The sequence below is a fragment of the Chenopodium album genome, chromosome 25 (assembly GCF_948465745.1).
Source record: "Chenopodium album chromosome 25, dcCheAlbu1.1, whole genome shotgun sequence".
In the NCBI taxonomy this organism is placed as follows: domain Eukaryota; kingdom Viridiplantae; phylum Streptophyta; class Magnoliopsida; order Caryophyllales; family Amaranthaceae; genus Chenopodium; species Chenopodium album.
In genome coordinates, this window is record NC_137858.1 from 28,397,472 (window position 1) to 28,541,650 (window position 144,179).

At 35.8% G+C, this 144,179-nt stretch overlaps 6 protein-coding genes, 2 long non-coding RNA genes and 1 other non-coding gene across 13 annotated transcripts; 4 read left to right on the forward strand and 5 right to left on the reverse strand.

The window, feature by feature from the left end:
• Positions 1-17,738: 17,738 nt before the first annotated feature.
• Positions 17,739-18,164, reverse strand: LOC145613925 (basic leucine zipper 4-like). Its single transcript, XM_081668958.1, has one exon. It carries the CDS (start codon positions 18,162-18,164, stop codon positions 17,739-17,741), a length of 426 nt encoding a protein of 141 aa, XP_081525084.1.
• An 18,672-nt stretch (positions 18,165-36,836) lies between these two features.
• LOC145614294 (uncharacterized) lies at positions 36,837-54,912 on the reverse strand. 2 transcript variants are annotated; one of them, XM_081669322.1, is made up of 12 exons: positions 54,738-54,912; positions 52,504-52,693; positions 52,318-52,392; positions 51,902-52,008; positions 47,983-48,043; positions 47,772-47,831; positions 47,602-47,676; positions 47,298-47,438; positions 41,597-41,651; positions 39,270-39,389; positions 37,480-37,703; positions 36,837-37,316 (listed from the first exon to the last, which is right to left on the reverse strand). In XM_081669322.1, exons 1-12 carry the CDS (start codon positions 54,767-54,769, stop codon positions 37,293-37,295), a joined length of 1,164 nt encoding a protein of 387 aa, XP_081525448.1. In that variant the 5' UTR covers positions 54,770-54,912; the 3' UTR covers positions 36,837-37,292. The 2 variants fall into 2 exon arrangements, with proteins under 2 accessions (XP_081525448.1, XP_081525447.1); XM_081669321.1 differs by having other exon boundaries at positions 39,270-39,392.
• An 8,873-nt stretch (positions 54,913-63,785) lies between these two features.
• LOC145613926 (uncharacterized) lies at positions 63,786-66,942 on the forward strand. The gene is made up of 4 exons (XM_081668959.1): positions 63,786-64,475; positions 64,569-65,666; positions 65,765-66,323; positions 66,449-66,942. The coding sequence occupies exons 1-4, from the start codon at positions 63,786-63,788 to the stop codon at positions 66,940-66,942; spliced, it is 2,841 nt and encodes a 946-aa protein (XP_081525085.1).
• An 80-nt stretch (positions 66,943-67,022) lies between these two features.
• On the forward strand, positions 67,023-71,055 carry LOC145613927 (uncharacterized). The gene is made up of 5 exons (XM_081668960.1): positions 67,023-67,369; positions 67,451-67,517; positions 68,534-69,824; positions 70,128-70,261; positions 70,447-71,055. Exons 1-5 carry the CDS (start codon positions 67,023-67,025, stop codon positions 71,053-71,055), a joined length of 2,448 nt encoding a protein of 815 aa, XP_081525086.1.
• Positions 71,056-80,728: 9,673 nt separating this feature from the next.
• LOC145615814 (small nucleolar RNA R71) lies at positions 80,729-80,834 on the reverse strand. The gene has a single exon (XR_014107402.1). It is a non-coding gene; the product is annotated as a small nucleolar RNA R71 (small nucleolar RNA).
• A 16,247-nt stretch (positions 80,835-97,081) lies between these two features.
• On the reverse strand, positions 97,082-102,249 carry LOC145615004 (uncharacterized). Its single transcript, XR_014107198.1, has 3 exons — positions 101,427-102,249; positions 100,059-100,142; positions 97,082-97,503 (listed from the first exon to the last, which is right to left on the reverse strand). It is a non-coding gene; the product is annotated as an uncharacterized LOC145615004 (long non-coding RNA).
• On the forward strand, positions 97,381-103,680 carry LOC145615003 (uncharacterized). Its single transcript, XR_014107197.1, has 3 exons — positions 97,381-97,530; positions 97,647-97,847; positions 103,541-103,680. It is a non-coding gene; the product is annotated as an uncharacterized LOC145615003 (long non-coding RNA).
• A 3,190-nt stretch (positions 103,681-106,870) lies between these two features.
• Positions 106,871-113,836, reverse strand: LOC145615514 (uncharacterized). 4 transcript variants are annotated; one of them, XM_081670589.1, is made up of 3 exons: positions 113,591-113,836; positions 110,863-113,052; positions 106,871-107,848 (listed from the first exon to the last, which is right to left on the reverse strand). In XM_081670589.1, exon 2 carries the CDS (start codon positions 112,766-112,768, stop codon positions 110,864-110,866), a length of 1,905 nt encoding a protein of 634 aa, XP_081526715.1. In that variant the 5' UTR covers positions 112,769-113,052; positions 113,591-113,836; the 3' UTR covers positions 106,871-107,848; position 110,863. The 4 variants fall into 4 exon arrangements, with proteins under 4 accessions (XP_081526715.1, XP_081526716.1, XP_081526714.1 ...); XM_081670590.1 differs by lacking the exon at positions 106,871-107,848 and adding an exon at positions 109,529-109,910; XM_081670588.1 differs by lacking the exon at positions 106,871-107,848 and having other exon boundaries at positions 110,663-113,052.
• Positions 113,837-136,265: 22,429 nt separating this feature from the next.
• On the forward strand, positions 136,266-139,830 carry LOC145613928 (uncharacterized). The gene is made up of 2 exons (XM_081668962.1): positions 136,266-137,416; positions 139,101-139,830. Exons 1-2 carry the CDS (start codon positions 136,266-136,268, stop codon positions 139,828-139,830), a joined length of 1,881 nt encoding a protein of 626 aa, XP_081525088.1.
• The last annotated feature ends 4,349 nt before the right edge of the window (positions 139,831-144,179 follow it).

Below are 144,179 nucleotides of genomic sequence, written 5' to 3' on the forward strand. Positions count from 1 at the left end.
CTGAGTTACATTTATATATTTGTGATTTTTAATCATACAAAGCATATCGTGCTTAGCTCCTTGACTTAAGCAACGTTCATTATGCAATAATCACTTCGTCTATATACGTGCTTAGCTTCTAGACCTAAGTGACGTTCAAGATCGTTTCTTACACCATATATGATGCTTAGCTCCATAACCTAAGTTCATTCATCTATCGTGTTACATGATGTAATTTTCCTCAGCCTCCTGGCCAAAGAGCATGCATCATGCATAACTGTTTTCAAGACAAGCAATTCAATTCATACGATTCATTTCGTCTTGCTTAAGGAGGAAGTTCAAAACTTCTTCCCCTTTTTCATTATTTTCTTTTGGGGAAGTTCAAAATATTTTCCAAAATTTTCTCATCGAGGGAAGTTCGAAAATAAAATCTTTTTCATGTCTTTCTTTTTCGGGAGAAAGTCGGTACCCTCCACTCATGACAAAAATGACGGAAAATTTTTGCTTTTGCATCTTCGTTTGCTTGTGTCTACACACACACTCAAATCATACATATACACACACACACACAATCACAAGTCATACACATGTCATGTCAAGTCGTGTCAAGTCAAACTTGGTCAAGTCAGTTGGTCGAGTCAATCATGGTCTATACGAGTCCCTTGGCAAATTTTATTTTGCAGGTCTCAACTACAGCCCACATCCAGGGGCAAGCGGACCATTTACAGCCCACGTCCGGGGACAAGCGGACCATCTACAGCCCACGTCCGGGGACAAGCGGACCATTTACAGTCCGTGTCCGGGGACAAGCGGACCATCTACAACCCACGTCCGGGGCCAAGCGGACCATTTACAGCCCACGTCCGGGGACAAGCGGACCATCTACAGCCCACGTCCGGGGACTAGCGGACCATTTACAGCCCACGTCCGGGGACAAGCGGACCAACTACAGCCCACGTCCGGGGACAAGCGGACCATTTACAGCCCACGTCCGGGGACAAGCGGACCATCTACAGCCCGTGTTCGGGGACAAGCGGACCATCTACAGCCCACGTCCGAGGCCAAGCGGACCATTTACAGCACACGTCCGGGGACAAGCGGACCATCTACAGCCCACGTCCGGGGACAAGCGGACCATTTACAGCCCACGTCCGGGGACAAGCGGACCAACAACAACCCACGTCCGGGGACAAGCGGACCAACTACAGCCCACGTCCGGGGACATGCGGACCAACTACAGCCCACGTCCGGGGACAAGCGGACCAACTACAGCCCACGTCCGGGGACAAGTGGATCATCTACAGCCCACGTTTGGGGACAAGCGAACCTTCTACAGCCCCGTTCGGGGACAAGCGAACCAACTACAACCCACGTTCGAGGACAATCGAACCACCATCATTTCATGGCGCAAGGTTCTCGATACACAGAGACTTGCAATTTCATCATCAGATAAGTTTTTCCTCAAGCATAGAAAATTGTCATCTATCGACTTTCCTCAAGCATGGAAAGTATCTAAACCGGTGGGTTTCTTCAAGCATAGAAAACTGTCAACATCATCTGTCGACTTTCCTCAAACATGGAAAGTATAATCCGGTGGATTCCTTCCAGCATAGGGCTACCAAACTCATTTGTCACCGATACACTGGTGTCAGATAAGCATTCTATCCCTTTACTCTTTTATATGAGGAACTAACATCCTTCTGCAGGTATCGGCGTATAAGAGTGATTTAGGATCGCAGAATGTCTTAAACCATTCTCCGTCCCAATCGACTACTTTGACTATCGTTTTCGAAACTGATGTTTCTACAAACTCAGTCAAAGTGGGGGCTTCTGTAGACACCTAAAAATGTCTCCCCAAAACCAAACCCGATGATGAACACCTTCACCGCCGTTATTGGTCGGGTTGAGTATTTAATATTTGGAGTGATTAAATCCATGTTTCTACCCAATACATTTCATAAACCAATCCATTTCCTAGCTCATTTCCCTAAACCATAACTTACTTTCCACTTTCCATATCCACATTCAAAAACCGACCTGAACTGATTTCATTTCTATAAAATTTTGATCCAATTATTATTTTGTTGTATAGGCCTTTCAATAAGCTTTCCAACCATATATTATAAGCCCAATTCCGAGCTATAACGAAAACGATATGAGCAAAACACTAAACTCGGCCCAAAACCGACACCCTTCTGCTAAAACGATCATATCTTAAAATCTACAAATTATTTTTACCTGATTTTAATTGGGTTAGAAAGTAGACTTGATATTATTTCCAATGATATATTATATGCCTTATTCCGAGTTACAGATCAAAAGTTATGATGATTTTAAAAACGCGTAAAAAAACTGGAATTACCGCGCAGCAGCTAAAATGCCGCGACGCGGCAAGATCTGACGTGGCACGGGAGAAATTCCCGTGTCACGGTAATTTGGAGGGGATTTTCATGTTTTTTAGTGCCCCATGACTTGGAATAAGTACCGTGACACGGCGCCATATGCCGTGACACGGTGCACTTTTCCGCGTAATCCCTTCACGCGTTTTTACTCCCGTAGGTCAAATATTTCCCGCGTCACTCTATTTTTCCCCGCGTCACGCTAATTTCCCCCGTGACACGGTAGAATCTGCAGTGTTGCGGTAGAATCTACCGTGTCGCGGTAGCCTTTTTTAGGGTTTTTATCTTTTTAGGGTTCCGTGTGTTCCCTCTGCTCATTTTCCCTATAAATAGAACCCCCCTTTCTGCAGTTCGGGGCATCAAATCCTTCTCTCTTCCTCTCTTTTCCACCAAATATCATTCTCTCTCACCTTACACCTAAAATCATTCTCTTCTCCCTCTCTAACCTAATTTCTAGCTTTCTTATTCTTCCATAATAATTCCCCTAAGCACTCCACAAGGAGTTCATATAATACCCGAAGTTCTATACTGAAACCAAGGCGTGAAAGGTATAATTAACTGAGGGTTTGGACCAAATCAACTCTACTTTTATTTAATTTAATTATTTCAATTTGATTTATTTTTATTGAAGTTACTAACAATTTATTCATGATGTAGCAATTTTAAGGAACGCGCGAAATGTGAGTAATTAATTAATTAATTTAATTAATTATTATTATTATTGATTTGACTAACGCTATTATTGTTGAATTGCTTCCAATATTAATGTTTATTATATTATTATTTATTGATCACCATATTGCATGTTAAAGGGAATATGTAATTGAAAATCACGCCTAATAAGATAATTTGGACAACAGGTTTAGGTTCCTTTTTAATCTTGTTATTTAATCAAGTGATCACTAATATTCTAGAATTATATATTGCATTAATATTCAACCAATTTAGCTTAATAATAGTTTGGAGCAAATTGAATATTTGTTTGTATGCCTTTGAGATCACAGGAATGCTTTTCATTATAAGAATCGAGTAGAGGCCAATACGGGCGAATGTGACTCCATGACTCACTTTGTACCATCATCCCCGATCCTCCTTTCGTGGTTCCGAACCATATGGAGTTAGTAATCTTATGGATTATGAATGGGGTGTAACCTTCACGGGTCAATCGTTGTTGCCTATCGTTGTCCCTTTTCGTGGTTGCCTTTTATGATCCGTGAACGGTTTACAAGTTACTTAAAAACATGTTGGCGGCTCCCTACTTTCCTTGTCCCTAATCGTATATGTCAATTCCCACTTCCTATGATTGCCAAGCATATTCACAACATGCTTTTACGTAGGCGCACTTCGAGCGACGCCTACACTTTGCGAACGCTTTTTAACTCAAAAACGGTCGTGAATCTGCGATTGCTTTCAAAATGATCGCAAAAATAATATTTTGCAACCGTTTTCATGACGGTCGTAGAAAAATGGTCGCAAAATGGCCGAATTTTTGTAGTGCCCTCGAGTAACCCTTGACTGAGTGATCCCTCAAGTAACCCCTAACTCCTTAAGTAACCCCTGACCTAATTACTTGAGCAACACCTGATCAAACTCCTTATATAACCCCTGACCGAGTAACATGAGTAACCCCTGAACGAGTAACTCATGATCGAGTAACCCCTAACCGAGTAACTCGAGTAACCCTTGACCGAGTAACTCAAGTAACCCCTGACCAAGTAAGTAACTCTAGACCGAGTGAACCCCTTAAGTAGCCCCTAACCGAGTAATTCGAGTAACCCCTGCCTAAATAACTGACCGAGTAATTCGAGTAACCCCTGCTTAAATAACTTGGGTTACCTCTAACAAACTAACTCGAATAACCCTAGACACACAATGTGGCCCACTGTACCAAAAAGTTGCAGTATTTTTATTATGCTTGTAAATATTACTTCCCAAATTTTCCTTTCACTCGTGGAGGATAAAAAATATGAAAATATTTTCTCATCAGATCACCTACTAAATTTTATCACATGATGAATCAACATCATCACTACACACATATTGCATCTTCCAAATTCAAAAATTTAGACGTCTAAAAATCTGAAAAGCCAATGCTTAGTATAATTTTTTTTTCAATGCAAAAATTGTAACCTTTATCTATAGATAACCTATAGAATGCTAAGGCTTGCCCTTAATTGTTTGATAAATTGTTTCTTTATTATTATTATTATTATTATTATTATTATTATTATTATTATTATTATTATTATTATTATTATTATTATTATTATTATTATTTATTTATTTATTATTAATTATTATTATTATATCTCAAAAACAGACATTGTCATATAGCCTACAAAAAATTAGCGGGAAGCCGAGAAAAATATATTATTATTATTATTATTATTATTATTATTATTATTATTATTATTATTATTATATGCAATCATTTGATATTTTTATTGCACATACAAGTATATAATAGTTAAAAAAAATGCATATTACCTTTACATATCACCCGTGACGACATATGCAAAATATACAACGCGTTTTCAATGCGACTGGCACACCGTGTGGCCACTTGTAAAAAGACATAGTAACACTTATGACACCGACAAGTTAACCCCTATTTTACTAACAGATTAGAGTAGCCCCTTATTTTATACTTATTGACGCGTAACTCTTAAATAGTTAACAAATAAAGTAACCCCTATAACACTCACAGAGTAGCCATTATAACACTTACTAATAAGTAAGCCATCTATTTTGCTCAAAAAAAAAAAAAAAAAAAAAAAAAGAAGAAAAAAAAAGTAAGCCTTATATCACTAATTTAGTGACCCCCACATTGATGAATAACTAACATAATCGAACTTACAGCTGCATACATGTCGTTGATAAAATAGTTTGACCTAGTTTTTATGTAATTAAATATCAAAAAAAATTATAATCTTTTTAACCGTAAAACCTTAAATCAATATCTATTTAACAACTGATTTCATGATAAAATATGAATTTTTTAAATTTATAAAAATTAATAAATACATGATATATGAAAGTATATGATATATGCCACATAATGAATCAAAAATTATATAAACTTATAAAAATCATAATATTTTTGAAAACTGGCAACAAAAAAGTGGAAACACCTTTTTCTTGTTTCCTGTTTTTGGGTTTTAGTTTTGAAAAAAACAGAAAACTGAAAACCAAAATTGATGCCAAACAAGCCTAATCAAAGTTAATATTGTGGACAGTGGAAAAAAAAGTCTAATGTGTCAGTTATAAGATGACGAATGGAGTAAAAATTAGTATCGAACTCTGTATTTAAAAATGAGAATTATAGTTTATAGAGAATTATATCAATCAACTTTTTTACAATTTGTAGGTGTTATGCTTGAGTGTGTTGTGACTTTAGTTGTTGTATAAATAGTTTATAGGTTTAGAAAAAGTTTAAAAACTTGTTATAATAATTCAATGGTAGTATTATTGACAGCCAAGTACAAATTTTTTATTCTATTTCAAAAAAAAAACCAAATTTTATATAAATAATAATACAGTATTACGTTATTCATTTTTAAAGAATTAGGCAATTAGCAATGTTATTCATGTACTGTATTTGCTACAGTATAATTTATTTATTTTCACTTTTACCTGACTTAAGGAGTAATAGAATTATGAACTAATATTATATAATGGTTTTCATTTTATTTTTTAATATGGAATAATATTCTATAGTTACTTTAAAAAATAAGGTTAACTATTATATATTGCTATTACTGTCTACTATGGTTTAAGTTCAATAATTAAACTTAAATTCGAACCACCAAAAGAAAATTGTCAAAATCCGCCATTGCTAATAAGGAAAGCTAAAATTTAATAGAATGTACTCTCCTTGAATTAAGCAATCTAAAGTCAAATGATATAGACTAAATATATGCTGAAAATCCATGAATAACATAGATTGAGAAACAATATTAAGCAACTCAAGATATTATCTTGGAGTATCTTTAATAATAGGATCTTTAACAATCATACATATTATCAAAAAAAAAAAAAAAAAAAAAAAAACCTAAAACAAGGATACGTGGCAGCCATGGAGCTAGTGTACCCTGTTTTAGTATAGTATATAGATAGATTATTAATTTCTGATTGATGACAAGTAGTTAAGGATAGTACATAGAAGTAATCCCTCCATTTATAAACTCGATTGGATCTAAAGTATATAGCACATTTACCTCCTTTTCTTATAGTAATAAACTAATACCCTAGCTGCCGCCTACCTCTTTACATGTTTTACTCCCTAAGTTTTTGCTAAGTTTTACACTTATCAGATGTGGTCGTTTTTTTAGGTTGGTTTTTTTTTTTTTTTTTTTTGACAGCGGGGAAAAAGGAGACTAGCTCCCAATAGACTCGGGACTACCAAAAGCGTACAAATAAGGACTAGGAGAGAGTTTAACTCTCTTATCAGAATTAATACAAGGATATAAACGAGGGATGGGGGGACAATTATCGAAACATGATAGACAATGCAAATGTGAGGGTTCCCAAGCTTCATCACAAATCATAGTCTTCGGATGCCCAAGGTTTGCTCCTTTGCACTTCTTAGACCTGTCATGCCAGAACCTGAAAAGAGATTTACCTTTCCTATTCTTCATGTTTGACTTATGAGGCCTTCCATACTTCCTTTTTGTGGCGGAGAACTCGAAACTAGTGTGTGTGAGTGTAGGGATAACTTGTACTACATCGGATTCAAGAGCCATGGGGTCATCTTCATTTGAGCCTACGGATTCCACTTCCACAAGGTTAGTGGGGGTTAAATCTTCCGCTGGCACGTCACTCCCATCCTCAGGGCTCAAGTCCGTGTCCCTGTTAGGCCTGGTATTTCCGAGCCTAATATCATGGTTAACCACTCTTAAGTCAGGGGGAGGCATGACCTTTTCCTTATGCTGTTTTTTGTCGTTGCTCCTCTCACCCAGACGCACCGAACTAGATGGCATCCACAAAGCATAATGACCTTGTAAGTCAGTAGGCTTGTGATTTCCAAGATGCCTTTCTCGAGTAGTCTTGTCCTTCATTTGTACAGTCATCCATGAGTCAAAAGATTTATTCAAGAAATTAAGAGTCTACCCTTGTATGAGTTTTGAGTAAGACAAGGTGGATAGCTTAAGGGAATGGTTTCTTTTCCTTCTATTGGAGAAGTAGTGGAAGTTCTCACGATCTTTTCCATTTGAGTGTCTAGCTTCTTGATTCATTGTAGGGTGAGGAAAGGTTTCCTCCTGTAGGGAATATTGTATTTGAAAGGTTGGTTTAGAAATAGGGAGAGAAAGAATAAGCTATATTGCTTAGAGAGAGAATAGAGAGAATTGATGATGAGAGTTGATGATTGAAAAAGGGGAGATATGACCTCTATTTATAAGAAAAAAGAGAAGGTCGAAGAATAAGAAAAGAAATCCAAATTCGAATCGAAATAAAACTCGTAGACAGCAGTTTTTACGAAATTTGTTTTTATCATATCTTTTGATCCAGAAATCCAAATAAGTCATATAATATGTCGTTGGAAAGCTATTGAAGTTTACTTTCCAATGCAATTAGAATCAGATTAAAATATTTTTTAAATAAAAATATATGGCCGAAAAAGTGAAAGGGTGTCAGTTTTGGATAGAGTTTCGTATATCTTTAATATCTTTTTCGTTATAGCTCAGAACTAATATTATAATATATCATTGGAAAGATAATTTCAAGATATATCCAACCATATAAAATTTGGATAAAAAATATAAGGCACGAAAATATTATCTGACTATCTTTGAACATGTTTAAATTTGAATATAATTAGGAAAGTTTTAAAAAAGGAAAGTTTTATTTAAATCAAATTCCATGATCTTATCTTTTCAAAAAAGGATAATTAAGATATTTTAGAAACTTATAAAAGATTCTAATCAATCCTAATTAGTTTAGGAATAGGATTAAACCTTTGGACCCTCCTCATGATCATTGGGTCGTAGGTAAAATCCGGTTTGGGCCCAGTTTAGTATTTTGGCCATAACTTCCTCATTATTCATCGGAATTGGGCTTATAATATATCGTTGGAAAGTTCTTTTCAAGCCCCATCCAAATACACCATTATTGGACCCTTATCATGGACCAAACTAAACTGGATTGGACGTTTTCATAAAATAGAGTGGGTTTTCGAAAACAGAAAGAAGAATTTTAATAAAAACTAACCGCAACACTTGACTTTTTACACTTTCACCTCATTCGATTATGGTTCGACGCAAAAGGTATTCATCACTGGGTTTGGTTTTGGGGAGACAACTCTCCACATCCTAGGGAATGCTGTCTATCATTGCAGCTACATCTCGAGCTTTTCCTTGAATCATGGTGACAATTTTCACAATCTTAGCGAATGTTGTCGAAGACCGCCCATCTCGTGCTATCTTCTCAAATCTTGATGACAACTTCCACAATCTTAGCGAAGGTCGTCGAAGACCGCCTCATCACGAACCGCTCTTCTAAAATATAAGTGACAATTTCCACAATCTTAGCGGACATTGTCGAAGATCGCCCATCTCGTGCTATCTTCTCAAATCTTGGTGACAACTTCCACAATCTTAGCGGGCGTTGTCGAAGATTGCTCATCTCGTGCTATCTTCTCAAATCAAGTGATAAACTTCACAATCTTAGCGAAAGCTATCAAAGACCGCTTCATCTTGAATCGTTCTTCTCAAATAATAACCTCCCCAATCATAGTGAAAGCTATTGAAGGTCGCTTCATCTCAAACCGCCCTTCTCAAATCCAAGCAATAGACTCTTTTTAATCTTAAAGCTCCCTGTTGAAGGCTTCGTCTTCTTGAATCTTCAAATCTTCTAACATCCTAGGAAATCGTTGTGAACAGTTATTTCGGTGCTTGCGATGAGCCAATACTTAGGCGCTTTAAGCTACGTGAGACGATCTTTTGTCAGGTCGATCACTTATTGTTGTTGTAATCGAGCCGACTACTAAATCATGTCAAATTGCTTATAGGGGCTAACTGGCGTACCAAGGAACCCAAAATTGCTGAGCCAGGTCTATATGACCACATCATGAAGCCACGTGACCTGTCGCCGCACCAGCGCAAGCCAAAACCTTCTGTCGCCGCGATATCGCTCCGAACTTTCAATTTGGTCGTTTCCTTACAACCAAATCTGCTCAAATCTTTTGCAAATTAAGGCTCTTCATCTCCATATAATTTTGCTCAAACTTCTCTCATCTTGGAAAAGTTTCATACATCTATATTCGCGGTTTTTCGAAAAAATCCGGGAATATTCTTGCTCGCTGGAATGTACCTGCATCTATATTTCAGACTGTAAGACTTTGCTCATCTTTTATTATCTTAGGGTTGACCTAAGGCTTAGTGTTGCTTGACTCATTGATTTGACATGACTTAACTCAAATCGTTTGACACATGTGTTAGACTCAACTCGATGTGAACTTTGACTTAATGATGACTCACTATGTGTGACTCGTGTGTGCACTGGACTTGATGTGTACATGACTCAAAAATTTTCCGTCATTTTTGTGGAGGGTACCGACCTTCTCCCAAAAAAGAAAGACGCAAAAAAGAATCAAAGTGTTTGATGGTGCATGTTGAATGAGCTTAATCAAGTATATGTGTTCAATGTTGTCCCTCAAGTTGCAAGGATTAATTCCTCCTAAACTATCTTAGTTGACTCGATTATGAAAGTATTTAGGTAACTTAGGCACGGAGGCTAAGTACTTCATACTTTGATACAATAATGGTTATAAGTGATGAGTGATGAGTGATATGACAAAGCATGCTTCAACATTATGTTAAGATTTCATGACAAAAGGTTCCTAATTGGAAGTCTATTTGGTCATGTATCCGTGATGTGTGTGAAACTGACACTAAGGTTAGGCTGCAAAGGCTAACGGTGTATGGAAAAGTATTATTTGATAAGAGTCAAATAATGATGACTCTTAGGCTAGGTAGGCTAATAATGTAAGGATCAAGCCCCCAAGTCTAGCTCTAAGTAAATAGGGAAGAGCATTGGAAATCCCTTGATATGATCATGGTGTAAGTGTGTGAATGTGAAAATGAATGCATTTTTATCATGGCCGCACCTCATTTTGAAGTTGCCTACGTATCCGTTAGGAATCAGGCCAAACGTAGCTCTAGCCGAACCTCGCACAAGTGTGTGTATACCTCAAAAAGGTCTTTTTTAAGGATTGTAACGTGGTTAGGCTAAAGGTTAGAGAAGAAGGGGATAAAGGCTCAAGACCCTAGATAAGCCCCCAAGGTGTGCAACCTTGCTTTTTGAATCTTTTTTTATTTTTATGCTTGAGGTTTTCTCACTTTTGAGCTCTCTTTCTTTTTTTTTATTTGCTCTTCTTTTTTTGCTTTTGCATTTTTCATATTCGCATTTTTTTTTATAAGTGTGGGCAATCCCGATCATGCGGTCTATCACTCACTTGGCATTCATGTTTCTCAGGCACGGTACCGAGCACTCGATAAGAGACGCAATCTGAGACATGTTCTTATCAAAGATATTTTTATATCCAAGACATTGGAACACTTGCCCTTTTGTACACTTTTATTTATTTATTTATTTATTATTTTATTCTTTTGAGATCACTCAAGCTTTTGTAAATTGGAACTTGCATAAGTTACACACCATCCCATCCCAAGGTTAAGTAGATGTAGGTTGAAAAAAGAAAGGTCTATCGTTAGACGAGGCTCAAAGTGTTTTATCAAGAAAAGGATTATATATTTAAAGGGTGAAAGATATGATATGGCTACAAAGGGTGCCTCAAATCATTGGTATACCTTGTGCTTAATTCGACCTTGATTTTTTTTTTTTGACAATGCAATGCAATGATCATATGTGAGGGAAGAAACGCTCATTTTATTAAAGAGGAACAAAATAAAAAAATAAAAAAACCTATGTAAAAAATCTAAGGTAGACAAAGGGTACCTATGCTAGACTTATTGGGGAAAGGTTTGAAAAAAGAAGAAGAAAGCATGAAATCTTTTGAGAAGCTTGCCTTGTCTTTTGTCTCATCATTACTCTTTTTTTTTTTTTATTATTGTCAATCACATGACTCAAACTCGATTCAACATGCATAGATGGGAAAAGATCATGAAAGAATGAAGGGAATGATATGTGTGGAGAAAGTATGTGGACAGTGGGAAGATGATGTCGATGAAGAAATATGGAAGAAAGTATGTGGAGAGTAGGAAGAAGATGTAGATGAAGAAATATGGAAGAATTAGGAATAGAATGGACCCTAACTCAAATGATGGAAAAATCGACTCATGCATGAACCTAAGACATGGTCATGATAACATGTACAAAGTGTGTGCTAAGACTAATGAGTGTGGGTGACATGTTAAGACTTGTGTCATGACCATGTGGCTAGACTATGTGACTAGACTTAAGTAAAGACTAAGTTAAGACTTCACGTATATGCATTAAACTGGACAGGCTGTAGTATTTTAGTCATAACTTTTAATCTGTGAGTCTGATTGGGACGAAACCAACGCCAAATTAAAGATAAAACCCAGGGCTACAGATCCATAGGTTGTACGACTTGTGTTTCTTCCTAGAATTCCGGCTATGACCAAAACAAGTTGACGCATGTGCAGTATACGGGAATAAAAATCCGGGTTGACTAAAAGGAACTATGACTCGACTTTAGGCTTATTCATTAGTTCAAATTAATTAATTATTTAATTAAACAAAGTCCTTTTAGTCATTAGTCAATTTATTTAGTCTTAATCACAAGTCAAACAAACGGTTAACACATATATAGTATGTACAAACAAGGATGCACAAGTAGTTCACATAGTCACAATATGATGCAATGAGTTTGCAACCTAACCATAGCTCTAGTTCTCTAAAGTTCAAGGATATGGGTTAAGTCAAAAAGGTCCATGGTTATGAATCCATATGCATTGCACACAAGCCTACCGTGAGGGTTGGAGCGAATGGACAGGATTCCGCGAGTTCGTGATGAAGTCGAACTCGACGTGGTTTGGTGGATTCACAAACTTTGCACGTACCCAAATTTGAACTTTGCACATGATAGTGGGATATTCCATTGGGCAGGTGAAGCAGGAACCCCCAGAAGGTTATATCCACATGTAGAACACATATGGGTTCAGAAAAGTGAGAAAAGGACTCAATCAATAAGTAAAATCAAGACAACAATGTTAGAAATGGTCAAAGCAAGAAGGCAGACCCCTGGCTCGGTATTGGAAGAACTTGGCGCCAGACTACAGGGATTGTTGCCGCAAAAAAGCCTCTGTCACCAAGCGACAGAACTGTCGCCAGGCGACAGAAACTTTTTACGGGCGACAAGCCCTGTTTTCTAGACGCTAGTTCCTACATGCCTTGGCAAGTTTCTGTGTTCTTAGAATTTTCCAGATTTCACATCATCTTTTCGATTCTAGTCATGAAAGATATTTCTCAAATTTCCTACGTGTAAAATTCCTAGGTATTGACTCATGGGGCTCTCCCATGAGAACCTTTTAATGCATATGACAATAATGTTAATCAAATCACGAACATGAAATACTTTGAATTTTTCGAGTCTCATCCGCTCATTCTAAATAATTGCCAAAATAAATTTCAGGAATATAAATAGAAATCCTCCCCAGTGGAGTCGCCAAAAACTGTAGGGAATATTGTATTTGACAGGTTGGTTTAGAAATAGGGAGAGAAAGAATAAGCTATATTGCTTAGAGAGAGAATAGAGAGAATTGATGATGAGAGTTGATGATTGAAAAAGGGGAGATATGACCTCTATTTATAAGAAAAAAGAGAAGGTCGAAGAATAAGAAAAGAAATCCAAATTCGAATCGAAATAAAACTCATAGATAGCAGTTTTTACGAAATTTGTTTTTATCATATCTTTTGATCCAAAAATCCAAATAAGTCATATAATATGTCGTTGGAAAGCTATTGAAGTCTACTTTCCAATTCAATTAGAATCAGATTAAAATATTTTGTAGATAAAACGATATGGCCGAAATAGTGAAAGGGTGTCAGTTTTGGATAGAGTTTCGTATATCTTTAATATCTTTTTCGTTATAGCTCGGAATTAATATTATAATATATCATTGGAAAGATAATTTCAAGATTTATCCAACCAAATAAAATTTGGATAAAAAATATAAGGCACGAAAATAATAACTGACTATCTTTGAACATGTTTAAATTTGAATATAATTAGGAAAGTTTTAAAAAAGGAAAGTTTTATTTAAATCAAATTCCATGATCTTATCTTTTGAAAAAAGGATAATTAAGATATTTTAGAAACTTATAGAAGATTCTAATCAATCCTAATTAGTTTAGGAATAGGATTAAACCTTTGGACCCTCCTCATGATCATTGGGTCGTAGGTAAAATCCGGTTTGGGCCCAGTTTAGTATTTTGGCCATAACTTCCTCATTATTCATCGGAATTGGGCTTATAATATATCGTTGGAAAGGTCTTTTCAAGCCCCATCCAACTACACCATTATTGGACCCTTATCATGGACCAAACTAAACTGGATTGGACGTTTTCATAAAATAGAGTGGGTTTTCGAAAACAGAAAGAAGGATTTTAACAAAAACTAACCGCAACACTTGACTTTTCACACTTTCACCTCATTCGATTATGGTTCGATGCAAAAGGTATTCATCACTGGGTTTGGTTTTGGGGAGACACAAATGGGTGTCTACACCTCCTTATCTTCCAAAGGGGCATAAGAGTTGTGGATTGGAATAGTGCTTTCTACTTCCATTTTACTAGCCTGATTTGCGGTGGGTAGGCAGCTAGTAACACCGCTTTGATCCTCACTATGAGATGACGGATTTGACACAAGGCTAAAATGCGGTTGAATGGCCTTTCCATTTTTTGTGTGAGTACAGTGAGTGAGGACAGAATTCTCGGCACCCCTCTTACCATTGAGTTTTCTAGCTTGACCACGTAGTACCGTCAACCTCTCCAACTCGCGGAGAATATCCTTATTAGATGGCTCTATCTTGGCGGCCTTGCCAAGATCTTCATACGCCTCCTCCAATTGGGAAAGTCTAATGTCTGCTAAGGCCCTTCTATAAAGAGTTTTAACATTGCTACCATCAAATTTTAAGACCAAGGAGCAATGCTCCTTAGTTTGATTACAGTCATGGACCTTAAGAGCACAAGCTGCAAGATTCAATTCCAAGACAATTGCTAGATTCCAGAGCATGACACTATCATCCACATTACTTGGTAACCCAAAGCAAAGAAGTTTTAGGCCTCTATCGTACTTTGGACCAGCACAAACAAACTCACCATTCTTAAAACATACATTACCCTCATCCTTTAACCCCCTAACTTGAATATAGATGTTACGGGGACAATTATTAAGAGCAAAATTAACAATAGTATCATCATAATCACCATTCAAATGCATGACCATGAGAGCATCGATTAAAGGCTTGCAATCCATAGTTAACTTACTGAAATAAAGAGCTAAGAAGAAAGCGATAAAAACAAGGAAATCATATAAAGTACCGGCGGAGAGCCTTGAAAGCCAGAACACGGGTGGCTACCTCAAAGGACTAGGCAACACTTAGTCACCGCTGGCAGTGATCCCAGAAGGCCGCAGCTGGAGTTCCACCCGACCCGAGAGTACGAGGATAGGCTAGGAGCGTTGGTTCAAATCACGGCCTCCGTGATGCGTTGTCAAGCTTGATCGAGGAGCAAGCCCCACCTCTCCAATCGCCGGCGATCGAGGAGCAAGCCCCACCTCTCCAATAGCCGGCGATCTGTCGGGAATGCTGAAAGAAAGCGGTTTTAAAAAAAAATAGGGGCTGGAGTTTGGTTGTTTTTTGGGGGGTTTCTGCTAGCGCGTGAGGCGCGTTTTTTTAGGTGTTACACTTCTATTTTTGACAAATTATTCCATTTAAATACTTCTCCCGTTTTTATATAATTGCATCTATCATTTTCCTATAATTGCATCATTTTTTTAAAATGGAAGTTTCAAGTTAGTTGCATCACTTTCTTTTTAGTTAATAAACTTTATGTATCTGATATGCTCTACTATTACATGAGATGGATCCATTTTTGAATTCTCTCTATCTCTCTCATCTATGAAAATCGCTTAGTAGTCTGCAATTTGTAAAGTGATGCAACTAAAAAAATGGAGGAAATATTCATATCTCCCCTTGCATGCATAGTCCTTACTCAAACTACTACTCTTTTTTTCAATAAAATATTAACCCTACTATATTTTCTTATTATTTTTTAATCCTCAATTACCCAGTAACATCTTTTTATATAGAAATCAATTCATTCACATATAGCTGTGTGACGGTTAAAGTGTAATATTTTACAAAAAGGATGCGTTGTTAAAATTCAATTATCTAGTTAAAATTTTGTCCCGATCAAAGTGTAATACATAAAAATTTAAAAGTATAAACCTAGAAGGAGTAGCATGTAGCTATATACTACACATAAATATTTTGATAATTTTAACAATATATTTCCTCTGTTAAATTTCGAGACAATATGAAATGGGCCTGGGCAACCCGAATAAGGAGGAGGAGAGGTAGACCCACAAACAAGGCTTTAGAGCTTCCATACTAAAACCAATTGGCAATAGTAGGAGGTGCTCCTCTACCTTATAAAGTGAAACCATCTCTCTTCTTTCTCCAATGTGGGACACTCACAAGTGACACACATTGGGTTCCAACACTCCCCCTCACTTGTAAGTGTCCTTAGAATTAGAGCACACCAGAAGGTACAATATAAATCCTCTTTGGGAATGAACATCCAATAGAGGCCCTTAACTAGTGGCTTGACAAATACCCAATTATAAACGGCCTAACAAACCTGGGCTCTGATACCATGTTAAATTTCGAGACAATATGAAATGGGCCTGGGCAACCCGGATAAGGAGGAGGAGAGGTAGACCCACAAACAAGGCTTTGGAGCTTCCATACTAAAACCAATTGGCAATAGTAGGAGGTACTCCTCTACCTTATAAAGTGAAACCATCTCTCCTCTTTCTCCAATGTGGGACACTCACAAGTGATACACATTGGGTTCCAGTATCCTCCTTTCATTCTCTTTTATTTATTTATTTATGTATTTATTTATTTTAACATGACATTAGTCAAAACGATTGTTGATGATTAGTAAGTTCAAACACTAATATTTCTAGTTACGAATAAGTTAGTTAATATGTATGCATTGAGACAAATATACTAATATCCGATTCCAAGAACATTATTCCTTTTTTTTTTAGGCCACGAACATTATTATTCCCTCCGATTTTAAATACTTGTTCCACTTCTCTTTTCCGGCCGTTTTTAAATACCCGTTCCATTTCCTTATTTGGAAAACTTTTACAATATTAAATTCATTTCTCTCACCTAGTTCACCCAGTAAATCATATTTTATTAATTTCATATTCTCTCTCCTCCAATTCACTCAACTATTTTTACTTTATACAATTTTTTTATTCTTCCACCCACCCCCCACTATTCTTCTCCAATTTCTCCTAAAATTCCGCTCATGGAGAAATTGAGTAAGTATTTTAAAAACGGAGAGAATACTTGTTATTTCCTTAATTACAAATCACTTAGTACAATCAATGTAAGGTACATTGTATACAAATAATATAAATGTACAGATAGTATAAATGTCAAATTGTTATGAGTATAAAACACGTACGAATAGTGTTATAAGACTAATGTAACGACACTCTATTACTACATAAATGTAATACTCGTAACATTTGGTGAGTGATATTGTTTAAATAGTGTATACTATATAGTCAAATTATTGTGATCATTATAAAAGACAGATAAAGTATCTAATATTAAGTGAATTAATTTGAACTGATTTGAATTTGATTTTTTTTTATACAAGTTAATACGCACGCTCAATATACATATAGGATTAAAAATGATGGGTTCAGAAGGTCAACAATACAAAAGAAAACAATGTATTAGACTGAATTCGAATTATAAATTGAATTGTTTATTAATCGTAGTTCCATTATAAAATAACTAATATCCAATTATCTAATGCACAGACCTCAATTATTTTATTTTATTTTATTTTATTTTTTTATTTTTTATTTTTTTTTTGACGGGACAGACCTCAATTATTTACAACACAAAACTCCTAAAATCGGAAGTATTGGTAAATCAATGTACAAAAGCTAGAGGTGAAAACTCCTAACTTTAAAATATAAAAAGTAACCTCAAAATCATACTACGTACTCCTTAGGAAAAGAATACTAAAAAGTTTTCCCCTCTTAAAAGAAAAAGTAAAAAAAAAAGTGCCAAAAGTTTGGACATTCTTTTTAGCGCTAAATTATATAATAATAATAATTTTGAATTATTGACGACCGTTATTAGTTGGCTGGATACCAAGCAAAGAGCGATAAAGATCATATAGTCTTTGCTTAAGCAAAACGTGCTCACAATAAAGCCGTTCATTTTCTCTCTTAACAATATGATGATGGTACGTGTACATGCCCAACCGATTTTTCAATTCCCGATTAAGAGATTTTAAACGGTTTGCTTCAATTGTCAAATTTTCCAAGTGTTTTTTCTTGCGCAATCTAGATCGCCTAGCTGATAGTCGATTTGACAGCATTCGCCTAATTTTACGATCATTATTTTCATCGTAATAGCAACGTGATACATCCTGATTCATATCATCTGAACCAGAAGGGGGATCATCTTGGAAAAATGAAAGAAATTCCTCGAGGTCATCAAAGGAAGCTGGTCGAAAACGAACCGGTTCTTCGGAAAACAACATATTTGAGAACCGGATTGGAGAAAAAATAGGTGGAAAATTTTTAAAATGTGGTGGGAAGAGAGATTAGGAAGGGAAAAGGGAAGAATTGTGTTGATGGAGGGGGTATTTAAAGAGTAAGATTAGGGTTAATGGGTCCACTAAACATGAACATGGGGCACATTTTCACCCTTTAAAAATAGTATTTTCTTTGCTAGCTTTTACTTTTCTTTTTCATTCCTTTTTGGATTTTATTTTTTTCAAAGTTAGGGGATAGTGTTTAATGGTGGGTGGGTCTATGTGGTGCCACATTGCCTAATCAAACATTAGCTTAACGACGAAGATTGATAATAAAAGAAGAAACTAGACACTTCAACCATACATTATAATACACGTCGGTAAAAAATTTACTCGTACGTAGATTTTGATCTTTTTACCGGACCTTTTTTTTTTATCTAAATTATATGCTAATTTCATTTTAAATTAACTAAGCAAGATTGGTATAGTAGACCATAGATCCTTTTATATCTCTACATTTAAATTTAACATTAAATAAAAATTATGATACGCGACACTGGTACACATTATTGTAAATGAATAATAAAATAATATAAAAAATATCATTATAATACATTAAGCTAACTTTGGTTCCATTCTGTGAGAATTAATATTTTAACAATAAAAAATTTGCAATTACACGGGCACTATATTAGTATCTTTCTATTTCTTTCACTCATCTATTTGTTATTCTGTAATATATATAGGGAGACTTTTAGATTTTTATAGTCTTCCTTTTTTCTTTTTAAACGTTGTAGTCTTCCCTGAGATACGGGAATTAGTACTCATGTACCTTTGCATTAAACATTGAGGGAATTGATGTCTGTTTAGACTTTTAGTTTTTAATCACTTACCGCGATGTTCACAAGTTATAATTAATCTACTTCCTCTTTTTTTGAAAGATGTTGCAATTGGTTATTTTAAACTATAAAATAGTGGAAAACAATAATTACATGTCATATACTTCCTCCGTTCATTTTTATTGCACCATAAGTGCTTTTACGCTTGTCAATGCATTACTTTATGGATGATTTTGTAGTAGTGTTCCTATCTCAAAGAGCCTATTGGGGAGCCGCTTTCTATGGATGATTTTCATATCCCTCATTCCATCATTGTTGAGGAAGAGAGGAATTATGCCAACCAAAAATTTAGTGAGGAGGATTTGCCTTTTCCTTTTCTTTCCTTTCTTATTTTCCGTCTTTTCCTTCTTCTTATTTTCTCGTTTTTCCTTTTGATCCCTCTTCTTCTTTCTTTTGGCATCTCCCTTCTCACTTGCATGCAACAGTCTTGTTGCACGTTCTTATCCCGTCATTTGCCTACCGATTATCTTATGAAATGATTAGTAGTGCATTTGACAAGCTCTTGCGTACGTTGATTTATTATTTTCTAGAGCGGTCAAGCTTGGACATTAAGCAAGCCTTTCTTGGGAAGTAACCCATGTTTTAGATTAGATTTTCTTTTGTTTTTAGGAATAGATTTTCTCTCATGGAAATGTTTGTGTGCCTTTTGCTAGGTATATGACTTGATATACTTTGGTGCTTCGATTTGGATCAAGAGTCAAGGAAGTATGACTCCTATTTTTGCTAGCACATGGAAAACAAGATTCAATTCTTGAGGAAATTAGCTTTGAAAGGTCTAATTAGGTCATTTGCGAGTATTTAATTACACCCACCTAATGGTAATATCCTTCCTTGCTCTCTCTTTAATGGTTGATGCCATGTTGGACATGTATTGGTTTGTTGGATTGATCTCCTTGTTTTCCCCTCCCATGGATTATTTGATTTATGTTTGAGTGTAATGTCTCATTCAAGATTGGGGGAGGGTATTCTATCATGTTTGGTGGGATAGATGTTGATTCATATTTGTCATGCACCTTTGTATATGCTTTTTCATGTTCTTTTATTTTGAAAAACTCTAAAAAGATTTTTGTTTTTATCAAGGCAAATTTGCAATGTGTTTTGTTTTGTTCTTGCTTTGGACATAATAACATTTGGACTTGTATAATTGAATGCTATTTTTCTTAAATGGTAACGGTGTGCAACGTTTGAGATTATCCTTGGTTGATTCTAGGATAAAGCAGGCTAATATAAGGTAGCGTGTTTAGAACTAGTGGGACCATGAAGCCCAAGTCTACTTGTTTGTGGCATGTTGGTAGTTGCTTCCTATAGTCTATTTGACACCAATAGTGAGTTTTTGCTACATCCATGTGAGGTTTAACTTTTTCAAGCCTTCAACATATACTTGAATAAGCGGCATGGATCCTTGACTATTGCGGACCTTATCTAGAATCTTGACTTATAGTTCCCAAGACTGAGACCGAACCATTTAGGGAGGACAAAGGCATCCTTTCGGGGTGGTAATTTTTCTTTTCTAGGATAATTTTCATTTTCTTTGGTTTTTGGGTTGACATTTGCCAACTTGCTAACCATTTGAGCCATATCCTTTCTATTCAAGCGACATCTTCAGATTTTGAGACATTTGTTTCATTTTTTTCCCATTTTTGGTTTTTGTGAAGCAATCGGTCATCATTGTTGGAGATTGTGGTGGAGGAGCTTGAAAATTGGTTCTATATGTAGGCAAGCTTGTGTTTTGTATATTGTGTGAATAATGGCAAGTGAATAAATTAAAAAGCCGTCCATAGTTAAAAAAGGAAAGGACAAAGCAGTTGCAAAGTTGAAAAAGCCGTCCATAATTAAAAGAGGCGAGGATAAGGTAGTAAAAAAGAAAAAAAAAAAGTGAAAAATAAAAAATGCAAAAATATTTTGATATAAGTTACCTCTCCCTATTTAGAGCATTGAGGACAATGCTCCATTAAGCTTGGGGGGGAAGAGTTCTTACGCTTTTTGTGTATATGTTTGTGATTTTTAGCTTTGAATAAGCTTGGGGGTGTTGGTGTTTTTGTTTGGTGATTACTTGGTTTTGGTGTTAAGATTTGGCCAACTTTGTTTCACAATTTAGGGAATGAAACCACCAAATTTTAAATTCACTATTTAAATTCGGCTAAATTGCGACCGTCTCTAACGGTCGTTAAAGTCGCTAAAAATAATTGCGACCGTCAACGGTCGTAACGTGGTAGTCGTTATTTACCTGGCCGCAAAAAGTCAAAATTGCGACTAATTTACGGTCGAAATTTATTTGCGACCGTTTCCGTTATTTTCAAAGACCGTTAAATTAACGGTCGTAATTTATAATAATTGCAACTGGTACAGTAGCTGTCGCAAAAATGTGTATTAGCGACGGCCCAAAGCGGTTGCTAAAATTCGAAAAAAAAATTAAAAATCGGAAACAAACGAAACCAAAAACAAATAAACCAAAATCCAGAAATCAAAGCAAACAAAAAATAAACATAAATCAAATTCAAGCGGAAACAAACCACAAAATCCAAATTACAAGCAGAAACCACAAAAATCAATTAATAAAATGAAACCCAGCATAAAATAAATCATAATTTAAAGCAAAAAAAGCGTAAATATCAATCAAAAAATTACCAAAAATCAAACACAAATTCAAAACAAATATCAAATCCAAAATCAACAAAAGTCAAACCGAAAAAAATGAAGAACTATTTGACAAAAAAAAATCAACATACCTTTAGCAAACATTAAACCGAAATCAACGAAAAAGCAACAAACCCGGAATGAAGAACAATTCGACCAAAAAAATAAATCAAACCGCAGTTAACGAAAATCACCAAACCCATAATGAAGAACAATTCGACCAAAAAAATCGACCTAAAATCAGACCCAAAAAATTCGACCAAGAAATCAAATAAAAAAAGAATTAAAACCCACATAAGTTGAAAATTAACAAAAACAAACAAAAAATCAAACCCAAATAGATAAAATCGTACAAATATTAAATCCACATATACAAATTCGAAAAAGTATCAAAACCACATAAATAAAATTGAATGAAATAAAACCCACATAAGTTAAATTGCTAAAATTAATTATATTCGCAGAAATTAAACCAAATTCGGCCAACAAATCGAACAAAAAACGAATTAAACCCACAAAAGTCGAAAATAAACAAAAACAAACAAAATTTCAAGGAAAAACATACCTTAGCTTGTACAATATATCTTCCTCTTTGGGTTTATATGGTTAAATTCGACCATGAAAACTCTAGATCTGAAATTTTTATGGTCAAATTTGACCATTAACACCATAATCCAAACAAGAACAAAGAAATATTAGGATGTGAAGGAGAACAGAAGGAGCTAGGAGGACAGGTGTGAAGTCGTGAAGATGGTGGTGGAAGAAACAAGAGAAATGAAAGTGAAAGATGGAGGAGGAGAAGACAAGAGAGAGAATAAAGAGAAGAAAGAAAAGAGAGGAATGGAGAGAGCAGCGTGAGGTTTGTTAGGGTTAGGATGAAGTGGGTTCCCTTTTATACCTGATCTTTTAATAAATGAAAAGCCTTTTGCGACCGCTGATAAGTCTATTTTATATATATATTTATACCCCGTCCCACGGTCATATTTGTGCTTATTTGAGCTCTACGGAGCTATTTTTATTACTAATATACGTTTTCTAGTATTTTTGTAGAGTTGGTATTATTTTGTAGGAATTTGCAGAATTATGACAATTCCGAGTTATTTAAACTACTACAAAGATATTGGAGTTTGATCGTATTACATGACCGTATATTTGAAGCCCAAAACCGAGCTAGATAAACCCACATTATTATCATGGATCAATTAAGTGCCGCGGGCCAAGTATGAAAGAAAGAAGAATTGGGCCTAAAGCAAAAGAAGGCATGACCCAGCTTGTAGCATTGCTGACCGGGCCCGATCGGGCAAGGCCTGGCCCGATCGTGCGGATGGATATTAGCGCCAATTTCAGCAATATGGGCTTTGTGGTTTTGGGCTTAAGTTTTACATCTGAATTCTTGGAGGATTGACGGTTTATGATGTGATTGGTTTCCTAGTTTTAGTGGAAGTTAGAAGTTGACTTTTCTACTCCTTATTTCTTTATTAAGGGAGGTAGTACGTAGGAACGAGGGGGGAGTTTTAGCTTTTTCATTATTTTTATTTTAGTTTTGTTTTAGTTTTAGTTTCAGTATTCTTCTCTCCCTCCCCTTAACTTTTACTCTCTTTCCCTATTCTCTTAAACTCTTAGTATGGTTTTCTCTCTCTACATCTCTTGTTCCTTTTAACTTTGGTAACTATTTCTTTTCCCTTAATCTCAGTTATTTATTTTACTTCTTTCACTCTGGCTTATTTTATTGCTTTGCTTATCTTAGATTTAATTATGTCTGAGTAGTTTAATTCTAGGGTTTTTGGGGATCCATAATTAATATGAAGGGGTAATTTGTTATTATCGATTATTGATATTGCATGATAATTTCTTATTGAATTATTTTAATTCTTTGCAATTAGATTATGAATCGAGCAGATGTAATTTGATTGTGACTGTTTAGCAATATTGAATTGATGAATCGAGCAGATGTTAATTTAATATTAAAGGCTATTTTCAATAGGAACTTAGATTTAGTAAATTGCGAGAGCCTGTTAGATCTATGTTGGTTAATAAATTGCGAGAGCCTGTTAATCATGTTATTTGTGCAATGTTAATTATTAATTGTTATGTTTTATCCTGGATTATTAATTATTGGTGAACCTATGACCCTAGGCCTTCTTATTATTGATTTTCTCCCTGAACTTAATCTCCGTAGTATAGTTTCATATTAAACACAACAATTTGGTTACTTTAATAATTTAGATTATATTAATTAATTAGGAATAGAAAGACCAGTTTCCCTGTGGATTCGACCCTACTTCCCTATCTACTTTAGTTAGAGGACTTAGGTATTACTTTTGATTAGGGGATACGACTTTACCCTGTCAACCGCCAAAAACGGTCGCAAATTACATAAATTACGATTGTTTCTGAAACGGTCTCAAAAGGGTATTTTTAATTTCGACTTATTTTAAAATCATTGAAATACCCTTGCGACGGTTTAAAAGGGCAAAATTGGTCGCAAATGTCATATTTTGCGACCGTTTAGATGACGGTCGTAGAAAAACGGTCACAATTTAGCCGAATTTTTGTAGTGATTTTAGCCTACCCTCACCCTTTTTGCCCTTACATTACAAATTACAACCTTAAAAAGTCCTTTTGACCTAGAGGTTGAGTCACATATTAGGGGAGGGAATTATGAGTCATAGCCTATAGAGAGGAAATGCATAGTCAATACATTGAGTAGCCTAAAATATCTTCTTTTCTGGTTCCTTCGAGGAACTATTGAGATGCTCATAGGGGAAGATTTGAGACTAGTAGGGAGAACGCGGTAAGATTGAATGGGATGAAGGTGGATTGCGTTTACTAGTTCTCTATGCTTAGCATATTTATGTTTCAATCAACCTCGGATATCTTGGAACATGCACTCCCTTACTCGTTTAGAAAGAATTGCATTCATTTGTGCTTGTTCATTTGGAAAATTCCTTTCATGAACATTTGTTTGCTTTTCTTTTCTTTTGATTTCTTTTTCATGCTTTGCCTTGTTCGTATTATTATAAGAGTTATGGGTTAATCTCTTAGAAAAGCATCACTCATCCTCTAGGGCGATCTAGGGGTTTAAATAGCTTGTCTTTAATTGCCAAAATTGACCGTGATTCCTACGAAAGTGAGTTAGTGTATATTTTTGTCTCTTCTCTTCTTTTTTTTTGTTTGAATAAGTTCATCATTTTTCCTTCCCTTAGTTTTGTTTTGCTCGAGGACGAGCAAAAGATAAGCTTGGGGGCATTTAATGGGTGTCATAAATGGCACCCATTTGATGAGTATTTAGGGTGTTTTCACCTCCTTTTCATGGCTTTCCTTCTTAATAAATGCTTAGTTTTATGCTTTTCCTCTATGTTTTACCTTTTATCTCTTATTTTGTATTTTTGTGCATTTTGATGGTTTTTCTAGTGTTTTCTACTTTACTTGCTCTCTTTTCGTGGTTGTAGGTATTGTACAAGGTTCAAGTCTCGATGTTGGTGGTTTACTAAGGTGGAAGATGCTTTTGGAGCAAGCTCGTGGCAATAGGATAGCTCAAGGTGCAAAAAAGTGGGATCTCCAAGTTGTAGCTCCTGCGCTCTCAAGTCGTGCTCTCATGAAGATGTGGTGTTGAACCCACCATCAAGCTCCTTTTGATCTGCCATCCTTGGTGTCCATCATCATCATTCGGTGCGCTCACTCGAAGGCCCTTAGTGAACGCATGAAGCATCGAGGAGAATCGAAGAAGCCCAGAGGAGCGCGGGCGCGCCTCCTCGGGTCCCTGTTATTGCTCGGTTTCGTTTTGCGCCTCCTATTTAAACCTTTGTAACCCGATTTTTGGGAGTAATTAGTTCAAGTTTTAGAATGAGATTTTGATCATAATTTTAGCTTAGTTCAGAGTTTCCCTCGCTAGTTTTAGGATTAGTTTATGAGTAGATTTTAGATAGAGAAAGTGTAGTGATTGAGAGATTGATGATTCAATGGTGACAATTGTGTTAAAGATCTTCTCTAATATCAATGAGCATTTCTAACTCTATCTCATTTTATTGCTTTGTTTAATATTCATGTTTGTTTGATTTGATTTTGATGTTTGATGCTTGATTAGAGTAGTTGTTCTTGATATTTTGTTGATTCTTGATTTCTATAGTTGTTTTTTTATTAGATGATGATGTTAGAGTAGTTGTTTGGCTAGGGATAGGGTAAAACTTGTATGATTGATTGATTATGCTTAACTTGGGGATTGTGTTGATTAATTGTTGATATTAAATTGATTAAAATAAGTTTGCATGTGTGTAATTCGATTAGGCCTTGAGAAATATGCTAGATTGCATTGTAGTTTCTAATGATACGGACCATTGATTTAGGAATTGCAATTGTCTATTGAGCTTGGTTAGTGACGTTCTTAGTTAGGGTCTCTTGTAGTTGGCGCTAGCTAGACCTCTAGGAGATAGCTTGTCGAGCTCTTTTGATTGCTCTTACCATTAGTTTTCGCAACCATTGATTTGCATGTTATTCCTAAGTTGCTACAATTGTCATGATTACTTGTTGATCCCCATTCCCTAGTGCTTTATTTGTTTGGTTCTTTGTTTAGTTAGTTGTTAGTGTAACCTTCTTTACCCTAGACTTCGACCTAGCTTAGGCACATAATTGAAAGCACTTTAACATAACAATTCCTAGTGGTTCGACCCTTGACTTACCTCTATACTTGTATTTAGCTTTGTTAAGTGATTATAAATTTGTGTTTGGCTTAGGGAGAATTAGTTCAACGACCTAGTTTTTCCCTCATCATGGGTCCTGTTTAATTCACCTTATTTTTGCTTATCTGAACTTATTTGATCTGGTCTGCTTTTATCTGATTTGGTCTGGTATGATCTTATTGTCCGATTTATCCAAACTTTGACAATTAGTGTACTATAATCTATAAGGAAAAAATATATCAGGTGGGATCTTTTAAATTTGTAATAATGTGTATTTTATTAATATATAATTTTCGTAAATTTTCTCATTACGAAATTAAACATATTAAGTGATAATTGCACATAAAACGATGATCTGATCTGATCTTATTTTTTGATCTGATCTGAACTTATCTTATCCGATCTCATTTGAACTTATTTTTTCTAAAATAAGTAAAAATAAGTTGAACTAAACAAGATCTTACAATACTAAAAAGACCATTTTTTTTAATAGCAAGGAGAATGCTGACAAGATTTAAACCATCATAATTTTTTTGGGTCCACTATTACAGGCTAGTCACTTGAAAGTAGAGGGAAAGAGGGTAAGTACACCCTCACTTAGGTCCTGTTCTTTTGAGCTTCTGGGCAGAGCAGAGTAGATTTCAGTAGAGCAGAGTAGAGTAGAGCGAAGTACAACATATTTCATTATTATTATTATTATTATTATTATTATTATTATTATTATTATTTTATTATTATTTTTATTATTATTATTTAAAATTAATAATTAGTATTATCTTTAAATATTAATTTTTATTATAAAAAATCAATTATTATTATTATAATTAATACTATTAATTATAAGTATTACTATTACTATTATTATCATTATTATTATCATTACTATTATTAATAATATTATAACAATAATAATTATTACTATTAAATATTAATTCTTATTATTAACATTATAATTATAAAATATTAATTATTATTATTATTATTTAATTATTATTTTTATTATTATTATTAAAAATCAATAACTAGTATTATCTTTAAATATTAATTTTTATTATAAAAATCAATTATTATTATAATTAATATTATTAAATATAAAAATTATTATTACTATTGTTATCTTTATTATTATTTTTACTATTATTAATACTATTATAATAATAATTATTATTATTAAAATTATAATTATAAAATATTAATTATTATTATTATTGTTAAATATTATTTATTTATTATTTTATTATTATTATTATTAAATATTAATTATTATTATTATTAAATATTAATTATTATTATTATTATAATAATAATAATAAATCAATATTAATTATTATTATTATTATTAAATATTAATTATTATTATTATTATTAAACATTAATTATTATTATAGTTATTCAATATTAAGTACTTCCTCCGTTTTTTTATTATTGCACCATAGGGGTTGTGTACAAATATTTTGGTAGTGGAAAAAAGTAAGAGAGAGAAAGGTAAAATTACAAAATTGCCCATGTGACATATTGATAAACTAAAAAGTAAGTGTGAAAAAGCAAGGGTATGTTGGGTATTTGTTGTGTGAACACAAATAATTTTTTTTCCTAAACAGGAAATGGTGCAATATTTGTGAAACTTCCTGAAAAGGCAAGTGGTGCAATAATAAAAGAACGAAGGAAGTATTATTGTTAAGCAGAGCAGGGCAGAGCAGAACAGATTTCAGCAGAGTAGAGCAACTCTAAAGAACAGGGCCTTAATAGGAGTTAGACCTCAATTCTTATTTACTACTCAAGATTTAAAGTAAGAAACTTATTGATGAGTCATAATTATATAGAGTTTATAGGCACGTTTATCCTAGTTTTATAGTTGATTTTTGAGTCTTTTGTTGCTTTTTAGGTCGCAATTACATAAGTTGTCCATTTTGTGCTCTATTACGCTTCGTTTGTGTTTTCTTAATGTTTCAGGTGATTTCATAATCATTTGAACGCTTTCGGAGTGATTTTGAAAGAACGGGACAATGAAAGGATGAAAAGTCGATGAATCAAGGTCGCTCAATGAAGGATATGTGTTTGTGGAAGCTTAGGTTGAGTTTTATATGAATGAGTAATGAATATAGCATCCACAAGGGTCGTTATGCACTTTACGGAAACGAATTTGAGTTAGTAACGAAGTTAAACGATGTTTTACAAAGTGGCAAAACTGACCTTTGTCCACTCTTTTGATCATAACTTGAGTTCTACAGATCAGATTAAAGAGATTCAAAGTGCATTGGAAACTAGACTGGAAGAGCTTTCCAACGATAGGTCGCACGCCCCTACACGCTTCCTAGATCTTGAGTTACAGCCTCTGCAAATCTTCCCTGAGAACCAGCGGACGACCAGCGCCCGAAGCTCGATACGCGCAGCCACGAGCGAGCTTCTGCCTGGCCCAATGGATACCCAGCGGGCGCTGGTTTGTGCGTGGCTGGCAGCTCGTGATGGCCCTCGTTTTCCGACCTTTGCAAGCTTCCTTGACTACGATTCTACTTGTCGCCTTAAGCGACCAATCATATGACAACTTTTATTATTTTTATTTTCTTATCATATTTTATTTATTTATCTTTAGATTAGTTTTAGGATAATTTAAATACTCAAGGGATATTATTTTTCCCTTATGCCTTTTTATGTTTTTTTTATCAATTTACGTTCTTTTTAGTTTTCTCTCTTGAACCCTAGTTTCTCATGGCATCTCCATGGATTCTTCCATGGATGATTCTTGGGTTTACTATTTTAATTCATTGAGGTATTTTATTTCTATTTTCTTGCTTTTAATTATGTTTTATTCCTTAGATCTAGTTTTATATATTTATTTCATGCTAGAGTAGTTCTATTTCTAGGGTTTGGGAATCCACGTTTATATTATGAATCTTGATTGATATTATTAATATTTTGATTATTGATTTCTCTAATTGATAGTGTTTTATTGTTAATCTTGCAACCTGATCAATTGTATGATTAATTCATGTTAATAAGAGTTTGAATCGAAAGATCTTACTTTTAGAGGCTTACCTACAATTAGCAATTCTGATTATGTTAGCGACCGAACTACATATGTTGAATTGAGAGCATTAAGACCCGACCGTAGGCTTAGCAATTGCTCTAGATAATTGATTTATTGAATTGTTATTGATTTTTGATAGATTTAGAACTATAAACATGGTGAACCATAACCCTAGGTCCTTTTATTAATTGTTTTATTTCTTTTTGTAAAATTTAGACTACTTCTCTTTCCCAATTTCGTGACATAGGTTAGTTTCTCCAATTTCTTAGAGGTTAGATTAATACCATCTCCCTGTGGATTCGACCCTACTTACCCTACTACATTGTTAGTTGGTTTTGTTAGGAATTTATTTTTGACAAGTGTACGACAACCTATCACTTATCAAGTATGTCATTACTTTATTGGTCCTAAAAAGACTATTTAATTATTGTATGTTTTTGTAATACTAGTCGTTGGTGCACGCGCTACGCGCATGCCCCCCGACGGCAAGATAAGTAATATTCGCGAATTTGTATGGTCCGTGTAGTATTTGTTATTATGTTCCGGCTTTGTAATACAAACAGTGAAAAATTGATATAGAGTATATTTTAAAATTTGTCTATTAGAAGTGTAATGATTGGAATGTGTGTAAAATATTAGTTCAAGTGCAATGTGTTTTATTTTTAAAAATGGCTTATTTTGTTGTAAAAATAGTGCGGTGTATACAACCCTACCTTATAAAAAGTAAAAAAGAACTCTTATGAATAGTGTGATGACTTTTTTACCCCTAAAAATGTTTATTTACCCATTTACCCATTTATGTCATATTAACTATTATGCTTTCCTTATTTATTTTTCTTAGCTTCTTTAGTCTTCCTTCCTTCCAACGCTTAAAGTTATTTTAACCTATTTAACCTGATAATAGTCCACTTCAAGGGGTGGGGGAATAGGTTGGATATAAACCACTTTGTTAATATTTTCATTAGAAAGAAATAAGAAAAAAAAAAAAAACACATACACACACACACACAAACCCACCAAATTTAATTACCTCACCTCCTAATTAGACATTTTTCTTTGAAACTTTCTCCGTTAGCTTTTAGTTGTAACATTTTAACTTTCACGCTTGTCAATACATAATTCCAATATTTTGTATCTCATATTATAGACAAGTAAAAAACTCTAAAGATTAAATATTTAAAACATATATAAAAATCGAGATGAATCTAATAAAATCCCACATGACTATTATGCCCAACAAAAAAGGTAAAAAAAATAAAGATCAATTATAAAAAAAAATATGAAAAATGTATATATATTTTCAAGCGTTGCAACTAAAAGTGACGAATGATGTATATAATAATTCACAACAAAAGCCATATTGCACCATAAAAAGCTTACAACTAAAAAGTGAATAGTGTATATATATTTCAATTCAAGTGTTACATTTCCGTACCGACGCAAGGATATAATTGTCAACAATTTATTTCTTAGTTTATGCATTCAAAAGCCTAGCCGACAAAATTTTTGGGTGTTATGATAAGTTATTAGTCTATTACAACTCGACCATAAACATCGAATATATTGCACGCAACGCGTCCGTAGGCTCCCCTAGTAATGTAAAGTAAGAAACATAGTGCGATCCATACGTGGTGTATTTTAAAAAAACTATTGGTATAAAAACAAACAATCTAGAAAAAAAATTAAATCGTAGTCAACACACGTGTTTCATAGATGTGATCGTGTTTCGTAGTTTGAGATTATGAATTTCCCAGCAACCTACACTACGCGCGTGCCCCCTTGACAGTAAGATATGTAAGATTCGTGGATGTGATCGTGTTTCGTAGTTTGAGGTGTTATTAACATGCTGATTAGGGGAGCATAATTTAATGAATTGTAAAAAGAGCTTGTTGAATCATTAATGTTATTATTGTGTGTGATTATCTTGAATATCCGATATCCAATTTTTTCGAATTAAATATCCAAATTTTTTGGATCGGATCCGGATTGGATCAACAAATATTCGAATTTTCAAATAGTTTTGCTTAGCCCTAATTTAAGGACTAATCGGTGCAATATATGTAATGTTAATTGTGTGTTTTTATCTCTAAGATTATATAAATGCACATAAGTTTGGTTTATACTAATTAGTTACATTTGAACGATTGTAGTGTTTTTAGCAATCGAGCATCTTATTCTATAAATAGGATGTTCTTGTGTTGTTTTAGGAAAGAGTGCTAAGGGCTTTAAACAATAGATAAGTTGAATTCTAATTTGGTTTGTTGATTAAATATGTATTTTTAAGAGTGCTATTGTGTTGGGTAAATATGGAACACATGATAAAGCGTTTTCTTTCTCATGATTTATATAACTACTTAATGGCTTTTAAGTGTACTAATTAATAATCTCTCTCTCTCTCTCTCTCTCTCTCTCTCTCTCTCTCTCTCTCTCTCTCTCTCTCTCTCTCTCTCTCCATTTATCTACTTTTACTTTATCTCCCCGTTCCTTTTTTCAATAGCTTTGAAATCATACGTTCACTTGCTCACATTTCACTCATCTTTCGTTTATTAGCTCAAACTATTTTTTATCTCTCTGTCTTTCTTCTGTCCTAAATCCTAATCATTCTTGTCCTTGTTCCACTCTTAAAAAAAAAGGCTTTTAAAACTATAGGTTGTATTTTCTTGCTCTCCTCCCCCCAACATCTATCTTTCTTTTGCTCTCCCTTGAGCCCTCTCTCTATCTCTCTCGCTCTCTTTCCCATCCCCCTATCTCTATTTAGCGCTCTAGCTTTATTCGATCTTTCGACCTCCTCTATCTCTCTTGGCCCTCGTTCTCTCTCTATCTCACTTTATTTTTCCCAGCCCCTCTTTCTTATTTTCTCTCTTCTCCCAGATCCTTTTTCCCGTCTCTTGGCCCCTCTCTCCCGGCCCTTCTTTATCTATCCCTCGGCATGCCCTTTACTCTTAGCTTATGGCCTGCCTTTTCTCTTTCTTTTTTGAAGTACCTTTTTCTCTATTTCATAGCACCTTTCTCTCTTACCCCCTCTTCTCTCGCGACCTTGCCTTCTTTCTCTTTCCTAGCACCTTCATCTCTTAACCGACCCTCTCGGTCCCCCCCTTTCTCTCTCTCTCTCGATCTCTTTCTCTCGGCATTGCCTTTTCTATTTATCTATATATATCTATCCATTCTTTCTCTTTCTCCTGGCCTTTTTTTCTCTCCCAACCCTTCTCTCTATCTTCTAGCCCTTTTCATTCTTGGCTCTCTTTGTCTTTTTCTCTTGACCCTTCTCTTTCTTTTCCATCCCCCCTCTTTTTTTTGTCTCCCTCTCTTCCTATTTCTTCCTCTCTATCTCTCTTTCTCTTCTTTCTCGAGTCTCTCCCACTGAATTTTGTAGTCATAAATTTGTGACTTTACTATGTAAAATTCTGTTGTAAAATCAATTATGGGTATTGTATATATCACATGTGCCTTGTAGGATTTGCTTGTAAAGGATATGGTTGTTGTATTTTGTGTATCTCAATCTTGTTCTCCTGTTTGAGTTTTCCTATATTCTGCTTTTCTTACTAACTTATACATACATGGTAATGAGTTTATTTTCATTGAATACAAAGTTTTCAATATGTTTGGTAGGAAAGTGGTGGTGTTTATTTTCTTATTTTATTTGATGATGCAGGTTGATAATCATATTAGTTGAGGATTTGAAGCCAGTGAAGGATACCGACCATGCGAATGTTGCTCGATTTTAGATGTGAAATCTAAACTAATTAATTAAGCAAGATGAATTGTGATGTGTAACAATGGATAGTGCTTTTTATAATTAATCAAAGGTATCTTTTATTTCCACAAAGAATATGTTGTACAAGATACAGCCTTCATCGATGATGTATATGATTTTTAAAGGGCGGGCAAATTATTTAGGCATGAGAGTAATTTTAAAAAGGTGAGGTAATATTATAAAATATTAATATACTTATAGGCAATAGTCACAATATGAATAATATTTCTATACTTAATTACAAAATGCTTAATTATTCTTACTGTTTTCACAAACATTAAATTATAATCTAATATATTAAATAAAGTAGACATTTTTGGAGAGCATTCGGCACGCCACATAAGCAAAGGTATATTTTTGACCAATTAAAAATTAGAATTCTATTTTATTTTAGAATTAAAAAATTCACTTGCCACCTAAATAAAAGCGACGAATGAGATTTAAGAAATTTGACACGTAGGTAAAAACAACGAATAATGATTTATGAGGATTTAATTTATTTAAAAAACTAAAATTTATCTTTTACAAAAATCATCTTTAGATATAGGATTTATATATCTAAGATAATCTTTATAGTGTTTATGATAAGAAATAAAAATTATTTTTAAATTGTAATTAAATTAAAATTTGTGATGCCTACCACTATAAATTGACGCATTCTACGACTCACATAAAATCTCATATCAATACAAAACCAAATCAAGCGAATTTTGTGTCCGTTTTAGGTCATCAATGGTTGCGTAATTCTTAGTTTAATTTTTAAATTTCATGTGTTAAATGTATATATTTGTGATTATTGCTTACATTGTGTTTATTTGGAAAACTTAATGATTATATGTTTATGTTTTGTTTATTGAATTTTGTTTTTACATGCAGATCTAATTAAATCAGATAATTAAATTCGATCAAAAATGATTGGAAAATCAAAGTACGAAGAGGTATTATATCTTTATAAATCGTTTACATTTTTTACATTTCTTATAAACCTTTTTAGTTTTTATTAATTAATGTTATGATTAAAACAATTTTTTTGTGATTTAGATAGCATAATCAAGCCATCAAATTAACTTAATTTTTATTTTTAATTACAGGATGATTGCGTTCATGCCTCAATTAAAGCTAACTTTGTAGCTTTTCGTCCAAAATAAATTGAAAGAAAAGTTTACGCCATTAGATACTTTTCAATCGTTACAAATAAGAAGCAATATCGCACGCATTGTTAGTGACAACAAAATAATGATTTAATTTTTTAAAATATTTTTGGGCAATTGAGAATGATGATAAAATTTCAATGCATAGATCTAGATTTGATTTTGTACAATTAAAATTTTAGATCAATTTCACAACAATTTTTCACTTCCGGTAAATATATAATGATTTAATTTTTTAAAATATTATTGTTCGGGCAATTGAGGATGATGATAAAATTCCAATGCATAGATCTAGATTTGATTTTGTACAATTAAAATTTTTAGATCAATTTCACAACAATTTTTCACTTCCGGTAAATATATACATTGATTTCTTTTATAAGACTATAAAGATTAATTTTATGTAAATTTTATTTTTGCTAACATATTTTATTTATCCATTTTGATTAGATGGAAAAGATATGGGTGTGAACGAAGTTGGTGATTCTATCTATAGTATACATGATTTTATTATTTTTTATTATTTTTATCTTTTAAAAAACAACGAATAATGATTTAGGATTTATATTATTTAAAAATAAAAAAATATCATTTCATATTAAAGATTTTATCCTAATAAGTAACAGATAAAATAATATCACATTTACAAATTTTTTTTTGAAAGATATCATATTTACAATTTATTCATATTTTTAAATTCAGTTGTCATATAATTAACAACCACGATAAAATACAAAAAAACAATAGAAAAAAAGTCGAATCATAAATTACATTTTTTTTAAAAAAAAAAAAAAACTTTTGTAATAGGCAATAACACTTTAATTAAAATATTATGTGTTTTTTTGTCTAAAACTTTTAGATAGTAAAATAAATCAAATAATTAAAAAAAAAAACATAGAATCTATATGAAAATATATTATCTTGAGATTTATATATAAAAAAACCGTGCATCGCACAGGCTTTCATCTAGTTATTTTACAAAATAATAACAATTGTTTCTACTCCTCAACAATAAATACAACAATAAGTATTATTACACATTCACTTACACTACTATATTACCGACACTTAATACTAGTTTATTGGGCTCGATAGCCACAACTAGTTAAACTTAAAAGCAGATAAATTATCAAAAACCAAAGGACAAAAAGAATATTTTGGAACGGTTTTTATTGTTGAAACACTGCTTTCTGCTTTACTACTATACTTGGCAGTTAGTTTGTGCTGCTCCATGTTCCAACCAACTTATAGCCCACTAATGGAGGCCATTTCCTTAGGTGTATAGTATTCCCATTTTGAATTTTATATTGTCATCACATGTTGACAATGTCCTTGAATTGAAGTACCATAATTGACGTGTTTGTCCAAATGTTATCAATTTAAGTGCAATAACTTCTTGATAGAGATGTGTAGAAGTGCGTAATTCTTCTTGATTAATCAATGTATTAATCAAGAAAATTATCATTAATCAATGTATATAAATATATAGGTATAGTCTGTAGTACAAACCTAATATTAGAGAAACAAGGGTTTATATGATTAAAAAATATACTTTTTTATAAAATTTATGAGGATAATATTAATATATACCCCTGTGCAGGAGAAAGACAAACTCTCAGACTGAATTTGAAGTCCAAGAGTAGTTGTCGAGGTATACCGTATCCTTGCATACTGATATGAAAAACGAATGTGGGTCACAAACATGGCCTGTAGCAATTTTTTCACAAACAATTAGCTTTGTTTGTTGGTGTTGAATCGGCTTGCTTGATAAGTAAGCGCATATACATCATCACAAGGTAAATCTTCTCTTTGTACGCCAAGAAATGAGATTATCACCCAAAAAGACATAGTATCTGGGGGTAGAACAATGCTTGTCAGGACCATTCCAATCGGCATCTGTAATGGAGATCCGGGTGGGTGTAGCGATAGAGGAAAACCATGATCAAGGGTACCTTTGACTTATGATGTGCTTAAGTGCATCAATGTGTGGCTCTTGAAGGGAAGACATGAAGGCAATAATGTTAGGTCTAGAAAAGGTTTGTTCCTTAAAAGCACCTGCTACACTCCTGTCTCCTGTGTAAGAAAGAATTAGAGATGACATTGCCATCAAGCGCCAAGCTTCGACTTAGAGTCCATAGGAGTGGGTTCAAGCTTTTCATTTTTCATTTTAGCTCTTTGTTAATCTCTTATGCATACTATGTCCACTCTACTTACAGTAGAGATACATATCTCTTAGCTTATGAGCACATACTCCCTCCTATGCCGAGTCCTAAGCACTGGGATAAAGTATATCTCAGACAACCTCTACCACTAGCAATCAGAGTACTTCCTGAGAGGCGTAAGTCAAAAAGAGTAGAGGGTACTTCAAAAGAGCTCATCTACTAGAGATGAGGTGATGAGCCTCACAGCATTGCTTACTGAATATTTCCCTTAAGGTCCGAGCAACCACAACTAGCCAATAAGCATCTACATCTACTACAGTTGCAGCACCTTCCAACAAAAAACAACCAAAGCCCAAGCTACAACCATATAGGGGAAAAAAATTAGTCATGCTATTATTTTTGTTTCACACATTAATCTAGCAGCAGCAATGCACATCAAAAGAGAAAAATATTGCTTCCCCCTCTGTACCTCCTTCGAAAATACAAGGGCACCTCAAAATACAGGAGTAGATTCAATTCCATAAGCTATTTGCAATTCCTATGCAAGTTTCATCCCATTTCTTAAGAAAAGACCAAGGCAAAAGAAAAGAAAAGAAAAGAACTAAACTTCACATATATACAATAGTTGTAGAATGCAGTTTGCTCAAACTCGAGGATGCTTTAGAACCATCTAACACAAAAACACTCAAGAAATCATGATTAACCCAGTTTCTGGGAGTTTCCAATCTAAAGATATGGACAGAAGATCCAATATCTGGAATAGTCTGCAAATTGTGTATTTGATAGTTATGCATTGTGCATCCTCTGCTCAGCAAGATAAAAGATCACATGCTCACTGGTGGACCACCCTGATTTTGATGAAAATAGAACAAGGAAACGTATAAGAATAGGCAGCATACTGATAAGATATCTAATATAAAAAGACCAGCAAAGCTTAAATACATTCATTTTGAAGTAAAAAAACTTGCAGCACTAAAGTGCACAATAATAACAATTTTCATAAACTGTTACCTTAAACAAGAGATCATGAGCAATGTGTTCCCAAGGCAATGATACAGACATTAAAGAGCAGTTGAGAGGCAACATCTCATCATCTAAATTATTTGAAGCAGCTGCGTACGCCTGTTTAGCAGCAACAGAAGCAGCAGATGCAGCTCTCCGGACAATTGTAGCAAAACCAAATCCACTTTTTGATTCAACAGGTGAAGAAGGCCTTGATGAATGCTGGCTTTGGTCTGGTTAAACAAAATAATTTAATTATTTATCACCAAGCACAATAATAAATTGAACAAAATGTTGAGATTGCATCTGAAATACAAATTAACTGTATTCAGAATAATAACTTCAGCTACAATCTATATTCTATAATTACAAATTTTTTGTACTCCGTAATTTAATGTAACGCTGATAATCTCTCTCATCATATTTTTCCTCTATATATCCAGCCACTCAGTATTAAAAATAATGACAAATAGCTTCCAAAGAGGATAATCTTTGTGTGATGTTGGTTAATAAAGTGTATGTGAAGGAGCATGACTGGTAGAGTTATAACCCTCCTCGAGGGGCTAGCTAGAAGATATACAAAGTCAGGAATGAGTTCCATCAAGGATTTTCACAACATCAGTGGCATCTTAAGAGTGGATACTCTATTAAAAGAGGTATTAATTTCTGTGGGGAAGAGGTAGTTGAACCATGGGCTTAGCAGCATCTAGAACAAGTTACAAGTCTCTAAAACATCAGTTTATAGCATGGCAGAAGATAGGAATTAATAACAGTTCTAGCTGCTTGACATATGGGGGGCAGGGGGTGACTCATAATTTTTTTTAGAATTCTCCGTATAGTTCTTAGAGTATAACTGCAGAGATGGTTTGGATAGGAGTCTGTGTGGACTATATCAGATAGGATCTTCCTCATCTTCCTGCAGAGATGGATACACCAGGCAAAACAACTGAATCTCCAAAGTAAAATTAATTCTGGAAAGAGCATTCATATGATTAACTTTTGTTAAAAATCTATACAGAAATCAGACTGGGGGATTATGTTAATTCATTACTACACGGAAATGACAGAACAATAACGTTCAGTTGTTTGGCAAACAAAGAACTTGAAGATGCAACTGTTGTTTATCCATGGAAAAATGAGAAAGAATTAATGTTGAGCAAGAGAGGATTGAAAGAGGTTTCCTTTGCTACACCTAAGCTTTATTCCCAATTAGATTATCAGCAATTAAAGGTTTCCCCTGATCATCCCCAATTTACACAAATACTTGATATCTGCAATTAAAGGTTTCCCCTGATCACCCCAATTTACACAAATACTTGATTAATTAGCCATAAACAAATGGAGACAAAGCATAACAAGAAATAGGTAAAAGTAACTTATAAAAACAAAGGAATGAGAAGCTAAATGCAAGCTCTAAGACATGTATTAGGACCTTTTTTTTGGTGTTTAGAGAGCCACAAGGGCAGGGGTGAGAATCGATCCCAGTATCTCCTGGAACCGGGAGGGATGCTATAACCACTTGAGCTATCCCTCACTCTCTGTATTAGGACCTATATACAGTTATACATTAACATTTTCAAAAATATCAACGAATTTTGCGTCTCTACTCTCTGTTTCCCATTAAGTCCAAAAAAGTTATAAACATATCCATTATTATTATGCTGCAAAAAAAATAACCACCTCCGGACCTTCACAGAAAAAAAAATAGATGACTAAATGCACAAACTCTCGTGTATATATTTTGGAAATAAAATGTCGAATGTCAACTAGTCCATTGAAAGAGTTTAATATTCTTGTACCTTCAACACCAGAAACAGCAACTTCAACTTCTCCACGTCCGCCTGGACCTTTCATGTAAATTCTGTCTAATTTACCTGAAGAATGACTGAAAGACAGTAGACTCCCAAAACGATGTCTCCCTGCTGAAGAAGTGTAGAATGAAGAGCAATGAGAAGGCAAAGCAAAGGCAAAAAAAAAAAAAAAAATAAAAAAAAAAAAAAAATGTTTAGTCTGATGTCAACATAGATTTCCAAAATCTATAAAGAGCATAAAGCAATGACGAAAGGTAGAATGTTTTACGCAAGTCAAAGCTCATGAACTCTAAAAATTGCAACACACACGAATGCGAGCCAGGATAATCTTTCAGCAGTATGGAAGTTACATTGAATTCTCATCCACAATCCCATAATAATCAAATATCAACACTAATTAGCAACTCAATTTCCAAAATCAGGGGCTGACTCAAACAATAATGTCCCAAAGTAGACCAATCTGATTAGACTGAAAAGTGCTTAATGACATGTATCAGTACCACAAATGCATCCAAGTGATCTCATCATTTATGGATGAGAAGCACAAATATGTGAGGTTTAGTGCAGTTTGCTTAGGTATGGCCAAGAAAGTACTAAGACATAAATAGCATATTAAGACAGCCTCAATGCCAATACAAGGCTGAAGATCATGTATGGAAAGACTGCATGGATGAAGTCATGATACTTAACAGTACTACGGAGTTCTGTCGGAAAGAATTCCTTATTTAAGACATTGTTGCTTGAGGACACAGACAACCGAGATCCAAAATGGCCACCCCCACTTATACATTATGACATATACGTACTATTGCTCGTTTTAGGAATCTACGGACAACACTATTAAGTTCAATAAATTTACAAAACAAAGAACAACAAAAAAATAAAAAAACAAAAAATAATAATTGAAGTCATAGTTTTTCACTAAACTAGTACATATATACCATCTAGTAAAGGGACAAAAGGGTCTGGTACTTTTAGCTTTTTTGGGGTGCTGGTGTTCTGCAGTTTCAAAATAGTATTATTACATCAAACTTTCACTGCACTTACTTGTGACCCGTGCTTTCCTTAACTTAGGCTCTATCCTCTATAACTTATTAAAATGAGTTCCAGTGAATAAGCCAAATTAAACAAGGGATCAGCAAAAACAAGTTAAGTTCAGTTAAAGTACCTTTTTTTAGGTTAGTTTATTTCGTCCAATATCAGCTGAGAAAACAGAGCCTGAACTTGAAGTATTTCAAGATTAGCTAAAAAAAAATCCATGTTTAAGAACTATAGCATTTTTTTAACACATTCTCATTCAACAACAACAAAGCATTAGTTCCAAAATAATGGGGTCAGCCAACAAATTCTTATTCATTGATCAAAATAATGTTATCAATTGCACAAGCGGAATCGAAATAAAAGGTGTAGTGATTCAAGAACAGCTTCAACTCTACATCTATAGTACTATAATAGAATGGGTGCCAAACTGATAATATGACACAAACACTTGGCTGGATTGGATAATATGGAGATCTCTCCAGAACAATTACACACAATACCTTTCAATCTCTACTAATGCATAAATTTCCTAAATGATCAACTTCAACCCACTTTCCGATTTTGCTTCTTTTTTATTCAAATCTTATATATCCTCCTCTATGAGTATTTTTAAATGATTGAAGTGCACCTCGGATGCACCTTGTGCACTTCTAGTGTGCCTCTTTGAAAGCGCTCTACCCTGGTTGAGCATCTTTTCAAGCTAAAGCTTAAGAAGTCCGCAACGTGAATTTTAATTAGAGGCACATAAGTAAGGCAAACTATAGGAGTACCAATAAAAATAAATTGTAACCAAAAAAGGATCAATATAACATCATATCAAAGATAGATGGTTATCAAGACATTGAGTCAGCAACCCAGATTCTCAAGTCATGTGCAGCCTTAGGGTACCACTACCCAGGGACTCAGGGAATCGCAGATTAATCCCATGTATCAGAAACTGCTAATCAGTAGAATCTATCAGAAACATTTCATCCACGTAACCACATATTCTCTTTGAGGTTGTCTAACTTCTCAAGCCTTTCATATGCTTGGTCAGTACTTGCCTATCCCATGTAATAATTCTTTAATTTTAATAAACACTTCATTTGTATTATCAGACTACTTTATGGATACCATACACGTTTGGTTTATGGTAATAAATGCTTGAAACTTATCCAATGACAAAGTCTTTTGATTGTATTCACAATGAAACACCAACAACCTTGACATTCCAAAATTGTCACTCTTTGCAATAGAGAACATAGGTACTGGATTGTTGAGTTGTAAGAAATTACCATCATATGCATCACGAACCATTTGATAGCTCACAAATCCAGAAAATATAGTAACCTGCAGCCATAATTGTGTCAATCACTCAGAAAGCTTGTACAGAAGAGTACATTGGACATTTCAAATCATATACTGAGTTCGATAACTGCTATAAGCCTATAATAACCAGAAATGAACATGGTCGCATTTCCCAAAGGAATTCCTACTTTTAACTCAAAAAATAACATTGCATTATTGCAATGAAGCATAGAAATAAACCCAAAAAATGGAATTTCTATCTCATATGCAGCTAATATTAGATTTCCAGATATGACCCAGCCAAAAATAAAGCATGTTGCCAATCACAGCATCACACTTTAAAGATCTAATTCCCTGCGATGGACAAGTCAAATTGAATAGCAGATAGACAATCATTCTTTATAAATATGTAACATAGGATACATGCTGACAGTTTATTCCTTGGTAAACAGACTCCATATGATCAGTGACCCCAGGTAAGCAGTTTAAGAGTTTTTTAATGTAACTTATGATTTATTAAAACTATACGAGTTGAAACCACATCGCATAAAATACAGAAGCCTATACGACTTGAAACCACATGGCAACAAATACAGAAGCTTATGGCCTCTGGGAATGGGAAATTTACGTCATTTACCCATTCTGACCTCCTGTGGATAGCCCCACATAATGTTGTCCATAAATTTCATTGACGTGTCATCTACTTCTTAACATATTCCAAAATTTTCCTAGTACATTCCCCCTCCAAATGTTGATTTCCTTGCGCAATATATAATAAACTGAGATCCTCTTGCTTGTGTTTACCATGTAAGCCACGGCTCAGTGAAATAAAAAACATGCTCCCATATAAGCCATAAAAGCATGCTTTCATAAAAGCCATCTCCCAGCTGTTAAAGTAGGCATCACCCCAGATCACCCCAGATCACCCCAGCTCTTGCAATCCTAGCAGCTAATTAGGACATCAGGTTAGCATAGTGATGATCTTTAAGACTTAAGGCTAGCAAGGGAGCTCCAAGCTATCTAACTTGGGGAAAGCCCTGCTCAAAGTCATCAACCAGAACAGCTTCATGAGGATCTACCGTATTTTGACACAAATTATAATTGATTAGTTGACATTATGACACTGTACCAATACAAGCCAAAGCAAGATTTACCCCAGACAAACTGCATTGGGAATATAAATTCTTAGATCAGATATCCACTTCCAGTAGCACAGTGAGCACTAATTTGAAATTGTGAATCCAGTTTCCAAGAGAAAAATAGCCTCCTAAACATATTGCAAATGGGACACAGGAACTTCCTCTATTATGTCACATTAAAACCTTTCATTAAACGTCCTGAAATCCCCTTATGCAGCAACCTCAAAAGACCATCAACAACTAGATTGAAGAGAAAAAAGTGACAATGGATCTCTCTGACACAGCACTAATAGGCGAAGAAAAACAATCTGTAGGGAACCCATTGACCATGATTAAAAAGCAAAGGATCAGCACCATTTTAACCTATACCTACACTACACACTAAAACCCTTTTATCAAGTAAGTCCTAACTCACTCTATCATTGGGGTCAACTGACCAGTTTAGTTAAAAAAATAATAAACAAACCATGCAACATTTGTGTAAACAGAATAACTCCAGTGATAATTTAGTAAAAAAATAGTTAACCCCGTGCGACAATTTGGTAAAAAAATAAGCTCAAGCGACATTTAGACCAAAAAATCTATTATTTCCTACAAACTCTTCAAAATGTGTATTTTAATTCGTTTTTGTACTTTTTTAAAATTTATTTTTCCCATTTTTTATTTTCCAATTGAGGTTTGGAGATGTTTGGGAAAAAGAGGAATTGAATGGTTGACTACTTTTTTCAACAAGATTTGGGTGATGGAATAAGATGCCTTTGCACCGGAGGAAAAGAAAATTGTATAAGAGCAAAGGCGGTGTCCAAAATTGTGCTAAGTGTCGAAGGATCAAACAAATGAGTCATACAATGAAACTTTGAGAGCGAGTGATAGAACAATGGTTGAAGATTGAATATCTCCGAAAACCAATTTGGATTTATGCCTAGAAGATAAATTGCGGAGAAAATCCATCTTATGAGACAACTAATGGAGATCTATTGGGATGAGATAAAGGATTTAATGGTTTTTATTGATTTGGAATGGCATACAATAAGGTTTTGGTATGTTTTAACAAGGAAAGACATTTCGTAGAAATATATTGACATCATTAAGGACATATATGAAGGAGCTAGCGCAAGTGTGCGGATCACTCTGAGTTCCCTATTACAATTGGAGTTCATCAAAGGTAATACACTTAGCCCTTTTCTTTCTGATATAGTCATGCGTGAATTGACGAGTTCTATTCAAGATGATATATTATGGTGCATGATGTTTGCTGACGATATTGTGTTGATTGATGAGAACAACAACAAAAAAAAAAAAAAAAAAAAAAAAAAAAAAAAAAAAAGCGTGAAATGTAGTTAGAATTGTGGAGTCATGTGGCTTTAAGGTGAGCACAAGTAAGACAAAGTAATTAGAATGTAAATTTAGCTGCGTAAGAAACATGACGCAAGAGTGATCATCTTAGACGGGAAGATTGCCCAAAGTTGGGTCTAGTCTTTAGCTTAGTTTTAAAAAGCGCGCCTGGGCGCAAGGCTCACAAAAGCGCGCCTGGGCGCAAGGCTCACAAAAGCGCGTACCAAAGCAGGCGCAGGCTCCTACAAAAGGCACACGCCTTAGTGCACCTCAACCAAGGCTCGAGGCGCAGCGCCTTTTTGTTCAGAGAAAGAGAAGATCAAGGTTGAAATTATAGAAAAAACCAACAAAAACTCCAAATTAAATCTTATCCAGACTTTAATTCACAATTTCGATCAAAAGCCCTATACCAATTGAATCAATCAACTTTAATTTAACCCCCAAATTGAAAACCCTAAATTTATGAAACCCTAATTCACGATTTGTTAAGCAATTGGAAAATAAACAATTGCCCGACAGAGGTTGCCGGCGACGGTGGTCGTCTCTCCGGTGGGTTCTTCGACGTAAGTTGGTCAAATCTGCTTTTTTCTCCCGTCACTTTTCAATTTCTACCTTTTTAATTACCTTTTCTCTAGATTCAATGCTCTTCACGTGCCTTTCTTAGTTTCTCCCTTCTTTTGGATTTTAGCCGCTTACTCATCCTGTACTAAACTAATAATGTGCTTCTCCACTTTTTTTCCCAAACTTTTTTTAATAGAGATAAAATATATATATATAAAAACAAAAGTGCTCCTCATATACAAAAGGCGCACGCCTGAGCCTTATGCCTCGCGCCTAGGCTCCAAGGACCTTTTGCGCCTCGGTGCGCCTCACGCCTTTTAAAACTAAGGTCTTTAGGGATCTATTTTTCAAAAGGATGGAGAATTGGATGGAGATGTAGCTCATAGTTATAAAGCAAGTTGGTAAAAGTGGAAGTGCGATGGGGATTTTATCTAATTTGGCATGCTTCATAGATTAACGGGCAAATTCTACAAAACGGCAATAATACCAACATAATTATATGATAATGATGCAGAATGTTGGTTGTAAAGCATAGCCACGTGCATAAGATGAATGTGGCAAAGATGCGCATGTTGCGATGGATGTGTAGATATACAAGAAAGGATATGAGGGATGAGAATCATGAGATAATTAGGAAGAAAGTAGGGGTTACATCAATTATAGATAAGATAAAAGAGGATCGCTTAAGGTGGTTTGACATGTAAAAAGGAGACCAAGTGAGGTTCCGATAAGGAGGCTTGAAGAGTTGTAAAGTGTTAGGATCACAAAAGGCGGAGGAATCAATCAATCAAAACCTTAATCCCATAAGTGGGGGTCGGCTAACATGAACCAAATTTGATTATTCCGTGTAGTCATCGACATAAGAGGCGGGGGAAGACTTAAGAAAATTTGGGTGATTAAGAGGGATATGAGTGTTTTAGGGATATACGAAAATATGGTGTTGAATAAGGCAGCATGGAGGGAGAAAATTCACGTCAACGACGCGTCATTATTATATATATACTTTTGTTTATTTTATCTTAGTATTTTTTTTTAATTAATTCGTGTTTATAAACTTTATTGATTTTCTTTACTAAAGTTTTCTCAAACCTTTATGTTTTTTAATCACATGATTTGACCACTCTTTAAAACCTATCTTGAATTTTGATCTTAGTTCTCTTTTAAAACTCTTTTAATTTTACTTAGATATTCTTTATTTTACTCACTTCACACAAACTTTTTTCAAAATATTTCAACTTATTATGTTGTTATGTCCTATATTTTATATCGGACAGTTCCTTGACGACTCATACTCCCTCCGTGTTTTCCTAAGTATTACACATTGATCGGCACATAGTTTTAGGCAATTTAATAAAATCAGATAAAATAAGAGGTAAAAGGGGTAGTTGGAGTATTATAAATTGTAAAGAAAGATAGTGGGGTTAATAGTTTATTGAAAACAATGAATGTGAGAGAAAAGAAATTATATAAAAAGTAGTGGTTTGAGCAAGGACCATGAGAAGAGAAAATATAAAATCAAAATGAGAGGTAAGTGGGGTAGTTCAAGTATTATAAATTATAAAAAAAGATAGTGGAGTTAATAGTTTGTTGAAAAATAATGAATGTGAGAGAAAAGAAATTATATAAAAAGTAGTAGTGGTTTGGGCAAGGACCATGAGAAGAGAAAATATAAAATCAAAATGAAGTTTTTTGCCAAACAAGGAAGCATAACACTAAAAAAAATATGGTTGCATATGGCAATTGTAGCACTTAAAAAAACATAGAAGGAGTATTAGACGACCCAAATCATTTTAGGAATATGGCTTTGTTGTTGTTCTTGTTTATTTTGCTAAATCCCAAATTACCCAATTTTATTTCGAACGTTTCTATTTTTTTTCCTCTATTAAGGGGTTGTTATTAAGGGGTTGTAAAATCAAGGGAAATCTAATATTTAAACATAAAAACAAAACAATATGGGATTTTCAAATTTCAGATTTTTTTTTCATTGTATTTTTCTCTTATAACTCATGAAGACAAGAGTAAAACAAAGAGGACTTTTCAATTGTGTGACGGAAACATTAAAAAAAAGAGGAAGGAAACATATCAAAGGTGAGGAAATCCTACCTTTTAATAAGTTTGAAATAACTCTTATGAATAGTGTTCGGACAATTACACGCTCTAAAATGTTTACGCATTTACTTATTTGCCACATGAATGTTAATTGCCTCATTTTTTTTAACTCTTAAGAATAGTGTGCAGATAGTCTGAAAAATATTTGTTTACAAATTTCTCTCATTAATGATGCCAACAAATAATATTGTGCCATAAGGACAAACCGAAAGATCTCCCCGAACATGGCTAGATAAGGCACGTGCATCGTGTGTTAGCCGCACTAGTATTAGAAAAGTGTTTTGAGAAAAAACAAATACCTAGATTACAAATCTAGCAGTGATTATATTCTTCTTTTCTATGTCATTCGCTTGCTTTTACCATGAAGGTCATTAATGAGATACATATTAAAAACACATAGATTATCATTGAGAATTTTACTAACCATAAGGTTCCCCAACTTCCCAAAAACAATTTCCCAATATTCAATGTATTTCAAGGAAGTGGGATTCAATTATTTTCGGAACTCAATCACTGTGTATTCTTAGAATGGGATGTACCAAACCTTGGTTTTATTATTAGTTCCAGAATCTTCTGTTTTTGGTGACTTGTCAGCAACTTCATTCTCAGGCGTTTCACTAGGAAATGCTGCACCAGCATGTGCATTAAGGACCACACAGTAGCAATGATCTGCATCTGACAAAACCTGCAGTAAAATAAAATTAAATAAACAATAATAAAAATTTAAACAAAATAGGTTGGTAGATCAGCAGTCACAATGATGACTGAAGTTGTATTGACACACTTAATAGTTATAGCTCTTTGATAATACGAAAATAATAACAGTTTCAGATAATATGATAAATTACCACTGTGTCAAATGTGGAATCAAAGTCATCGATGGCAAAGCATATATCAGGATACGCCGGAAATGTTTCTGCTTCCTGGACATAAGATAGACTAATTCAGATAATATATTGACTATTGAGACATAGCAGGAAATACTGAAAACTAGATCTAATATTGGATTAGGACTCACCTTCCTAGAATCCAAATGGAAATTGACTCGGCTTGGTGATGCATAAACAGTCTTTACAACCTGTAAAAATATATTATTAATAAACACTGCAGATTTCATAATAACATGGAACAGTTTTTCTTGAGCTCAGATTATAACCAGATTGTAAAAAGTTTTTACAAAATAATTATCTAGAAAATCATCCACTATCTCATAAAGGAAAAGTACACACCTTGTATATAGGACTCAATTTTGTATCTTGCCCCACTCGATGATGTTGAAGGACCTGATTGCTAACATAGACAAGTCTCAGATTAAATAATCATGGGAATGTGTGATGGATCACCAAACGAAAGTCAACAGTCAAGAAGCGGTAACCGATGAGAAGGGGATAGCAGAAGCAAAGAAAAGGGAGACTTGAGTCAACAAACAACAAAAAGCAAAGTGACAAAACTCATTAAGGAGAAGTTAGGGAAAGCAAGCAACAAGCAGTAGCAATGTCTAAGGTTGGTTTCGTTATTTTGGTTAAGTAGTCACATGAAGGCAAATTGTTCCTTAGAAGCTTGAGTATAAATGTAGTAGTAAGCTTAGTAGTTGAATTATCCAGAAATTAAGTGAGTTCAGTGAATTCTTCATGAGAGTAGTAGCCTCAAGCTACCTTGAGATTTATAGCCTAAAGCTGTAGTTATCCTTCTTAGTTTGTATTCCCATATCATTAGTAATTAATTACTCAAGCTTTAAGCCTTAAATTAATGTTTTTTGTCTTCATCTTGGAGTCGGAAATCTGGTCTATAACAACTTGGTATCAGAGCAACGTTCCTGGCGGTTAGACACTGGAAACCTCCGATCTTAATATTTGAAGTATTAAAAAAAAAATGGTGGTACCCTTGTCGCAGCGCGCAGACGCGTTGGATGAAAAGATGGAGGAAATTGACTCTAGGTTGACGGCGATCAAGGCCAAGGTGCCACATGAGCGTGGCGAAGTGGTGAATGCCGCCATGGCAGATGCCCAGAAAGCCATGTCCGAACACTTCTCGCCCCTGTTTGAAGCCGAAAGGAAGAGGATGGAGGAGGTGCTAAGGTCGTGAGCCGCAGGAGGAGATGAAGGCGGTTCAAGGGAATCCTCGGCCTCGGCCACCCCCGGTGAGTCACCTGGAGGCGGAGAAAAGCCAGGTACTGGGCGAGAACGGGGTACGATTTCCGGGTGAGGGAAGGAATTATGGGCTGCCAGGGTGGCGACCACTAGAAACAGGAGGGTGGCGCGGCGGAGGATGGCGGGGAAGTGATGGCGGACACGGAGGTAGCGGTGGTGGAAGCCAGTAGAAACATCGAAAACTCGAGATGCCCATTTTCGGAGGCAATGACCCTGATAACTGGATCGTCAGAGATGTATTTTGAGTTTTATCAGTTAATGGAGAAGGAGAAGATGGAAGCAGCTGTGGTAGCCATGGATGGTGTGGCTTTGAAGTGGTTCCAATGGGAACACAAGCGACACCCGTTTAGGACAGGCCAGATCTAAACAGAGGGTGCTCAACAAGTTTCGGCTGTCACACTCAGGCTCATTCCACGAGCAGTGGCTGGCTGTCAAACAATCTGGCATGGTGGAGGAGTACCACTGAAAATACATCGAGCTTGCTTCTCAATTGGAAGAGATACCTGAGAGTGTGATGATGGGTCAGTTTATAAATGGCCTTAAAGAAAAGATAAAAACTGAACTCTGAATGCTCAACCCAGATAACCTTGAAGAGGCAATGAAATTGGCAGCCGGATTGAGGAAAAAAATCGGGTCAACCAGATCCACATAGGTGAAGTGGGTGGTACAAGATTTGGGTCAGTACCAAATTGTCCTCACAAACTAGGTGAGAAGGAGGGGGTGTGGGCTTAATTCAAACTTATGGAGTACCCAGTGGCCCATTAATAATTGAGCCCAAGACCTCTATTAATTGCACGCAGTCCAGCACTAGCTTAGTTAGCAAGAGGAATGGAGGTACATGTCGCTTAACAGAGTCAGAACTCCAAGAACGAAAAACGAAAGGATTATGTTTTTGGTGTGATGAACGGTGGGGAGTGGGCCACCGATGTTTGTGCAAAGAGCTCAACGTCCTCGTGACGGCGGAAGGCGGTGATGATAATGCTGAAGAGGGCGGTGGAATTGTGGTGGCTGAGACGGAGGCGAATGGATTTTTATGCGCAATGGTGAATGAATCTACCTCAAAAACGATGATACTAAGGGGCGTAATAGGAGGTCAAGGGGTAGTGGTGATGATCGATCCGGGTGCGACCCACAATTTCATCTCTATGAGGTTCGTGGAGAAGGCAGCGATCTCGGTGACAAAAAGAGGAATTTTCCGGGTGACCTTAAGAAATGGAACTACAATTCTGGGAAGTGGAGTGTGTGAAGGGTTGACTGTGAAGATTGATGGCGGTGTCATGATCGTGGAAGAATTTCTTCCTTTGCAATTGGGGAGTGTCGATTTAATTTTGGGGATTCAATGGTTGGAGAAATTGGGGGTGATGACCATCAACTGGAAGACTTGAGAAATGAGGTTCACCAGGTGGCTGCCAATCACGCTCACTGGCGAACCGACTTTGGAGGCGACACAACGTTTTCCTATGTCCAACCTTGAGGACAAGGTGAATCTTGAGCCGGTGGGTAATGTGATGGATCACCATACGAAGGTCAACAGTCAAGAAGCGGCAACCGATGAGAAGGGGACAGCAGAAGCAAGGAAAGGGAGACTTGAGTCAACAAGCAACAAAAAGCAAAGTGACAAAACTCATTAAGGAGAAGTTAGGGAAAGCAAGCAACAAGCAGTAGCAATGTCTTGGGTTGGATTAGCTATTTTGGTTAAGTAGTCACATGAAGGCTAATTGTTCCTTAAAAGCTTGAGAATAAATGTAGTAGTAAGCTTAGTAGTTGAATTATCCAGAAATTAAGTGAGTTCAGTGAGTTCTTCATGAGAGTAGAAGCCTCAAGCTACCTTGAGATTTATAGCCTAAAGCTATAGTTATCCTTCTTAGTTTGTATTCCCAAATCATTAGCAATTAATTACTCAAGCTTTAAGCCTTAAATTACTGTTCTTTGTGTTAATCTTGGAGTCAGAAATCTGGTCTATAACAGAATGATCTAAAACAAATGAGCTTAAAATACATAGTTTCATCCTTACAGCTCAAGGAGATCTGTAAGCATCATGCATCCTTCCCACAAGTTTCAAACGAACAATTACAATGCTAAGAATAATTTGGAGGCAAAGAAACCTTTTAATAACCTAGTTTAAAAGATTTCACAAAACCTCTACCACTTAGTATATCACATTTTGGAAATACATTAGGGAATGAATAATTAGTAGTCATTCTTGTTCTTCAATACCTTTAGTGGCTTCGAATTACTGCCATGTATCTTATACTATTTACAGTTGGTATGCAGACCCATATATTGCATCTTTAACAGTAGCTTATATAGACGAATCCATAGAGAATTAAATAGGTATTTTCCGTGATATTGGTAGATACTTTTCAAAGTTTCAAACTACTCCTTTTCTTTTCCATGTCAGCATTCCATATAGAGGTTATTATAATAGCAATAAGTCTGATAAATTCTTTGGATCCAAATAGAGCCTCCCTTAATAAAGAGAGTAAACAATATTGAAGATCTTTAAAGTGAATGTATGGACCTTAGGACTGTGACACGAAACAAAGGAATCCAAACAGGATCTGGATACACATATTGAAATATTACCATTAAATTGATCAAAAATTTACAATTTTCCACCATATTTATTCTTGAGACAAGACTTGTATTAAAATCTCCTACCAAATCGAAAGTGAAGAATATTGTTATGAGGAGCATAATTTAGCAACATCAGATCTTTTTCAATGAGAAGGTCAAAAGCTTTAAGAGGTCAACCAACAGGCTATTGAGGAAAGATATATACATCAAACCCAAATCATGATTCACCATTGTAAAAGCTCAAACAAGAGTTTATGCAACCCTTGCATATGTAAACATGTATAAAGACTCTTTTTCTACTTCTAAACTATTAAGTGTAGAGGTGGTGGGGGTGGGGGAGTGAGCAAAACTAGCAATTTTGATAGAGATAAATGACAATGCAAAAGAGCAGAAACCAATGTGGAAAAGACAGCAAAGCTACCTGCAAATAGCAACAGTTACTGTGAATGAAGTGTGAGCAATTAGGTTCAAATAAAATGATCGCCTCCAATCCACCTCCATCAAATTGTCACCGACCATATTATCCAACTGTATTAATAAAATAAACTGTATTTAACACTTATATAAATTATAAAACAAATACAGAATAGCACAACAGAAAACTAATATACCCCATATTCTATCCTTCATTTTATATTTCTTCATTTACTTTTGCAAGTGAACAATAGCTAGCTCCAAAGGCTAAGACAAATGTTCTGGTTGTAACCATGAAAAGTGATTACTTAAATTTTCAATTTTAAAACTTTCATGGCATCTGCTTCTCATGATATATCTACGAACATTGAAATCCATTATGAACACATACTAGTATCAATGCTAAATCAGATTGGCTTTTACCTTAGATGCCCACCTGCGTACAAAGTAAGGAGAATTGGCATTTAAGTCATCACTAGAACTATGTCCATGGATGTTCTGCAATGACAATAAAACAATACAAGAGTAGTGTAAGAATATATATCTTACTCAAAATGACTGATTGGCAATATACCCATGCAGTGGAAGGACAAACAAATATTTAAGCACCATTTTCCTAACAAAAAAAATGAGATCATCATCTTGGCGTCCTCTTGATTGCTTGCCTTGAACGAAATAAAGATTCAGAATATCGTGCCAAAAAGCTTGATCCAATTCAACATCTGATGCATCCTGCTCATCAACTATAGTCTTCCCCAACAAATTAGAGTGCTTCTTTACCATACACAGCAATTCATACCTTCAAAGCAAACAGTCCACCAAGGAAAAATTTATAAGAAGCAGGCAAAAAACTACCTAATGCAAGATATAATACAGCTGGTCAGCATCATCACAATGCCATATAGACAAACAGTTGGCTCAAAGAATAATTTGTCAACAGGAATTTACTAAATGCATTTTTGCAAAATTTTGAGCAAAAGATCAAACAAAATAATCCATCACCATGTATAAACCGGAAAAAGGTATTTACAGGAAAGCCAGCTCTATGAAATTTCCATTTCATCAACCAATAAACCAAGATTCTCAACAACAATATTAGTGTGAAGTTTTGAACCATAATCCCAAAAGGATGAGGCAGGGTTCATTTCTAATTTTCAATGAAAATGTTTAAAAGCATGTATCATTGTTTAGAGGCGGAAACAAATATACTGATCAGTCAACCCCCGAGGAATTGACCCTCTCCAAGTCATCACCAACCAAAAATAATTTGATTATACCTTCTGGTAATTAGAGCTATGGGGGAGTATTTGATCAATTAGGCAAAGAGTTAACAAATTTCTATACACCAACTAATCCAATTTAATTTTAATCTTCATGCCCTTCAATATTTTCATTAAATTAGAACTCGTCATTGTTGTATCATTCTTGACAAAATCCAGATAAGCAAGAAGAGAGACCAGAACATAGGTAGTCCTAAGGACATGCGCCACCTCTTCAAAACAAAAAACGCAGGCTTGTCTCGCTATTAAACACAAATGTGTTCTCCCCATCATAACAGCGGGTTAACTTTTCTTCTCATAATCCAACCTAATGGAACAAATCTTATTTAAATTTGATGCAAGCTTCTACTTCTTTTCATACTTAGAAATGATGGCAATTGTCAAAAATCCTATCAATAATTGAAATAATTCTCTATTTAGTGACAAAAATAACTATCAATCTTATCAATTTCAATCCCTGGGTAATATTATCAGCCCATCCAGCAATTCATATTAGACGTGATAACCAATTTAGGGAACATCTAGAACCCTGCCCACCTCAATCAAAACCTTTTGAACCCCTGACTCTTAGCAATGCCTACATTGCACCCTAGTTCCTTAAGCATAACATAGAATTCCTTAAAACCCCAAAGGTAGCTTACATGTGTGATTTTGATGACCATGCACCAACGTTAATCAATCAATCAAAGCCTTAATTCCATAAGTGAGGTCGGCTACATGAACCAAATTTGATTATTCCGTGTAACCATGCACCATCATTAACTGAACAATATTCCTACCACACTAAAGCTCTAAACAAGATAATTCATTGTTGCAATAAAGCAAGTGTGGACAGATCCACCCTTTGATTATATGTTACAGTCAATTTTATAAGGATTTTTATTGAATATGGCTATTATTGGACAGAATCAGCCAAATAATAACCCAATCATCAAATTATATTTGATAAAGAAAAGCATAAATACTCCGTATAGATTTTTATTCTACGGTTCTTTCATTTCTCTCTCCATTTTCATTTTTCCTTGCTCATTTATCGACGCCATTTTGAGTTTTCGCCCAATTATCATGTCATTTTTCTCAACTTCGGAAGGACGGAGCACACAATTACAACTAATCAACTATTACAAAAAACAAACAAACCAAAAATAAAATCGCCAATATGAGGAACAACTTCAATGTCAGCAAAATCTTAATAAATACGCAAAATTCATCCAGCAATCAACTAACCAAACAATGGGTAAATGCAAGTTTATCTCTGAGATAAATCTGTGAATATATCTCCTCTCACAATTTATTATTTTCTTTTATTATTTAAATGATAAAATGAAAATAATAAAGTGGCACTTTCATCAATGCATAAAGTTGTGAGGAGAGATAAACTGAAATGTTAATCTCCGAGATTAACTGGGGCTCCCTCACAAACAATAACATCACAAACTTATGAAAATACGAATTTCATAAAAAATAAATAAATAAAAAACAAGCTAGCTAACAAATTGAGCGCAGATAATAGGAAATCAATGAAGAAAAAAATTAAAGAAATTAGGGACGATGAGATGATACCTTGAAGGATTTTGAGCTCCATGAGAGAACATAATTGAGTGATAGATGAAAAGATTGGAGTAAAATGTTCAAATGAGCATTGGAATTTCCGATTGAGAAAACCGCGTAATTAAACGACAGACCCCAGAAGGTATGATGAGTCTGTAGAAGCAGACACCGAATTACGTAGTATAAAGAAGGGAGCATAAACCGAGAGAGAGAAAGGAATTCTAACATTTTATCAGCCTAAGAGCAAGATTAGCTTAAGATTTTAATTAATTTCCACATCAGATTTTATATTAAAATTTAATCAGATTTATCTCTTCAATCCTAAGACTTATTTTAGATTTATTTAAAATATTTATTATTATTTTTTATCTTTTAACATATGTATTTCAATATATTTTTTTTCATCGTCCGGGAGTCGATTTTCTTTTTCGGCCTTGAGTGGTCGTAGGAGGATTTTGTACCTCAATATGTTCCAACCCTTGTTGGAAATTCAGGGAGTTGGGAATTTTGCATTGATTGTGAGTAGGGATGGCAAGTGGGTATAAAAAAGCGGGTCCCGCACCGCACCCGCCCCAATTGGTGCGGGTATGGGTACAAGCTTGGCGGGTATGTAGGCGGGTATGGGTATAAAAGTCATACCCGCCGTGGATAGTGGGTAGGTACTGGATTTTGAGTAATACCCGCCTGACCCGCCCAATACCCGCCTACCCGCCTAATTACCCGCATACCCGCCCAAATACCCACTAATGTAAGAATATTATTATTTTAGTTTTAGTTTTTATTTTTAGGAAATAAGACTATTATTATTTTAGTTTTAGTTTTAGTATTTGTTATGATGTCGGACTACTTTAATTGTTTGTATTTCAAATTAACTATATATTTGCAACAATTTTTATTGTATAATGACTTTTTATATGAGAAATTTATTTAAAAAAACTGATATTTCGTTAGCGGGTAAAGGCGGGTAAACGCAGGTGGTGGATATCCACTTGGGTGGTGGAGCGGGTGTGGGTTTAGGTTTCTACCCGCTTAGGCGGGTGTGGGTGTTGAAAAATTACCCGCCGCAGGTAGCGGGTAGGTGGTGGGTATAAAATATTTTGGCGGGTGTGGGTATGGGGGAGGGGGTACCCGCACCCGCACCGCCCAACTGCCATCCCTAATTGTGAGGGTATATTTTGATTTTTATTGTTTTGAATCAAGTTCATAAAAGATTGCAAATCAAAATTTTGAATGGGATCCATATTCAGAGAAAGCTATAATATTGTACATTCTTTATATTTTTGGTAGGCTTTTAAAGAAGACAATTAAATGATAATAAAATCAATAGGATATTTAGCTTTTATAATACATATATAGAGTAGTTTAATTATGACTAGGTACATACATGATAAATATTAAAAGCCAACCAATAATAACAAAAAAATAGGATAATTTAAATTGATAAACGTTGAATATATTTTTGATTGATAATTGTCATCAAACGAAAACTTTTTTTTTTTGGAAAGAAATCAAACGTTGTTAAATCATGATTGGTATGTATGAATATTTTTTTTGCAACAAGATAAGTACATAATTAAGATAACATAAAACAAGCAACATGATTTTTGTATACAAAAAATTAAAAACAACGTTCATATCTATAAATAAAAATTTGGAACAACGTACATACATTTTTTTTTTAAAACAACGTACATAGATTTTTTTTTTTTTAAGAAATGTACATAAATTATAATGTATTTAAAGAACTAAAAAAATAAATTTATTTTCAAAACACCGTGTTTGGATGTATATATAGGGAAAACACTGTGTATAGTGTATAGAGTTGAGTCTTAAGTTAAGTCTTGAGTTTTAAATGCATTAAAAAAACAAAGTCTTGTCTTAAGATCACAAAATCAAAAAATGATGATGTCATCCTGAGTCTTAAGACTCAGGGCTAATCTTGCTCTAAGGCCCTCCTCATTAAAACTATTATGCTCAAATCAAATCTGCTCTACTCTGTTCTATTTTTAAATCTAATATATATATAGGAAAATTTGTAAATTACCACCCAAATAGTAGACCTGTTTTGAAATTACCACCCGTTTAAATATTTATTTTATTTGGAAAATTTGTGTAAAACTACCCTAAAGATAGAATCATTTGTGAACAACTACCCATTTTTTTTTTATTTGTTTAGAACTACCCATAAGTTTGGAAACGTTTGGGTAGCACTACCCACTAACGTTCTCCGTCCAATTAAAATGTTGTGTTGGCCTAATTTTCACTTTTATCAATTACAATGGCCAATTAATGCTAAAATAAGCAAAAACCCCAATTCAATTAAACCCCCAAACCTTAGAAATCAAAATCCCCAAATAATTTTACACTCATGAACCCTAAAATGAATTCTAATTAAAACCCTAGTTAGGTTAATTAAGGTGAATTGAAACCTTTAAACAAACTCGGAGAGTTAATTGGATGGAAAAAGTGAAAAAAGTGGGCTCCGATAACGTCTTAATTGGACGGAAAATGTTCATGGGTAGTGCTACCCAAACGTTTTCAAACTTGTGGGTAGTTCTAAACAAATAAAAAAATGGGTAGTTGTTCACAAATGACCCTATCTTTAGGGTAGTTCTACACAAAATTTCCATTTTATTTTACCACCCCTTAAATTAAAAAAAGTACTCAGATTCCCACCTTTTTTTAAAAATCCGATGAACTTTCCGTCACTGGTGCCCACATAACGGCTACATTGAGCCTTCATTATTGTTTTCCCCTCGATTTTTTTCTATAACTCATTTCCTTAAACTCAATTTGTTGTTTCTACCCCAAATTCTCCCAAATGATTCTCACAAATTTTGCTAAATTGTATTTGAAGACGACTCTCCCACTAGTGCAGACGCTCAATTTGCAATCAGGTATTCTCAATTCTATTTTAAAATTAGGGTTTTTCACAGATTGTAATTGGGGGAATTTGGGGAATTTTATGAATTAGGGTTCTTCGCACAAATTAATTAGGGAAAATTAGGGGATTTCATGAATTAGGGTTCTTTGTATAGATTACTTTGGGGAAATTGGGGGATTTCATGAATTAGGGTTCTTCCCACAAATTAATTAAGGGAAATTGGGGGATTTCATGAGTTAGGGTTCTTAATGATAGATGATTTTCAGATTTTAGAGAAGTGTAGGGAATATTTCAAGCACCATAACCCCAAGCTTGAACCCCACTGTGATCATACACTAAAGTATGGTGGCGTCCAAAGGGAAAGAAAAGAGAGCAAAAGAGTCGCCAACAAGTTTTAGGAACTTGTAAACCAATCACGAGGTGAAGGTTTCACCCCTTAAACGATCCAAGAGATCGTCAACTCCATAAGGTCTTGAACCAAATAGGGTTCGGGGATGAGGGTACGAATCCAATCTACAAAAGAAGGGACCCGCCCTATAGGCCTCTACTTTATTCTGCTCGTATTTATGTGCGCTTTTGGACTAACATGCAAACATTAGGTTTAGCCCTAAACCTGTTTATCTATGTTGGTTGAATATTAATGCACAAATAAAACTATTATTGGCGATCACTTGAATTAAAATCATATTAGCCTAAACCAAATTATTAATTATCTTATTAAGCGTGATTTCAAATACAAATTCCCTTTAACATGCATAAAAGGCGTGATCAAATAGTATCAAGCAATAATAATAATAATCATAATAATAATCATAATATAATCATAATCATGATAAGGCATAATGAAGCTTAATAATAATAGCAAGATCCTAGACTTGATACTAACAAAATTAATAACAAATCCTAGCATGTCACTAAACAATAAAAATCAAAGCTTTAAACCTAACATGGTACTAACATGATATTAGAAAGAACAAAAGGCACTCTAAACATGATACTAGAAAGCAATAAATAACATCCTAACATGAAACTAGGAATTAATCAAATCTAAACATGCTTTCTACAAGAATAGAGCAATAAGATTACATACTTTGATGCCTCGTACCTCTTTCTAATAACAAAATACACGCGTTAGTAAACTTCAATGAAAATAATAAAAATTAAAGAATTAAATTAAATAATTGAAAGAAATAGCTAAAAAGTTAGACTGGATTTGAGACCAAACCCTCAGAAAATATTAAACCTTGCACGTCTGAGGCAAAGGCAACTTCGAACTTGGCTAGGTGTTTCAAGATCTTGTGAATGCGGAATTGTGTTTGTAAAAAGCTAGTTTAGAAAAACAAGAGGGAAAGAACAAGGTATATTGCTTAGAGAGAGAATAGAGAGAATTAATGATTGTTGATGAGAGTTGATGAATAAAAACAGAGGTTCGGGACCCTATTTATAAGAAAATAGTCCAGAAAATCATAGAATTTGATAAGGAATAAAACTCCACGCTGTCGCCAACAAACCGACCTTGTCTCCAGAAATTCATCTTGTCGCCAGGCGACAGACTTGTCGTTTGGCGACAAAGACAGTTTTTTTGCGGATTTTGTTTTTATCATATCTTTTGATCCAGAAGTCCAAATAAGTCATAGAATATGTCGTTGGAAAGCTCTTGTAGTCTAATTTCCAGTGCAATTTGAATCAGATTAAAATATTTTGTAGATAAAAAGATATGACCGAAATAGTAGAAGGGTGTCAGTTTTGGATAGAGTTTCGTATATCTTTCATATCTTTTTCGTTATAGCTCGGATTTATTATTATAATATATCATTGGAAAGATAATTCCAAGATCTATCCAACCATATAAAATTTGGATAAAAAATATGAGGCACGAAAATAATATCCGACTATCTTTGAACATCTTTAAATTCGAATACAATTAGGACTTTAAAAAAGGAAAGTTTTATTCAAATTCAAACTCTATGATCTTATCTTTTCAAAAAAGGATAATTAAGATCTTTTAGAAACTTATACAAGATTCTAATTAATCCTAATTAGTTTAGGAATAGGATTAAACCTTTGGACCCTCCTCATGATCATTGGGTCGTAGGTAAAATTCGATATGGGCCCAGTTTAGTATTTTGGCCATAACTTCCTCATTATTCATCGGAATTGGGCTTATAATATATCTTTGGAAAGGTCTTTTCGAGCCTCATCCAATTACACCATCATTGGACCCTTATTATGGACCAAACTGAAATGGACTGGACATTTTCATAAAACAGAGTGGGTTTTCGAAAATAGAAAGAAGGATTTTTAATAAAAACTAACCGCAACACAAGACTTTTCATACTTTCACCTCATTCGATTATGGTTCGACGCGAAAGGTATTCATTACTGGGTTTGGTTTTGGGGAGACACAATTGGGTGTCTACAAGAAGATAGATGATTTTTAAGAGATTTAATGAAGAAATTGAAAGAGGGAAATGGTTTAGCTGAGTGCAATAGAATAGTGAGAGTGTGAAATCGAGAGAAAAGAAGAAAAAAAAAGGAGGGAAATAAGTAAGGTGGACGCCATTGACGGAAAAGCCACCGGATTTATGAAAAAGGCGGGAATCTGAGTATTTTTTTAATTTAAGGGGTGGTAAAATAAAATAAAAATTTAAACGGGTGGTAACTTCAAAACAGGTCTCCTATTTGGGTGGTAATTTACAAATTTTCCATATACATATACGAAAATTCTATAGTAAATGACGCGTACCGCTATGTACCACTAAAGCAACGTACCGCTATGTACCACTAATAAATTTAATTAAATATATTATTTATTTTTTGTATTTGTTAAACACAAGTTGACTTTAGCTAAGATGGTAAATTGCATTATCACTTTGATTAGTGGTTTAAGGATCAAATCTATGTGCTCACCATATTTTTTTTTCCTTCTCATATTTTTAAATTTTTTATTTATTTCACGTCATACAACCTCTTATGATTACTCGTAGAACTACTTTATATATAAAAAATACTTATCAATTTTGAATCCTTCTCAATACTTGTTTGATTTATTTTACATCATACTATCTATTTAGATTATTTGTAGGACTACTTTTTATACAAAAATACTAACTTATCAATTTTGAATCCTTATCAAATCCACCAAAGTTATAATTACTCATTCTTGTAAACTAAATTTTATTAATTGTATGTCATGTCATTTACAAAATATATGTAATACCCCGTATTTTCATACGTATTTTCCTAATTAATTAATTAGGAATTATTTTATAAAAAGGGTATTTAGTAAATTTATTATTTGGAGCCAAAATAATATTTGAATTTTGGCACCAAAAGTATTTTGAAACTTAATTATTATTTTAATTTGGATAAGATTTATTATCCATTTATCTTATCTTAAACACCAGATTATTTACATATGTCGGATAGTTTAATTAAAGAAAAATTATATTTTATTTATTATATTAAATGGCCGAAAATTCCCATTTATTTAGCTAGGAAATTCGGATTTTCTATGTATAGAAAATCTGATTTTCTTAGTTAATTATTGGTGAAAAATTGGTAATTAATTAATTAATTATTTAATTATTCTATATTATTTACACAATTATTTTTATTCCTTAAACCGAGCAAAATCTTCCTAAATACTAGTAAGGGAATCTCCTATTTTCCTTAATTCTAATTCTCCATCTTTTTAGTATCCAATCATCATATTCTCTTGCCTTTTGTTCCTCTTGATTATTCCCCAAGTTATTCTATTTTCCTTATTATTTTTCATGACATACATACATTCCATATTCAAGTATACACAATCACCTTAATATCTAAACTTTCCTTAATTCTTTACTCACTTCTCCAAGTAATCTCTTAAACCCTAATTACCATAATTATTCCTACATTTTCCTACCATAATTCATGCTCATAATAGCCTGTAAATACCCTTCATACCTCTCACATTTTTCACACCAATACTCTTCTTTTCTTCTCCTCAATTTTACACAAATCATCCCCTTTATCTTTGAAGCCAATTTTCGGGCACTTCTGGTCAGTTTTTAGGGTATTGACGTTTCACAGAAAGTTGTTCCTCTCGAAAAGTCCTTGAGGTTAGGCTCAAGAATCACCCAATTCGGAGCTATATCAAAGGAGTTATAGCCTCTGCAAGTTCTACCTATTATTTCCTACGCAAATCCAATTCTTCTCTTTTTCTGGTTTCTTATATTTTTTTCTTCTCTTCTGTTATTCAATTATTATTATTATTATTATTATTATTATTATTATTGTTATTATTATTATTATTATTATTATAATTATTATTATGGGGGATTTATAAAAATTATTATGAGTAGTTTTAATTATATAAAATCATATTTTTAATGATGTTCATGTACATATAGATGGGGGTTTTTAATTATTTGTTAACCTTATTAAGGTTATATTTATTTGTAGGGTGTGTTCTATCAAGATTCATGATGTTCTTTTGGTATGTTTTTTCTAAGCAAGGATCAAGGTACGTTAGGTGGCTAGATACCTTTGAAAGTGATTGGTTTAAATAACATGTTTTATATGATTTGATTGGTGATTGAATTAAATTGATTTGAATTATGATTTTGAAATAAATTATGTTTGGATGTATTGATAAAAAGTATATTGAATGATTGATTTTTAAATCATGTTTTTAATGGTTTGAATTACTTATCATGTTTGGATTTGATTCGAAAAGTTTATTGAATTAAATAGAAGGTTTTTCAAGGAAGAGTTATTGATTTTGAAAAGTCATTAACATTAGATTTTTATTCTCAAGTATTTATTTAAAAGGTTTTTATTTTAAAAGTATGTGGAATAATTAAAAAGGAGTTTGAATTATATTGGAATTATTGGATTTGAAAAGGATTTATTGAACCATGAATTATTATTAATGCTTTATAAGCATGTTGGTAATCCCACTATGTGGATTTGGTTTATTGATGAGGCCTTGGACTTTGTATGACCGGGTCTTTCCTCAAGAATAGCCTTGTAATATAAGGAGACTAGCTTGGGGGGGGGGGTGCACACTTGGGTGAGGAATTGGATTAAAAGAAATTGGTTCAAAAAGGAATTGGATTTTAAAGGAATTGGTTTATCAAGTATTTTGAAAGTTGAATCATTGGAATTGGTTTTGAATCATGAGTTTTGGAATTATTGGATTAATTATTGGAATTGATTTTAAAGCATGTTTGCGAATAAATTGAATTTACATTATCTTGCACTTATTGACTTAGCATAATTTGCTAATCCGTATTTCTTATTTGTTTTGGTTCGCCCTGTTTACCGTAATGGTAAGCAGTGTTGACTATTTTCAGGTGGAGTCATGAATGAGCATATGGGAGTCCCGGGATTTGCTTCACCTAGTTTAGGAACGCTTTCCGTAGAAATTGCTTAATTATAAATTAATTCCTTAATTGCGTGGTTTAAAAACTTATTCCCGCGGTACTGTCCACGTAGGACTGGTACCGGCTTCGTAATTTTTTTTTAATTTTTAATTCAGTAAAGAACCGCTAACGGTGATAGCGGTTCTATACACTAGAAGAATCGTATAGAACCGCTAACACTATTAGCGGTTCTTATGTAATAACCGTTAACGTTATTAGCGTTTCTTTTTTAATTTAATAATATCACACCTACTTAGAATATCCTTTGCAATTCCTATTGACAAATTATACGAAAAACAAAGGAGAGCAATAGAGCACTATAGCAGCGACCACGAGAATTCATAGCAGCGATCACCAAAAACGACCACGACGGCAGTGGTTCACGGAGACGTCCGTACGATCTCCACGGCAGCTGCTCAACGCCCATAATTTGTCCCAATTGTATCTTTCTACCGTCAATTGTGAGAGGTTAGCCCTAATTTTCCTTTTTTTAATTTTTTTATTCATATGTATATTGTAGTTTAATTCCTAATTTAATTTGATAATAGGTGTATGTATGAGCGTAAATTTCTAAAATTTCATGGTGATAATGAAAAATTTTTATGAGTATAATTTGATGCTTTACTTGAGTGGTGGAATTTGTTCATGTGAGAGCTCTGTTCCAGTAATATGGTTCTTCAAACAATATCATTGCATGCAATAATTCTTTAATTTATTTCTTTATTTGGTTATCAAGTTATATCATTGCTGGAATTCTTTATTTAGAATATGGAGATGTCAAATTTCCCTCTACTCTGTTTTATGCGCAGGGAACTTGTAGAAACAGGATGTGACGTGTCATATATTGGTGGTGAGAATAGATTTTTGCTAGTCAGTAGTTCTATGGGTTTCTCAGAGGTTCTGAGTAAGATATATGAAGTTGTGGGGTGTGATTCTCGATATTTTGAGTTGAAGATGAGAATGAGGTATCCTACACACAACTCATATGTAGCCATTCGATTGAATGATGATAGCTCATTAAAAGACATGTGGGCTGCTGTAAGACAATATTCAATGTCTAATATTCAATTGTATTTAGAATTGGTTCCCAAGCAAGCAAGTGTGGTAGATAACACGGGTTCTTTTCCTACCGTTCAATCTTTGTCGGGTATGGTCCCAAACTCGCCGGGAAGAATTCCTAATGAAGGGAGGGCATCCTTTACAAAAATGCTTAATGATGATCATTATGTTGTTGATCATTTATCGGATGTTACTTCTCCAACACCCTCACCTCAATCAGGCTTTTCTTCCTTTGGTGAGTATAATTCATTACACCCCGAGCTAGATACGCTAGGTGATGATGTTATGGTGGATAGTGATGAGGGTGAAGATGATGATGTGAGAGAAGCTAATGAGATAATTATTAAGGAAAGTGCACCAACACAGGATTTTAACAATGTTCCAGATGTAGACCCAAAAGTGCTTGATTCTTGGAGAACTTGGTCGGGGAACAACAACTTTTCTCTTCGGGGTGAGTTTAAAGTTGGTCAAGAGTTTGATACTTTGTAGCAGTTAAAAGACGCTGTTAAACAATATTCTATATCCAAAAATCAAACTTTTCGAGTGAAGGAAGTGCAGCCTGAAAAATATGCTGTTGAGTGCATAAGAAAGGAAAAGTGCAAATGTCCTTGGAGGTTGCGTGCAATCAAGTTACCAGCACTTCCCATATTTAGAATTGTGAAGTACGAAGGACCTCATGCAAGCACATGTGTTGGTGAAATTAATAATCTTGACCATCCCCTTTTGTCGTCTGATTTTGTGTGTGGTGTTATACTTGATCTCAAACGAGCCGACCCTTCTTTAAAAGTTTGTGTTATAGTGCAAGTTATTAAAGATCGACTTCGATATACCATAACATACAAAAGGGCTTGGTTAGCCAAGCAGAAGGCAATTACTACTATTTTTGGGGATTGGGATAAATCATATGAAGAGTTACCCAAATTTATGCAAGCTTTAAAAGAGTCGAATGAGGGTACAGTGGTTCATTGGTGTACAACACCAACATTAGACCCTTCTACTCATGTGTTCTTGAGAGTTTTTTGGGCGTTCAAGCCATCTATTGATGGCTTTAACCATTGTCGCCCACTTATTACCATCGATGGAACCCATCTTTATGGAAAATACAAGGGGACACTTCTCATTGCCATGGCCACGGATGCTAATTTTCAGTTGTTTCCTCTTGCTTTTGCCGTTGTTGAAGGTGAGACTGGTGATGCATGGGAATTGTTCATGTTATGCATACGACAATTTGTTACTCAAAGAGAGGGTCTTTGTGTCATTTCAGATAGGCATGCCTCGATTTTGAAAACAATGACTGTTGTGGGAAGTGGATGGGAAGAACAACATGCTCATCACAGGTTTTGTATTCGTCATCTAGCCTCAAATTTCAACTCCAAATTTAAGAATGCTCACTTGAAAAACCTACTTGGTCGTGCCGTGGATGCACATCAAAAGAATAAGTTCATACACTACTTTAACAAGATCGGTGAATTGAAATTGGAAGCACGTGAATGGTTGGCAGAGAAGCCATTGTATAAGTGGTCAATCTATCATGATGGTGGTTTTAGGTACGGTATACGAACCACAAATATGTTAGAGTGCTTCAATGGGGTAATGAAAGGAGCTCGTTTATTACCTATTACTGCTATAGTTAAAATGACGTTCTATAGAGTGAATTCTTAGCTTACTTTGTGACTAGACGTGGTTAGGGTAAAAGAAGACTGCAAGAAGGTTATGAGTACAGTGAAAAGGCATTGAAAACTATCGATGATAACTTTAAAAAATCAGCAGCACATAAGGTTGATCCTTTTGATTATGAGAAGGGCTTGTTTGCAGTTGAAACTGGTTGTGGTAATCGAGCTTCTGGAAAAGGTGGTCATGTGCATACTGTGAACCTATCTAAAAGGGCTTGTACATGTCAAAAACTGACCATCTATAAGCTTCCATGCTCTCATGTTTTAGCTGTTTGTCGGCATCGAAGCTTATCATATGCTGATTTTGTTGACCCTTTCTTCAGAACAACAGAGTATAGGAATACTTATAAGAGCACTTTCATGCCTGTACCTGATGTTTCGAGATGGCCTCCATATGTTGGCCCTAAAATTATTGCCCCCCTACTCAAAAGCGCGCCCCTGGACGCACCCCTTCAAGTAGGTTTCGAAACGAGATGGATGAAAAGACACGAGCAAAAAAGCAATGCAGCATATGTCATTTTAGAGGGCATAACAAGACCACTTGTAGATATAGGAATAACAGTCAAATTTTGGGGTAAATCAATTTTATTTATTTTTTACAATTTACATTAGTCAGCATGCTTGTGTTTAACATTCAATAATTGTAATTATACAATATGCAATCATGTGTTAACCTATTTGCATTTATTTTTAATTCAGGTCAAATGGTCCACTCGGGCCCCCTTAACCGTTCCGTTCTTATTTACCAGGAGGATCATAGGAGTGAGGATGTGTGGAAAGGAGTAGCACGAGGAGATAAGGTATTGTCATGTAGGAAGCATTTATTTTCTTCGACTCGGAATTGGGTAGTAGATGATCGAATGCTAAGTTATGTTAAGCAAGAAGGATTCTATGGAGTGCACAGACTACGATGTTCTGTAGGTCTTGATCGACCTCTCATTACCGCTTTGGTTGAGAGGTGGAGACAAGAAACGCATACATTCCACTTGGCAGTTGGTGAGGCAACTATTACTTTAGGGGATGTGGCAGTCTTGTTAGGGCTGCGAGTACACGGTGATGCTGTCATCGGATCCACTTCTCAAAAATGGTCTGCACTTGTAGAAGAATTGCTAGGAGTTATACCTGGAGTTGATGATACAACTCAGAAGCCAGCACTCAAGCTAAGGGTCCTGCACTCAGATTATATTGGTTGAGGAAAAACTTCTCAAACTTATCCTCGGATGCTGATGACCTTACAGTGCAGAGATTTGCAAGAGCATATATACATATGCTTATGGGATCTGTTTTGTTTGCTAATAAGAGTGGTGATGCAGTTCAGCTTATTTACTTACCACTTTTGACAGATCTTTATACAGCAAGAAACTATAGTTGGGGTAGTGCAACGCTTACCTTTTTGTATAGGCAATTATGTCGAGCTTGTAGACGTGACGCAAAGGAGATAGGAGGACCTTTGTTATTGCTTCAGTTATGGTCATGGGAGCATATACACATTGGTGTACCAACAATATCTCGACTTCGACAGGCCGGCAATAATCCTCCAGAGCAGCAGCCTGAGGATGTAACAGATCCTCAGATACTTGGCTCTCAACATATGAAGGGCATTGACCCTTTAGCATGTAGGTACATCTGATTCTAGTTATAGGTTCTATCCTTTTTTTTTTTTAACTTGATATTTATACTCTAATTTCAGTTGGTTAACAGGGGCGGTTCTGGGCCGGAGCGGGGTGTTCGACGGAACAGGGCCCCCCAGCCCAAAATTCAGATATATGTAATTAAGTTGTACATAATATCACAAGATTATAGTTGGAGTATTGGTTATAACACTTATGCTTTGTGTACGAGACCTAGTTTCAAGCCTTGGGGCCAGCAATTTTTTTATTTTTTTGGGAAATAAAGTGTAGTAGTGTACAGCTGTATGGCAGTCAAATTCAATGAAGTGAATGAACTAAGTCACTTCTCTAGAATACTCCGCCCAAACCTTTCCTCTTCTCCAATATTTTTCTCCAAAAAAACTTTCAATCTATCATTCAATTAATTCCAAGTCGTATATATCATTCAATTAATTTCACTCTATATTTCCAAAATTAATTTCACACTTATCTATTTTAACATCTTGTTTTCAACATTTTTAATTTACTTTTTATTAGTATCTTCAATCATTCAATTAGCCCAAAAATATTTCATCTTCCAAAATAATTTTGCCCATATTAATTCATAATTTCAACGGTTAAATCTTCAATTTTAAGATGAAATTAATTATTAAACCGTCGTTAATCCCCCAAATTTTTCTATATATGCAATTTACTAGGTTTTTAAATTTTATAAATAAAAAAAGAAATCTTTAAGATAATATTAATTCCAAAATTATTTGCAAGTACTGTGAGTACAGCTAGTAATTGGAAAAAATTTCATCACAAACCTCTTTGGAATCGACATTGGATATGGATACGCCTATGGAGTACGGTATGTGTTTAATCTGCTTTTTTTTACCTGTTAAATCTGTTACTGTTTGATAATATTATGCTTTTGAATTTTTTTTTTGTTAAATTTTAGCAATTACTATGTATAAATTATTCATAAGTTTTTATTTTTATTTTTTTTTATTGATTACAGCGGTTGATGAATGGTTTTGATGGAGTATTGGATTTCTGTCGAATTCAATCGTTGGCTTGTTCCAAGTTTTTCCGGTGATATTTTTCCTCTCTATCAAATATTTTGTGTAATTGTGTTTAAAATGTTTCGAAAGTATCCATCTGGGCATGAAAAACGCAATAAAAAAAGAAGGAAGATCAATTCATTCAATCACAAAAAGGTGCTTTAGATAAGTTTTTTGTAATAGTGCCACAGTCAACTGAAAATCCTATTGATTCAGAGTTAAAAGAAAATAATGATAATGTTGGTGGTGATAATGTTAATTTTGATAATGATAATGTAGATGTGATAAATGACAATGTTAATGTTGATGATAATAATATTAATGTTGAGCAAGAAGATGTGAATCTGAATAATGTTAATGATTTTGAACAAAATGTGGAGGAAAATTCAGACCATAATATTCACAATGTTGAAGAAAATGATTTTGTTTCTCGTGATATATATGATCCAAGGATATGGGAAGCTCTTGATCAGAAGTCGATTGATATTTTGGCTCTCAATGGCCCTAAAAGAGACTTAACCATAGTGAAAGGCCCTAAAGACAAAGTATCTAGGAGATTTACTTCAAATTTATATACTAGGTATTTGCCTAATGGTGAAACTTGTGATAGAGATTGGCTTGTTTATTTTAAAGATATTGACAAAGTATTTTGTTTTTGCTATAAAATTTTCAAAAAGGGTATCGGAAAAGGCAATTTGGTAAATGAAGGATATAATGATTGGTCACATGTTAGTAATAGACTTAAAGAACATGAAACAAGTGTTGATCACGTTTTGAACATGGGTGCTTGGTGTGAACTAAGAAATAGATTGAAAAATAATGAAACAATAGACAAAATTACCCAACACCAATTTCATAAAGAAAAGGAGTACTGGAAAAGTGTCATTATTAGAATTATTGCTATTGTGAAGTTCCTTGGTAAAAATAACCTTGCATTTCGTGGGAAACATGAAAGGTTATATCAAAGTAGCAATGGAAATTTTTTAGGTTTGATTGAAATGTTGGCTGAATTTGATCCTGTGATTATTGAGCATGTTCGTCGTATTGAGAATGGGATTATTCATCATCATTATCTTAGCCATGAAATTCAGAATGAATTGATACTCTTACTTGCTTCTAAAATCAATAATGCTATCATGAAGAAAATAAAAGAAGCAAAATATTTTTCTGTGATGTTGGATTGTACACCTGATGCTAGTCATCAGGAACAAATGAATTTAATTTTAAGGTGTGTTGACAAATGTTCAAATTCTTATAAAGTGAAAGAATTTTTTATTGAGTTCTTACAAGTTAATGATACTACTGGTCTAGAACTGTTTAAAGTGTTAGAAAATGTGTTAATATCTCATGATCTTGACATAGATAATATAAGGGGACAAGGATATGATAATGGTTCTAACATGAAAGGTAAACATCAAGGTGTGCAAAAGAGACTATTGGAATCCTAGAGCTTTTGATTCTCCGTGTGGTTGTCATAGTCTTAATTTAGTTTTGTGTGACATTGCAAATGCTTCTCCTAAAGCAAGGGAATACTTTGGTATAGTCCAACGTATTTATACTATATTTGTTGGTTCTACTAAGAGATGACATATTTTAAAAGAAAATGTTAAAGGTTTAACTCTTAAATCATTATCTGCCACTCGATGGGAAAGTCGTGTTGAAAGTATCAAAGCAATCAGATTTCAAAAATACCTGAGATACGTGAAGCATTACTTGAAGTAGCTGAAGTAGCTGATGCTGACAATGATCATAAACTTCAAAGTGAAGCTAGATCTTTAGCAAATAATGAACTTGATAGTTTTGAATTTTTGCTTGCTATAATCATTTGGTATGAAATTTTATGTGCTGTAAACTTTGTTAGTAAACAATTACAATCCCAGGATATGCTGATTGATATCGCCATTGGTGAGATTAAAGGGTTGATTTCCTTTTTTAAAAAATATAGGGGGAATGGTTTTTCAAAGGCCATAGATATTGCAAAAAAATTAGCTATTGAAGTTGGCATTGATCCTGTATTTCCACAAAGACGTATAATACGTAGAAAAGACAATTTGATGAGATAGATGGTGATGAAACACTATTATCTCCTGAGGAATCATTTACAATCCAATATTTTATATACATTGTGGATCAAACTATTGCATCATTGGAAAAAAGGTTTGAACAATATGAATCGTATGATAATATCTTTGGCTTTTTGTTCAATTCTGATAAGTTGCATTCAATGGATGATGAGAAACTTTTATCTTCTTGTTTAGCTTTTGAAAATGCTCTTAAGAAAGGCGAGGTTTCTGATGTTCATGGAGAGGATTTATTTATTGAGTTAACATGGTTTAGAGAGTTTTTACCCAAGGAGAAAATGGGAGCAATTGATTTATTGAATTTTTTAAAACGATATACTTGCTTCCCAAATGCAACAATTGCTTATAGGATATTACTAACAATTCCTATTATTGTTGCTTATGCAGAACGGAGTTTTTCAAAGTTGAAGTTGCTGAAATCGTACTTAAGGACGACAATGTCACAAGAAAGATTAAATGGACTCGCTTTGATGGCTATTGAATCTGATCTTTTAGATGAAGTCGATATGGAGAATGTCATCGATGACTTTGCTACAAAACATACAAGAAGAGCTACTCTTTTTAAGTGATTTCTAGGAACAATCAAACTTTGATATTTTGTAGTATGATTTGTAGCTTGGATGTTATGTTATTTAAGTTGTTTTGTTTGCTGATGATCAGCAGCCTTTTTAGGCCCAAGGATCATGGCCACATTGTGCTTCTTGATCCTAATTTTGTTAACCTTAATCATCTCCCTTTTATTTTAAAAAAATGATGAATTTTCTAATGTAATGAATTTTTTTTTATCAATTAAAAATTAGGTATTAAATTTATGAACTATAAGGCCCCATTTTAAAAAGTTAAACAGGGCCCCAAATTTTTTTTGCAATTTTAGCCCTGGCACTGTTGGTTACGTGTATACCTTACGCGCGTGGAATCAGCTAGCGGTGACCTTTCATATTACAGGGACGCATTGGATCACCAAAGTGATGATCAGGTATAATTTTTGCAAACTGCTAGCTTCCCCTTTGCTTTCCTCTTTTTTTTTTCGTTTTTGTTGGTTTATTACTAGTTTTCTGTTGTCAGATACTATGTGTGTTTTAGCAACTTTTAATCTTAGAATTACAATTTCTGATAGTTTGAACAATTCTCTACTTTAACAATTCTCTAACAGTTCACAAGATAAAGATTGATACATTTTATTACAAACAGTAAAATAGAAGCTCAAAATACAATGCAAACTTCTTTATTTTAACATATTTGTAGTCCTTCAATTCTTATGTCTTAATGCAGATTCGGTATAGATTCTTATATAATTTCAGCATCATATGAGCTATGATAAGTGCCAAACTTGTTGGTGAACCCACTTAATGAACAAAATGTTGCCATGCTAATTTACTACTTTTATAATGCTTTAGAGTAGTTGATTCATCTGTGGTTATAAGGCGGTGGTGGGAAGGTGGCGGGTTTGGGTGGTGACGAGATTCAACCTTGGTGAGGATAGGTCAGGTGCCACAGTTGGGGATAAAATAGGGTTAAGTTAGTCATTAAGTCTTCGTTAACTAGGGTTAGGCTTATAATTTCATAATATTGTCATTATTATTACCATTGGATTAGTAAAAGTAATTGGAGTTTACCAAGGATAATACAAAATTTTACAAGTTACCAATGAGAAAATTAAAAACTATCGTGTTACCAAAGATAATCTCTCAAATTTTATTCTAAATTCAACGGAAAATGTAGAACAACTTGTAATTTTGATAAGATTACTTGTCGACTAATACTATACTTATCTATATATTTGTCTATATCTGTATTTAAATTTATACTTAGGGCTTGTTTGGTTCACCTTATTTTTACTTATCTAAACTTATTTGATCTGATTTGATTTTATTTGATATGATCTGGTCTAGTCTGATCTGATCTGATCTGAATGTCAAATTTGGCCACACTTTGACCTTAAATATACGATAATTTATACTGAAAAAATATATTAAGTGGAGTCTTGTTAGCTTCATAATAATGTGTATTTTATTAATATTTGATTTTCAGATTATTTTTTCATTACGAAATTAAAGATATTTAGCGATAAAAAACTGCTAAAAAACAATGATCTGATCTGAACTTATTTTTTCTAATCTGATCAAAACTTATTTTTTTAATCGGATTTGATCTAACTTATTTTTTTTATCTGATCTGAACTTATTTTTTATGAATTAAGTTTAAATAAGGTGAACTAAACAAGGACTTAGTATTTAAAAACACAAACCAGGCCATCAGCATCATCATGCCACATGTAATTTTATTATTCATTAATGCCACATGTTACCTTTTTTTAATCTTTCTTACTTTAATCTCTGTAGACACCAAATTGTGTCTCCCCAAAACCAAACCCAGTGATGAATGCCTGTCACGTCGAACCATAATCGAATGAGGTGAAAGTGTGAAAAGTCAAGTGTTGCGGTTAGTTTTTATTAAAATCCTTCCTTCTGTTTTCGAAAACCCACTCTATTTTATAAGAACGTCCAATCCAATTTAGTTTGGTCCATGATAAGGGTCCAATAATGGTGTAGTTGGATGGGGCTCGAAGAGACCTTTCCAACGATATATTATAAGCCCAATTCCGATGAATAATGAGGAAGTTATGGCCAAAATACTAAACTGGGCCCAAACCGGATTTTACCTACGACCCAATGATCATGTGGAGGGTCCAAAGGTTTAATCCTATTCCTAAACTAATTAGGATTGATTAGAATCTTCTATAAGTTTCTAAAATATCTTAATTATCCTTTTTTGAAAAGATAAGATCATAGAATTTAATTTAAATAAAACTTTCCTTTTTTAAAACTTTCCTAATTCTATTCGGATTTAAACTTGTCCAAAGATAGTCAGATATTATTTTCGTGCCTCATATTTTTTATCCAAATTTCATATGGTTGGATAGATCTTGAAATTATCTTTCCAATGATATATTATAATATTAAATCCGAGCTATAACGAAAAAGATATTAAAGATATACGAAACTCTATCCAAAACTGACACCCTTTCACTATTTCGTCCATATCTTTTTATCTACAAAAGATTTTAATCTGATTCCAATTGCATTAGAAAGTAGACTTCAAGAGCTTTCCAACGACATATTATATGACTTATTTGGACTTCTAGATCAAAAGATATGATAAAAACAAAATCCGCAAAAACTGTCTCTGTCGCCAAACGACAGTTTTGTCGCCTCGCGACAGACTCTGTCGCCTGGCGACAAGATAAATCTTTGGTGACAAGGTCGGTTTGTTAGCAACAGCGTGCAGTTTTATTCCTTATCAAATTCTATGATTTTTTGGACTATTTCCTTATAAATAGGGTCCTCGACCTCTGTTTTTATTCATGATCAATTACAATCAACAATCATTCACAATCATCAACTCTTTCTCAATTCTCTCTATTCCCTCTCAAGAATTATTTAATTCTTTTTTTTTTCTCTCTCTTTCTAAACCAACCTTTTTTCAAACACAATTCCGCATTCACAAGACTTAGAATCTCTTAGCCAAGTTCGAAGTTGCCTTCGTCCTAGACGTGAAAGGTTGATAATTTCTGAGGGTTTGGTCCAAATCTAGTCAAAACTTTATTTAATTTGATTATAATTTAATTCTTTAATTCTTTAATTCTTTAATTATTGTTTATTATTTTCATTGAAGTTTACTAACTTGTGTATTTTGTTATTAGAAAGAGGTACGAGGCTTCAAAGTATGTAATCTTATTACTCTCTTTCAATGTAGAAAGCATGCTTATTATTGTTTTATGATTCCTAGTATCATGTTAGGATGTTATTTAATGCTTTCTAGTATCATGTTTAGGGTGCCTTTACTTATTTCTAATATCATGTTATCATGTTAGTGCCATGTTAGGTTAAAGCTTTGATCTTTATTGTTTAGTGACATGCTAGGATTTGTTATTAATCTTGTTAGTATCATGCCTAGGATCTTGCTATTATTATTGAGCTTTATTATGCCTTATCATGCTATTATCGTTATTATTATTATTGCTTTATTTATTATGTTGCTTGATATTATTTATATTTTATTGTTATTGCTTGATCACACCTTTTATGATTGTTAAAGGGAATTTGTCCTTGAAATCACGCTTAATAAGATAATTATTAATTTGGTTTAGGCTAATGTGATTTTAATTCAAGTGATCGCCAATAATAGTTTATTTGTGCATTAATTTCAACCAACATAGATAAACAGGTTAGGTTTAATATAATGTTTGTATGTTATTCGAAAAGCGCACATGAATACGAGCAGAACAAAGTAGAGGCCTATTTTATAGGGCGGGTCCTTTCTTTTGTAGATTGGATTCGTACCCTCATCCCCGGACCCTGTTTGGTTCAAGACCTTATGGAGTAGTTGATGGTCCTTTTGGATTGTCTTTTAGGTTTACAAGTTCCTAAAACTTGTTGGCGACTCTTTTTGCTCTTTGTCTTTCCCTTTGGAACGCCACCGTACTTTAGTGTATGATCACAGTGGGGTTCAAGTTTGGGGTTATCGTAATGCTTGAAATATTCCCTACAATCTCCTTTCTCATACTTTTACAAAAAATAGTTTTAATTCAATACATGTATGAATGTTGTTTGGTGTATTTTTTCTTGACTTAATGTCTTCTACAATTACCTTTCATTATCACCCCTTCTCCTTTATAAACTATTCATATTCCAATAAAAATATATTATAAAATTACAGTTTATACTGTACCTATAAACAATTGTGCATTGCACGGGCCAAAAGGCTAGTCTATCTATACTATTATATTAAAAGGCGTTACTTAGAACATCTTTGTGGAGCACTAGTTCAAGAAGGAGGTAAGCAAGTCATAGGAAATTCTGCTTTGCATGCGAGCTTCTAGCCATAAGGGAAGGCATAATAAACGCACGACAATGGTTTACCCAGCTGGAGGTCAGATCGGATAGCAAACTTAGGGCCTGTTCTCATTGACTGAACTCACCTGAACTGCACTGAACTGAACTCAGCTGAACTGAACTGAACTGAACTGAACTCAGCTGAACTGAACTGAACTGAAATGAATATTTTATAAGATAAGGATTTTAGGAGCTGAACTGAACTGAGCGAACTGAACTGAACTGAATTCAGCTGAACTGAACTGAACTGAATTTCAACGTAAGAGAACAGGCCCTTAGTGTTGAAACCATTAGATGCCCGTTCCAGGCGCCTAAGGAGCTGAGGAATTTGGTCTTGGATATCCTACAATTAAGTTCTAGCTTCTCTTATTTTTGTTGTTATGAACCCAGGAGTGTTACTTCTAGAGCCCATGACCTGGTGTTAAAAGCCGGGAGGTGGGGGTAGGGATAGCACTCTTTTCTTTGTGGGGGTAGGGAAACAAAGGAAAGAGTGATATGTACTGTAAATGCTATGTATCGTAATCGTACGATACATAGCATTACAGTACATAGCATTACACGTCATGTACTGTAGACTCTCCCCTAGAAATGTCTCAGTTTGCATGTCAAAAAATGTCATTCTCCTTTTGATATTCAGGCGAGATAATTGGAGATAAATTCTCCACATAGTCAAATCAAAGGTGACGTTTGTCTATTCACTTTTCGAATTAAGATTAAATTCTACCTATTAGTAATAGCTTAAGACAAATTTCAATTCCAATAAAAAAAAGTTCATCTGATTGAAATTAAATTAGTCCTACTACATTGTCCCACACTATTCATGATTTAATTTAAACGCTAAAGATCTTAGAATGGGGAACATTATGATAACAAATGCAGCATTATTTGATGAATCACGAGGAAAAAGTTGTCTTCTTTACTAACTAAAGCTACTTTAACGCCCATTTGAATTATTAATCAAGAATTAGGCTACATGATTATCACTAGTAATCAATTATTGCTCATGAATAACACTCCTTGAGACTTAATTTCATTCTATACCATTTAAAGATGAGATGTTGGGTAACGAATATACTAAACTTGTTATTAGATCTTTTACAATTATTCTTGTGGATTTAATTCAAGAAATTCTTGCAATTTCCAAATTATAGCACACCTAGAGATCGTTTTATAAATGGATCGTATGTCCTTCATAATTATTTTTGTTCCTTATTTACGAGTTAGTCACTTTAAATTAAAAAAGAGAGGTAATTGCGGCATCATCTTCAATTAAACTCACATGATACGTTTCGAACTCTGGGTCTCTAAGATAAGGTGATCTTTATTCCTTTTGTATGGAAGTCACCTAATCAACGGAACATATACTAGTTGTTAGGCTAAATTTGGGTTTCAACCATTTACCCCATTGAACTTTCATATAATTAACATGAAAAATTCAATATTATTATAAATTAAAATATAACGGCATAATCATTTACCATGACTAAATGAAACATCTCAAAAAAAATAAAAATAAAGGAACATATTATTAAAAAAAAAAGGTCCATAATTTTAATTCAATATTCGTTAGAGACAATTATCACAAGTAAATTTGCAGCATTTCATCTTCCAAACTTATTTTTTCCATGTAACACTACAATTACTTGAAATGAAAGTAAGAAAAATATGTTACCAGTATAACGTACCATGATGATGAAAAAGAATAACAAAGTTTTGACATAAACATTAATAAAAACTCTTAGTCTTCATTATTAGTGTAACCTCCACCTTGCTTCCCTCGTACACGCCTCCTTCGGGTACTACTATCCTTATCTTTTCCATCATGTCTTGTGTTACCATCATTGAAGATCAATGGCATCTCGTTGATATCCTCCCCGTCGTCCTCAACCGTCGTCACACGGATACAAGAACATCTTTCTAGGGAAGCAAAGAATGCCGATGTTACACCGTTGATGAACCACATGGCCACCCCATCAACCTTTCCACAACTCGGGTGGCCCGACAACGACGATGACGATGAGGTAGAACGAACCTTGGTATGCCCACCTGCTCGGAAGTTCCAGAAGTTACTACAACTTGATGAGGTTGTAGCTGCCATATTATGATCAAATTTGGTGGTGGTATAACACCCAAGATAATGAGCTAGTTGTAAGGATTTTTATTTTTTTTTGTTGTACTAATTGTTGAATTCTGGATTGTTTACTTTCTACATTAAAAAAAAATTCCTTTTGCTATGCGTCTAGCAGGCCCGTTGATGATTTTACGGATGGCAAATTATATAAAGTTGTTAGCATGATGCTAATCTTGTATAGTAATGGGGCCTTACTAATTGTCTAATTGATGGTAGGGTCAACTTGAATGTTCATGGAAACAATAAAATCTTGCTTCCCCAATAACATTATTGTAAATCCGAGATTTATATGCACGCAACTGACGTTATATAAAATTTAATAATCCTAATTTTAATATAATAACCTTATTTTTTTAACATAATAATCTTTATTAAAACTTGTGTGACCTTTAATATATAATATTAGTGAATCTGAAGTGCAACGTTATGTTGAATATAGTGATCTTATTTTCTACATAGTTACCTTTATTATTCATATTGACCCATATGTAAAACATTTTATTTTAAAAAAAAAAAAGTTAACCTCTTATAACTTTTGTGTATAATACCAATCTACCTTAATTTTAATATATACTAAATATATATATATATGTGTGTGTGTGTCTGTATGTATACATATATATATACATACATATATACATATATATATACATACACACATATACACATACACACACACACACACACACATTAACCTTTTCCATTAATAAAATAACCATAGTGTCTATAATGTTAGTGGTCTATATATGGGGGCGGATCTTGGTTAGGGAGGGTTAGGACCTGGCCCCCATTAAGCATATTTGGGTTATTTATTATAATTAATATAATGTCTAATTAATAATTAAAAAAAATGTTGATTGTGACATAGTGATTAAGTATGTTATTTTTGTGCAAAAGGTTGAGGGATAAAACCTTGACCTTTTTAACTTTTTAGTCCAAGATCTGCCACTGTATATATATAATAAATTAGTGTGAACCAGTTCCATTAAAGAGATTGGTACCAGGAAAATTGACATGGTGTTAATTGGGGGTAATTATGTCATGTTTAGGGACATCAATGGGCCGGGGCGGGGTAGATGTTGACCTGATATGTCTATTTTATATAGTAATTTACCCCTGTCCCTTGGTCATAATTAGTAGTGTTTTTGGCTCTTTCGAGCCACTTTTATTACTAATTGGTGTTTTCTAGTGTTTTCGTAGTTCTGGTTGAGTTTTGTAGGAAATTGCACTTTTGGAGCAGTTTTTCGGATTTTCGTGGAGTGACTACGAGCATTGGAGGAACACGACCACCCTTTGAAGCCCAAGGCCGGTTAGAGTTTTCAAACCGGTGATTAAGGGCTCGATACTTGAGATTCCGAGGCGTTTTGAACCAAGTGTCAAAGACCCTAAGAGGAAATCCGATTGGGCTGAGGATTCGAAGCCTAATCGAAGTCCAATTGGCTGCCCAAGTGCTCCGACCGGGCCATGAAGCCTCGCTTGAAGGCGCGCCCACCGGGCGGGGCGAATCAATGAAGCAGCAGTAGCAGCGCCCGGTGGTCGCGCCTGACCGGGCGCGAGAAGAGGAGACCAGCAAAAAAGGCGGGCCCGGCCGAGCGGTACGGTGCCCGACCAGGCGCGAGTTTCTGAGCATAAATTAAGGCCCCAGATTAGTTCGTTTTAGCGTAGGATCTCTTGCTTAGTATAAATACTATTTTGTTAAGCAAGTTTAGGACCTTCTTTTACATACTCTTACTATTATTCTCTATCTACTTAAATTTTCTCTCTCTAAACTTTTACTCTTGTTCTTAACTCCGTTTTGTAATTCCGTCGATTCGGTACGATTCTACTTTATTAATTTCAGTATTTTTATTCCTTGAATTCCATATGACTTGTTTAATTGCTTTGATTTGTTTAGTCTTAATCATGTCTGGGTAGTTTACTTTCTAGGGTTATGGGGATCTAATAAATAATATGAAGGGGTAATTTATGATTGTTGATTGTTAATGCGTAATTAATTTCCTATTGATTGATTTAATGCTATGCAATTAGATTAGGCCTGGTTTAATTGTATGAGTTAAGCAATATTGATTCGAGATTCAAGAGATGAGAATTGATGTTTAGGCTTAGTTTCAATAGGCAGACTAATTGATAAATGGTTAGGTCGAGATTCGTGAGATGAGATTTAATACCGGTAAATTAACTCTGTGATTGTAATACGTAGCGAAAGCCCTTTATGATCTGATTGATAGATGCATTGATGATTGATTTTTTTTTTTTTTACCTTGGAATATTGTTTATTAGTAAACCTATGCCCTAGGCTTTTTATTATTTGATTTCTCCCTATTTTATTTCCCCTGCTTATATTCTTCGTAGTATAGTCTTTAATCACAACAACATTGGTTACCCTGATAATTTAGATTATAATAATTAATTAGGAATAGAAAAACTTGTTTCCCTGTGGATTCGACCCTACTTCCCTATCAGCATTAGTTAGAGGACTTAGGTAATTACTTTTTATTAGGGGATACGACTTTACCCTGTCAAAATTTGGCGCCGTTGCCGGGGATACGGTTTTATTTTTATTTCTGATTATTTTTGTAGTCTAGATTATTTTCTTTTGTCTCAAAGAACATTAGTTCTTTGAGGTAATTCTCATATTTGTCTTTTTAGTACTTTGTTTATGCCTAGGTGTTCCAGATCAGGTTACATTCCATTCGATCCTGAGATCGAGCGCTCTTTCCATAGATAAAAGAATTTTTACAGACAAATCCTCGCAGGTTCTGGGAGTAACGATATTCCTAGTGATCAGCCATCTGATTCTAGTGATTCGGAAATATCTTCAGATTCAGAATCAGAGATTACAATACCTAAGAAGCTCAGCGATTACTCGCAACCGTCCCTAACGGATTTTCCACACCTTTCACCTCGACCAGAACTAGAGGGAATCCAGTTTGAGATCAAGCCCCAATTCATAACGATGATAGAAAGGAAGCAATTCAGTGGAGCTAAAGGTGATGATCCTAATCTTCACATTGCAGATTTCTGTCAATACTGTAATACTATTCGGCAGAATAGGGTTTTGCAGGACCAGATCAGGGAGATTCTTTTTCCCTTTCATTATATGGAAAAGCTAAATTGTGGTTTAATGGTTTGAATAGAATTGCACTTGGTATTACTAAATGCGAGAATCTCGCTTTGAATTTTTATAATAAATTTTACCCTGCAGAGAAAACAACATTATTGAGAAGTGCCATTTAGAATTTTCCCAGGAGCCAGATGAAGCGTTATATGAGGCTTGGGAGAGATTCAAGGATCTGCAGAGGGAGTGTCCCCACCATAATTTGGCAAAGTGGCAGCTAATTCAAGCTTTTTACAACGGATTAGGGAATGCATCTAAAACGATTCTAGACTCCGCGGCTAGTGGTAGATTTATGAATCTTAATTTTGATGATGCAGGTCTGTAATACCACTAATACTTTATCACTTTACCTATATATTTTAGTAAGTTATTTTTGTTTCTTTTAAATTTACAAGTAAGTTATTTTCGTACTTTAAGTTTCGGGACAAAATTTTTTTTAAGGAGGGTAGATTGTAATACCCATTTATTTTATTATTTATTAAATTATTATTTTACGAGTTTCGTACATTTAAACCTATTTTATTGACAGTATAACTCTTTTATTTTAAGCACGTGTATATTTATATATTCGTTAAACCCTATTTTATAATCTTTATGTATTCTTATACTACCTCTGGTCCAAGTTAATTGCAACTTTGGAATATTTAATATCTCACAAATAATATCCCAAAGTTGCAACTAACTTGGATCGGAGGTAATATAAGCAATTATGTGCCGCCGTGGCTGAAGAACTATGACGCAAGTCTCAATCATCAAATTCAACCTCTCAATTTCTTATATGTACAACACCTTTGATTATTCTTTGCTAGCACTTGTCTAACGTTCGGCAAATTATTGTGAAAAGAGCTCTGACACATTTAAACTCCCACCATGTAATAACCCTCTTACTTTGCAACAATCAACCTTTTCTTATGCGACTAGACTATATGTGTTAATTAATGTGCGATCAACCTTTAGAATTGTTTGTATAATTATTGATTTATATTATTATTGTATAAATGGATATTAATATGCTCGAGTGTATATATATATGTTTGACGTATATAATTTTATGATATGATCTGATTTAATTTTCTTGTTATTATTGTTATATTGTTTGATTGTATTATTTTTCTAGGGTTTTTAATGTTATTGCTATAGGGAGTATTGTTTTTGAGGTTTTAGGATTATTAATGCAGAGTATTACTTTGGGTTGATAATTAATTAATTTTGGGTGCTAGTATTATTTCCCTAAGAGTTGAGATAATTATGAATCGAATTGTTATGTTATTTAAGAACAAGTGTCGTTATTAAGATTTAGGGCCTGTTCATATTTACTGAATTGAACTGATTGGAGTTGAACTGAACTGAACTGAACTGATTAGAACTGAACTGAACTGAATTGAGCTGAAATGAATATTTTATGTGAGAGGGAAATTAAGAGCTGAACTGAACTGAACTGATTGGAACTGAACTGAACTGAACTGAACTGATTGGAGCTGAACTGAACTGAACTGAACTGAAATTAAATAAATGTGAACAGGCCCTTAGTTGTGAATGATCATTATATGAGATCAAAAGGTTGAGAATTATATTTTATTCTTGGTTTGAGGCTCGGCGTTATATACCTTAGTCCTTGGCATGTTGGTAAGAGGATGATAATCATGAGTTAAGAATGAGGTACAATCTTTATTTATATTTCTATGGTCCCCTACATTGGGAATTGGCCCGTATGTGGTCTGGTTTGATTAAGGTGTTTTTTGGTTATTGAGAGTATTCAAGTTTTTTATACTTGTTGGTTTGTTATTCAAATTACTCATGTCCAAGGCTAGGTATAGAACAAAGAGCACGACACACTTATGGGTTAAATAAGTTAATTGAGTAAAAGATAGTATTATTATTTGAAGTTGAATTGATAAAGGTTATTTTCAGATTACAGAGTAATTTTTTTTCCTTGAGGTATCAATGTGTAATGTAGTTTTGAACTACATTGTTTAATTGAGCTAGTATTGTCAAATAACCTATTATTCTTTGTATTATGATATGTGGTGATTACAAAGCTTTTTGCTGACGCGTGTGTGTTATTTTGTTGTGCTACTTGTGGTTGCAGTCATGTCTTTTTCTTATGGTGGCCCTGCGACAATCTATTTTGGAATTTGTCCTTAATGGTGAGCAGTCAAGGTTGTAACAGGTTGATCAAGTGATCGTAGCTAAAGGAGCTCAAATGTTTCGATTAGTTTGTTATAACAAGTTTGTAAAGTTGTATAAATAGCTCACCTAAATGTATTGGGTTGTAATTAATGGGTTTTTATAAGCCTTAGCACTTGACAGGTTGTCAAGTGTGGCGGTAATACCTCCGATATAGGTGTATACTTCCGCAATTTTATTTAAAGGTTGTATATTTTTCCTTTATTTATTGTTTATTATTAGCTAGTAAATCGGGGGTGTTACAAGGTCAGGTTATTGAAGACATGGCGATACATAATTCCCAATATGGGAATTCTAGAGGCTATGCAAATAAAGGCAAACACCACGTTGATTCACTATCGTTTTTGCAGGCCCAGCTTACTTCTATTTGCCAAAAACTAGATAACCTTAGTACTACTGTTCCTAATTTTGTTGATAATGTTTCTGCTGTAGCTAATAATTCTAACGAAGCTTTTTGTGAAAATTGTGGAATTGTAGGACATTGGGAGCAAGATTGCAGGAGCACTATGGAGCAAGTTAATGCCTTTCAAACATATAGGCAAAATAACCCATACTCCAACACCTACTATCCTGGGCTCCGGAACCACCCTTACCTATCCTATCGGAGCACCAATGTTCAAAATCCCAGCCCCCACCTCCACAACAACCACACAAGCACCCCCTCCACAGCAGAAATATTACCACCCTCACTCTAACCAAAAAGCCCTAGCACAAACCCCTACTACATCTTTTGACCCTGCTTTGTCAGAAATTAGAGTAATGCTAACTAGTATGCAAAAGCATATGGAGAGTAGAGACCAACGGATTGACTCAATTATAGCACATAATAAGGTTATGGGCACCCAAATTGCCCAATTGTTATCTACTCTACAGGCTCGCCAGCAGGGAGCTCTACCGGCGCAGGGAATTCAACCTACAGATCATGCAAATGCAATAACCCTAAGGAGTGGTTCACACTACGATGGGCCCCCTATGCCCAAAGAGGATGAATCTGATTCAATTAAAATTGCTAATCCTGATTCCGTTATATTTGATGTTCATGCAGGGCTCCAGGATAATACTAACATATTTGATAATTCATTTGCAGGGTAAAACCTCAAGGAAGGATGCACCCCAGGAGAAGAGTAGGGAAGCACAACAACCTATCATCAAACTACCATTCCCAAATCTTCAATTGAAAACTAAATTGGATAAGCAGTTTGGTAAGTTTTTGGAGGTTGTGAAAAATTTGCAGGTAACAGTTCCTTTCACAGAACTTGTTACACAGGTTCCTGCATATGCTAAATTTGTTTCGGGGTATTTTGTGTCCCTCGGGAGAGTTACAACACTAAGACTGGAATCTGCAAAGACGCCTGTACCTACAAAACAACGGAGCACCGAATAGTCGGTGGTCCGCCTCCGAAGATTAAGTTAGTATGGATTTGGAGAGAAAACGTGCGGGATGAAAGGTTATCTGCTCGGATTCCGAGCTCGAGTGCACTGTTTCTTGAGAGTGACAGCTCAGGAAATGATTGGTATTCAATCAATGATATGTCCTAGAAAAGTGTGCTCGTAAAAAGTGAGAACGTACCCCATAAATGAGGGGAATGTTCCCTATTTATAGGGTCCTAGGAATGTGTTCCCTCCATAGGTTTTGTGCCCTAGGGAAGGGCACGCAGATTTTTGCAGGGCCTCGGGATTTGGGCCTTGAAAGCCACCAATCCCAGGGGCCTTTATCTGCCTGCCACGTGTCGCCCCCTAGAAGGTCCAAAGTGGTGCCCCTTCCAGTGACACGTGGCGGGCTTTGATTGGGCCAACGGGCTAGGGTAAAAATACCCAAATCAAAATTTATGAAAGATATTCTGACTAGGAAAAGGGCCTTTAATGAGGTAGAAACTGTAGCTTTTACAGAAGAGTGTAGTGCTTTATTACAGAATAAATCCCCTCCTAAATTAAAGGATCCCGGTAGTTTCTCTATCCCTTGTCATATTGGTAATGTCTTCATTGATAAAGCATTGTGTGATTTGGGTGCTTCAGTTAGTGTTATGCCATCGTCTATTTGTTCTAAATTAAATATGGGTGATTTAAAAATTACTAATATTACTTTGCAAATGGCAGATCGTTTTGTTAAATATCCCTTAGGTATTTTAGAGCACGTCCCTGGTAGAGTTAAATTTTGTTGTTTTAGACATGGCTGAGGATACACAAATCCCCGTTATATTAGGAAGGCCTTTTCTCCAAACTGCAGGAGCCATTATTGATGTGAAAAATGGTAAACTAACCCTATCTGTTGGCGATGATAATATCACATTTAATTTAGGGAAAGTTTTAAAAGGTCCTATGCTAGAGGAAAATTGTTGTGTGATTGATGTTATTGATATAATGGATGATATTTGTGAAGATAGCTTAACAAAGGTTCTTGCAAGGGATCCCTCGGAAGAATACTTTGTGGAGATTTGTCTGCAGGTGATGTGAGTATCTGGAGTAAAGAGGTGGATGCCATTGAAAAAGCTCTTGCCATAGAAGAACTCGATTCCAACGAGAGTAAGAAGGTGGTAAAATTGGTTCAAGAATCAAAACCTGTAGAGGTGAAGAAACCTGAACTAAAACCTCTCCCTTCTCATTTAAAATATGTTTTTTTGGATGACCAGGAAATGTACCCCGTGATCATTAGTACTGCACTTGATGACCCTCAAACTTCCCAACTTCTAGAGGTTTTTAGAACCCACAAAAGGGCAATAGGGTACAGTATTGATGATCTCAAGGGTATATGCCCCGATTTTTGTATGCACAGGATGCACTTGGAGGAAAATTACAAGCCTTGTATTCAACCCCAGAGGAGGTTGAATCCTAATATGCAAGAAGTGGTCAAGAAAGAGGTTATAAAATTACTTGATGCAGGTATTATCTATCCTATTTCTGACTCTAAATGGGTAAGTCTTGTACAGGTGGTTCCTAAGAAGGGTGGGATGACTGTTATTAAAAATGATAAAAATGAATTGATTACCACTAGAACTGTTACAGGGTGGCGTATGTGCATTGATTATCGTAGATTACATATTACCACTTAAAAGGACCACTTCCCCCTCCCTTTTATTGATCAAATGCTTAAGAGGTTAGCTAACCATAAGCTCTTTTGCTATTTGGATGGGTATTCAGGATTTTTCCAAATTTTGATTCAACCTGAAGATCAGGAAAAGACTACATTTACATGCCCCTATGGTACTTTTGCATGTCGTAGAATGCCCTTTGGTTTATGTAATGCACCTGCTACTTTTCAACGTTGCATGATGAGTATCTTTCAAATTTCATGGAATCTATTATGGAAGTATTTATGGATGATTTTAGCGTGTATGGTTCTTCATTTGATGCATGTTTAGTTAATCACGCTAAAATTTTGGAAAGATGTGAAGAATGCAATTTGTATTAAATTGGGAGAAATGTCACTTTATGGTGACAGAGGGAGTAGTTCTTGGTAAAATTGTATCTGATAAGGGTATACAGGTAGATAAGGCTAAGATTTCAGTGATTGAGCAATTACCTCCCCCAGGTAATTAATGTTAAGGGAGTTAGGAGTTTCTTAGGTCATGCAGGGTTTTATCGCCGTTTTATCAACGATTTTTCTAAAATTGCTAAACCACTAACTCAGCTTTTACTCAAGGATGCCCCTTTTGTTTTTACTGACGAGTGTCTTGAGGCTTTCAACAGGATAAAGCAGGCTTTGATATCGGCACCCATCATATGTGCGCCCGATTGGAATCTTCCTTTCGAAATCATGTGTGATGCAAGTGACTTTGCTTTAGGAGCCGTGCTTGGACAAAGAAAGAACAAAGTTTTGCATGCTATTTATTATGCAAGTAAAACTTTGGATGATGCTCAAGTCAATTATGCCACTACGGAGAAGGAGTTTCTTGCTGTTATTTATGCTTTAGAAAAATTTAGATCATATCTAGTTGGTTCTAAAGTTATTGTTTTTACTGACCATGCAGCTCTAAAATACTTAATAGCCAAGGCGGAATCAAAGCCCAGGCTACTCCGTTGGATTCTATTGCTCCAAGATTTCAACATTGAAATAAAGGACAAAAAGGGTGTAGAGAACGTTGTGCCAGATCACTTGTCACGAATCAGGTATGATGAGGGTAAGGATTCTCTTCCTATAGATGATTCTTTCCCTGACGACAACCTGTATGCAGTTGTAGAGCAACACCCCTGGTATGCTGATTTTGCTAATTATTTAGTGGGTGGTACTTTACCTTCTGATTTGTCCTACCAACAAAAAAGAAATTCCTTTCTGAGTTAATCATTGTTTTTGGGATGATCCTTTTTTGTTTCGTGAGTGTGCAGATGGATTATTTCGCAGGTGTGTTCCCTAATGGGAAGTTCATGGCGTACTTACTAGTTGTCACACTTCACCTTATGGAGGACATCATGGTCCAACCAAAATGGTGGCCAAGATAAATGAGTCAGGATTTTACTGGCCCACCATATTTAAGGATGCTAACACTTTTGTGCAGGCTTGTGACTCTTGCCAGAGAACTGACAACATCTCACGGCGGCATAAGATGCCTCAAACTGGGATTTTGGAAGTTGAAATTTTTTATGTTTGGGGTGTTGGCTACATGGGACCGTTCCCTTCTTCAAATGGGAATCGCTATATACTTGTCGCCGTTGACTATGTATCCAAGTGGGTTGAGGCCATTGCCACTCCTACCAATGATGCCAAGGTGGTCCATAGGCTTTTTAAGAAGATCATTTTTCCGAGATTTGGAGTACATAGAGCCATAATTAGTGATGGAGGATCCCACTTTCATGAGCGGAAGTTAGATACCCTTCTTAAAAAGTATGGTGTTTACCATAGGACAGGTTTAGCCTACCATCCCCAAACTAGTGGCCAAGTTGAAGTTTCTAATCGTGAGATTAAGGTCATTCTAGAGAAGGTGGTAGCAAAATTGAGGAAAGATTGGAGTGATAAGTTGGATGACACCCTTTGGGCATACAAAACTGCATTTAAGACCCCAATAGGTACTACTTCATATAGACTTGTGTACGGTAAAGCATGCCATCTTCCGGTAGAATTAGAGTACAAGGCATATTGGGCTATTAAGGAGCTCAATTTGGATGCTAAGCTAGCGGGAGAAAAGAGGCTACTTCAACTTAATTAACTTGATGAGTTTAGGTTGATGGCCTATGATAGTGCGCGTGTCTACAAGGAGAAGACCAAGAGATGGCACGACAAGATGATCCTTCCGAGAGAACTCAAAGAGGGTGACAAGGTGTTGTTGTTCAACTCTAGACTTAAACTTTTCCCAGGAAAGTTAAAGTCAAGGTGGTCGGGTCCTTTTCTCTGTAAAAAGGGCCAATAAGTTCGGTTCTATAGAGTTGTTTGATGAGCATGGTACTGAGTTCAAGGTTAATGGCCAAAGACTTAAGCTATACCATGAGGGGGCTACGATTGGTGCGGTTGAATTGCTACACCTAATTAGTTCTAGTTCACCTTGAGGCACATTATGGTAAGAGGGTTGTACGGGACCTAGATAAACCAGCGCTTTGCGGGAGGCAATCCGTATTTTTCTTGCTTTTTAGTTTTTATTTTTCTTCTTTTTTCTTGTGAGAGGAGAAAGGAGGGAATTTAATGAGTTTTATGAGTTTTTGGTACAGATTTGAGAAAAAGAGTTAGCCAAAATTTAAAGAAAAGAAATCGTCCAAGTAGCTCTCGGGCCCGACCGGGCGAGTGACCGCCCAACCGGGCGCGAGAGCAAGGGTTTGAAAATGCTTAATTTCGCCTGACCAGGCGGAGGAGCGCCCTATTGGGCGCGAGACTTGACGTGTACGGACTTTTTAATCGCCCGACCGGGCGGTGGAGCGCCCGACCTGGCGCAAGAGGAAGAAGAATTTTAGAAGTTGCATCGCCCGACCGGGCGGTGTGGCGCCCGATCGGGCGCGAGAAGGCGAATTCGGGGAACATTAGATCGCCCGATCGGGCGAATGGGCGCCCGACCGGGCGCGACACTAAGCCAACCCGTCCGTTTGTTTTTTTTTTCTTCTTCCTCCTTCCTTCTTCTTTCTTTTTCTTTCCTCCATTATTTTCTCACTCTAAAAACTCAAAATCTCTACCTTCTCTCTAATATCTCTCCTCCATCTCTTACCCAAATCCAATTATTTTTACTTATTCCTTCTCCTCTCTTCATCCTCTACATTCCTATACAAAAATTTCCAAGTTCCAATCAAATTAATTTTTACCCACTTATAAAAATTGCGACAAAGAGGGCTAGGACACTTCTCAGGGAAAGCTCAAGTTCGTTCCAACAATATGACCCGACGTTGCGGCTCCCTCAATGGCCGACGATCAAGATTGTGACCCCGGAGCAGAAAGAAAAGCTTGAGGTACTCTACGGGCGCGAGGTAATTCCTTCACGGTGGTTACACCGCCCTACTTTAGAAGCTCTAGGAATTTTTTTATTATGTTAGGAGATTTATGAACGATATTGGTATGCGGAAATTTGTTGATATGCATTATGCCACTTATCGTGAATTAACATGTGAATTCCTGTCTTCTTTGATTGTTCAAAACCATAAAATTGGACCAAAATTGCTATTTAGGTTGAATAATAGAAATATTACTTTATCTTTTGTGGAATTTTGTAAATTGTTTGATTTGGATCATGAATTGGATCGAAAATGGCATGCTGAATATAAAATGGAAGATGTGTATAATGTTTTGACTGGTTTGCCTAATGTTAATGCACAACATGCTAGTTCCAAACCGATCCATCACCCCGTCCCCAAAGTGTGGCAAAGATTTCCCGGTGTGTGTTTCCTAGGTAGGAACGAACCCCATAACTGTCAGACCAACGAACTAGCTGTGATTGGCCATTATGTGTATGGGTTAGGGAAGCTTAACATTGCTAGGTACATCATCCACCACCTAGGTAGACATGCTACTGCGAGTAACATTGCTACTACCCCCATCCGTCTAGGTGGTCTTATCACTAGGATATCCATCAAGAAGGTCGGGTTTGTAGAGACCATACCCCACCGTATGACTAACTGTGGACCTGATACCTACATGACTGCTAGGTACCTTGAGGAGTTGGGGTGGTTGAGGACAGACGGCCATCAGGTTACCCATTGGTGCATTAAGGTAGGGAATGAGAACCCTTTGCCCATCTTTCCCCTACCTAACCCTGACTTGACCGCCTTTCCCCCTGGGCAGGATTCTTACACCTATGCCCTTTTAGTTGCCCATGCTTGAGGGTAAGTACCTCCTGTTCCACCACCATAGCCACCACCTGTGACTCAGCCCATAGAGATTCCACTATCACCACCCCGCATGTCTCATGTCGACTCTGACCCAGTTTGGGACCTTCAGAGCATAGGTCATGCCCTAGGTCGTATCGAGCATTCCCATACTAACCTTAGGAACATGATAGGGTCCATTGACCATAGGCTAGGGTATCTTGAGAGGAACTAGGGTAGAGGGCTCTACCCTATTTATGATGATTATGCTCGTCAGGGCAACATTCCCGACGATGCTATTTACCGTGACTGGTTCCAGCCTCCACCCCAGGGATACAATAGGGATCCCACTGCCCATGGCATTTACACTGACTATTCTTCCTTCCATGGGTACGGCCAGGACATTCCTTTTGGGGGACTGGCAGGGGGAGTTTTCATGCTAACTATTTTGGTGGTAGCTCTTCTGGTGCAGATGGTGCAAGTAGCAGCGGAGGAGGGAGATACACCCGGATGGACGAGGATGAGGAGGATTAGCCATGCTGGGCTAGCACTCGGGCCAATGAGGACATTGTTTGATTCTGGCTTGGGGGAGATTTTTGGATTTGGTATCTTTCCTTTTCCCTTTTTCTTTTATTGTTGGTGTGTTTTCTTAGTTTAGATTTATTGTTTTCTAGTGTAGTTTTTATTGCTTTCCTATATGAAAAACATAAGAAAATTGAAAAATAAAAAAAAAAAAAAAAATCCAAAAATACGATCCAATGAACTGTAAATCATACTTCCCTATGCCCCATACTGGAGAAAATTTGTTTTGATTCTTGGTTATTGATGATGAGCATTGTGGATTTGTTGGTCATGATTTGAAGTTTAATTGCTTGAATTCCTAAAATGCGTCAATTTTGTCCAACTGCTTGTGAATATAGTGCTTGACTAGTTGATTTGGTTTGGAATGTGTGTTAGTTCCTGGTATGTCAATGAATTTGAGTATTGGTTTGCAACTATGATTAGTGTTTCATGGCTCATTATTATGCACATGTGGAGGACGAAGGTGTTCATTCTTTCAGGTAGCCTTCAGATGAATTAGATACATTTGTTCCCTTCTTGCTACCCATGTTGTTTCCTTGACTTTTTGTTGTTTATAGCCACATTACAAGCCATGTTTGCCCCATTGGTTACTAGTCCCAAGCTTGGCTTGGGGGAGCTATTAGTGAGTGAGGTGAGGGAGTTTGTAGTGTGCTTATTATTTGCACAATTTGGGTGGGTTTTGAGAAGTTATTTGTTCTTGATCGTATTTTATTTTTGATGGGTTTGAAAGTTGAATATTCTTGAAAGAAAAAAATAAAGTATGATGATATGGAAAAAAAAGAAGTTCAAAAAATGAAAAAAAAATAAAGTGAACTTCTAAAGAAAAAAAAAAAAGAAGAGCAAAACAAAAAAAAAATTGTTTATATGTTCAAATGTTCTATATGAAGGTTGCTCAAGAAAAAAAAAAAAGAAAAAAAAAAATTTCAAGTTCGAAAAAAGAAAGGAATGAGTTCAAAGTTTGTTTATTCACTCAAGTTTTACATTGTTATATGTCTATAAGTGAAATTGTAAGTGTTGGGATTGTTTATGTTGTTTGGAGTTTTATTTGGTGGATTCTTGTTGGAGTTGGTTATGTTGGAGATGTATGATCATCATTTATTTTTGATCATGGCTTTATTAGGATTTAGCTCCCTTAATGCATAGTTTTTCTCTCACATATTCCCAAATTCATCCTACCGTTTACCCTAGCCTTACATTACAAGTTTTAAAGACCTTCCGACCTTGTGCATAGAGTTGTGTAGATGTGAAAGTGTTGTTTATCAAAGCAAGTTATGACTTGACATATTCCAAGTCGACTATTAGGTTGAGTGTATGTCTTTTTAATACACGAGTACATCTTTTACTCACCACATAAATGAGAGTTGAGTGTGTGAGCACTAGTCTCGAATTCTATATGCTCATGTGGTTTGCTCTATTTGACAATTGTTGGGGAGGAAGAGTGATTAAATGAATGAGATTGATTGATGTTGAAGCATGTTCATTAGATTTGCCTTGAATCGTTTATGCTTGATTTGATTATTGGGGTGAGACATGTTTTATTGTTCATTGATGAGCTCATTGCTTAGGGACAAGCAAAGGTTTGGCTTGGGGGAGTTTGATATGTCTATTTTATATAGTAATTTACCCCCATCCCTTGGTCATAATTAGTAGTGTTTTTGGCTCTTTCGAGCCACTTTTATTACTAATTGGTGTTTTCTAGTGTTTTCGTAGTTTTGGTTGAGTTTTTTAGGAAATTGCACTTTTGGAGCAGTTTTCCGGATTTTCGTGGAGTGACTATGAGCATTGGAGGAGCACAACCACCCTTTGAAGCCCAAGGTCGGTCAGAGTTTTTGACCGGTGATTAAGGGCTCGATACTTGAGATTCCGAGGCATTTTGGACCAAGTGTTAAAGACCCAAAGAGGAAATCCGATTGGGCCGAGGATTCGAAGCCTAATCGAAGTCCAATTGGCTGCACAAGTGCTCTGCCCGAGCCATGAAGCCTCGCCCGAAGGCGCGCCCGGCCGGGCGGGGCGAATCAATAAAGCAGTAGTAGCAGCGTCCGGTGGTCGCGCCCGACCGGCCGCGAGAAGAGTGGACCAGCAAAAAAGGCGGGCCCGGCCGGGCGGTACAGCGCCTGACCAGGCACGAGTTTCTGAGCATAAATTAAGGCCCCGGATTAGTTCATTTTAGCGTAGGATCTCTTGCTAAGTATATATACTATTTTGTTAAGCAAGTTTAGGACCTTCGTTTACATACTCTTACTATTATTCTCTCTCTACTTAGATTTTCTCTCTCTAAACTTTTACTCTTGTTCTTAACTCCGTTTTGTAATTCCGTCGATTCGGTACGATTTCTACTTTATTAATTTCAGTATTTTTATTCCTTCAATTCCTTATGACTTGTTTAATTGCTTTGATTTGTTTAGTCTTAATCATGTCTGAGTAGTTTACTTTCTAGGGTTATGGGGATCTAATAAATAATATGAAGGGGTAATTTATGATTGTAGATTGTTAATGCTTAATTAATTTCCTATTGATTGATTTAATGCTATGCAATTAGATTAGGCCTGGTTTAATTGTATGAGTTTAACAATATTGATTCGAGATTCGAGAGATGAGAATTGATGTTTAGGCTTAGTTTCAATAGGCTGACTAATTTATAAATGGTTAGGTCGAGATTTGAGAGACGAGATTTAATACCGGTAAATTAACTCTGTGATTGTAATACGTAGCGAAAGCCCTTTATGATCTGATTAATTGATGCATTGATGATTAATTGTTATGTTTTACCCTGGAATATTGTTTATTAGTGAACCTATGCCCTAGGCTTTTTATTATTTGATTTCTCCCTATTTTAGTTTCCCTGCTAGTATAGTCTTTAATCACAACAACATTGGTTACCCTGATAATTTAGATTATAATAATTAATTAGGAATAGAAAGACTTATTTTCATGTGGATTCGACCCTACTTCCCTATTTGCATTAGTCAGAGGACTTAGGTAATTACCTTTGATTAGGGGATACGACTTTACCTTGTCATGACCTTCCAATCCCCATCTCCACCTAACATTTTCATCACCATCCCCATCCCCGCGGCGGGCTCAATATTCATCCCCATCCCCGCCCCGGCAGGTACAACTCCAAAACTATCCCCGCCCCACCCCCACTTAGATATCTATCTCCATCTACTTCCCACCAAAGACCCGCCTAATCCCCATCCAAGACCCACCTAATCTTCGTCTCTCAAATACACAATCCTAGGGATACACTCGGGCTCCGCCCAGATGTAGAAGTGCCTTGCTGATTTTGGCGCTCCTCAAGAGAAACGGTCACTTCGACCGCCGAGCACTCACTACCACCAACAGTGGTGGATGTATTTGTGTTTGTGTTTACATTGTGGATGTAGTTTTCCCGTCCGTGTTACTCGAATCATAGGGAACCAATGGCTCTATCAAACTGTCGTCCGGCTTCCTGGCAGCATATGATTTGCGTGTTCTCATCGTACGCGCCATGTTCTACAGCAGGGACATAGAAGAATTAGTGGGGGTGAGTTGCTACGCACTAAAAATGGAACCACTTCATAAAACGGGGACTCGTCCCCGTCCACTTTAGATTTCTCTGTCCCAGACGAATAGACGGCCTCATGAGGAGAAACGGACGAGGCCGATTGTTGAGCCAGGGTGTTCGAAAAAATTAAACAAGTATATAAAAATCAAGAAAGAAAAGGAAAGTATTCGGTTACCTTCGCCCGAGTAGAAAGCTTTATTAGTTATTTTATTAGAGATTTAGTTCTTGGATGTAGGTTAACTGGAAAATTCAAATGCTTGGTCGAAAAATTCGAGCATACGGCTGAGCTCTTGAAGATTTGAAGGAAAAATAACTCTCTCACTAGAAGCTCTGACTTCTCTCTAGAGAGTTAAAAATGCAAAGTAAAGAAATGAGGTCAAACCCTTGCTTTTTATAAGCAAAATTCAACGGGGTAAAATTATAAAATCGCCGTTTCCGCCTAAAGAACAAAAAACGGTTAACATTCAAAGAAATTTAACCCTAAAAGTCAAACGGTTTAAAACCACCCCGTCATTCAAGACGGAATCCGAACGGGTGTCAGGTCATTTAAGACAGAATTCGAATGGGACGTCATAATTATCCGTCAAATTCAACATCTGCCTCGGTAGTTGAACCATTTTCTCGAAATAATAGTGACCAACTGGTTGCTCGTCAAAGGCCATTTGGCCGACCCCGTCCGCCTGATAATCAGATAAAGTCCCTTGAAGATGTCGGGCGAACCAGACAAGGCATCCAGCCTTATCAGACGGACGGACGACCCTGTCCGACCTCTGGAAACATCAGCTTCAAATGCTCAAAACGCCTCAGTACTCTGGACAAGTGAGACCCCCTCGGAGGGGCAAATGTTTAGGGTAAAAAATACCCCAATTACGTGGTTTAATCCCATAGAGGCACGTGGCCCAAATCAAGAGGCAACACGTGTCCCATAGGAAGATGACACGTGTTAAGCATAAGAGCACCTGAAAAAAGAGAATAAGGGCCTCCTTACATCAGGAAGCCCAATGATCCTAGAATGCCGCAAAAACGGCGCCCCCAAGGGACACATGCCCTCAACTGATTGCGCAGCTAATCAGAGCACAACTTTCTAGGTCACTAACCCTAAAGGGGCACATATTTCTAGGTCACTAACCCTATACATACCCCAATCATTTATGATGGGAGGGGTGGAATGTGACATACCTTGAAAAGAGCACTAAAAGCTCCAACTTCTCTCTATTTTCTCTCTCTAGTATATTCCGTTTCCAATCACTAACTTCATCCTCGGAGGCAAATATTCCGGTAACAGGATATTTGTTATTTTGCAGGTGTCCGAGTCTACTTGTCAGAAGAAAGCGACTAGTATCCCGAGAGTTGACCTGAACCTCAAACTACCTCTTGAGGGGCTAGTTGTATAGGGTAGCTCCCGCTGAGCTGACCCGCTCTCCCAACACCACTTGAGAGGTGCCCACTCACGCCAGTATAGTCCAAGGACAGGGATAACCTCGTAGGGGCTCAACTTCACGGCTGACCCCAATAGGCTCCCCCTCGTAGTCAAAATCAATCTTTTAGGGGCTTAGCCTCATGGCTGACCTTAGCAGGCCCCAACCTGCAACACTGAGAATAGTACAACGATAAATAGCAAGCCAAGTACAATGGAAAAGAGGTTAGACAATCACATTTCATCATTTATCCATCATTATTAACCCAAATACCATACTAGCTTAAGCTTCGAAGGGGGGTTCCTCGAAGCCACCCCCGAGGGCGTAACCACTGTTCATTGTATTGGTAACCAACCACTAGACCTGAAACACGTATATAATTTAGAGATCTCTGTTAAGGGCTTGTGAATTCTAGGGGTGGTGGTCAGTGGTTGTGGGTGTGGGGTCAGCTTGGTTTAGAGGTGGTGGTGGGGTTAGGTTGTGATGTGGTAGTTATGGTGAATGGTGCTGGTGATTGAAGTAGGAGAAGATGGTTAAAGAATTTTTTCTTTTTACAATAAAAAAAAGTTAACATTTTCAGCCAATAGCCTATAAAAAGAAACTATTTAAAGAAAATAAGGGGTGAAGGTGAGCATGTTCCCAGATTGTGCAAAGGTCGGCTCGTTTTGAGCAGGTCGAGCAAAGGTGAGATTATTCTTTTCAATCTATACTATATATTAAAAGGTATCCCTAAAGAAGTTTAGGTGCCACGTGGTGCTCTTTTTATTTAATCCGATTTTCACTCCGTGTTTAACAATATGGTTTTTACGAGATTTAAACCCACAACCTCAAGTTTAAACTTCAACGTGTTAGCCACTAAGCTATTACCACATTACATGTCATTCAATAAAAATTAAATATTAATAAAGATTTTTATCAAGGAAATAATGCAGTAACTCGAGACCTGACACTAGTTTTTCCTATAAAAAGTTGATATACACTTTCTCTTTCCTACCTTCTCCTAATCACATATCTCTAACTATAATAATTACCCCTCAAGAAATTTAGCCTAAAGAGAATAATTCAAGTCAGTTATTGCAAATAATATATAACCGAAATAGTATAGATATACGCGTATGTATACATGAAAGAGAGATATTAATTTTGTTCCACACGCACCATTTTTCTGCATGGAAAATTGAGCAACAAATCTTGATTATTCCATTCAGGCCCATTGTCTTATTTAATCTCCTCCATAAATTCCAAGTAAAAACATAAGAGATGACCCACTTAGAATGGTATTTTGTAGGCATTGTAGAATTGTAGTTATAGGCTTATAGCACCCTATTTTCGAGCAACTCACATGACTGAAATTTGCCATTTGGACAACAACAAAAAAAAGAAAGTCGGTTGTTTGATACCGGAAAAACTACCAAACCATGGGTCACAAATGATATTGACTCGAGCAAAGCAAAAAAAAATTCACGTCATCTTACAAAAAAACAGCAGAAAATTTTCAATATTCCAGAATATATAAAGATCAAATTCGTCAATTCATAAAGTATATATGAACAAAAGGTGTTCACACATTTCACGAGAATCATATCTTACCTATTGGCTTTTCATGATATATTCAGGTCTAATCTTGACACATATACGTACAATTCTCACGCACCAATTTTGGAATGTTTGATAATGTTATTACGACGTCTTCCTACTGGGACCAAGACACACCGAACAGTACCCTGTCTACTGAATCTTATACCTTTGATTATATATACCACACCCAAGTATCATATCCCAGTAACCTCTTTAAGCTACACACTAGCTTAGTGCAAATAATACAACGATGTCCAAAGCGGTCAGCTTTTGTATCACCTTCATCATCATCCTCACCTTCATGATAAGCTTTACTGCTGCTCGACTCGGGCGTGCTGATCAAGTACTGCAAAACCAACACAGAGTGAACATGGTATTATATCAGTTTCTATCTTTCTTATTCCTAAAACCAAATTAAAGTTAATTGTACTTATGGAGGTAAAATTGTTTGAAGTCATGATATACTTATTAGTTTTGGTTGCATGACAGGACACAAGTAAAACTGAAATCAGAGACGAAATCAATTGTGAGATGCTGGAGAAAGATGAATGCTTGTTCAGGAGGTCTCTGGCGGCACACCTGGATTATATCTACACACAGGAGCAGCCACCAGAAACTCCATGATGACACATAAAGTACCATTCCTTAAAACCATAAGCAGCTAATCTGTGATAATCAGAAGAACCTTTTGTATGATAACTATCCCTTCCTCACTGTTCCTTTAGGTTAAAAAATATATTTATATGATATGGTTGCATACTTGCATATACACTCCATTAATCTGAACCTCATATGTTGAGGGTTAGCACAAATAGGAGTTGAGAAGGTATGAAATAGTGAGCTAGCAACTCAAATTCAACTATGGTTACGTTCGGTTTGAAAGACTCATGTAATTAGATTATATTTTCCATGGAACTTAATACATATTAATGTTGAAGCTAGAGACTTAAATACCCCCCTCAATTCCTACTTTTATGCCCCATTGTATGTTTATCTACATTCTATAAGAAATAATATAATTAAGTAGGATATTAGATGAGAGGGGGTTTTTTTTTTTTTTCCCTCTCAGGTTTTCCCTTGGAAGGGTTTTTCCTAGCCTCCATTGCTAGATTTTTTCAATTTTTTTGAAGGTTTTTCTTCTCTCCTCTCCTTTTTCTCTCCATCTCTATCATCTCTTCTCCTCTTGGTATCTTTGTAGGGGCCTCCACTGGTGTTCTTACCGGTGGTAATCCCCAAAAACCTTAAAATTGCTTTCAATAAATAGATCTCATTGAGATGATGATTTTTCTCTCGAGTTTATTTTCTTTTTATGTTTCTATGGCGAGAGTTGAAGATCTAGGGTTTCATAATCTCTACAAGAATGCGGAAGACCACATGAGTATTTTCACTCAAACGACTACGCATCAGTGAATTTCAAGCCGAATCAGTGCAAACTCACAGATTGTATTGCTTCAGATGAAGTTTTTTATAAAGGCAATTGTCAATTAAATCTACGATGTATTTAGTTTTAAGGTGTGTACTTGTGTTGGAATTTTTAACTTCTTAGGAATTATATGTAAGTGTCGTTTGACTATATTTTATTAATGAAATCCCTTTTTCATCTAAAAATAAATAAATAAATAAATAAATAAAAAGTGGGATATTAGATTCATTACAAATATGAATTTTTTATAATCTTTGCATGTATAAAATCGGAGGTTTATACTAGTTTTTAAAAATAAATGTTGAAGACCGTGAAAATCAATTATGTTTGGTTCAATAAAATCATTCAAAATTAAATTTAAATTTCATGGAGCATACTCCCTCCGTTCATATTTAATCCTATCACTTCGATCAATGCAATTTTAAGCAAACCTTTACTAGCTTATTACATTTACATCTTTCCAAACACACTCTGTTACTTTATTTGTCTTTTTTCTTACATCTTTTATACTTTCTTATTACATTAATCTTAATTTTACAGCTACTTACATTTTTCAACATTTTCTTAAATAACATCTACAATTATCATATAGAATATAAAAGAAGGGAGGGAGTATATTTTAAATAGAAAGGGCTACCAACTTCATATTCAAGAATATAGAGAAAAGAGAAAAATAAAAGGGGGGGGGGGGGGGGGGGAGAGGGGAAGGGAGGGGAATGTGGCATTCTTTCTTTGATATATTTGGGAATGTACTATTCAACCAAAATAAACAATATTCATACATTTACAAACCTAACAAAAAAAAGATCCTAGAAACAAAATACACTTAAAACCAAGCAGATTACACAACGAAAAGTTGAAACTCCTGAAAGTGCCTATGGCAATTTTGTTAAAATATGCTTCAAAAGAGTCCGTCAATGACTGATTTCACTTAGTCACAAGAATATCTCCTAATAAAGTCTAGTAGTAGTAAATTAGTTGTGTTTAGTAGTACATTAGTCTTCCTTTTTCTTGTTGGATTGCTTAGTCAAATTATTACCTCCGTTTCAAATAATTTGCAACAATTTGACATAAATGTGAGTAGAAAATGTCTGATCGATGCAAATAATTTGAAATGGAGGTAGTTGATTTTAATCATAGGAACTGGGGGCACTAAGAGTGGCAGCATGTAGTAAGCCATGTACTTAGTAGCACTACTCCACTTTAGTAGCTTAGTTGCTTTACTTTAGGAACTTTGGTGAAACTTGTAGCCTATTTAAAAGCACTTTCCATTAGTTCATTTCAATGAGAGGCAGCACTAGTATCTTTCCAACGCTTATTTCCTTTTATGCTATGATTCTTATTACAACAATATGCACAAGTGGCACAATGATGAAAGGGAAATGTACAAGCACTTAATGAGTTCATGCAATGTGTAATAACAATGAAAGTTAGAATACTAAATGATGCATCACTGGAAGAGAAATGAAGACAATTACCGAATAACGCACACAACAGCAACAGTCCAACAGACAAGATACCTCTTCATCCCACATTTAGCTTCCCACGTATTATTTTCAAATCTGGAAAAAAATTTAACCATTAGAAATTCTTATTATGCATTGACTAAAATTACTAGAAGGTAATAATCACATATTAAAAAGAACCTAACAAGATCTCACTTGATAATATGTACAAATAATTCATGGTCGTAGGTATATGAACTTTGAGGCTTTGAGCTTGTAAATACAAGTGATAAGTTAGATGTGGTAAGGAGGGAATAGCTTACAAACTCGACTCCAATACTTAAGGCTTTTAGAGAGGAGTTTATCAGCCTCCTTTTTTTTCTTTTTTTTTTTTTTTTCCCATACAGTCCCTCATGAGAAGAGACAAAGACAAAAATCAGCCTCTATGACAAATTTTAAGTCAAAAACTAATGTTAATGGACTATTTTGGATCAATCGTACTATATCCGTTTTATTATAATCATCACACCAATTTTTGCACAGATTTGTATGAAATAAGTTGTTGTGGGCTAATCTGTTATATTTAATCGAAAGTAGATGTGACTAGGATATTGGAGAAATCTTTTTATTTTTTTATTTATATTTAATTGAATGAGAGAGGTTATGGGACTTTACTTTTGATGGTAGAAAAAGAGAACAAAACATTAGTAGACACACATAGAGGAAGTATGTCCATCAAATTGGGATGACTAAAAGGAAAGTGGCGATTAAAATGGGAAAAAGATTAAGTGTCACGATTAAAAACACACAAATTTAATTATACCATGGTCCCTATACATCCCTATATTCTTTTCGCTTTTTTCATTATAAGTTATCCTTTAACTTTGCTTATTTAATCCACTGTTCTAATCTAGTACCCAAATTACTTTTAGTCCTTTCCTAAAAGGACTACCATAAATTTCAAGAATGTAGATATTTTCATTATTTAGGTAACCGGTTATAAATATGTAGTTCTCAACAGAAGATTACATTTTCCACCCAATAAAAAAAAGAGGTACAGGTCCTTTTTTTTTTTTTTTTTTATGGTTTACCCTAAAAAATAACACAAACCCATTAAAAAGATTATTTTCAATTTTCAAACACTTGATGCACCCTGCACCAAGAAGTAAAAAGGTAGCTTTTTGACATACTTGATACAAGCCAAGTTAAAATCAGAGATGACTATTACCACAACAGGAGCAACAAACTAAAGACCATCGAATTTCATCACAAGATTAACCTTTTCATAAGCTCTAGATGATAGGGCTAAGATTTCATTTTATATCATCATTCAAAATAAAGTATACTTGCAAAGGCAGCAGAGTAATGTCAAAGCATACAGTTTAAGAAAGTTTGTAATACCTTGATTAGTTTACTCGTACACATCTCTGGATGCACCTTGCAAGCAGTTGCTTAGCTTGACAGCCCTCTTCCACAATGATGTCAACTAGTCAATTGAATGCATCCACCAACTTCCAATCAAAGACATCTTCACAGGAACACATCATATTATCTATGCAAGAAACACCATCTTACCACAAACACCATCAAAGATGGGCCTAACGAGTACAACTACTTTACCATAAGCATCTTCCAAAGTCAACTAGCGGCAATCCATGAGTGTGCAAACTCCTAATTCTAAGGAAGTAGCACATTCACACACACACACACAAATCACCTATTATTACAAGAACGAATATCTTGTCTTGAACGATTTTTTTTTTTTTTTTTCACATAGAAGACTAGGAAAAGAGCATGAAATAAAAGATCACGGATACGTGCAAATCAATCATAAACCTAATCAACAAACAAGATTGTGACCAAATCGCTAGCGATCAACCAATGTTCTCAAATAATAATTGCATTCATCCTCGAAGCATTCAACATCATTCTAAATTAATCTTATTCTATGCAACCAAATCAAGTATAAAAGAGTCAAGTTAGAACAGTCTCACCAAACAAGCACCAAATTACAATTCCATCATAGATTACCATTCTTTACCACATCGGCTCCAATGGAATATCTTGCTTTGCACCTTGCACAAAAGGCTAGAAGACAACACACTCCAAACACAAGGGTTAGGATAAACAAAAGGAATAGAAACCATTACATACAACGTTCAACAAATATTTTGATCAAAAGAGAGAGAAGAGCAATCAAACATCATCAAGTTTGCAACGGGACCCAATTGACAAAGGACACCCCCAAACCCCCCCTAATTTGCTATGCTTTTAGATGAAAACAATGAAAGAACGCCCTCCACCCCCACCCCCCCCCCCCCAAAAGGCGAAACCGTCCTCGGTGAACGAAGGACTATTAAAGGGAGTAATAAGACTTTTTTTTTTTCAGTGACTATTTTATTTTCTAGGTTTAGATTTTTGTTTTTTATGAGCTCATTACAACTCTTATGTCCCTTTTGCTTTATTTTAAACCTAGTTATTGTGAAGTTGTATGGTCACGAAAGTATGTGTGGATACTTTGTTTGGATAGTTGAAAAGGTGTTGGTTGAAATAGAAGTAGAGTTATATTTGTGAAGTAGATCGCCCTTGTGCTTCACAATTAGTGTCTAACACCAATTTTCCAAATTTTGCCACACCTTTACCCCCTAGCTTACATTATAACCTTTTAAAGACCCTAAAACCTAGATTAGTTGAGTCACTAATTGATGAAGGGGGCTAGATTTCAAATATATGGAGAGAGCATAAGATATCCTGTTTTTGTTATATTAACTTTGAGAAATGGTGGACTTGGATCTGGTTAAGAGAACTTGGTATGAATGGTTGGGATGCAGGGGGAGTGGAGCTTGTTAGAGTTCTCTATGCTTACCATAGTTTATCCTTCAATCAACCCTTGCATCCGCTTGTGTGCTCACTCTATTTTACTTATAAAGTTTGTTATCTATCCATGCTTGTCCTTTTTACTTCTTGGTTATGATTTGTGGGTTTTTTTTTCATCTTCTTTTCCCCTTGTTTTTGGTTTGTCTTGAACATGTTTCGTAAGAGTTGTGGGTAAAACTCTTTGAAAACCCTTATGAGAGCATACTTGTCCTCTAGAGCGTTCTATGGGATTTAAGTCACTTGTTGTTTATACTAAAAATAATTGTGATTCTTACGAAAGTAAGTGAGTATACATTTTTGTCACTTGCCTTCATTTGATTTTTTTTTTCGTTTGTCGAGGGCAACAAAGGAGTAAGTTGGGGGGTGTATAATAACTAATAGGTGGTTTTTAGGCCACATTTATTACTCATTAACCCCATAATTTAGTCCTTTATCTCGTTAATCTCTTTAGTCTATTCACTTTGTAGTACTTAACTTAGAATTGCATGATTTAAGATAATTTATGCTCATTTTCCCTCCTATTTACTTTTGTAGTACTTAGGTTAGAATTGCATGATTTATGATGATTTATGCTCGTTTTCCCTCTCATCCTGATCCCTTCCCTATTGCTCACGAGTTTGTATGATTCCTTATTTTAGGATGCTTCGGAACATCATTGTCATGATCGAGGAACATCACAGTAGAGGAGAAAACGCTATGATCTATGAGCATTTGGCTCTCCAAGTGCTCGAATAGAAGGCCTAGAACGGGTGCGGTCATTCCGAAAGATTGCAAGGGAGCGCCACTCTAGTGATGTATTTTGGATCAGCATGAGCAACATTCTAAGGAGCGATCGTTCTACTATTTGAAGCGATCGCACCTATGGGTATTAATCAATTGATCTTAAGCTCTTTTGAGCTGATTTTGGGGGATTACGGGGAGTATATAGCTATATATCATGTAATTACGGCTTTTTATCAAATTTTAGACTAAAATTAGCTTAATTATTAGAGAGAGAAAGTAGATAGAGAGCAAATTTCCATTGTTGAACCTTCAAAATCTTAAGCATTTCAATCCAAGTTCTTCATTTGTTTGGTAATTTCTTCTTCTCTAATTTTAATATTTGTGTTTAGTAACTTTAGTTTTGTTCGCTTGTAAATCTTAATCATTTTTGGTAATCATGATTAGCCTTGTTGAGATTGTGATTAATTTCTCCATGTTCCACATGCCTTCTCTTCCTATTCTAGTCTTTTTAGCTAGGGTAAGGACATGAAGGCAATGGTGATGAACTTGTTTGATTGATTGTAGCAAATTTGTGATTTTGTGAATGTGGGTGAGGGCCATAGTTGCTTAAGGTCTTTCTAGCTAACTGATCCTTTAATACAATAAGGACTTTGATTAATTACACGAAGTGATTTGATTGACAATAGTAATTCATCCATGTTTAGACCAGGTTGATTGTACGAGAGTAAATTAGTCTAATTGGTTGTATTTTAATGTTTGTTTTGCACGGAGTCCATGATCATTTATGCGAGATTAATTATTTGAGTTTACTACTATTTCCCAAATTCCCCCTCCCTTAGTGTTTTTACCACTTGATAATTATTCTCGTTCTAATTAGTTATCTCATATATGTTTTATGTTTGTTTGATTAGTATTCTTAACAAGTCTTAATACGTTCCTTGACTCTTTATAATTCGAATTGACTATGCATTATGCTTGCTTCCATTTGGAGACATGACCATACTAGCCATTGTATTAGGGGTAGTTAGTAATCCGATAGGGTTGTATAATTAAAAACTTAATCTAGGGCTATCGGAGGACAGCTTTATGCGGTCACACATGAAGTAACGCATCCACTCTAAAACAGAGTAAGGGCATTTCCAACTTTGCAGATTTTGTTGGATAGATTTCAAATTTTGAATTTGTAGATAGAGAACAATGTAAAAACTTTATTAATTAATTTCCATGCTTTACGAGTACATCATAGAGACTATATATAAGCTTAATATTGACAAACTAAATCTCGAAAGTAGGACCCTCTAATAAACCCACTACCCACTAACCCACCACTAGACTACTTCACTAAGTAAAACAGTCAACTTCTTTTATTAAGCCAAGCACACCTCCACTAACCACTCCATAGCTATCACACGTTCCTAAATGATAGGACTTAATTTTGAATAAGTCACTTAACCCTCCCCCTTATCACACACTCAACTATTGTACTTCATCATAAACATCAAACATGCCATCCAAATTGTCGTAGATGCACGACACTTTATTTTTTGACATTGGACTTCCATCTTGCCATGGACTTGCATTTAATTAAATAAACCTTCAATTGACTTGGACACTACTAAAAACATTCGACACGCACACTTCACCACAAACTCTTGACAAACAAGAACAAACGATTAAAAGAGCTTGCTTTCCTCTCCTTCAACACTTTAAGCAAAACTGCTTTGCTTTTTCTCTTCTTGTCACGCTGCTTATCCCAACACCTATCTTCTTTGTGACCATACCTTTTGCAATAGTAGCATTGAATGCTACTCATGGCTTGACGTTGTCCTTCGAATCAACCACGACCATCTCCATCACGATCACAACCACGACTACCCATACCGCGACCACAACCACGACCATTATCATAATGCCAATCATCCGACATCCCTTAACTTGAAAGGCTTTCTCCTCAACGTTTTCATTCGTAGACTTATCCATTCTTTCCTCATGAGCCATCAAAGAACTCATCAAATTTATAAGTTGATAGGTCCTTAGACTCCAAAATTGCGGTAACAATATGCTTATAGTCCTTCATTTTGTGAAGGCTTCTTAACAATAGTCTCGCTAGTGATGGTATCCGAGCTAATCTAGGTTCCGATCTTAAGCCAAAATTAAGTTCCTGTAGTTTAGGAATGTGTGATAGCAATTGAGTGGTTAGTGGTGGTGTGCATGGCTTAATAATAGGAGTGAACTGTTTTACTTGGTGGAGTAGTCTAGTGGTGGATCAATTAGTGGGTTAGTTAGAGAGTCCTAATTTTTAGATTTAGTTTGCTAATGTTAAGCTTATATATAGCCTCTTTGTTGTACTTGTAAAGCATGGAAATTAATTAACGAAGTTTTAGTTGTGTTTTACAATGTTCTCTATCTACAAATTCTATCTTTGAAATCTTTCCAACACATTCGCGCGTGGCCTTTGTTGTAGTTTCACACCTTTGTTTTCTATCTTTATATAGTAATTAATTCTAGGTCAGTATATATAGCAGCGAGATCGCCAATAAGGAGCAATGTTTACGTTATTAGCACATATTTCTAGGTCTAGCCGCTTTAGCCTCTTTTTCTTCCTTAGTTCATGTAATCTTGGATTGGAAACATTAAAGTTAAACAATTTGAAGTGGAATTTTTAGAAATCTTATTCTGTACTCTATTCTCTTTGTTGTTGATTTCTAATTGATTTAACTTACTTTCATGTCATACTAATGAGTGTTAATGTTTTAAACTTTTAATTAATTTTAATCCTGTTAATTTGTAATGATTGTTTTTAATTCATCTATAGGATATCCATGGAAATCAATTATGTTAGGATGTTGCATGAGTTGATTAGTATGATTAGTTAGGAGTCGAGTGAGTGGAAGAGAGGAAAAGGGGGAAAAGGGGATTTATTTGGGGCAAGGGCAGTAAAAAGAATCTCAAGCAAAGGTCATTCTTGGGATAATACTGTACTACAGAAGCACTTCCCATTTTTTTAAGGGTTTTAGATTAAGAATTTAGGATCTAACATAAATTCCATCTATTTCTAACAGAGAAATAGCATTATGAATGAAATGGTAACAGAAATGGAAATGAGCAGGCAGCCAGCAACAACTGAATTAAGCTTGGATGATTTTAGACTTTGAGAATCACATGACATTCTAAAAAGCAAACTACATCTTTTTTTAAAGGCCCCCCCCCCCCCTCTCTCTTCTCCCAGTAAGCCATAGCTGCATGCATCAAACATCTCTAACAAACCAGTAAGAACAATGCTTGAAATTAAAACCGTTTGAATGGCAAGTGAATAAAAGCACAAGTGATAGACTATAATCCATGTAGTCTAGGTGCATTTGAAATGAGCTATGGAAGAAAATATCAATTTAAATTTAATAAAAATATCATAATCTAGCCACACAGCCAAGTTAGCATATAGACATGTCAATGAGAAAATTACTGCAGAAAATGCACAAGATTAAACCTTAACAAAGTATCCTAGTGGCAAAAAGCACAAATAAATTACCTTAGTTTGTCATTTAAAGTCAGTAGTTGCCATGGGGAAAATGCATAGACCTTGTAGTCCTTCTGGGTTCAGGTAAATGGCCTTTTAATTGATAGTAATCCAACCTGTCATGAAAGTCAAATAGTAAAGCACCAATAAATGAGACAGAATAGAGGATCCTTTAATCATAACAAAGTAATAAATCAGAATTGCTCAATTTAATGGAGCCGAAAATAGAAGAGACATGCATAGTTATCGGTTACAACCTCAAAAAAAAACATCAAATGACAAAGAATACCTTTCAATCACCCAGCAAAAGACATAATGCATCAACATTTCAGCCAAAGGAAAAATACAAAAGAACCCAAAAAAAAACCTTTCAATCTGGGGCAAAAGACATTAAGCATCAACATTTCAGCCAAAGGAAAAATACAAAAGAACCCAAAAAAAACCTTTCAATCTGGGGCAAAAGACATTAAGCATCAACATTTCAGCCAAAGGAAAAATACAAAAGAACCCAAAACAAAACTGCTGCAAAGCTCAACTAATTCATCTCTAAAGCAGTAGTAATAAGGCAGATATTTTGGTTGTACAGTTTCCTGTATAGCAGATTGATGTCCTATTCTTTAATTTTCCTCTTCTCATAGGATTTCTTGAGACCTTGCTTTTTCTGTCCCTACTCCATTACCGCAGGCTCCGCCCTTTTACTCCAGCCCTACAAGCCAGAGCGTTAATAAACATTATGTAGCAGTCGTTAACTATGGAAGGCGTTAGTAGAAGGCATGGAGAAATAAAAGAAAATTTACAATTTCTAGAAGCTTTGGCCCATATTCTAGAATTACTAAGAGCATTGTAAACAAAACAAATTTAGGGGGGAAAAACACCAAAACTGCAAAAATTCATTTCAGAATTCAAAGACACATAAAACTTGCCATTCCACTCACAATGAAATCATCAAACTCATCAGCTTCATAACACTAGAATCAAGGTTTATCATCCAAACTCCAAATATCCATTGCAACTTCACGATTAAATGACGATTTATCCGCACGATAGACAAATATTGTTAAAATACTACAATGGAAAGCTTATAATGACTTGATGTTGAAAATAAAATTAGAAGGGGTTTCTCAACTGCGTCAAACAGCTGAACAAAATTCTTTAATGCATTGTTCAAGAGGATCACACCATCACTTCAAGTGTTCTTCCAACTTAGTTGTTTAATTTGTCTGACTGAAAATATCATATTATTTACAACATAGTAAGAGCTTGAAATATGGAAGAAGCATAATGAAACCCCTCAAAAAAAAAAAAAAAAAAAATTAGAAAAAAAAAAAAAAAAAAATTAAAAAAAAAAAAAAATTACGAGTCAAGATAATTTGGAAAAGAAAGCTGTCATTTCCACAATCATGGTCAATATTAAATGAAATACAAATTGACTGATCATCCCCAAACAAGCCCAGACAATATATGATGAGCAATAGAACACAGAAGATACTTGTCACAATCATCTTTAAGAACAAGAGCATGGCAAAGTACTGTTTTTTTGTCTATAAGGCACTTGCAGAAAGATTGTTCAGTTTACAGCAAGTAGATATTTGCCTTATTGTACTGTTTTATTGAACATAGAAACCCTTTTTCCTGGTTTACAGCTCAAGATCCAGAAGAGGAAGCAGAAGCAATTCTTAGATAATGAAAGTAGTTTGAACTGGGGAATTGGGAGTTGAAGCCCATGTACTCATTGTACGAGGAGGAGACGATTGAATCACCATAACACACTTCACCTTACAGGGTAAAAATAAAGCAGCACAAACAACAAGGTCTGTTGCCTTGCCGCGATTCCTAAACAACAATCTGATAGTATAAAAAAAATAAAATTAATCAATTTGAATAAAGAATTGTATAGGAGTTGAGAAAAAATACAAATAAACATCAGCCAAAACTAATTTTGAGAGCGCAAAAAAATTATGGCGCACTGAGGTGATAGGGATCCTTACACGCCTTAGTTATGCCTCATTGAAGTGGGATGCACAACTTAAAATTAAATTTTTTGAATAAACAGTTCTTCACATTAATGCACTTTAGTAAGCCACTTTGAAATTGTGCTGCCTCAGCCAAAGGCGCTTGACCCTATTGAAGCCGTAGCACACCTTTTATACACAAGGAGAGAGCATGGAAGGATGGCCATTAACATCTTGGCGACACCACAACCCCTCCCAACCTAAGAGGGGGGCAGCAAAGAGGGAGGGATCGTCAAATAAAAGAGTAGATTAATGCCTACTTACTAAAGACAAGATGCTGCAATTTAGCCAATATATGTCTTCCATCCCTATTGAAAGCTTCTAGTTTATTCGCTATACATACATGTAAAACTCAAAGTAACATACCAATAATATCTCCGAAGATTCCTACTGTGCTACTGTGTACAAACTAATTGTATTCTAAAAAATGAATTATGTCAGTGAAGTGTGAAAAGATTGTAAGAAACAAAGGAGGCATTTAGCGGGTTAACAATAAATAAGAGATAGCAATCTAAAAAGTAAATTGAGCAAGAAATTCAGTCCAAAGACATGTGATAATAGAATATATCAGAATCAATTTGCAGCTAGAGTGCACATATGACATAAAGCACATCTCCCCAAATTATTTATAAAAAAAAAAAAAAGGAAAGACAATTCATAGCATCACAAGTTTTCGCCTGAACATAGGGGGAGATACCAGATGGAACATAGAACTGTGGCTCTGGGGTTCCGCCATTCACATCATTAGTGCCAGCCCTGCCAGGTACAAATGCTACATCACCATAAAGGCATAAACTAGTCGAGCAAATCAAGCAAACCAAAACATTCGTTTATGATCTTATTTCAGAAGTGGTCTAGAGCACAAAACAGACACTATATATTATTCCGCTTTTAAAAGTTCAAAAGAGGGTGATAATATCAGTTTGCTACACAATTTTGGATTGAAACATATCATCATTGGTATTGAATATATTAAAGGAAGTAAATGAATAAATATACAACCCAAGAAATCACAGTGAAGAGAGAGCTACACAGGGGAGGGCCCTCAGCTTTATAAGAGGTAGAAGTGGAAGGCCACTTACTCAAGAAAATACAAGTACAAAAGTGATAAGCCTATTACCATAAACCACAATATGTTATGCCTAATGCAATAATGCACAATCATTTGATTGGGTCCTGACTCCAGAAAACTGCTTGTCAAATTATCCTACCCATCAAAAATGAAGAAAATGACATGGTTTATGAAAGATAATTCTTAGATAGTTGGGCTATTTTTATCCTATTTGTATCACTACTTTTAACTATGAAAGTCGTGAGGTATTGAGAAATTTTATCACAAGTCACTACTATCAGATAATAACTTATTTCTACATACCAGTTCTGGACAGAGGAATTATGCCTTTTTTTCTATTGTTTTGCCTTTGCCTTTATAAGAATAGTTTGACAAGCCAGATATGCATATTATAAAAAGCGAACATTATATTTGTAGACTCAACAAAAAATAAGTAGACAAAAGAAGCATGTTATCAATTATTGAGAAATTTTGGCAGAAAGAAACTGGAAAATACCAGTCATCAATACAAACCCCCACCCTTCGTTGGATTATGTATGTACTCCTAATTCTCCAGACAATAGGATGACGTATCATCAATGTATTCAATACCACTAACAGCTAGAATAACATAAAAAGGAAGTCATAGATTCTCACTCTACTGGATCTTCACATTTTTAAACCTGTACATCAGCGACTCTATAGCTTTCTGAATCTTATTTCCACACGAGTTTCCAATAGATTGTGACACTTGCTGCAAATTTTGGATACCACGGCCCAAGCTGGCAATGGAAGGGGCTGCAGGGAAAGATTCAGCAGCACATTCAATTCCATCACCATAAACAAGCAATCCTGCACAGCTAACCACACTAAAGCCAAAGGTACCCCATGGCCTGCTACCAATCGGTTGAACCCGTCGTTTCCTCATTATCTCATAGAACGTAGTTCTCATAGCTGAGAAGCTAGTCTTTTCAGCAGAAGCTATAACACTATGAGTAATGACTCTAATTTTCTCCGCAGAAGCAGCTGCCTTAAGTGCAGTAGATGCTTTAGCCCCAGAAGTTGCAAAGCCTGGAGCCACAATTTTTGATTGACCAAGAATCTTGGTTAGTGCAAATAAAGTTGCTTTATGTGTTTGTGCAAGGAAAAGTTTTAAAGATGCTGGAACATTAACCATAACAACTTTTACAATAGATGACACAGGGACAACTTTAGAAAGGGAAGATGCCCCCAGAACTGCAGTAGCACCAGAAGCAACTGCCACTACAGGCTTACCAGACAACAGACGCTTCCTTTTATCATTGATGCTTTCTGCATCAATGTCTTGGCATACAATAAGTTCTTCAACCATATCCTTAACTTCTTCGGGGATTGGAGTGTTCCAAAATTTCCGAAGACCAGTTAAGCTACTAGCATCTACTACTGCTACTACTGTCTTAGACTTCTTTGCCTGACTGCGTAGGGTTTGTGCAAGAAGACAATGGGATTTTTCCTCAATTGATAACTCGTTAAAATCAATCTTGCTTGGCATACATTTACCTAATTTATGGAGTGGGAGTCTACCAGCGTTATTCAGAGCAATCCTCAGCCCCTCAACTGCAATTCTGAAGGTATAAACTTCAGACAATAGATCAGCATCAATGCCCTCTCCTTTACCCACATCAAGAAACATTTTCTGTGCATATGCCAGAGCACGATCCATAGATGGAATGTCAGCGAAAATGTTATGAAGATCCATGAGTAAGGGATAAACCGCTTGGGCAAATGGTGGGGGACAATAATTGCACCTGGACTCCATTATACATGACTCTCCATCCTCAGGAGAGCCAGAAACACTCAAGTTCGTTAATGATTGGGATAAAAATGGACAAACCAATGTGATCATCTGCGATTGGACATCACTGTGAAGCATAAGTCTTCGGGAATTACCAACTAAGGAACCCCAATCTTGAGGAACCAAGCTAACTGGCTGCAAGGCCAAAGTTTGAAGCATGTTATTGGATTTACTAGTCTCAGTAGAAGGATCAATGTCAGCTCTAGCTGTCTTTATCAAAGGAGATTCAATGACCGAGAATGAAGAACCAATTTCCTCTGCCAACCTTTTTGCAACAAAGAAGTGCCCATAGAAGCCAACACCGAATATCTCTTTCAGAACCAAGTTTCCAGCAAGATTTTCATAATTGTCTTTGTTTGTTTTGTCCATAAAACACCTCATCAAAACTCTAAAAGCTGAAGTTGGAACAAGATCATCCATACCTTCAACCATTTCATGATTATGAATTTCAGACAATGTATTATGACCAACTAAGGCAACAACTGCATCAGGTCGTACTTCCCTTATTAAATGCTCAGCATCCCTAGATGATCTTTCAGACAAATTTTGTGCAGCAAGAATATATACAATGGCCTCATTTTCTGGCTCACTAATAGCAAAAACAAATTGCTGGGTGTGTTCAGGAAGTGAAAGTCTCTTCACCAAACGATCAGATAATGTCACGTCATCAACTCTGAGGCCCGTAAAAGGCCACAGATTTAGCACATAATTTAGCACTGCTGAACCCATATAATTACTATCATCAAATCAACGAATTCCCCTTAATTCACAAAAATTCACCAAATTTCAGTGCCACCACCTCAGTAGCCAATATTGACAGAAATTACTAATATAGCTGACAACACCGAATATAAAACCAAGTTTAAACTTTTAAGATTTAACTATCCCCAATAAGTAGTGAACAAATGCCTACACACGGTTGCAATGTAATAAGATGATACCTTTAATTCAGTACTGCCTCTCTTGATACCTCCCACCTCTCTAATTAAGCACGGACGCAATACTGATCTAGCCTGCAGCATTTCCAGATAAAAATTACTAAATAAATACATCATCTGTGTAAAGCTACAAATCATCCATTAATACTGTCCAGACAACTGCAATCCGAAACATACAAATGGGACGATGGGTAACTGTGAATGATACGGTTTTACACTAATTTAATTAGGTAGCAAATTCCATTCCTGCGCCCATGTTCATTACCACATATTAGGCAATTCATTGAAATTCAGCCTTTTAAGTTCAATTTGGCAAATCATTGAAATTACAGTAATCATAATTAAAACCAAACATCTTTTGTTAAGCATTCAAACAATTTTATTTTCCAAATATATATACATATTACTCAAGAATTAATACCAAGTGTTGCACCAAATTAAGGTTAAAAATTAAGCATATATATCACACAAGAATTAATACCAAAGTGTTGCACGAAATTAAGGTTAAAAATTAAGCATATAGACATCAAAATTCAAAGCTCGAAAAATTGGGATGAAATCAGGACAGACTAGTGAATATAACAGTTTGATCAACGAATTATGAAAAGGTTACCTCAAAAAATGCTGCTTGATTAGCAGATAACAATAATCGCAAATTGTAGTGTGAAATTCGTTTCAAAAAAGATGTAATAGTATAGACTGTTGATTCAGCAATGAATTTTTCAAATTGTTGCCTAGGGTTTATGCAAGTTCACAAAATACAAGAACCCTCGAAAAGAAAATCAAGAAGGGGGCAGGGGAGAAAAGGGTGGAGGCGTAGAGCACCTGGACAGAGATAGCGTTTGACTCCGCAGTAATCTCTTTCCTCTACGTTCGCTCAAAAAAATTTAAAAGGCATAAAAATATATAAAAAAAAAAAAAAAAAAAAAGGTACTAAAGGTATCTATCTATCTATTAACTAATACTAAAACAAAACATTGCTGACATCATCAACTCTAAAACTATATTATGTGTCATTCACACATTAAATTTTTTCCCTCCAATTCTATGTATGATGTCATTAATTATTATTCATTTTTTAATTTTATTTTTAATCTACACATTTGACTTCAATGCATAAGTATCTATATAAAATTCAACTAACCAAGTTTCTCTCCTAAATTATAGATTCACATACCTAATTTGTTTGATGTTGATCGTGGATTCAACTTTTTTTTTTTTTACTTTTTTTAAATGTAAATTATTCTTATATCATTCTAATAATCAGAAATGCAACTGAATATTTATTACAAGAAAGGTTAATTTTAATCGTGCATCGCACGGGGATAACCTAGTATTGGAATATTTCAATGATTAAAAATACAATTTTATTGAAAAAAAACAGCGGAAATTTCATGAAATGCCCCTGAGTAATTTTTTAATTCACCAAATACCCATCAAAACTTTCAAATTCACCAAATACCCATCAGTTGTCGTACATTAGCATTAAATGCCCTTTTACCTAACTGACGTTAACTTCCCGTTAGTAGTTTTTTGTATTTCACCATGTAACCATACTCAAAGAAATTTTTTCACCATATACACAAACTTAAATAACCTTTTTTTACCATTTAGCCCGAAAATTTTTCTGGAAATTTTTGAAAAAAAAAACTAGTCGTTAGCCTGTAAAACAAAAAAAAACGGCTAGTTCCTTTGGCTTATATATTGAATCCTCTCATACTTGATATTTCATATCCAATTCAAGCATGATTTCACAAACCTCTTCTTCCTCTTATGAATCTTCATATATTAGAGTTCCTAATAAAACATGTTCTTGTGGAAAGAAATATGCAATTAGAAGTTCGGAAGCAACAAAAAATCCCCAAAGGTTATACTTCAAGTTCGATGCATGTGACAACTTCAAATGGTGTAGAGGTGTTGTAGAGGACAACCCTGCCTTTAATGAATGCCAAAGCAAAGAAGAAACAGCAGGGAAATGTAAACTGAAGCAAGAGATGAAGGTGCTCAAGAAAAAGATGCAGCAGCAGCAAAGAGTAGTTAATGTAGCAATCAAAATAGGGTTTGTAATGTTTGCAATCATTGTATTTGTAACATTTAAGTGACTTAATAAAATGTTTACAGTAATGTTCAAAATAAAAAGTGCTTTAATTACATATGATTATGTTTTTGTCCAAAAAAAACCACAATCTACCACCTACTGACATCAAATATAGGTACTTAGTTTCAATTTCTTTACAGAAAAATATGGCAGTGGTGGAATGACAAAAAATTATGGCAGATGTGAACTAAGCATCTTGAGTGCTTCTTGTTTTCCTCTGCTTTGATGGAGGTTGGTGAGAGGTGCTTCCACCATCAGTTTGTGATATGAAATAACCAAGGAAAGACAAGTAAAAGGGAGGAGAAATCAAGTAACAACAAGTTCAAACCAACAAACCAAGATAACCTATCTCAAATTCACAAAGATAGATGAAATAGGGGTCTTAATCAAAGCCAACACCAAGTAAAGCTAAGATTAAGGTGTAACCACAAAGATTACAAGAGATGCAATCACAAAGAAAGCAAGATAATCACAAGGATTATGGTTGAGAGAGAAAGTCTCTTGATTACAAAGTTCAACAAAAATTAATATGCAAAAACGTCTCAAAACAACTTAAATAGTTCGCACAGACTGACAGAAAAACGGGAAAAGGTTCGGCCGAACTCTGGGTAAGTTCGGTCGAACTTGTGGGTAGGTTCGGTCGAACTTTTGGAGTTCGGCCACTCCTGCAAAGATGCAAAAATCAGCTCTGAAACTGCCTGGAAGGTTCGGGCGAACCACAGTGTAGGTTCGGCCGAACTTCTCCTGCTCTTGGACAGCTCAACTTCAAACGTTCATAACTTCTTCGTTTCTCGCTCAAATTTGGCATGTGACCAGTCGTTGGAAAGCTCTTGAACTCTACTTTCACCTCCAACTTGAATCACCTAAAAATTCCTTGTAACGAAGGAGATATGGCTGAATGAAGTAGTTGCATCATATATTGATAAGCTTCTTGTCTTAAAGTGTGATGATGGTTAGCCCCGAAAGGTGACCTCCAAGGAGCTTGGCCCTACTTCGTGTCATGACACGTGGCATGTCTTCCACTTCTTCCACTAAGTTCTATGCACCCGCGTCAAACCCCTCCTCTTCAAAAGGAATTGCCCTCAATTCCGGATCATCATCACCAATATCATCTTCAAAGAGAAAAGGAGCAAGATCACCAACATTAAAGGTAGCATGAACACCAAAGTCTCCCGGTAGTTTGAGCTTATAAGCATTAGGTCCAACTCTTTCCACAACTTCAAAGGGGCCTTCGGATCTTGGCATGAGCTTGTTCTTTCTCTTAGCCGGGAATCTTTCCTTCCGAAGATGGAGCCACACAAGATCACCTACATTGAATTCCCTTGGCTTTTTGAATTTGTTTTCCCTTGCCTTGTAACTCTCATTTGCCTTCTCAATTCTCTTCTTGACATCTTCATGAAGCCTTTTCATCGTTTCAACTCTATCTTTTGCCTCAAAGCTCAATTCCTCTTGAGGGATACTTGGCAACAAGTCAAGTGGTAGGCGGGGATTAAAACCATACACTACTTCAAATGGTGTTTTCCCGGTAGCTATGCAATGAGAGCGGTTGTAAGCAAATTCAACTTGAGGTAGCTTAAGATCCCAATCTTTCATGTGTTTGCTAATGATAGCTCGGAGAACGGTGGACATGGTACGATTAGTCACCTCGGTTTGGCCATCGGTTTGAGGGTGACTAGAGGTACTAAACAAGAGCTTGGTTCCCACTAACTTCCACAAAGTCTTCCAAAAGTAGCTCAAGAACTTAGGATCACGGTCCGACACAATACTTTTTGGAATGCCATGAAGCTTCACCACTTCTCTAAAGAACAAGGTAGCCACATGAGAAGTGCCATCGGTCTTATGGCAAGGAATGAAGTGAGCCATCTTGCTAAAACGATCAACCACAACAAACACGGAATCATTTTGCCTTTGAGTGCGAGGGAGAGCAACCATAAAATCCATGCTAAGATCATCCCAAGGGTGACTAGGGACCGGAAGAGGAGAGTAGAGTCCTTCACGGAATTGACTCTTAGCCTTGTGACAAGCCCCACAACGAGCTATCACATCTTGCACATCACCAAACATCTTGGGCCAATAAAAATGCTCTCGAAGAATGTCATATGTTTTCGCAACCCCAAAGTGTCCGGCTAGCCCTCCTTGATGAGCTTCTTTAACAAGCATCCGTCGATGAGAGCATTTCGGAACACAAAGCTTGTTTCCCTTGAAAAGGAAACCCTCTTGCACCATGAAAGAGCCATCGACCCATTCCTCACACTTCTTCATCAACCCACCAAAATCCTCATCATTGTGATACAACTCTTTAAGAAACTCAAACCCTAAAAACTTCGCATCAAGAATAGTGATCATACAATGCCTCCTAGAAAGAGCATCGGCAACAACATTGCTCTTCCCTTCCTTGTACTTAGAAGAGAAAGTGAATGATTGTAGGAATTCAACCCATTTGGCATGCCTTGCATTGAGTTTATGAGAACCATTGATGTACTTGAGAGATTCATGATCGGAGTGTAGTACAAATGGTCTAGGCCTCAAGTAATGTGACCAATGATCAAGAGCCCTCACAATAGCATAGAACTCCTTGTCATAGGTACTATATCTCATTCTTGCTCCACCAAGCTTCTCACTAAAATAGGCAACCGGCCTCCCTCCTTGCACAAGAACCGCTCCAACTCCAACCCCACTAGCATCACATTCAACTTCAAAGGGTTGATCAAAATTCGGAAGAGCTAAGATTGGAGCCTCACACAACTTCTTCTTGAGGGTCTCAAAAGCCCTTTGAGCCGATGGTGTCCACTCAAAAGTACCCTTCTTCATGCATTCGGTCACCGGGGCCGAAATAGTGCTAAAATTCTTCACAAACCTTCGATAGAAGGAAGCTAGACCATGGAAACTCCTAACTTGAGTGAGAGTAGTAGGAGTAGGCCAAGATTGAATGGCCTCCACTTTACTAGGGTCCATTGAAATCCCTACATTTGAAATCACATAACCAAGAAAAACAATACTATCCACCATAAAAGTACATTTTTCCAACTTGGCAAAAAGCTGCCTACTTCTCAATGTTTCAAATACTTGCCTCAAATGTTTAACATGATCAAGTTCACATTTGCTATAAACAAGTATGTCATCAAAATAAATAACAACAAATTTACCAATAAAAGGGCGAAGTACCTCATTCATGAGCCTCATGAAAGTGCTAGGAGCATTAGAGAGCCCAAATGGCATAACTAGCCACTCATACAAGCCTTGCTTTGTCTTGAAAGCGGTCTTCCACTCATCTCCTTCACGCATACGAATTTGATGGTACCCCATCCTCAAGTCAATCTTCGAAAACACCTTGGAACCATGTAACTCATCAAGCATATCATCAAGTCGGGGAATAGGGAAGCGATACTTGATGGTGATGTTATTGATGGCCCTACTTGAAAGGAATGGTGTCCTTCGAACAAGTGTATTATTCTGATAGCGGGTTCAGAATTATTAGAAAGCTAATATATTCAGTAAGGTTAAGTGATCGGAATGCCTGGGTGGAGGCCGCTTCCGATCAGTAATATTAATATAATATTACAGCTTAATCTTGACTGAACCCTTCGGGTCACACCCAAGCAAATATATGCGAACCAACTCGACGAATTAATTCGGAAGAAATTAATTCGTCGCCTGAGTGTTAAATATTTAGACGTCGGTAATTCGAGCTTAGAGCGTCGAAACCGATCGTTGGAAGTCGAGTCTAAATGATAAAAGAAGAGACGCACAAAATAATAATAAATCGACCATATTCCCGAAAATACCCCTAGCATCGGAGTGCCCCGAGCATCCGAATGCTAGGGGCAAGACGAGCTAGCACACCGTGCTAGCAGCCCCGGCTAGCCGCGGCTAGGCACAGCAGCAGCCGCGCCGTGCCACGGCAGCAGCCGCACCACGGCAGCAGCCGCAGCAAACCGTAGCAGCAGCAGGTGCGGGCTGGGCTCGGGCCGGGCTCGGGCTTGGCTCGTGGCTTGGCTCGGGCCATAGGGCCATGAATAAAGGGGAAGCTTGGAATATGGGAGTAAGTGGGAGAGGACATGTGGCACAAGGAGAGTATTGAGTGGGGAGCAAGTATGGTCCCCTACTCTCCATGTGGTCCTCACCAACCCATCTCACATGGTAATGCCACTTGTAGATTTATTATTAGTTTGCAATTTTAATTTAATTTAGCTTTAAATTAATTTGTGGAATTTCATGATCCCACATTGATGGGATAGAAATTCCCACTCATACTTTCCTCTATAAATACCAAGCTTTGGGTTTTGGAGAAAAGTGCTTGAGTGGGAGTTAAAAAGAGCATTCCATAATTTTTGGGAAAACTCTTAAAATCACATAACATTCGGGTTTAGGTCGGACCTTGCTAACCCCAAGGTAGTAGACCTTAAAGTTGTGTTCGCCCATTTGTGGGTGGATACCGTCGGAGGCGCGGCGCTTGACGTGCTAGTAGCTTTCAAGTAAGAGCCCCGGGTTTTGGGCGAAGCTCGCTTCGAGGGTAAGATTCGTTATCTTTTCTTTGTGAATATTTATTTATGCTTTGTGATTTTAATTATTGCGAGTGGTTCCTCGGGAGGGGTTGTTTCCGCGGTGAGTCGGACTCACCAAACCCCAACAGCGGTCTCGGAGCCCCGCTCGTTTATTTTTATAATCATGTTTTTCAAGGTTTATTTTTTGGCTTAATTTTCTGGTTTATGTAGCTAATTAGATTAGTAGCTCGGTTTTATTTATTTAATCCCGTTTTTAATGTCGAATTTGGCCCAGAACCCAGATTTTCGCCCAAGACTAGTGAATTTTGGGTGGAAAACGTGTTCTGGAAAGGGTTTTATCCTGTTGGGGCTGTGATTTTAGCCAAATTCTGACCAGAAATGCCTTTTTCGAGGGGTTTTTCGTTTTTGACGAAAAATTTTAAGTCTTTTCTGACCTTGAAATTATTGGCATAAATTGTTGATTATATGGTTGATTATTTGCATAATTTTCTGCACTTTTATGTCCCCTTAAAGCACACTTACTTGGTAGTATTTGATGCTTAAAGGTTGATTTATTTTCACATAATTGCAAACTAATTGCTTTTTAGTGAGAAAATTTTATTTTGAGGCTTCCTAAGTGTTAAAGATTCAATCTTTATTTGTGATAAGTGATTGAAACTTTGAAAACCACTAAATTCCATGTTATTTTGAGTTGAACTTTGTTGTTTTAATCTTTTTGAGTTGATTAGAAACATAAAGTTTCGATTTTTGTGATAGAAATTTGGTTATCTTCATGTTGGAAGATATAATTTTCAAGGATTCACAAATTTTAGATGTTGGAATTTTCATTTGAACATTAAAGTTCATACTTTTCCAACTTCCCTTTAATTTGTCAAATTCTCAAGTTTAATTTAAATTGATTAAATTGAAAGTGAGAAATTACCTCAATTTTATTTTGCACCATGCTAAACCAATTTAATTAAAGATGGTTCATGGAATTATTTTGGTTATTGCACTTTGAAAATTTTATTAAGTTAGACTTGTTTAAAATTTTATTTTGCTCACTAAATTAGTTCTAAAATTAATTTAGAATTAATTATTTTTGTCTCGGGAAAAAGGGATCAAATCCCAAGGTAGTGGCACGCAAAACGAGGCAATGCACCACCATGGCGAGCCGGGCTGCACAGCAGCCCGCATGTGGCTGCCACGGTGGTTGCGACGCCTTGATGGTGGGCCACACGCGCGGCAGCAGCCACGCACAACAGCAGCTCACGCGCGGCAGCAGCAGTCACGAGCGGCTGTGCTATGGCAGCGGCTTGCGGCTGTGTGCCGTGGGCCGTATGTTCGTGGTCTTGGCGTGTGCGTATGCTTGGTGCGGTGAGGTGGTTAGCCGTAGTAGGCTTGATGTTAGTTATTTTGCCGTTTATTTATTTTAATTAATTTTGTTAATTTTAATTAAAATTTTGGGAGGCTAGGCCTCGGGTTTTTGAGCGGCATTGGCAAAATTTCATTTTGACAAGTTTGGGTACTACCGACTTAATTAATTGGATTAATTAAGGAAATGCGGAATTTAGTGGGAGCTTCAATTATTAATGACGTAATTAATATAATCGGTTAAACAACTTTGACTAGTTTTAATTAGGCGTGTTAATCGGATTAACCACCTAGATTAGTTACTAGTGCGCGCGTTGTTTGAATGCATTTTACTTGTTGTTAATTTTGTAAATTGCATGGGCCATTCACAAATAGTGAATGGATAAATGGAATATATATATATTCTCTCTCTCTCACAGGTTTTATGAAATGGCAACTAGTGGGACCCGACTAGGATAGAAAATACGGACTACGTGCCGTTATGTATTTTTGTAAATCTAAATACGGTCTACGCACCGTTAAGTATTTTTGTACTTTAATATTTAGATCATTCCTAGTTATAGACACTAGTTTTTGCATAGTTTGGTTAAGTCTTGAAGACGGTGTATCTTGGAAGACAAAGCCTTGAAATGCAAATGAAGACCTTTTGAAGATATGAAGATTTCAAGGGGTCATGCTAGTTGCCAATATGCATCTATTATTTCGCTTTATATTTTATGGTTATATATATGTGTGTGAAATATTCGTTAGATGCATGTTTAGGTTTTCTTGATGTTGCGATGATTAGTTAAGTTCACTTAAATCAACCAACATAGAAATCCTAGGTCCCTAATAATATTGAGTCAAACTTGCCTTTCCAAAACAACACTTACTAACCGGACGATGGTGATGGTAGGCTACGCCAAAGCGAGGTGCCATCACTCCTCTAAGGGGCATAAGGCACACCGGGTGTGCACGTTGGTTTTGGTTTAACTCATCGGTATGAGTGAGGAGTCCTCACATACCGTGGCAAAAGAGATACATCGTCAAAGATGCATTAGATGCGACGATTGTCTAACCAAGAGTGGCTTAGAGCCATTAGCAAGGTAATGCTTACCTAGAAGATTGAGTGTTTAAGACAAGCCAAAGCATGCTTAACCACTCTTTGTTTCTTTGGATCTTGGAATCGCCTTATTTTCGCCAAATAGGGACAATTTTTATGCGTAAATAAGACGTTTAATAAGATTGAAGTTTGCATGAATGCTATTAAATTTCAAACTTATTATGTTCTTGATAAATGGTTATACTTTGCACTTATATTCATAGTACTCTAAATCAAATAATATTGTTTCCATGATTGGTAAAGGAAAACCTTGAGAATAGTTCTCAAAGACAGGAAAAGCATTTCTAAAATACAATTCTCATAAATGACTTTTATAACTAAGTCCGAAAGGACGGTTGGACATCATGTATTCAAAATACTAGGTAGTTTTGATAAAACATGAGGTATTGAGTTGAAAACTCAAGATTGTCAATGTTTGACAACCAACGTATCTTTTCGCATCACAATTGAGTAGGACTCATTGATGTAGTAATTCGAGTAAGAATTAATGGAAAAGATGGAACTTTGTTTTACGGCGCACTAGGTGCTTGATTATGCCTAACAAAGTATAAGAAGTCAAAGAAATGATTCTTAAAGTAAGATTATGAGATATTGTATGATAAGAAATATAGGAAAGAAGGAACGAAGAAAAGGAATTAGGTTTCATTTCAACTCATGAGTTCATGTTATTGTAGTTTACTTAGCAATTCGTTATCTTCACAAGTATCGGATACTGCTTGAGTGTTCCACTATGATAGTGACCTCAAACTATTGAAGTTAAGCTAAGTTATCGACTTACAAGCTTAGAACGAAGCAAGAAGAGCTACATCAGTTGTAAGGCCGTATGTTTTGTTTAAAGACCTTTTAAGCCAAAGGCTGGAACAAGCAATGGTTATTATGTTCCATAATCAGCAATTGATCCGTTTACACACGGAAAGACTCACATTCACAATAATGAGCAATAGTTGCGAGATTTATTTGAATGGCATGGCTATCCAAGCGTTGAGTCAAGAATGCTTGATTATAAACAAACATTTCCCTAACATGATAAACTCACTAAACTCAAGTTATGGGCTTGATTTGCGTTCCAAACATCTTTAGAAATGTCACATCGACAAGAACGTACTCAAGGCTCTATTAGATAGGCTCTTGATAGTTGCTCGAATTGGAATCGTTCTAAGACAAGAAAGTATTACTTGTTGAAACCGACAAAGCAGAGAGCTATTGTTCTCGGTATAAACAATTGACTCCGAAGGCTAAAGAGGATTCAATTACTTCAACGTTTCACAAAGAATTTGAAAGGATATGGCTATATTCATCAAATGTGAACAAAGTTGACTTGAGTAGCTCAAGAGTTCAGTGAAGTACAGAATCGACTTGGCAAGATATCAAAACGTCTAGATTAGATCGAGAGATGTTTGCTTGAGCCAAGCGTGACTATCTCAAAGTTATGAATGGAAAATTTCATAAATAACTCCACAAAGAACATGGTGTGTCTTTACGGAGACCTCGGTGTCATTTGAAAATGACTCGAACGATGATGGTTCACAACCCTTCCTATAAAGTTCTTAAAGATTTGTACAAATGACTAATGTTACACTAAACAAAATGTCGAAGCTAAGAAAGGACGCCATATTTAGTTATGGATAGAAATAACTTCTAAAAGTCATTTCAAGTATATGTCTAAGGCTCTTAGTCTCAGTAGGAGTTCACTAGCTCAGTGGGAGCAAAGTGGCTCAGTGGGAGCTAGGTGACTCAGTGGGAGCTGAATGGCTCAATAAAGACTAAGATAGCTCAAGTAGGAGCTAACTGTTTGTTTCACAACGAACTTTTACCCAAAGACAATATACATGTCTCTTTGTAAGCATTCAAGTGAGACTACGGGTATTACCTCCACATCCTAATTGAGAACAAAAAATTTTTGTTGCTCTAAGTAGTGTCTTTGTGGAAAGTAACACGTTTCCAAAACGACAAGTGGGAGGAAAATGAACTCGATGACCATCGAGCTTAGCAACAAACTAGAACTGAGAATCTCGGAAGACCTTGAAGGACTTCGTGATAATGCTTGATCAAGAATACTCAAAAGGACTTTACAAGTGCCTTAAAAGAGAATTCATTACTCACAAAACATTAAAGATGTTGGAGTAAGATCAACATAATAAAAGGGCTTTGAAAGCGCCTTAAAACTCAGTGTTTGATGCAATTGCCCCGTATAGGTATAGAATTCACCAAAGGCTTGGATTAAGTTAGAAACAAACTTAAGACTTACAAGCATACTATTTACTATTAGATAGTAAAGGAATAGTGTCTTGTAAGATAGCTACGACAAATCCAATTTCCGAATAATGGTTAAAAGCCATGAAAATCCGAAATAGACTCCATGTTTGAAAATCATGTTTGAAACTTGATTAATCTGCATGAAAGATGAAAGACCCATCGATTGCAAATAAGTTTTCAAGGAGAAAACTAACAAATGTGGAAATGTATATGCATACATAGCTAGATTGGTTGTAAAGGATATAATTAATTTCAAGGAGTTGATTTTAATAAAATCCCATTCACCAATCGGAATGCTCAAGTCTTTTCGTGATTGATCTAGCAAAATTGCGCATATGAAATATGGAAAAATAGATACCAAAACCGCCTTCCCAAAATGGAATTTTGGAAGTGACTATGGAATAGTCTAAGGGTTTTGAAAATCTAAATAATGCTAAGATTTGAAAGCAAGCACATGGAATCCGTCATGGGATTAAAGAAAGCATTGCATGAAGAAATAGGAACATGTTTTCTCATAAAGTTAATAAGAGGATTGACTTACGGAGAAACATAGAAATGGTGGATAATGAAGATGCTAAGGTTTGCAAAGTAATTATAACTAAACCTATGCAATAAGTGAACGACAACATTCATAATTGCATGAAAGAAATCAAGCATATCAAATATGAGTGTGATTTCTATGAATGTTTTATGAAGAGTACTACTCTTAAAACATTTGGGAAAAACCATTTATCATAAGATGAAACATTGTGAAGTTTCATAGTGGAATAAAATATTTCTAAATATTCCACAAAACTATTTAGTTGTGGTTTAGAATTAAATAATGAGTCCATTCGATTTTCATAAATATTCAAAATAGGGTATCAAGTCAATGGCTTGGATAAAGAAACACCTATTAAGTGAACGTTGAATATTTTAATCGAAAATTAACCCTAATCAAGGTCGTATTTTGTGGACGAATAATGACCATCAGAGATTAGTGTGTAGTATGATTTGTAGCACCGTTTCTTGTGCTATGAGGATACAAATCATTTGCACAGGTATTGGTTTAGAACCATACTGGACAGACCTATGAGGATGCTTTAAGAGATTAAAAATCGTCATAAATATTTTCTCATTATTACTATCAGAACTCTTTTCCTTTGACCATGAGTAGTGGGAGATCTCTTGTTTGAGTACTGGTCCGCTTTGGTATCCGCCAAACGTCTGCCGTAATTGGGGATTATAAAGACGGATATCGGGCGGGTGAGTCCTCTTAGTAAGAGAAGCTACATTACAAGACTGGAAATGTCCCCCTACTAACAATAGGGAACATGTCTTGTTGTTTACAAGGCCTCTCGAAGAGCGAGACTGTGAAAAATGCATGGCCGTGCTCAGATGGATTTTAGAAATCATCTGCTTATTGACAGTCAAACTCGGCTTTCGAGAAACACTTCTGGACGTAACAGAGATGACTAGTAATCTTACTCTGTAGTTCATGAAGAGACATGAAGAGACATAGGTTAAGGGCTATACACTAAATGCACACTTGTCCGGAAGGACAAGTGGGAGATTGAAAGGAATGGTGTCCTTCGAACAAGTGTATTATTCTGATCGCGGGTTCAGAATTATTAGAAAGCTAATATATTCAGTAAGGTCAAGTGATCGGAATGCCTGGGTGGAGGCCGCTTCCGATCAGTAATATTAATATAATATTACAGCTTAATCTTGACTGAACCCTTCGGGTCACACCCAAGCAAATATATGCGAACCAACTCGACGAATTAATTCGGAAGAAATTAATTCGTCGCCTGAGTGTTAAATATTTAGACGTCGGTAATTCGAGCTTAGAGCGTCGAAACCGATCGTCGGAAGTCGAGTCTAAATGATAAAAGACGAGACGCGCAAAATAATAATAAATCGACCATATTCCCGAAAATACCCCTAGCATCGGAGTGCCCCGAGCATCCGAATGCTAGGGGCAAGACGAGCTAGCACACCGTGCTAGCAGCCCCGGCCAGCCGCTGCTAGGCACAGCAGCAGCCGCGCCGTGCCACGGCAGCAGACGCAGCCGCAGCCGCAGCAACAGCTGGTGCGGGCTGGGCTCGGGTCAGGTGCGGGCCAGGCTCGGGCTTGGCTCGTGGCTTGGCTCGGGCCATAGGGCCATGAATAAAGGGGAAGCTTGGAATATGGGAGTAAGTGGGAGAGGACATGTGGCACAAGGAGAGTATTGAGTGGGGAGCAAGTATGGTCCCCTACTCTCCATGTGGTCCTCACCAACCCATCTCACATGGTAATGCCACTTGTAGATTTATTATTAGTTTGCAATTTTAATTTAATTTAGCTTTAAATTAATTTGTGGAATTTCATGATCCCACATTGATGGGATAGAAATTCCCACTCATACTTTCCTCTATAAATACCAAGCTTTGGGTTTTGGAGAAAAGTGCTTGAGTGGGAGTTAAAAAGAGCATTCCATAATTTTTAGGAAAACTCTTAAACTCACATAACACTCGGGTTTAGGTCGGACCTTGCTAACCCCAAGGTAGTAGACCTTAAAGTTGTGTTCGCCCATTTGTGGGTGGATACCGTCGGAGGCGCGGCGCTTGACGTGCTAGTAGCTTTCAAGTAAGAGCCCCGGGTTTTGGGCGAAGCTCGCTTCGAGGGTAAGATTCGTTATCTTTTCTTTGTGAATATTTATTTATGCTTTGTGATTTTAATTATTGCGAGTGGTTCCTCGGGAGGGGTTGTTTCCGCGGTGAGTCGGACTCACCAAACCCCAACACTACTATCCACACACATCCTCCATGTACCATCCTTTTTCGGAACCAAAAGAGCCGGAACCGAAAAAGGGCTAAAGGATTCCCTTACAAATCCTCTTTCAATCAACTCACCAACTTGTCTTTGAAGCTCTCTTGCTTCATCGGGGGTACACCTATAAGCCGGTCTATTAGGAAGTTGTGATCCGGGAATAAGATCTATTTGATGTTCAATTCCCCTAATAGGTGGCAAACCGGGTGGGAGATCATCGGGGAAAACGTCATGGTACTCAACTAATACTTCCTCGACAAGGGGGTGGATTGGGTTCTCTCGCTCACTCTCTTGTGTTTCCCTAAGAAGACAAATAAAGACAATGTGTCCTTGATTTATCTCCTTTCCCATCTCATTTTCCCCAATGAGAAGGTTCTCTTTGATTGTGTTTCCCGTACCCAAGGGTTCTTTGTGTTTGATGGTGGGGGACAAGGGGTTGAGTACAATCTTTTTCTTATCCATCATGAATGAATAAGTGTTCTTTCTTCCATCATGCATCACATCTCTATCAAATTGCCAAGGTCTACCAAGCAATACATGACAAGCATCCATAGGCAATACATCACAAAGCACCTCATCCTTATATAACTTGCCAATTGAGAAAGAAAGAAGAGTTTATTTCGTTACCTTCACCTCATTGTGATTGTTAAGCCATTGAAGCTTGTAGGGAGTAGGATGATCGGTAGTTTCAAGATTGAGCTTGCTCACCAATGTTGTTGAAGCCACATTAGTGCAAGAGCCACTATCGATGATAAGATTGCAAACCCGATCCTTGATGGTGCATCGAGTTTGGAAGATGTTTTCCCTTTGCTCTTCCGCTAAAGGGGTGGAAATGGAGTGAAGTGCTCTCCTCACTACAAGGATTTGACCCTCATCGGCGTCAACTACAATTTCATCCTTCTCATCATATATAGGGTCACCAAAATCCCTCTTATCATCTTCGTACTCATCATCATCCATTTCACGAATCATCATAGCTCTACTATTTGGACACTCATTAGCAAAATGTCCATAGCCTCTACACTTGTAGCAAGTCTTTTGATTTCCCATCTTGTTGTGATCATCTTTGTTAGGAAAATGCATGGGAGCCTTGCCTTTGTCATCCTTGACAATGGGCTTGCTTGTCTCACCCTTTGGAGCAAAAGAATTCTTGAAGGTAGGCTTAGGATACCCACTAGCACTACTCACCTTGTCATACTTCTCAAACTTCAAAGCCACTTGCACCACTTGATCAAAACTTCCATGGGCATGCACATCAACCTTTTGCCCAAGCTTTCTTTCAAGACCACCAATATACCTAGCAATCTTATGCTTGACGTGGGGAAAACTAGGTCGTTGGGCTAATTCTCCCTAAGCCAAACAAAATTTATAAACACTCAACAAACCTAAATACAAGTATAGAGGTAAGTCAAGGGTCGAACCCAAAGGAACGGTAATGTCTAAGTGCTTTCAATTATGTGCCTAAGCTAGGTCGAAGACAAAGGGTAAAAGAGGACACTAACAACTACTAGGACAAAGAAATCAAGCAAATAAAATGCTAGGGATTAGGATTCACTTACAATAGCAATGAACAATGCAAATTGGAATGGAAAGTCGACTAAGTCAAGCAATGTGAGGGAAAATCAATCATGCAACCAAAAGAGCATATCAAGCTATTCTCCTAGAGGTCTAACTAGCGTCAACTACGATAAACTCTAGCTAGGAAACATCACAAGACACCTCAATCGTGTAAATGCAAGCCACAAATCAATGGTCCGTATCAATGTGAACTTACAATGCAATCTAGTGTGAATAACTAGGGTGATCAAGCCTAAATCAAACACACACATGCACATAATCAATTAACCAATTTAATCACATCATCAACTCCATCAAAATCCCCAATCTACATCAATCCATTACATAATACAAGCTTCACCAAATCCCTAACCAAACAACTACTCTAGAAACATCATCAATTCAACAAACAACTAAAGTAATCAACAATCAAAGAAGAACAATTACTCTAATCAAACATCAACCATCAAATCATCAAAATCTAATCAAAATCAAACAATCTAAACATGAATACTAAACAAAACAATAAATGAGATAGAGTTTAGAAATGCTCATTGATAATAGAGTAGATCTCCAATACAATTGTCACCATTGGATCTTCAATCTCTCAATCACCATTGAAATCCTTCACTTTCTCTCTCTAAAATCTACTCCTAAAACTAACCCCTAAAATCTAGAGAGAGAAGCTCTCAACTAAGCTAAGAATATGATCTAATTCTATTATGAAAACTTCTTACAAAAATTGGGTTCAAATAGGTATAAGAAGAGAGAGAAAATCGTTGAAATCCGAACGGATAAGACCCACGTTGGTGCGGCCACACAACAGGGGATGTGCGCCCGCACCACCATGATGTGCGGCCGCACATCCATCGTGTGCGCCCGCACATTCTGCGCGTGCGGCCGCATGCAGCTGGGTTTCTTCGAATCTTCAACTCTTCAAGCTCAAAGGGTGCACACATGATTTATGATGGTGATGGAGGACAAGGTAGGCAGTAGCTAAGGCTTAATATTGAGGGCACACACTTCCTTTGAAGGGAGCACAAGAGAAGAGCCAAGACTTGGAACTTCCACTTCTTTGCATCTTGAGCTTCCCAAACTCCATGAACTTGATCCTAAAGCTTCTTCCACCATAGTGGATCACCAAAATCACGACCCGAACCTCTTCCAATACCTACAACCACGAAAATAGAGCAAATAAAGAAGAAAAGACTAGAAAACCAACGAAAAGCACAAAAGCTACAAAATAAGAGAAGAAAGGTAAAACTAAGCAACAAAGCATAAAACTAAGCACTTATTAAGCATGAAAGCTATGAAAAGAGAATAGAAATGACCTAAATGCTCGTCAAATGTGTGCCATTTATGACACACATCAAGTACCCCCAAGCTTACCTTTTGCTCGTCCTCGAGCAAAACAAAACCAAGGGAGTGGAAATGACGAGCTTATTAAAGCAAACTAAAGAAGAGACGAGATGAGAATATACACTAACTCACTTTCGTAGGAATCACGGTTGTTTTTAGCTACAACAAGCCCTTTAAACCCCAAAGTCGCCTATGAGGACGAGTGAGGTCTCGTAAGGGTATCCTAAGAGTTTGACCCATAACTCTCACAATAATACAAACAAGGCAAAGCATGAAGAAGAAAACAAAATATAAGAAAAGCAAACAAATGTTCATGAAAGGACTTTTTGCAAATGTACATGCACAAGTGGATGCAAATCTTTCTAAACAAGTAAGGGAGTGCACGTTCCAAGATACCCAAGGTTGATTGAAACATAAATATGCTAAGCATAGCAACTAGCTTTCACAATCCACTTTCATCCCAAACGATCTTACCGCGTTCTTCCTAATAGCTTCAAATCGACCTCTAATGAGCATCCCAATGATTCCACGAAGGAACCGGAAAAAAAAGAGTTTTTAGGCTACTCGACATCTTGACTTTTGCATCCCCTCTCCCTATTCCTAAAACTCACATTCCTCTCCACCGATGAATGACTCAACCATTTAGGTCAAAAGGTCTTTCCCCAAGGTTGTAACTTAAGGCAAAAGGGTGAAGGTAGGCTAAAATTTAAAATTTGGTGGTTTTCCTAAAAGTGAAGCAAAGAACGGCCAATTCTTAGAATCACAATCAAGTAGTCACCAAACAAAAACAAACTAACACCCCCAAGCTTATTCAAAGCTATAAATCACAAACATATACACAAAAAGCGTGAGGACGCTTCCCCCCAAGCTTAAATGGAGCATTGTCCTCAATGCTCAAAAAGGGATAAAACTCACATCAAAATATTTTTGAATTTTTCATTTTTCACTTTTTTTTTCTTTTTTTTTTATTTAATAGTGCTTTGTCCTCGCCTCTTTTAACTTTGGACGGCTTTTTTAACGTTTGCACTTATTTGTCCATGCCTTTTATAATGTAGGACGGCTTTTACTCATACTCATTTGCCATTATTCACAAAGAATTCATAACACAATCTTGCTTTCATAAGAACCAAACATTTCAACTTCTCCACCACAAACTCCATCAAGAATGATCAATTGCTTCACAAAAACCAAGAAAAGAAAGAAAAATGAAACAAAAGGCCAAAGATCTAAAGATGTGGCTTGAAAAGAAGGTATAAGGCTCAAGTGGTTGCAAGAAGGCAAATGTAAACCCAAAAATAAAGATGAAACAAACTATCCTAACAACGAAAAATACCACCCCGAAAAAGGTGCCTTTTTCCTCCCTAAATGGTTCGGTCTCGGATTCAAGATCTATGAGTCAAGTTTCAAGATTAGGTTTGCAAGAAGTCAAGGATCCATGCCGCTCATGCAAATATAGGTAGAAGGCTTGAAAAACATAGAACTCACACGGATGTAGCAAAAACTCACTATTGGTGTCAAATCGACTATAGGAAGCAACTACCAAACATGCCACAAACAAGTAGAATCCGGCTTCATATTCCCACTAGTTCTAACCAACTACCTTAGCATGCTTTATCCTAGAATTAACCAAGCGTACTCTCAAACCGTGCACACCGTTACCATTTAGGAAGAAAAGCATTCAATTATACAAGTCCAAATGTTATTATGTCCAAAGCAAGAACAAAACAAAACACATTGCAAATTTGCCTTGATAGAAAGGAAAATCTTTTTGGAGTTTTTCAAAATATAAGAAACATGGAAAAGCATATACAAAGGTGCATAGCATATAAGAATCAACATTCTACCAAACATGATAAAATACCCTCCCCCAAGCTTGAATGAGACAATACACTCAAACATAAATCATATAATCCATGGGAGGGGAAAACAAGGAGATTTATCCAACAAACCAACATATGTCCAACATGGCATCATCCACTAGAGAAAGGGCAAGGAAAGATATTACCGGATTTGAGGTGGGTGTAAATACCCGCAAATGACCCAATTAAACCTTTCATAGCTAATTTCTCAAGAATTGAACCTTGTTTCCATATGCTTGCAAAGATAGGAATCAACCTTCCTTGATTCTTGATCCAAATCGAAGCACCAAGGTATATCAAGTCATGTACCTAGCAAAAGGCACACAAACATTTCCATGAGAGAAAAAAAATCTATTCTAAAAAGAAAAGGAAAATCTAATCTAAAACACGGGTTACTTCCCGAGAAAGGCTTGCTTAAGGTCCAAGCTTGACCGCTCTAGTAAAATAATATTGCAACGATCGCAAGAGCTTGTCAAATGAACTACTACACATTTCATAAGAAAGTAAGTGTGCACATGACAAAAATAAAGCATGCAACAAGCATAGTGCACACCTATGAGGAGAGAGATGCCAAGAGAATGAAGAAGAATCAAAAGAAAACTCAACAAAATAAGAAGAAAAAAAAAAATAAGAAGAAAAGGAAAAAGAAGGCAAACTCTCCTCAAAATATTTTTGGGTAAGACCTAGACTCAAGCAATCAAAAACACTCAAACATAGACACCGTTCCCCGGCAACGGCGCCATTTTGACGTGGGGAAAACTAGGTCGTTGGGCTAATTCTCCCTAAGCCAAACAAAATTTATAAACACTCAACAAACCTAAATACAAGTATAGAGGTAAGTCAAGGGTCGAACCCAAAGGAACGGTAATGTCTAAGTGCTTTCAATTATGTGCCTAAGCTAGGTCGAAGACAAAGGGTAAAAGAGGACACTAACAACTACTAGGACAAAGAAATCAAGCAAATAAAATGCTAGGGATTAGGATTCACTTACAATAGCAATGAACAATGCAAATTGGAATGGAAAGTCGACTAAGTCAAGCAATGTGAGGGAAAATCAATCATGCAACCAAAAGAGCATATCAAGCTATTCTCCTAGAGGTCTAACTAGCGTCAACTACGATAAACTCTAGCTAGGAAACATCACAAGACACCTCAATCGTGTAAATGCAAGCCACAAATCAATGGTCCGTATCAATGTGAACTTACAATGCAATCTAGTGTGAATAACTAGGGTGATCAAGCCTAAATCAAACACACACATGCACATAATCAATTAACCAATTTAATCACATCATCAACTCCATCAAAATCCCCAATCTACATCAATCCATTACATAATACAAGCTTCACCAAATCCCTAACCAAACAACTACTCTAGAAACATCATCAATTCAACAAACAACTAAAGTAATCAACAATCAAAGAAGAACAGATACTTGTTATGATCTTAAGTGTGCGATTCAGGATCTCATCGATCGCGGAATCATCACTCCAGCCCATTCTAAGTATAACACACCAGAGACAAATACGGCACAACCACAGGCCTCCCAAGCTGATTTGTTCCTTCAACTACTTGAACAAGGTCGTATTAAGCCTTTACCTCGTCGAGCAGGAGCCGATCCTGTTGGGACAAATCTCAACAAATATTGTCATTATCTTCAGTTACATGGTCATGATACTAACGAATGTCACGCCCTCCGTTGGTGTATAAAGCGCACCACTGGAATTTCTTGTCCGAATCAGAAAGTGTCCATAAATGCTTTGTCCATTTTGACACGCGAAGACGATCCCACTCTTTTGATTGCTCGTCACTATTTGGAGAAGATATCTCAACAAGATTGCGAGGAAGGTTGCTCTAGGACAGTTGGAGACCCTGAAGCCTAAGGAGTATCTCTACATGGGAAAGGAAGCATCCGCAATCACTACAACAACATGGTGATCTCTATCTCACCCTCCATCAAGAAGGATAAATGAGAAGGGGTAGTATGAACTTTGTAATCTAAGCATTTTGTTTTTCTGTATTTTCTTCTAGTACAAAGAACTACGTACAGCTTGATCCCCCAAAGCACTATTTCATGATCATACACAAATATTGTACTTGCACGCACTTTGTTATTGGGGTACGTAGGCAACTCTGATCGAGTGCAGCTGTTTAAAAAAAAAATCTTTTTCCCATTTTGAACTACGACGGGTCTGATTCTCCAAAAAAAAAAAAATATATATATACAAAAAAATCTATCTGGAGATACGTAGGCAGCCTTATGGCGCGACCTAAAATAATTAAAAGTTTTTTTTTTGGGAATGAACACCCCACTAACTTATCTAACTTAACATACATCTTTTAAATATTTACCAATTTTTTTTTCCCGCGTGCATTTTTGCGTTCGTCATTTACTTTTTTTTTTATTATTTTCAAAAAGGGAGAAAATCCTAACCTTGAGTATGCATTGTTTAGGTATCCTTTGCCAACCAATGACCAACCAAACTTGAAAATCTACCCTACCCCCAAATTCCATTCAAGAAATCCAAGACCCAATACCACAAACACTTACCAGAGGACTTCAATTGATGTTGAAAATGGGTTATGTTCCAGGAACTAGTTTAGGACGAAACGGTGAAGGCATGAGGCATCCAATCCTAATAATTGATAAGCGAAATCGTCATGGTTTGGGCTTCGATGAGAAAATGGGTTCTAAAGTCATGAAAAGGAAGTCTCTCACCTTGAATGGGCAATTTGTGTTGCAAAACGACACTGAGCTGTTTTATGAGTTTCCTGAACCTTGGCGTGACTTGGATAAAGAGAAAACTCACCTTGGGTTAGAAATTTTCTTTGCAGAAGCAAGGAATGAAGAATTTATTGAGAAATGGTTTGATAAGAAATAAGTATTTAAGAAAGATGTTGATTGGGCTGACTATCTAAAGCAAGGAGTTCTAAGAAGCTTGTTTTCGTCAAATTCTGATTATGAAGCTAGATTCGATCCCATTACACTTATCACTCCAATAAGAACAGAAGTTGAAAATGATATTCGACCCGAAACTCAAGAACAATTCCTTCCTTTCCCCGAACTATATCCCTTTCGATCCTCTTCCTCAGACGGTTATGAAACCGATAGTTCATCATCTAGCCAATCGTCTATTCATACACTGCTTGATATCTCATATCATGAAGATATCAATAAAGTTACTTGTAAACATATTTGCGTACAAGAAATTGATCTTGATCATGATGCATTTTCTAATAATGAACTTTTCAATGAACCTAAATCATGTGTGACACCCATGGAAGAGTCTATAACTGTAAACATAGGTACGGATAATGATGTAAAAGAAGTCAAGATAGGATCTTCCCTTTCCCTCGATGAACAAAATGCATTCATTATTTTACTTAAAGAATATGTGGATGTGTTCACATGGTCTTATGCTGACATGCCTGGTGTCGATCGTAATATGCTGAACATCGTATACCAATCTATCCTGGTAGCAAGGAAAAGCAACAAAAGCTTCGTAGAATGAAACCAGAAGTTAGTCTCAAAGTTAAGGAAGAAATTCAAAAGCAGCTTGATGCCAACTTCATCAAACCAATCAAGCATCCGGAATGGCTTGCGAATGTGGTAGTAGTGCCCAGAAAAGATGGAAGGGTCAGAGTGTGTATTGATTTTAGGGATTTAAATTCAGCATCGCCAAAAGACTATTTTCCATTGCCCCACATTGATGTTCTGGTTGATAACACTGCTGGACACGCCATGTTCTCATTCATGGATGGATTCTCGGGATATAATCAGATACTTATGTCAGAAGAGGACATGTCCAAAACTTCTTTTATTACCCCATGGGGAACCTTTTGTTATAGAGCAATGCCTTTCGGATTAAAGAATGCTGGGGCAACCTATCAACGGGCCGCAACGACGATTTTGCATGACCTCATCCATGATATCGTGGAGGTTTATGTTGATGATATGATTGTCAAAAGTCATGATCGTGAGACGCACCTTGATGCTTTAAAGTCATTCTTCGATAGAATCAGGAAATACAATCTGAGATTGAATCCTCAGAAATGTGTATTTGGAGTAACTTCGGGAAAACTTTTAGGCTTCATCGTAAGTTAAGACAGAATTAAGGTCGATTCTAACAAGGTAAAGGCCATACAAGAGCTTCCTCCGCCAAGGACAGAAACGGATATTCGGGGATTTCTTGGTAGAATTCAATATATTAGTAGGTTCATATCGCAATTGACAACTCGGTGTGAACCTATATTCAAGTTACTTAAGAAAAATGTTCCTACAAAATGGAATGACGAATGCCAAGCCTCATTTGATTCAATGAAAGAATATATCTCCAATCCTCCAGTTTTAATGCCGCCGAAACCGGGGCAACCCTTGATATTATATCTTACCATCACGAAAACGGCCATGGGAGCTCTTTTGGCTCAGTATCAAGAGGGTACAAGGAAGGAAATAGCTATCTACTATCTCAGTAAAAAGTTCCTTGAGTATGAAACTAGATACACTCCTTTGGAAAGAGCTTGCATTGCCCTTATTTACACAACCAAGAAGCTTCGACATTATTTGCAAGCACATACTACTTATCTGGTCTCGAGGTTAGATCCAATCAAGTACATTTTTGAGAAGCCAATTTTGAGTGAAAGAATAGCAAGATGGCATGCGATATTGTCAGAATTTGACATTCAGTGTGTGAATCAAAAGTCTGTCAAGGGGAGGGCTATATCTGAAACTTTGGCTGATGGACCTATATCGGGTGATGAATTTGATGATGATTTTCCAGATGAACATATTTTCTGTCTTAGTACGTCACAATGGAAGATGTATTTCGATGAAGCCTCTAACAGGAGGGGCAATGGTGCAGGAGTATTATTGATCGATCCTTATGGAGTACATATTCCCTTCGCTGTGAAGCTTGGTTTTCCAACGACAAATAACACGGCTGAATATGAAGCCTGCATCTATGGAATCAAAGCAGCATTAGCAGCTGGTGCAAAGAATCTCACGGCGTACGGTGATTCTTTTCTCATAATTTCCCAGACTATTGGAGCTTGGAAAGTTCGGGACAAAAGGTTGCAAATGTACACGGAGTATCTTCAACAACTTATCCCATTCTTTGAAGAAATAGAGTTCAAACATCTCCCTCGCGAACAAAACAGTTTCACTGATGCTTTGGCAAATCTGGCGGTAAATTTAACTTGGGAAAATGATGTGAAGGTACAATCAGTAACAATTGTAGAAAAAGAAATTCCAGTGGTTAATTTTGAACCAACAATTGCTTTATTGACCCAAGAAGATAATGAGGATGCTTGGTATACTGATGTTAAGAAGTATTTAATCGATGGAGAATATCCTAAAGGAAGTCACAAGAAGGATCAGTTGGCTATTCGAAGGCTAGCTTCCCATTTTACAACATTGAAAGGTTTGTTGTATCATCAAAGTTTCGATGGAAATTTGCAATTATGCATCGATGGGGAGCAGACACAAAGGATCATGGAAGAGGTACATGGGGGAGAATGTGGGCCTCATATGAATGGACGAATGCTTGCTCAGAAGATTCTGTGAGTGACGTGGGAAAATTAGGTCGTTGGACTAATCGTCCTAAGCCAAACAAAATTTATAAACACTCAACAAACCTAAATACAAGTATAGAGGTAAGTCAAGGGTCGAACCCAAAGGAACGGTAATGTCTAAGTGCTTCCAATTATGTGCCTAAGCTAGGTCGAAGTCAAAGGGTAAAAGAGGACACTAACAACTACTAAGACAAAGAAACCAAACAAATAAAGTGCTAGGGATTAAGATTCACTTATAATTGCAATGAACAATGCAAATTGGTTTAGGAAGTTGACTAAGTCAAGCAATGTGAGGGAAGATCAATTATGCAACCAAAAGAGCATATCAAGCTATTCTCCTAGAGGTCTAACTAGCGTCAACTACGATAAACTCTAGCTAGGAAACATCACAAGTCCGTATCAATGTGAACTTACAATGCAATCTAGTGTGAATAACTAGGGTGATCAAGCCTAAATCAAACACACACATGCACATAATCAATTAACCAATTTAATCACATCATCAACTCCATCAAAATCCCCAATCTACATCAATCCATTACATAATATAAGCTTCACCAAATCCCTAACCAAACAACTACTCTAGCAACATCATCAATTCAACCAACAACTAAAGAAATCAACAATCAAAGAATCAACAATCAAAGAAGAACAATTACTCTAATCAAACATCAATCATCAAATCATCAAAATCCAATCAAAATCAAACAATCCAAACATGAATACTAAACAAAACAATAAATGAGATAGAGTTTAGAAATGCTCATTGATAATAGAGTAGATCTCCAATACAATTGTAACCATTGGATCTTCAATCTCTCAATCACCATTGAAATTCTTCACTTTCTCTCTCTAAAATCTACTCCTAAAACTAACCCCTAGATCTAGAGAGAGAAGCTCTCAACTAAGCTAAGAATATGATCTAATTCTAATATGAAAACTTGCTTACAAAAATTGGGTTCAAATAGGTATAAGAAGAGAGAGAAAATCGTCAAAATCCGATCGAAAAAGACCTACGCCGGTGCGGCCGCACTACAAAGGATGTGCGCCCGCACCACCATGGTGTGCGGCCGCACCATCCGCATGATTTATGATGGTGATGATTTATGATGGTGATGAGCACTAGGAGTGGCAGTAGCTAAGGCTTAATATTGGAGGGCACACACTCCCTTTGAAGGGAGCACCGCAAGCGAGCACAAGAGAAGAGCCAAGACTTGGAACTTCCACTTCTTTGCATCTTGAGCTTCCCGAATGCCATGAACTTTATCCAAAAGCTTCTTCCACCATAGTGGATCACCAAAATCAAGACCCGAACCTCGTCCAATACCTACAACCACAAAAATAGAGCAAATAAAGAAGAAAAGGCTAGAAAACCAATAAAATGCACAAAAGCTACAAAATAAGAGAGGAAAGGTAAAACTAAGCAACAAAGCATAAAACTAAGCATTTATTAAGCATGAAAGCCATGAAAAGAGAATAGAAAGGACCTAAATGCTCATCAAATGTGTGCCATTTATGACACACATCAACGAGCAGGGTATTGTTGGACCACTTTGGAAAGTGATTGCATCCATTCCGTACGAACATGCAAAAAATGTCAGCTATTTGCAAACCTTAATCATATGCCGCCAGTTAGCCTAAATAATTTTACTTCACCATGGCCTTTTTCCAGCTGGGGGATAGATATCATTGGGCAAATACATTCGAAAGCTTCGAACGGGCATCAATATATATTTGTTGCTGTCGATTACTTTTCGAAATGGGTGGAGGCATCATCATATTCGAAACTAGGGGCAAAACAAGTTTCAAAATTTGTAATCGATAACATTATCTGTCGGTATGGGATACCTTTTGAAATTATTTCCGACAATGGTTCACAATTTGAAGGCCATCTCAAAGAAACCCTTGAGAAGTACAAAATCAGACATCACCAATCATCACCATATCGTCCTCAAACCAATGGAGCTGTTGAAGCAGCTAACAAAACCATCAAGACGATAATCGCTAAGATGACAGATAGGGCTCGAGAATGGCCTGATAAACTTCCCTATGCACTTTGGGGATACAAAATTTCCATTCGAACACCAACTAGGACTACTCCATATTCTTTGGTATATGGAATGGATCCGCTTCTTCCAATCGAAACGGAGATTCAATCGCTTCACGTAATGAATGAAAGCAAGATATCTGAAGAACAATGGTTTAAAGAACGATATGATGAACTTTCTTTAGCAAGTGAACGAAGGTTACAAGCCCTACACAACATTCAAATTTATCAAAGACGCATTGCTCGGGCTTTTAATAAAAAGGCCAGGGAAAGGAATATCCAAGAAGGAGATTTGGTACTTAAAAAAAATCGAGCACCGATTCATGATCCACGTGGAAAGTTCAAGCCAAACTAGTCTGGTCCCTTCTTGGTTAAACATCTTACACCAGCGGGAGCAGTAAAATTGATGGATCTTGATGGAAATGAATTTGTTCATTTCACCAACCTTGATCAGTTAAAAAAGTATTATGCTTGATTGGTACAGTGTTGTATTTGTGGGATTCGAAAAAAAAAAGAAAAAAAAAAACTTGAATCTCCTACTAGCTTTAGATAGTTATGTGTATCATGTTAAAGTTTAGATTTCATTCATGTTTGCCTTGCATGCTTAATGGTCATGTAGAAATATTCATTATTATTAAAAGATCATGATCAAGTTAATACTTAACAAAATATGATTACAACGAACAAACTTTTTTTTAACGCAAACTCTCTCGCTTTTTAGCAAGATTACATCCACTTTTAACCATGAAAACAACAACCACATACACCATACCCTAAAGACCAACGCCTTCGGATACGATTTTTCTTTTGGAATTGAAAATACATAAACAAAGGAAACACAAGTACAAGTATTGAATTACAATAAGGAAATTCTTCTAAGGATTGATTCAAGCATCACCCTCGAGGTCTTCCAACAACCATGTTGTGTAGGATGGGGTTGGAACATCATTCTCAAGGACTGTAAACGCAAAGATCGTTCGTGCAAATTGCCATACACGAGATGATGCCCTAAGAGCTTCCACATTACCAATCTCATAGGTGGTACAAGGTACCGCTGGAAGCTTATGAAGCTCTAGGAGTCGCTGGAGTTGACCCGCTTGTCTCAAACATCTCCAAGGAAGATAGAAGGTAACGCGACATAATCCTGGAAGTTGAACACCCTTGCGTCTGCTAGTGCTAATTGTTATGGAATTTATATTGAGAAATGAAATGATCCATTCCACATCAGCTGCGGCAAAAAGGTCTGTCCATCCACCTTGGTTGCAACATTGACGGAATATAGGAAAAAAGCCTCTCTCCCGAATATGTCGGGTTTGGTAAGGAGTTCGAAAAGGTGGTCTAGGCAGCTTGAATTTCTCGCATAACCAAAGTTGAAGCACAATTGGACACCCTTTAATGAAACCACCTGGATTTTGTTTCAGATGGTCAAGCCCATCATAAGTTCCCCTAGGATAAGAGGCCCTAAACGGTTCCCTGACTCAATCTGTGACAGCAAAGAAAGGCAACGAACATGACAGGAAAATAATGATTCTTTGAGCAAAACAAGGCCGAGCAATAAAAGGATGCAAGCTCTTTCTTGGCACCTTTTGAAATCCTCATTATTGGCAGATTCCCAATGAGATAAAGAGAAGGTTTCAAGGAAATTCTCTAAGATTAGGCTATCAAGCAGGCGATAATTGCTTTCCATATTTAATGGTATGCCTAGCAAATCCCTCATGGCCGCATTGGTTGCCCTTGGGTCAGCAGGTGTAATCACACAACCTTCTTCATAAAGACCTAGTAAAACCTCCAATTCTTCTAGAAGAGGAGTCATTTCTGACTCTCCAAAACGAAAGACATGACGTTCTTCATCCCAAAATTTAACAGCAGCATGAATCATATCATACCGAGGTTGAATAGCTAGGAGAGGGGTAATGCTTCTGGTGAAGACACTTGTGTAAGGGGAAAGGCGAGGTGGAGAAATATTTTCTACCACCCCTTTTAGTTGGAGCTTTCTGGCTCCACTAATTTCATTTAATTCTTGAAATATGGCATTCATTTTTTTTTTTAGAAATTTGAGGAGAGAAGAAATAAGACTCAAGAAGCTTGAAAGAAGAAGAAAGAAGTTTGATTTGGTGTAGAAAAGAATGAGTACCACATCCTTTTATAGGGTTGGTGTTAGCAATGGGGCCAGGAAGAAAAGGCCGAAGGAGTATACTTTTCCGAAAACTCAGTACAAACCACCTGCTATTTTGCTTCCGAAATCCATAAACCGTTTTTCGAGAATGATTGTTATTCAAGCTCGTGCAAATTGGAGTTTTGATCTTCTGCAAGGTTAAGCCGGTTTTTCAACTGCACCCAAGCCAACATTTGTGTTGCGACTGAGTGAGGGTTTCACTCTATTTTTTTAGCCAGTTTTCAACTGCACCCAAGCCAACATTTGTGTTGCAATTGAGTGAGAATTTCACTTTATTTTTCAGCCAGTTTTTCAACTGCACCCAAGCCAACATTTGTGTTGCAATTGAGTAAGAATTTCACTTTATTTTTCAGCCAGTTTTTCAACTGCACTTAAGCCAATGTTTAAATAAAAATCAATTGGGATTTTCCTCCTTTTTTTTAGAAACGTACGTACATCAAAATTTTGTGTCTTTTCTCAAACATTGATTATCGTTTTACTTAAACTCAATCAATGTGGGGCAATCTGTAGACACCAAATTTTGATCCTACCTTTTTAATTATCACTAATAATTATAATTATTGTTTTTTTATGCAAATTTTTTTTTTATTTTGCTAATTATTTTTATAAACTTAATGACGTTTGTTTTATTACATAAAACGAAGGAAATGAGTAATAATAATGATTTTTTATTAATAATTTCCAAAATACATGTTATAGTTTATACTTCTAAATTACTAAATTACAAAATATTGAAGTACAGCTCACATTACATGCATTATTACCCTGCTCCACCGAAGTAATTTTCGGGTTTTTACATGTGAATTAACAAGTAAATTAATATGGCCATTAGGAGGACCACTAGCCCCACAATGTACATGAAATACACCCTTATCATCCTCATGTCTTCCTCAAATGTAAAGACAGGCTGATCTTCTTGATTTTCTTGAAACATGGTGGTTGAGTTTAATGGTGGTTTTTGTTTGATTTTTTCAGGTAAGGAGGAAGATGGAAGAAGATAAGAATTAAGTGGTGAGTGGAGATTTTGGATGAGGGTAATTTCTTTTTATAGTAAAAAGTAAGTATTTTTGTATAATAATCGTATTTTTTTTACGTATTTGTATAATAATCGTATAGTATAAAGTATAATATTTTTATCTCGCTAGGGGAATATGTCATTTTCCTTATAAACAAGTATCGTTTAACCCTTTAAAGTATAGTAAGTATATTAATATGTTCACTTAGATCGTTAGGGCGCTTTTTATTTTATCTAATATTTTTTTTTCTTTTGTGATTCGTGCACTATCCTATCATATGACCAATTTACCTAAGCTATAAAGTCCATTACTCTAAAGACTTATGTCCAACCAATATAGGGGAATGACAAACATTCTCACACCTAAATGGGTACTATATGTTGTAGTGCTAAAGGGACCTCCTTTTATGTACGCCTGTTCTAATATCCTTGTTCCGCAGTTAATACTTGATCCGATAAATACAAGTTCAGACCTAACCTGGCAATATTTATCTAAGAATAATTGAGCATTGTATGGATGAGGATAAAGAGGGGTACGTATGAGTGTAAATGTATGGTTGTACGTATAATTATTGTATGAATAGTAGAATCCCCTAAAAAAATGGATCATGTCTTTGCTTTTGCTATTATGAGTTTTTATTTCAATCTGACATTTTGGTTACTTGCTTTACGTTTTTTGTTTTTTTTCTTTTATTTTTTTTTTGTTTTTTTCTTTTGTTGTGTTCTTTATTGTTTATTTTATTATTTTTTTTCTTTCCTTTTTCTTTCTCGGATTTGTTTACTCAATTTAGTTTGTGTATTTCTTCTTCAATTTTGATAAGCAATTGTCAATAGTGAGTAAACGTTACCTTTTTTTTTATCCCCTGCGGTAAATGTGGTGTCCAATAAATTTCAGTTTGGATCAATTGTATCAATATTTATCCGACGCTAATTGGGATAGCAGGATTCCATACGCGTCATGTATTGTATTTTACTATTCGAAACACTATTTGACACTATGCAAACACTATTTGGCACTATTCCAAATAGTAATTTCTGTTATGAAAACTTTATTTTGCCGACATATATTTGGCTCCTGTTTTATCTGTTTTCCTGTTGTTTTGATCTAGTTTTGTATATTTTGTCTTTGTTTTTTACGACTATGGTAAATATAAATTTGCGCTTTAGTAGAGTAAAGTAAGATAAGAGTTCACTTTTTTTTAAGGTCATTCGGTTAAGGGAATATATTTTACTCTTGACCACCTTAAATTTATGTTGTATGACTTTGTATTGTAGGATGTATTTTCACGTTGACCATGTCAATCTTATGATTTTATATGAATCACTTTTTTTTAGTAAGAGTTATTATTTGAAATGCTCGTATGTATAGGGTTTTATCGTATGTTTAGATGTTCTTGGGTAAATTTATATGTACTATCTAATAAGGGTAGGGGTTATTTCTCTTTTACTTTTATTTTTACTAACTCTGAGATATTTTGTCCAACCCTTTTAGTGTTGTAACCTAATGTCTTTG

Bases quoted from the DNA above. Each gene is read 5' to 3' on its own strand.
- LOC145613925 (XM_081668958.1), bottom strand. From the start codon at position 18,164: ATGTTGTTTTCCGAAGAACCGGTTCGTTTTCGACCAGCTTCCTTTGAT.
- LOC145614294 (XM_081669321.1), bottom strand. From the start codon at position 54,769: ATGTTCTCTCATGGAGCTCAAAATCCTTCAAG. The intron at 41,652-47,297 runs GTTTGGTACATC...TTATGGCTGCAG, and splicing joins GAACTAATAATAAAACCAAG to GTTACTATATTTTCTGGATT. The intron at 37,704-39,269 runs GTACAAGAATAT...TTGTTTAACCAG, and splicing joins TGCTGTTTCTGGTGTTGAAG to ACCAAAGCCAGCATTCATCA.
- LOC145613926 (XM_081668959.1), top strand. From the start codon at position 63,786: ATGGAGATGTCAAATTTCCCTCTACTCTGTTTTATGCGCAGGGAACTT. The intron at 65,667-65,764 runs GTAATGAAAGGA...AGACGTGGTTAG, and splicing joins TGTTAGAGTGCTTCAATGGG to GGTAAAAGAAGACTGCAAGA. The intron at 66,324-66,448 runs GTAAATCAATTT...TTTTTAATTCAG, and splicing joins AATAACAGTCAAATTTTGGG to GTCAAATGGTCCACTCGGGC.
- LOC145613927 (XM_081668960.1), top strand. From the start codon at position 67,023: ATGGGATCTGTTTTGTTTGCTAATAAGAGTGGTGATGCAGTTCAGCTT. The intron at 67,370-67,450 runs GTACATCTGATT...GTTGGTTAACAG, and splicing joins ATTGACCCTTTAGCATGTAG to GGGCGGTTCTGGGCCGGAGC. The intron at 69,825-70,127 runs GTGTGCAAAAGA...TACTTGAAGTAG, and splicing joins CATGAAAGGTAAACATCAAG to CTGAAGTAGCTGATGCTGAC.
- LOC145615514 (XM_081670589.1), bottom strand. From the start codon at position 112,768: ATGGGTTCAGCAGTGCTAAATTATGTGCTAAATCTGTGGCCTTTTACG.
- LOC145613928 (XM_081668962.1), top strand. From the start codon at position 136,266: ATGGGAGCTCTTTTGGCTCAGTATCAAGAGGGTACAAGGAAGGAAATA. The intron at 137,417-139,100 runs GTGAGTGACGTG...GCCTTTTTCCAG, and splicing joins ATGCTTGCTCAGAAGATTCT to CTGGGGGATAGATATCATTG.